Source organism: Falco peregrinus, chromosome 6 (genome assembly GCF_023634155.1).
Source record: "Falco peregrinus isolate bFalPer1 chromosome 6, bFalPer1.pri, whole genome shotgun sequence".
Taxonomy (NCBI): domain Eukaryota; kingdom Metazoa; phylum Chordata; class Aves; order Falconiformes; family Falconidae; genus Falco; species Falco peregrinus.
The window spans coordinates 85,763,895-85,908,073 of record NC_073726.1 but is presented as its reverse complement, the minus strand read 5'-3'; the positions used below and the strand labels follow the sequence as shown (position 1 = coordinate 85,908,073).

Genomic DNA, 144,179 nt, shown 5'->3' with positions numbered 1-144,179 from the left:
GATCCTGTTTAGAGCTAAGCTATATTCTCTGTAGGCAAGTTGTAAGTAACATTCATGAAAGTCAGATAAAAAGATATGAAAAAACTGTATGCTTTGTGTCATGGTCCACTCAGTGGACTCGTGGTGGTTCGTTTACTATGATCTCGAAGTGCAAAAAATCAAGGCGACCACACCAGGAAGTTATGCTTCAATCAAGCAGCATAATTTTATTGTTTGCCCATAAAGTGGCGTGCGATAGGTAGAAAGACAGAAAGTGAAAAAAAGATAAAGTAAAAAGAAAAGGAAAGAGGATTATAGCTACCACCATGGGTCCAAGACGTCCCTATGGTCCCAGGTCCAAGCAGCATCCTGCTTGTCCTTCCGATCATCGTGATCCTTGGTGGGGAAGATCTCCCAGATTTGGTTGCTCAGGAGTCATCTTTTATGCTGAGCAACACACGTTGCTCCTCCTCTGGCCCATGGAATGTTGTCAGTCTCCGCCTTCGCGAGCAAGGTTATCACATATGTTCTGGTTCATTGTTATGACAACAGTTGTGATTCATCTTCTGGACAGCTGTTATGTGACCTTATCGTAGTTGTTCCTTCCAGTGCTGGGTATCAGGGAACAGCATAGTACTCCTCGTACCATGCAGTTCTCCTTCAGGGTCACTGGGTCTCGGTGTCCGTGAGGACCACATTCCATCTCCAGGTCTCTGTTAGCAATGTTGAGACAATATTGTTCTCTTTAGACCGACTCTTACACTTTGACACAAGCAGTTTGTGAAATGGACAAAGCTTTCATTTGCAATTCCGCAAAAGCAGGCCACAGCTAACAGCGGAATCGAGCTCAAGGTGACTTGCTATACCTGCCTCTCTCTAGCGCTGTTTTAAGACCTGGTGCTCATGGGACTTGAAAATATCATTCCTACTGTACAACACAATTCTGTACAGCTCTGTATCGATTTCAGGGCTTTATAATTGTCTTTGTAAGTTACTATAACCCGATACGTTAGGCAGAACTTTTGTTATTTGAGGTACAGGGGAATTCGATTGCAGTCAGAAGCAGGAAGGTGATACTTCAAGCACATTGAGCAATACCCTAATGCCTTTGGAATATAAGTACTCTCTGAATCATATCCTGTGATTTCAGAGTTCTTCCTTCCTATTTGGGCTGTTCTCACTATTTTGACTTTCACTTGCTGCTCTTCTAGTCTTTCAAAAACTGTTACATTTATTAAATATTTCATTGTGCAGCATCCTGCAGCTTCAGGGTATGCTGAAGGGCAGAGTTATGATGTTTTATTGCAGTTGTCAATGAACATGGTAATATTTTGGATGTATCTTTGGAGTGTTCACTTGACATTCTGTTTCCTTACTAATTTCCACTTCCCTGGATGCTAAAATAGATTTTTTTTTTTTTTTTTGTATCTGTAAACAAAAGAAAATTTGAATCATAGTTCTGATTAATTCTGAATGCTCTCTGAGTAGGATGGTGTTTTAGTGGGACAGAAATTCGCAAGGGCTTTCTGCATAGCTAGATGTGTGTGTGGGGTCAACTATTTTCTTGGTCTGTCCATACTGTTGGCAGGACATGAAAGAAGATCTGTTCCCAAAGCCATTTATACATATTGACATTGGACTGAGCCTGACCAGAGCAGCTCTTAATCTCAAGACTGAAAAATCCTTCTGATCCAGAGGCAGTTCATGGCAAGAGAGGACCTAACTCTCAACCATCTGATCAAGAAAAGGTTGTCTTGCTCAAAATTTTTATTTTAGAGCAACTTATTTTGCATAACTATGTTTTCATTTCTCCCAGTAAAATGGAGCTGCACGGCAAAGTGTGCCAAGGATTTTTTGGTGAAAGATACCACTTAGGTCCATAGCTTGTTGTAGTAGTCACAGGGAAAACACATTTTGTTAGAAATGTTAGAACATCTTGCAATATTACACATTCATATCATGGGCTTTAAATTTGTAAAACTGAGGACTGAAATTGGCCAAGCAGACACAGAGTCCTTTACTGTAGCTACTACGTGTTACTTTTTCCTCAGTGGCCAGTTTATGCTATGCCATGTCTTTACATGCCCCTACTGAATATTTACAAATACTCTTTAAGATCAGTTTTCCCCTCTCTTTTCTCACAGCTTTCTGCTAGTTTTTTACTGCAGTTCATTCCTCTCAATTTCTTAGAACAAGGTCTCTGACCTTCCACTTCCCAACTCAATGACTTATTGAGATTTTAAACAATATCGACTTATTTAGAGAATTCACAGAAACCTGAGACTTGTTCAACTGTACTGAATTATGCTCCTAAGCCATTGCAAACTTTTGCTGCAAACCAGGCCGAGGAGAATGAGTTGAAGAGACCAATAAAATCTGTGCTTTGACTTTTGCTCAGTTAGCATGCTGAAGCCATTAAATCTTACAGTCACGTCACACATGTGCTTTGTGTATCTTCTGAATTGTCTGATGGGAAGATGACTAAAAGAGGGCTAAAGGGCTAAAGATCTTGGATCCTGTTGGTCTTACTGAAGTCAATATTGAATAAGATTTACATTTACCCTGTCATTGGTGTTACTTAGGAGCCATATCATTGATGTCAACTGCAAGAGGAGAATTTGCCTTCTCCTGGGCTACTTGGACATGGAAAAGAAGCTGACTTGGACCACATAATAGCAAAAATCAAAGCCCAGTGGGTGTTTGCTCAGTTCTTCAGAGCTCAGGGATGCACTGAATAGCTGGTATCTTTTTTCAGGTCTGAAAGGAGAAGCCTTAATAGATTTCTCCCATTATGGGAAGCTCTTTTTTGCAAACTGCACACCAATAAAATAAAATAAAAAAAGAATTCTCACTTTAATTTGGTAAACTAGAAGTAATGGAACAACTTGTGATGTCTCTCAAGCAGATGGCTCTGGCAGGAGGATCTGGCAGTCAGGCAGATAGCATTCTTGGGTCTCTTACCCTGGCTGAATATATTGTTCTTAGTTCAGGTAGGCAGTTGAGTCAAGCTGGTGTCAATGCCAGTGCAGAATTTTGCACAACTTCTTCCCATATTTCACTCTTTTTAAAGCATGAAAAGATTACTGAGGCAGTATTCATATTTGTGAAAAGATAACGTCATCTTCAGAGCCAATGTACTTTTTACATACCTGGTCACAGGTGTATAACAGCGTATAGCTGCAGTTCTAGGGATCTGCAGGAGGCATGGTGTCTCAGGGAACAAAAAGTTGCACTGGCAAGGCACAAGATTTGCAGCCTCCAGTGACCAGCAGCAATAGACTTTAACGATGAAGAATAATTTAAAAAAAAAACCAACCCAAAACATAAAGAGCTACTGGATTTCTAAGTTGCTTCTTTGATTAACAGTGGCTTAGGGAGAAAAAGAAAGTTCACCTTCACAGACACACCTGAAAGGTTTAAGAAACAGGACTAAGAAAGACTTAAAAGAGATAAAGCCCATGTGCTTCTGGATGAAAGTAATCTTTCATCCAGGATGAGAGACAGAAAGGATGAGAGATATGTAGCAACTCCTCTTCAAGGAAGTAATTCTTTAGCTCTTTAATCTGAGGCTTCTTGCATCTCGCTTTGAAGCATCTGGTAGTACCCTTAAGGCTGGTCTACTACTTCTGTGTTATCTTTAGCATGTGATAAACTCAGTGTCTGCTTGGCTGTATGTTTGGAAAGACAGGGAAGAAACATGCATTTTATTCCTATGTCTTCCCAATTACAGCAGAAATAAACTGTCTTTACTGACACTTTAGCTCTCAAACTCTAAAAGCCAAGAACATTTTTTGGCAAAAGTGCATTTATTCCTGCCATATTTATCTGGATATGCCCTGTTCAGTTTCCAGTGAAGGAAGATGAAAAACATGATGTTACACTTCAGATTCATTAATTCAGGGGATGTTTAGAAAACACCTATTCTTTGATCCCCTTCAAAGCTCTAGATGTCAGTGCTCAGAATATTTTATGATCTCCAGAACCACATGCTCTCTAGCTGTGGCAGTTTGCAATTGTCCAGCCATATAGGATTAAGTGCATTCACCAAAAACAGGAGGATCATTTTGTGCCTTAGGGTTTCTTCCCAAGTGAAACAGAGAGACCTCACTAAAACCCATTTTCAGCACATGACTAATGAAATATTCTCCTGGTAGCTCCCATAGTTGGCTAGTTTCTGAAGCTAAGATAACTGTCAGAGTTTTTATGCAGGGTTGTGCATTGAGGAGACCCTGCTTCCTTATCTTTGGCAAAGTATGTTTCCCCTTGTGTATTGATGTAGCTTTTTATCCTATCCCATGCTGCTGCTTCCTTCATTCAGGACGGTATGTTTAAAAATGAGAATTTGAGAATAGCTATTTACTCCTCCTAAACCCTGCAGTGTATAAACTAGACTGAAAGGGCGATGTGGCTGATTTCCACACTCTCCTTGTTCTATAATTCAGAAGTACCAGGAAAGAATGTTACTGTAAGGAGAGTCTGTATCCCCATGCTTTCCTTTCTTCCTGTTTGGTAGTGTTCCAGCCTTGACAGCATGAGCGGGGTGCAGCAAGCAAAAACACGTTTGCCACAAGCTCCTTCAAAAAAAGTCTGAGAAGATCCCAAGCTTAATTTTTTGTTCCTCCTTTTTGTTATTTCATGGCTCTATGTAGTTCAGCAGAGACCAGAAACCACCCCTTACTTCCAAGACCTAGGGCTGACTATTACTTTACACACTTGGCCAGTTCTTAGTCAGGGCAGAGTGAGGTGCAAACAGATGGGATCAAAGAAGTAGTATTTTAATGTAAACACTGGAGCTGGGTATGAGGTGATAAGAAAGCAAACCCCATTACTGTGTAATTTCCTCAGTTATTTGCTGCTTTTTTTTTTTTTTTTTTTAATTCTTATACATGAAAATCATGGAAGCTCTAAGCTGGAAAAGTATTCCAGTTCTAAGCTGCTATATGTCTTGAAAAAGTTCCAGCCCAGGATCCACAAAAATGGCTGCAGCACTTTTTGCACTAAAAGTTGAGTTCTGTGCACGGATCCCAGAGCTGCAGTAGCAATGGTGCCCTGTGGCCTGCAAGGTCCTGTATCAGCTGGAGTAGTGTAGAGGAATGCAGGCAGTGGGCTGATTAGCACTGATAACATGCAGCTGTGGCCTTGCCCCAGCGGCAGTGGGTTGATTGACATGGATGATGTGCAGCTGTAGCTTGTTCCTGCTAGGTGGTTAAATAGCCCTGAGGATGGTAGGATAAGTGGTTGGATGGAGGAGGAGGAGGAGTGTGGTCTGACCTCTAGAGGAAGGAGAAACAGTATGGACAGTAGAATCTGACCAATGGTAAAGCCTTGTTGTAGCCAGCTAGTTTGTTTGTTCTGCAACAACTGGTGCCCTGTGTGAAGCCAACTGAGCTGGACTCTGACTGCAACTTTTGGTGCCCAATGTAGCTGAGACAAGCAGGAGAACCTGCAACCCATAACAGACACTGTGAGAGGTGAGCTGTTGACAACTAATTGATATGGGTATATTGCAATATTTGTTGTCTATCTTAACTCAAATTGCAACTGGGTAGTGGTTGGGAGTTACAGGTTTTTGTGTGGAGGTGGATAAGGAACCTCAACAGGCTGAAATGGACAGCATGACTGCCCCAGCGATGGCAGTAGCAGAAAGGAAGCTGCTGTGGTCATTTGGATATACAAAACCTGATTTGTTTTTTTAATTTTTTTACAAATATAAATGTATTTTTACAAAATACAATGACTTGGAGTAGAAGCAGGGTGGGTGGGAGGCAGGGAAGTGGTAGAAGATGAGTGCTGCAAGGGGAGGAAAGGAGAGTGAAGAGGCTGATATGTCCAGGCAGCAAAAAAGGTCTGCCCAGAGCCCTTGTGTTGTGGTCTAACCCCAGATGGTAATTAGATACCACACAGCTTTTTCCCCCCCTCACCCAGAAGGATGGGAAGGAGAGTTGGAAAGGAATGTAAAACTCAAGGGTTGAGGTGAGAACAATGTAATAATTGAAATAAAATAAAAATGAAAGAACAATAATAACAATAACTGTAACAATTACAAAGAAAAGGGGAGGGAAAGAATAAAATCCAGAGGGAAAGGGAGAAAGAAACATGTGGTGCACAATACAACTGCTCACCACCTGCTGTTCGATGCTCATCCAGTCCCTCAGATATCTGTACCAGGCATGGCATCCCATGGTATGGAATACCTCTCTGGCTAGTTTGGGTCAGCTGGCCTGGCTGCATCCTCTCACAATTCCTTGTGCCCTTCCAGCTTTTTCACCAATAAAGCCTGGGGAACTGAAGAGTCTCACATCAAAGCAAAAACACAGCCCCATACTAGCTCCTAAGATAATTAACTCCATCCCAGCTGAAACCAGAACACCATGTCATTACTCTCCTTCCTTGTTCTCCCGATGGGGATGCATTTGGGGTCAGCTTTTCCTTAGGAGCACTAGCAGGGGTTCCCCATAAACTCTAGGGCACTGAGTGAGTGCTCTCTGTTTCATGAGATGACCTGGCCTTTCTGTTTGCTTTTGTGCCCCAGGTGGTGCTGCCCTCCTCTCCTGGCAGTATCCCCAATGATGTCCTGTGCCCCTCAGCCCCCCTCCCTTCTGCAGTGAGGAGCATTTTCCCATCTGCTCAGTAGCTCCTTGGCCTGCCCTGTCTCTTGCCCTCACAACTTCTCCCTAGCCAGTCAATTCCCACACCTGCCCTCAGAAGCATTCATTCTTTTAATAGTCCAATTCCTCAGAAGTGGTCTTCAAAAGGATAGGTAGCCACTGGATGCTTTCTTTCCCTTGTAGTCTGCCTTTTCAGTGTTGCTTCCCCACTTCCCTGTGTGTGCATATATATATGTATCCCCCTTGGTTTTGGCCCTACTGTATGCACTGTAACTGCAAGCATCCTCTTGTCAATGGCGAAGAATGACTGTAAGCCCCCATGCTCCCCAAAATGCCAGCGTGTTGGCAGTACTTCAGCAACATTTAGTAAAAAGACAGTTTCAAAACTGCATCAATACTGCCTTGGACATTTATTGCCTTTATCATTAATACTTTGGCCCTGTTAGAAGTTGAAGGCTATGCATAAGGGTCAGGTCTGTCAGGAAGGGTTTGTCAAGCTCAAATTCCTGCAAGTCAAAATAAACAATAAATTTTATATTACTTGCCCTTGCATTTCTCTGTGAATAAACAGGGAGTTATGCTTGATTTGTACCAGCCTCAGGACCAGGCTTATGGTCTTAGAAAGCATGGCATAGTCCCTGTGTGTGAAAGATGAGATACTGCAGTCTTCAGAGACAAGCACAGCTATTTCTGTTAACTTCAGAGGTGGAAAATGATCCTCTTGGTATTATTTTGTCATTTATAAATAGGCTAATTTAAGAAATATCTTTCTAGTAATATTTTTCTCACCATTTAAGTAATTTTTTGCAAATTTTGAAAAGAAAGAAACATCACATCAAACAGTTTCCTTACTGATGTTCGTAAGGGTGTTTTTCAGCAGAGGCACAAGTAACACAGGCTGCTGCCATGCAAGGAAGTGTGTGATTAGTTCAGACCCTGCAAGGGCACGGAACAAGCAAGAGAATGACATCACAGGTCCAGAGGAGGCCACAAAAATGAGAGGGCTGGAGCACCTCTCCTATGAAGACAGGCTGAGTTGAGGTGGTTCAGCCTGCAGCAAAGAAGGCTCTGGGGAGACCTTATAGCAGCCTGCCAGTACCTAACGGGGGTCCACAAGAAAGCTGGAGAGGGGCTATTTACAAGGGCATGTAGCGACAGGGCAAGTCAGCTTTAAGCTGAAAGAGGATAGATTTGAGATTAGATATTAGGAAGAAATTCTTTACTGTGATGGTGGCAAGACACCAGAACAAGTTGCCCAGAGAAGCTGTGAATGCCCCATCCCCTGGAAGTGTTCGAGGTCAGGTTGGATGTGGCTTTGAGCAACCTGGTCTAGTGGAAGGTGTCCCTTCCTTGGTGTCCCTACCCATGGCATTGGGGGTGGACTAAATGACCTTTAAAGATCCCTTCCATCCAAACAATTCTATGATTCTATGGTTTTCAGAATTGGAGCAAAAGCCTAGTGACGTAGAAGGCAAGGTAATGATACCAGTATATAGGCCTGTCAAGTGCTCAGTAGGAACTGATGAGAAATAGTATTTTTAAAAGGTGACTTTTTCTTTGAGTTAAAAACATTTTGGATTTTGCTAAGAGCTGAAATACATTGCCAATTTGATTTTTCAGGTTAATGGTTCCCCTCTGAAGAAAATATATACCTGAGCTTGATGTCTTCTCTTGCCACACCCCTATCTGGCTTTTCTCCAAATTAAGTGTGTTGACGGCCCTCTGAACAGAAGAATTCTCCAGTACATAGCTCCAGAATCTCTGATGGATTTGTCATAGTGTCAGGTCCCCCATGTTTCTGTCCAACCTATGCACCTGGATACAGTGATGGTAACTCCTTGTTTGAGTCCAAAGGAGGTGGTTCTTGCTCTGTCCTTACTGGCATTGATAAATTCACTGGGCTTTTCTTAAGAATCTTCAGTTTACAGCAGTGGGTTAAAGAAAGAACCAAAAGCAAGGGACAAGGGGGGACAGCATGAATACCCAAAGGATACAGGAATGTTACAGTGTGGGAATGTCTAGCATTGCTGGGAATCTGCTGCGGCCTGCAGGCCTTGCCTACTTCTGATCAACTCCTGCTTTCTTTTATGGTTCCTTCTGTGGCTCATTCTCAATCAAGTTAGGGTGATTAAAGGTAAAATAAATGAGTGTAAAAGACTGTAGACTACATGACTCATTTGAAGCAAAGCTTGTTTTATTAAGGGCAGTAAATTTATTTTTAATGCTGTTTTTGAGGCTGTGAGTATTAAAATTAGAGCTCTGTGCCTGGTCTGTCAGCAGAATAATTAGTGACTTGTCAAACTGTAAAACACTGGCTGAACACAATAACTGACTGCTTCTACACTGGTCTTAAGGTGAAGTCTCCCCTAAAGCAGAAAAAGCTACAGTTCATCCTGGAGGTTATCTCTAAGCATGTTGAGGAAAAGAAGATTGTCAGGAGTAGTCAACATGGATTACAGGGGGCCCAGAGAGGTTGTTGAGTCTTTCTCTGAAGAAATTAAAAACCTGCCTGAACATGATTCTGTGCAACCTGCTGTAGGTGACCCTGCTTTAGCAGGGGGTTGGACTAGGTTCCTTCCAGCCCTGCCTGACCATACTGTGATTTGGTGAAGCTCATTGCATCTAACTGTAAGCATATGAACAGTCTTCTTACTTACATTTCTAAGTCCAGCATGGATTTAAACTCATTTTCAGATCCAGATTTGTCTAACATAGATATTGGACACGAACACGCTTGAGGTTTACACCCAGTTCTGTAAGCGTTTGGAGGGGGAGTGGGTCTGAGCGTACTTGGGATCCTGTTGTCAGTCGTGGCCTGCATATGTGAGGTATAACGGATCTAAGCTTGTTTCTAATTAAGAAAAGAACGGATTGCTTGGATGTGAGCTACACTCAGCCATGTAGACAGGAAGTGTATTGGTTGCTTCTCAGCCACTCTTCATCTCACAGGGTAAATGTAGTAATAAGGCTTTTGCTCATTTGGAAATATTTTGACAACTCATTCCACTGGCTTTGGCCATCCCTTGGCAATGGAAGAGATTAATCTTATATTTTAAGCTTTGGGGAGGTTCTTCTCTTTTTTTCTACATGGTGATATTAAATGCATATGCATCTTTTGCAGAGCAACTTAGCTAATTTAGGCATAAAGTCAGGAATGCAGTATGATACAATTTTATTCAAAGATCTTTTTGTTGTTTTTTATTGTCATTCATAGTCTTCCTATTTTAAGGTTATGTTTTCCAAAGCCTGTTCCCATCTATGAATAAATAGCAAGGGAGTATCTGTTTGGATATGTACCTGTGTGGGCTGTAAGACTTTGCGGAGGTTATACTTCATAGTATCAAATAAACAGTTGTTTGCTTGTTATTAATCTTAGAAGTACCTTAGAGTGATGGAGAGTAAATTCCTAACTTTATGTAGCAAATGGTATGTACATGTCACATTTTTAATCTGCTGCACTCACATGCAGTTTGTTCCATAAGAGTAAAATTCCCTGTTGTGTTAATGGGACCATATAAGCGCTGCAAAAAAATGCTCATATGTAACTATTTGCTATAAAGTTAAGTAGAAATTTAAGTAGGTTTTTTGGAGTTGGTGGTGTGCCATCTGAGCAAAGTGATGTTGCATTCTCTGGGTACTTTCTCATGTAGTCTTTGCTCTGTGCTTGCTGTGAAGGTACCTAGAAAGCTGCCATTTGCACTTCTGTTAAGATGAATGATGCTGCAGAACAGATCAGCACAGTTCAACTGTGCACACTTTTCTTTATTTATCTTTGCCCTAAATTGTTGCTTTTCATCCTTTGAGGCAAAATGGGTCTAAGGGGAAAAAATATGTATTTTGGTCTTTCAAGAACATGTTACAGGCATTCTAACTAATTTGATTGAACTGTTCACACTGAGCCAACTGAAGCTAGCCATAGTTATTTTTGGTTTCATGTAGTATGAGACTTAGTACATAACAGCAGTGGAATTGGAGTAATTTAAATGTGTGTAATTTGCATGTGAACCTTTTTGACACTTCCCTTTTATTCCAGTAGTTTGTTTTTACTCTACCCTAATCAGAAAGGTCAGTTAGACTCTTGGAATATAGTCAGATGAAAAGGCAGTAGACTTCTTAAAACAGTCTCTTAAGTATATACCCAGCTCCTTTCCTTCCAAATTTCTGTTGTTTCTTAATTTGCTTTTTTTCAGTCAAGACACCTGACTTGACTGGAATTTAGATAATTGATAATTTGCCTCCCCATGATGCCAAGCAAGGAAGTCCAGCTGTGGATTCCCATGGTGCTGCAGCACCTTGGAGAGATAGCATTTTGTAGTCCTGGTTTGAACTCACACCTGCTAGAATATTTTTTTGTGTAATGCAGTAAACTTCCTCACTTCTTCCAAACTTGATGCTTTTCAGTCCTGGCTTCCCTGATGCTGAGGAACACTGAAGACCAGCTGGCCTGCTTTATAGTGCTTCCTCATGTAGGAAGCTGAAATTTTGGATAGAAAAGGTCATGTTTAGAAAGAGAAGGAAGAATGAGAGGGTAAAAGGGAACAGATGCAAGAACAGTGGCATTTCAACCTGCCTTTTGTTGCCTTTGCTTGTATGCCACAAGATTTCTGCTCTGCAATGCGCTGGAATGAACCTGCACAAAAAGAAAATAATATTTGGGATGATTTGCTCTTACTCAGTCTTACCAAACCCATCCTGACCTTGTCACAGAGTGTTGGCTGATCATATGTGTCCCAGGGGATGCTGACAATCCAGACCTGGCCTTCAAAGTCACTGAGTGTTAGACACACATTTTAAAACTTCTTTTTGTTCCTGTACTTGGCATAACCATTATTTTTCCAAGTCAGTGCCTCAAAAGAGATGTAGAGTCCACCAGCTAGTGCAGAATCCCTTTGTGCTTCCAGTCTTAAGACCAGTGAATTGTAAATTGCCCACTTGACTATAGTGGGGCCAGAATTGCATGGTTTCTGTTTAAATAAAAAAAGGTACAAAGAAACAAACCAGAGAAAGACATTCTTCTGCCTGCTTCTCTGCTCACCCATTTATCTTGACAGTCACTGCTTAACACAGCCTAACAGGAAAAAATGGTATGTTTGCTTATTAAGGTATTGCCAGCTTGCATTTCTAGCTGCCCTTTACCACGTCCTGTTTGCTTCAAGCACCAGTATTATTAACCTTAATTAATTTTATTATTGTGAAAGCAGCTAAAAGCATGAATCAATTCAGGGTTCCTTTCTTCCTAGGTGTTGTGGTGTCTGTTCTTCAACCTTCAGCAATGCAAAACCAGAAGGGTCCTCTGAAAGACCAAGCAAGATAAACAGCTGCTTAATTTCCTCCATCTCCAAGGCAGCTGTACTGAAAGCTCACTGAAAGACCTTTTGGGTCCTTGAAATACCCTCCCCTGAGATAGTCTATGCTGAGGTTGCACAGAACCTCTGGGCCAGTCACAGTGGGATGCCTTTGCCACTCATTCCCAGTCAGGCTTATTTCAACCTCCAATTCAGTTAGCTGTTGGGATCCCCCTTCACTCCAGAAACACAAGTGGGTTCTGCTCCTGTATAGCTTGATGCATTAGGGTACACTGTGCACTGGTATCTGCTAGGGCTTTATGTGTGCCTGATGTGCCAGGCCATCCGATCCACACAGTCCACTAAACCCAGCTGTCCCTCTCCTCCATGTGGCTGGAGGCAGGGCCCCTCTAGTCCTGGTTGTAGGATTCTCCACTTCTTGTTAAAGCAAATTAGAATTCCCTTCCCTAGGATCAAGAGTAAGATCAGCCTTTCCACTCTGTCTGGGAAACTGCCTGCTGGAGATGGGAGCAGCAGCCTTCCTGGAAGAACTCCTATTTGTGATTGTTTTTTCTTGCAGTTCATGTACCTGTGTCTCCAGGGTTGAGATGGGTTTTCCATCCCACTTCCTCATGTCCACTCTTTGGTCCTGCTGGTGTGTACCTCCTATATTCTTCCTCTTGAGCAGAAGGGCATTTACTGTTAATAGCAAGATTTGAGTCTGTAAAGGTGGGGAATAGGATCTACCCTCTTTGACGTGCTGGACCATCTCCTGGACAGTTGAGACAAGGAGGCAGAGATGTTATATTCATATTCCCAGAGTTAGCAGGCTCCTCTGTACAATGTTGGTGGTGCTTTGTCTCCCCAGCTCATTTCTGCCAATGAGTTGGCATATGATGATGGTGCACTCCATACAAATTCCTGCCACGTGGGTCACGTGCATGGGACTTTGTTGGGGTCTGTGGGTAACTGCATGCTATTCAGGCCATAATAAGTCATCTCTTTCAGAGCTAATTCCCTGGATACCTCTCTGTATTGCAGTCCACTTGCCTGGGTGACATGTAATATCCTCCTTGAAGGGACGCCCTTCCTTCATGCTTGACAGGAGTGGCCTCCAGAGGCTGAGGATGTGTCCCTCTTCCAATTGCCTTGTCAGTGCCCCCTCCTCTAGAAAGCGATCCCAGCTGCTTGGCTTCCCTACCCTTTAATTCCAAGCTATTAGCTGCATTATCCCAGCATTGAAGCAGCCAGGTGATAACGTGGTCACTGGGATGATGGCTAGAATGTTTTTTTGGTATATCCCACTGCTCATTCAGGGATAGGTATTGAGTGATTACCTCTTGTTCTGACTCTTCCTCCTGTTCCTGTGGTGGCCCTGCTTCGTCCACCTTTACTAAACGAACTGTCTTTGATGTCCATTTCTTTTTATGTCTAGGGATGACTGATACTGGCATGGGTTGGTCCTCTGGTTCAGCTGCAGTGCCTGTAGCAGGGGTTGGAGTAGCCACAATGCCTATCACTTTGCCATCAGATCCAGAGACCTCTTCCCCTTCAGGGTACTGAAAAATGTTGAACAGGGCTCACTAGACATGGGCTAGGGCCCAGCACATTGTAGTAAATTGTGCCTCTTTGGAATTCCCAGGCTGACAGCATGCTTTTTCCAAATATTTTACTAGTTCTTCTTGATTCTGCACTTCTTCAGGGGTGAAACACTGAAGATGCCCATTGTCCTAGGTACTTTCCCACACTATCCCATGCACTCTACTACTCATAGCTATCCAAATTTGGGGCAGATCTCTGGGTGGTATTCTTAAATAGTTGTTTAACCTTAAAGACTTCAGCATTTCTAGCAATACGATCATACCGGTTTCAACATACCAAGGATATTAGAAATTTTCAGAGCTCTGAAACACCACTGTAATTAACCTGGCAGGGAAGGGCAAGATGTGGAAAGATGTTTCCTCCATAGATAGGCTCTCTGAGAAGAAAAGGCAAAAGGTCTAATTATTAATAGTTCCAATTAGATGACTCCTGAAGTACAGAGGTGACTGCAACGCTGAGCACACAGACTGGATTAATTTCATGACAAGCAAGTCTATCATGTCGGAAGCCTGTGCTGCATAGTAAAACACAATGATAACTTTAGCCCAGGCTCCACGGGCAATAAACAGCACAACAGGGAACACATACTGCAAGTAAAGTACATAATGCAACCCTGAGATCATGGGCAGCGACTCTGAGAGCAAAGAAACCAGCACTGTGGCCAGCTATTATTAAACCAATATAATAGTTAGTTTTATTTTAACACACTCTAGTCGGATCTGTTATGTCAACCCTTTGTGCCCCATGTTGGGTGCCAAAAAGAACTGTCATGGTTTAACCCCAGGCAGCAATTAAGAACCATGCAGCTGCTCACTCTCTCCCCTCCCTCCCTTGATGGGATGTGGAGGGGAATTGGGAAGAAATGTAAAACTCATGAGTTGAGATAAGAACAATTTAATAACTGAAATAAAATGAAATATTATAAAAATAATAGTAACAACAATTGGAATGAAAAGGAGAGAGAGGGAGAGAGGAATAAAATTAAAAAGGAAAGAAACCAAACCAGTAAGTGATGCATAATAGCATTGCTCACCATGCACTGACTGATGCCCAGCCAGTCCCTGAGCAGCGATCAGCAGCCCCCAGCCAATTCTCCCTGGTTTATATACTGAGTGTGATGTCATGTGGTACAGAATATCCCTTTGGCCAGTTTGGGTCAGCTGTCCTGGCTGGGTCCCCTCCCAATTCCCCGTGCCCCTCCAGCCTTCTCGCTGGCAGGGCCTGAGAAACTGAAAAGTCCTTGACTGAGTGTAAACATTCCCTAGCAACAGCTAAAGACATCAGTGTGTTACCAACATTATTCTCATATGAAACCAAAACCACAGCACTGCACCAGCTACTGAGATGAAAATTAACTCTATCTGAGCTGAAACCAGACCATTAGGTACAAAGGCTCAGATTATTGAAGAAAATTAAATGCCTGAGTAATTTAAGCAAATATTTCTTAATAGAATTTTTATACATATTAAAAAAACAGAGAAATATTGTGTAATATGTTAAATATAAAAGCAAAGGGATAAGATTAGAAACTGCAAAATGGAAGCAGCTAAGTAGGAAGCAGATGGGTGAATGCATTAATGGATCTATCATAGTTGAAGCACATAGTGAAATGCTGCTCTTGAATAAAGGCATGTGGTTTGATTTTTTGATTGAACAAATGTGTAGGTTGTTTAGTGAAAAAAAGAAAAATACAGAAAATGGGGTGAAAAAAATCAGGAGTTATTATAATGCCTTAATAATATGCAGCTATTGACCTGAAGTTAGATGTCTCTAATATAAATAATACACATATACAGCACTTAATATAATGTATTTATTATTTTTGTGGTGAGGTTCTAGTGATTGTTCCTTAGCAGCAGCATCCCTAAAGTATCCCAACCAACCAATCAGAACACAGCCTTGGATGAAAAAAGCTTTTCATTCAACCACTGCTTCAATGCAGTGCACGACCAAAAAATGCAGCTGTGTGGAATGTTGAGATAGAGTAATATATCTTTGCTACATGAGAATGATTATCAGTATGGAATGAAAGACTGAAAATAAGAGTTTTCACTGAGAAGAGAGAGAAAGAACGATCAAGTAGTTTGGAATTTAGCCTTTTAATGAATGGAGTGCAGGAAATCTTGCATTACATTTCTGCTTTTGGCACTTGCTTGTTTGATCTGCAGCAGTCACAGAACTGCATGATTCCTCAGTTTGTCTCTCTGTAAAACAATGCTAATATTCCTTGAGTAGGCTAGAACTCTATTGATCTGCTGGGGTTATTTTCAGATCTCATAAATTTGCATATGAAATATTTTGTGTAGATTGTGGTGTCCTTTTACTACTTAACGTTGTACCAAACCTGACTAGCCTGACAAATAAGCCAGCAGTCTACTTGCATCATAAGTTCTGCCAAATTTTAGTTTTATTCTTTCCTTTTCCAGAGATCTTTATATGTATGATTTCTAATAGCTAGAGACATGGTAAATCTTTATTGGATTGTTTCCTTTTGGAGGTTATATTTTGATTACAGTGAAATTCGAGTTTTGCAGAAAATTGAAAATATACAGAATATAGATTTGAATATATAGTATTCTAATGTAACTTCTTGAAGGTCTGTTGACTGAAAGGCAGCTGTCATAAAGCTATATACATAACTCCTTGTAACCTGCGCAGGGGTATTTCCTACCAGGGACTGGCTAGCTTTTTATGCTGTGTTTCGGTACTTCAGCTGGTTAAAACAACATACTTTTTATGTATCTCTGTCGATTTTGACTTGTTGATACACTTTGATGCCAGTGCCTGTGTTTTGGTATTCCTGTCTATTGAGTATTCATTACTTGACCCAATTAAATTTTAATATTATCCCTCAAAAACTGAGTTAGAGACAGCTACCATAAATCTGTTCATGATCCCCAGAATACGAATGTAATAAATCAGCAGTTTCAGCCAGCAGACTTTAATGAGTCATATGCTTTGGTCTATTTTTTTAGGGTTCTATAAGATATATTAAACAACAATGCATGCATGTTTAGAAAATACCAGGCTCAGTCAGGCTTTGCTTTGAGATTAATTTTTGACATTGCTTTGATGATTTTAACATCATTCCGTATAGAGGGTGGTTTGCTCATCATAGTCTGATGATTTGCTTATGATTTAATCAAGCACTGAATTCAGAGGGGAATGTGACTGCATCTGGCTTCCCTGAGAGACAGTCCTATTTTTAAAGAGATGGAGGGCCATCAGTAATCCAGGAACATGAAAGCTTTGCAATCATGTTGCTTATATTTAAATTTATTGTAAATAGGTTCATTATTTAAAGTGTTTGTGCTAAGGGTGATTGTGAAATCAATGGTGAATAAGGGACTGCCTTTCCCATTTATGATACATTGTGACCCTGGACCACTTTTGCAATGTCCAGCACTCCAGAGTATCAAGACAGTGGCAAGGTGGTCTTCATACACCACTTGAGGAGCTGGTAATGCAAGGTGTCTGCTTAGAAGAGACAAATTTCAGTGACTAGTGCTAGAGAGAAAAACACTCTGCCTGACTGGTACAGAGAGGTAGGTGCCTTAACCTGAAAGATCCAACAAGAATTTGCAATACCAGTATGCAAGTTTTTAAAAACTTTTTTTCAAAGTATTGGGAAAGAATTTTTTATGTTTGCTTGAAATTTAAGAGTAATAAGAGATTGTTCATACAAAATCATAATCGCTGCATATAGAGGTAGCTAGAAGATATATTGGTGATGAAAATGAAATTGACTTTGTAAGGATTTTGCTTAAACAAGTTTCAAAGTATAGTTGGCTTTATGGATGTTCATCAATTGCCAGTGTAACTTCCAGGTTCCTTATTTAGTAACCCATGAAACATTTAATCTACACCCAGTTTCCATTACACATAGTGTCTAAAAGTCCAGACATCATTAATCATTTTTTAATGACTTCGTTCCAGAAGTCATTTTCTGGCTAATTATCACTACTTTGGCTTCAGCCATCAGGTGTGATCTAACTAAAATTACTATCTTGCCAAGATAAAAAAGACTAAACCATACTTTTCTAATTCTTACGAACAAGCTGTGACATGTAAGTTGTTACACTGACCACATGGTGCTCCTCTGACTGAGTTTAACATCCCCTAAAGGAGTCTGCAGAAGTGGACAAGCATAATATTTAGTCACTTTGTCTCGTGGTCTACTGTGGTGTCTTAAAACAGCTTAAAATGGGGTTATGTTACAATACCAGACCACGAACATGAGTATCCGAGGCCTATATCTGTTCTGGTTACTCTACAATGGACATGAAAATCTCTGGCAATCTGTAGTAACTAGAAAATAGAGAGTAGTGATATCTTGGAACACCCAGTAAAAGTGAATCAGTCTTGGGTGTCAATTGAATTGGAACAGTCAACTCTCAGCGGACACACAGGCATTTTGCAATTTTACCTTATAAACTTTTCATCTTGAAAGTAAAAGAAAACCTGGTCGAAAAAAATTTGAATCTTCAAAATACTAAAATTTTTAAAGGTTGTATATTATATTTGTAAGCAATATGGACATTCTCTTAGGTAGTGTAATTTTTCTGCTGAAAATGTTGTGATAGATTTGGCTGGTCTATTGTTGCCTGTTACTACCTCCAACTGGCCTCATTATGTTGTGCTGTTGAAGAGTCTTTCAGGTAGCCAGTCTATTATGATAAATGTGAACATGAAATGGCATCTTCGTATTTCTTCCCTTTAGTTACTGCAACACCTCAATTCAGATACATTTTATGTGAGAGCTTTTTAATATGGGTGGTCCACCTTTACCCACCTTGATCCATATAATTTAATTTCCTTATGGATTATATCCAAATGTCAAGCATTCTTTTTGAGAATTACTGGATGGATCTGTTGGTTTCACACTTCAGGATAGATACATCATTGCTTAACATGCATTTCTATACATTTATTTTATTTCTCATAGCAGGGGAGAAAGACATATTGTAATTTTAGACTCAATTCTTCTTTTATCACTTATCCTTGAAATAATTTTCATTTAGAAGTCTACCAATAAGCAGGCTAACTTTCTTTTTATTGTCTCTGTTTTCATTTATTTGTTCTTGTTTGAAATGTATACTCTCAATTACTTGCACAGAGCAGTTTTGGAGGTAGCCAAGGAGTTGAGAAAGGCTTGCTAGTAGTATATGTTGATAAATCTAGAATTGCATAAAAAGTGAAAATATTAACAACAATATTCTAAAAATACCAAATTCAGAAGCCTAGCATTCTGAGTTCAGTACAGTCAGTAATCTGTATCTATATTTGGTTAAGTCTGTATTCCATGACACTAGCTCCCTTAGGATTGACAGCTCAGCAAACAAAGCACCCATGACAGAAAAAGGTGACGTTAATGCCTTAATAAAGGTTTTGTAACCCACAATAATAAGTAGGGAGGTGATAACAGGTAATTTTTAGGACCTTCCTACGTGATTTGTTGGAGCTTTAAAAATGTCATGTAAAACACATTTTTTACCATATGCAGCTGACTGGAATTACTAAGCAAGGGACAGGAGGCTTTTAGTTGTTGTTTTCTAGATTTGGCTACAGCAGATTTCCACGTTATAATTCCCCTCATGCCAATACTGCAGTGAAACTCTTTTGACCATAATGAATTTAATCTTGATGTCAGTGAGAAGAAAATTAGGCCCATAATTAGAGGCAAGACTTGCCCTCTAAAGCAAAACATTTTAGTGTTGACCTGACAAGCTGACTGCAATAACTGAACATTTTTGATATTGCATGCTGAATATCCTCTGAAACAAAGAGGAACCATTTAGTATTAAACTGCTTTTCTAGTAGGATCTTTAAAATAATAAGATGATCCATCTCATGTCAGAATCAAATAACTATTGCAGAAATAATTGTGTTAGCATCCCTTAAAATCCCTTACCATCCTTGCTGTACGGCTAGCATAGTTAGAGCATCTGTGTGTTCCTCATTATTTCAGTACAAAGGTGGGAAGATCCAGAGCTGGATGCAAGGCTTCCTCAACAGGGCAAGCAAAATATTTTCCCCTCTACTTAAAGGTTCAGCTCAGTAGAGGTTCCCAAATAGCTGTAATGTTTTTGAGGTAAATGTTGCATTTGCCTTAAAGATGACTATTTCTGTCAACCTCACTGAAATTTTCTTTACTGTTTAAATTATGATAGTTTTGGCTATAGCTTACTTTGAAACAGGTAGCTGTACTGCAGTGTTAGGAGAGAGTGGGTTGTTTGTTTTCTAGATTTAAAATAATTCCCGAGTTTAAAATGTGCAGGAACAACTTGATTGTATTTGCTGATTTTGAACAATGAAAAAAAAAAATCCTTCACATTTCAGATTTAAATCAAAGACGTGGTTGCCAATTTCATAAACTTCAGATTTTTCCTGTTTAATTCTCTCTCCCATCAGCATTATTTAAGCAAAAACAGTTTATGAGGTTTCTCTCTAGTTTTTCCTGTATAACAACAGAGGTTTGGTCCATGCTCTGTGTTTGCAGCAGTTAGGAAATTACCTTTATTAATGTTTAAGGTTTACGTCTCAAGTGCCACTTAGCCAAGTACTCAGAGTTCATGATGTCAATGGTATTCATATTTCCAGCTCTCTGTCATTTTGCCTCCAACCCATCACTCGGAACAGAAAATCTGCATATTTTTTTTTAGCTCTAAGAAGCAGTATTTTCAGATAATCTTTATTTGCTCCATTTGACCTCAGTTCTGACTTCTTACACAGATGTTTGACTGAAAGATCCAAAATTTGTTCACCTTTAATGTGAGCCTACGTCCTGCTACCAAAACTTTGTGCAAATTGGTTATTTTCCTCTTGCTGTATGGATCATTTCCACTCTTGGTCTACACATTTTGACTTTTAACTTAGCTTGTATGCCTTTCAGATACTGCTCTCATCTAGTTGTAGCTGCTTTCTGTCACATTTCCCTCCATAGCATCTCCACAGAATGAATTTCTACATTTCTTAGAAAACCTTCTTCTATGTTGCAGTTTCCTTGGCCTTTTTCTTTCTGCTGTTCATTTTCTCCCTTGCTAACACTGCTGCTTTGGACAGTGTAACTGTTTTGATTGCGTCTCTCCCAGCCTTCCCATTCTGCCCACTTCCCCTTCTTCAAAACATTGTTCATGCTTTTTGTGTTCATGCCTAGATCCTGTTCTACCCCATCTACGTTGCAGTCAGGAGGTGTATTTGCATGGTGCGGCAACCTGCGCAGTCTCCTTGGGTGCGGAGAGCAGGAACGTAGGTGGGAGGCCAGCACTGCAGAACGGGCCCAAACACCACGTGCAGTTACGTGGCCCACACAAGGCCTCAGCCACCGGGGCCCTCCATACCCTGAGTGTTTGGGGCCTGGCTGCTGGTAACAACCCCAGGGCCAGTGGTTGTGTGTTCCTGACTGTGGAGTGAAATTTGACTCAGACTCATACATTGTGCCAGATGTATATTTGAGGTTAAGTGGTACACATGCTTCCTTTAGGATTATGCAGTTTTTTGAACAAGTTTTCATTTCATGAGACTCTTCAGTTGGAAGGTGGAAGCACTTTGCTCATGTTGTCTTTACCTTGAGCTGAGAAATAATCAATTAAATCAGAAATTATATTGTCCATTTTTTACTTCTTTGTGATGGGGCAGATTTGGAGTGGAACTTTCTGTGCACTTTATCAGGAGGAGCAGCTTGAGGTGACCATAGAGAATTTTAATCAGGCTAATCAATCCCTAACCACTTTTTCCAAAATTTAATACATTCACATTGAATTGAAAAACTTCACATGTCAGTTTGGGAAGTCTAAAAGACTGAACTGAAAATAATGAAGAGAATCAAGGGCTGAATCTCTGTAGTTCACATTGCATAGGTAATTGGAGTACTTATATCTTATCTCATTCTTAGTTAAATATGGGAGTACTATCTGAATTTAAGTACCTTGCTGAGATGTCCATTCTAGATATTTTCTGTAAATATATACCTTTGCATAATATTACAAATAGTGAAGGATGTTTGAGAATCTGGAGAGGGTCTCTTTAACAGCCACACTGCCAACCAAAGAAATCTGTTTGCTAAAGATCTTGCATTCAAGTCAATAAATGACAGAAAGAGACTGAGAATTAGTTTATATCTGCATGTGTTTAGGTTTGACTGAAGTCAGTGGTAAAACCCCATGACTTTTAGGGAAGTCAGTATTTTACATACAGATTTTAAGACCAGGAGGAGCCAAAAAGATCATTCTGGCCTACTCCACAATGCAGACTGCAAAATATAATTCCTTAATATTTGCACTGAACCTGTGTTCTGGCTGCTTTTACAGGTATAGTTAGTTGAAACTTGCAAAGTCATTCAGCTGTTGTAGTCATTCTAGACCCCCAGCTGAATTGTGTGGGCTCTGCAAGGAGACAGGACAGGAATAAAAAGTTGTAAAGACATATTTTTGTCTTCGAGGTAAGTAGATCTGACTCTGAATAAACACAGCAATCAAATCTGTTGAGTAGGAAGGTGCAATTTTTATGTAATCACTTTTGGGATAGAACTTCCAAAATTCCATACAGTTACCCAGTTTTTAGTTAAGTGAGTAAAATTTGACTTTAAGTACCTTTCTGAGATGCCCATTTTAAATCTTTTCTGTAAAATAATACATTCACTCTTCCCATTTGACCTTTCACTTTAAACTTGAGTGCTCTCCTGGTCTCTCCTTGTTCTCACAACAGCAGTTTAAACTTTATTTTCACCTTTTGAAGGTTTCACTGCTTCAGTGCTGTCATCTTTTAGGCATTTCTCAAGATTATATATCTTCTGATTCTAATGTATCATGTATATCTTTCTTCTTTGTTTATCGCTTTATTTGGCTTGCTGTCTGTTTTTTGTTTGCCCACTGGAAACGCATGTGGTATTTGAAACAACATGTAACTCATGTTATGCAGAAGAACAAACTGCCATTGAGATTGAGCACATTGTGCTCTTAAGGTACTCTTTGCACTTGCCCTCACTACTCTTTGCGTGCCTTAGATCACAACTTAAAATTTGGAGTACTGCTACATGCAGATTCTTCTTTCTCAGTACATTTGACAGGTAGCAGCTGTTTATATTTACCTTTGGGCATTTATTTTGTTCAAGTATACAGCTTTCAATAAAATACTATATTCCACTTTTGAATCTGACTCATTTCTCTATACTTGGCTGACTTCACCTGTTTTCTATTAACTACAAAATTAACTGATTTTACATGGTCTAACTTCCACAAACTGTTAATGGATTACAGCTTGCCCCTCATAAAATTCAACATAAAACACCTGTCTGCAGCTTCTAGCCTGCTTTCAGGCTCTTACATACACCACAAGCGAATTTATTACTTATTTCCTTACTCCTAAATTTGCCAATACAGGCAGTGATACCTGAGTGAATTTTCTGTAAAGTTGGATGGAAGTGTGACTCTTAGAAGGAACTGAAAGATCCTTTGTACTGTAGTCGGTGAGTTGCATCACAGAAACCAGTATTAACACCTCCTACCTTCACTATAAGCAGCCCAAATCTTTCTTGTACCACATATCATATAAAGATTTTTTTTAAAAATCTCAAAAAAACTAGTCAGTGGTTTAGAATTAGCAAAAATGTTAAAATTTTCCCAGCATTTGTTTTCCAGAAAATTCTCCCAAAAGATTGGTTTGATTTTTGTTTGGGTTTTGATGTGAAATTTCAGAGATACAGTTAATTTGTTTTTAACCAGTGTCTCTCATGTGCAGGATAACAGTGCCAGGGGAAAGGAAGCGAAAACGACAAGAATATTGCAATCAACACATAGTGGATTATTGTACAGCAAATGCTATTTTGTTTTTAGTATAGTTTTCCTGGAAAAAAAACAACCCAAAAAACCCCACACACACCCACCACCACCTTGTCTTAGATCAGCTGTTGAAGTGTAGGAGTTGCCTTTCTCAGAGATAAGGCATCTCTGCTTGTTAGTAATGTTTCCCAATATGAGTTGACATCTCTAGATGCTTTAAAGCTTCTGCAGGAACTCAGGTGGTGGGAAACATCCAGATGAGGACAAAGTGGTGATGTTGAGGCAAAGTGGGATATTGTAGGCATGGAAGCAGGGAAGTGTAGGATAAAGAACTGAGGAAACATAGCAGTGCAAGGTAGGGGTGAATAAGGTTAATTCCTGTTTTGGGTGAGATGAGTGGCAGTGACAAGAACATGGGATTGGATTTCTGATCTGGAGATGTAAGGATAAGTGGTGAAAGCTTATCCTTAAAGTGGTTTGGGATTGCTAGGATGGGAGACATAGGATCACTCTATGTTTCACATTGAATTTCTACTTTTGTCCTCTCAAAGAGGCATAAAATCAGGGAGAATCTGTAAGATCACCTTATAGTCAGGAGGATGTTTTCTTTATATTATGGTGGTGCGCATTTCTCAGGAAAGCTCTAGTCACTCTAAAATGGCATACATATGGGACATTTCTAGAAGCATGCAGTAAAAATGATGGGAAGTTGAGAAGCATAGGCTGAATATTTCTATGTGAGAAGCAGTTAACCTGCTAGACCCACTTGGCTTAGAAGAGGGAGTCACAGAAGGAGTTTTAAAAGCTACAGTATTTAATACAATAAGCATGGAAGGAAGATTTGGGAGGATTCTTGTTTTCATGATAAAATCAGTAGCACAGCTAACTGATTTAATTAACTAGTATTTGTGAGTCTCCTTATCTAAGCATATGTGGTATACCAAGAATATTTGGTACAAGAACATAATGCAGGAACAGTTATGAAAGAAATATTGGTGTTGAGGGGGAGGAAATAACTAAAAATGTACCGTTGTGGTTTAACCCTCGTAGGCAGCTAAGCACCACACAGCCACTTACTCCTTCTCCTGCAGTGAGATGGGGTAAAAGTGCAAAAACTCATGGATTGAGAAAAAGGCAGGTTAATAGGTAAAGCAAAAGCTGCACGCACAAGCAAAGTGAAAATAAGGATTTAATTCATTACTTCCCATCAACAGGCAGATGTTTTGCTATTTCCAGGAAAGCATGGCTCCATCATGTGTAACAGCTATGTGGGAAGACAAATGTCAGAACTAGGAGCCTCCTCCCTTCCTCTCTCTTTCCCACAGCTTTTATTGCTGAGCACAACATCATATGGCATGGAACGTTCCTTTGGTCAGTTGAGGTCAGCTAACCTGGCTGTGTCCTCTCCCAGCTTCTTGTGCACCCCCAGCCTGCTGGCTGGCAGGGCCACGTGAGAAAGAGAAAAGGCATTTGTAAGGGCCCTTTCTGAGAAAAGGCTTTGCTCCTTGTCTGGGTGCCAGGCTGCAAAGTGGTTATGCCTTAGAATATAGTGAGGAAGCAACTAGCACTAAATCTGGCACTCTGAGCTCACCTGCAAATCAATTCTATGCACACCTGTCTGCAATGAGGGGTGTGCCCAAAGCCTCCCACATCTTAAATCCTGATCTGGGAAGAAGCAGTTTCCTCAGATGAGCATGGAGGGAGCAAACAGCTTGGCAGAGTGTGAACTAGCTGCAAAGGTGCTTTGCTGCATGTAGGCATATTCCAGGGCAGAACTTGGGTGGGTAAGTAATTGTATATAACCAGCACCTATGTATGCCATAAGGATCTCGCTTGGGGTCTGTGCCTTCATATGTCATAGGCACTGATGCTGTGTAAGCACTGTTGAGCAATAACAAAAACTTTGGTGTGTTATCAACACTGTTTGGTCACAAATCCAAGGCATGGCACCATATGAGCTCCTGTCAAGAAAATGGACTCTGTCTCGACCAAAACCAGTACAGTAAGTACTTGTAATTCTTTTAGTCCTATTAGTTGTTCATGGAACATCTGAAAATAATAAATGTTCATAAAAATAATGGACACTTTTTTCTGGCGGTTTCTCAAGACTGCAATTCTGCTCCTATGCAGAAAGGAGACTCAGATGATCAGATTTTATATTTCTAGAAGAATAAAACACTTAACTGCTGAACAAACCTATTCTACTGCTTGCTGATATTGGAGGAAACTACTATATTGTACCTCGGAGCCCTCTGGATCGTGCTACCCTTAGGTACATTGTCTAGCTGCAGATGGTTCATATTATTTAGAATGCAGAAATAAAAGGCATTCATTAAAATGCAAATTTGCCACTATGTCCTATGGAATTTCCTCTCACTGAGCAGTGCTGTGGTATACATTTACTGTGACTGGAAAAATCCTTACACTCATGTATGACTACCCCTATTTTCCTACAGTAAAGTGTAAGAGCTGTTTAACGATCATGGTTCAGTACAAACAATAACCAGCTGCCAAAATGAAATCTTGCTGTATAACCTGTTTACATACTGACGTATGAGCAGGGGATATCTGTCCAGCCTAATGCTTTAATTAAAAACAGAACACCAGACTGTTAGCTTTTTACAGAATGAAAAAGTCATGTTTTCTGCATTTTTCTTGACTGATGCAAAGGTTTCCAAAAGATGATAACCAAATTTAATGCTTTATGGCAGATAATTTGCATCTTTTCAATGTCCTGCCTTCTAGCCATTGTCAAATCTCTCATTGTTGCTTCCAAGCAACGTCATGAGTCCGATTGCTATAAGAAATATTAGCAAGATGATGCTGAGTCATTTATTTCTCTGTTTATGAGATATTAGAACTGCAGAATGAATCCCAGAATCTCAGGTTAATGTGACATTTATGTTTTCAAAGCTGGTATCAATATGTCTGAGATTTTTGTTTTTTTGGTTTAATCTATATTGGTTTTTTTGTTTAGGTTTATTTTTCCTTTGAAACAGAAATTGGGGTGAGACAGCTACAGTTTTAGGATGGGTATGCTCAGTACCGTGTGCAATGTCAATATTGATTCTAGCTTTATTTTTCTCTTTCTGTATTTCACAAAAAAAAAAGAATATAAGAGGATCAAGCCAACTTAATTATGAAGTGTCTAGTATGTAGTGGCCTGGGTTCTCACTCTTACTATGAAACATTTATTTTGCTTATTTATTTAGTGTGATTTAGTTTCAATGACTTGAGATTCCTTAGTTCTTGATCAAATTAAACACCTATTCCTGCAGTTAAATCTAAACATACCACTTTAGTCAAAGCTACACTGGGCCTTGAAGTTCAGCATATGTTCAAGAACATTGCAGAATAATAGCCCTTAATTGTGTAAGAAATAATGCTTTGGAAAATGCTGTTCAAAAGCACATTATTTAATCTCCTCCCTTTTATATTGTATTTCAAGCATATATACAATTTGCTGTCCACAAAATCTTTTAGTTATCAATTGACATTATTGTTTTCCTGTTCTATTTGTCCACAAAGTATTTGTAAGGTATAATGCTATAAATGCCCCAGCCCTGCTCTGAAAATTGAAGAACATAGAATGCAATAAATCATACCCCAATTAAAATTCAAGCTGTTAAAATTAGCTAGATATCTCCACACTGAGTTGTGTTCCCCAGTTTTCCCTCTTCCTGGGTTTGGGGTTTTTTTTCTTCTTTTATTGTAATACCCTTTTCTTCAACCTGTGAAGTCCTGTTGTTTGGTTTGCAAGCCATGCCCTAGGGGATTTTTTTATTTGAAAAATTTAACTTCCCTTTTGCAAATGAGTAGTAAGTGTAATAAAGAAAACAGCTTGGCATCAAACTTGAGCTACTCCATTGCAGATGATTCCCTGTAACGCTCTTCGGTCTGGACTGGAAAGACCATAGGCACTGCAGTAACTTCCTAGGTTCTCCCTCTCCCTGCTCAGTATAAAAAGAACTCTTTTTCCTCTGCCACCAATTGTGCCTTTGGGCTCTCTTCCAGTCTGTTATGCACCTGTTTAAAATAATGAGTGAGGGAGCAGCATATGCTTTATAAAACACTCACTTTTCTAGTACCTGAGCAAGCTATGCTTTACATCAGTGTACCTGTTTATGCTTATTATTTGTTCTAAATTATTATTTGGGAAGATCAGATGAGATTAGTGCACATTGTTCCCAGAGAAGAGAAAGCCCATGCTCTGAAGAATTTACAGTCAAAATAGATAAACCAGACTAGGGAACAGAAAAAGTCTTTAACATGTGAACACAAAGGCATATGTAGAATCCACATACAAGGTCCACACCTCCAGCTCATTTTCCTGTTTTGTAGAGCACATAGTGTGTCACATTCTGTCAATCTATGGCAATGTCATCGTTGCTCTGAACACAAGATAATATATCAATCACCATTATTTTACAGGCACCTGTTTGCTTAATTAAATGCTAACTCTGTGGCTGTAATAAACTATTTTGTGTCAGATCAAAGTGGAGTGCTTTTGCAGCATAGATGATTTCAATGCACTGATCTTGTAACTGAGGTTTGTAGATCAAAGTCTTTTCACTTAACAGGAACAGTAAAACCTGGGGAGCAATCCTGCTTGATTGCAAAATGCAGCAGGATCAAAAATTCAGGAGATAATATTGGTGTTCGTGTTTGCTGTAGATGTTGCTTTTCAAGTTTTTCTTTGCAAAACCTGGTATTTTGACAGTTGATTAAGCTACAAAGGCAAGAAAATCCAATGAGAATTCCATCGTTTAACAAAAAAAAATATCTATTTCACAGCCACAGAGTCTTTGAATTGCTGGAGCATATGCTGGTTCTTGTAAACCAGCTTGAAAGTGAAGCCTCTTCTGTAATAAAACATGAAGATCTGTCTAGAGTAAATTCCAGCATCCCTGCAAGGCACCACTTTGCATCTTTTTGCTGTTCTCAGCCTATGGAAATGCAGTCTTGTGCTATGAGGTGGAACCCTCCTGTTGTAGCTGTATATGAGCTCATTTGACTTTGGATGAAGTACAGCACCCAGTTCCATCTCTTGGGAGGCTGGGTCCCGAAGACCTTGCTTATCTTTCATAGGAACTTAAAGCATATGTGATTAGGGAAATAAATTTAGGAAACTTCAGTTGGCCATGAGCTGAAGAATTCATAATAAAAGAAGGAAATGGAGAAACTTGAAAGGCGTCCAGCAGAGGGGCTGGGTGTAGGGCCTGGAGCACATGACCTACAAAAGGGAGTTGAAGGAGGTGATGTTTACTCCAGCAGAGAAGACAAAAGATCCAATATGTAGCAACCCATAAGAACCAGGATGGATTTAACAAATATGATGACACCAGATTACTTTTCTCGATAGGTCCAGACAACAAGAGGCAAGGGCCAAAAATCTGTGGCTAAGGAAACTGAGATCAAACATTAGGAAGAATACTTTCACCAGAGGTTAGTGTACAGGACTGGAACAGGTGACACAGAAAAATGATGACATTTCCTTCCATTGGGGGTTTCAAGTGTCAGTAGTGAATAGCCAAGTGTTGAAAGGGCACAGTTAGCCTGATATGGTGTTAATGATAGCCCTGCTTCAAGTGGGATTGCTGGGCTAGAGACCTCCAGAAGTAATTCCAAATAACTTTTCCTAACAATTCTCCTTGTCCAGTAGATGTGATGTCAACTAAACACTATCTTCAATGATTTTTTAAAAAAATTAATTTAAGACATATAATATCCCTTGTTGGTGTTGTATTTACCAAATGAAACAATCCAAATTCCTTCAGTCTTCCATTTTAGTGCAGGTTTTCTCAACCTCTTTGTCACTTTTATAGCTTATCTTTGAATTTCCTACAGTTGATTTACCATTTTTTGAAGTCTGATGACCAAAAATTGTCATGCCAGGGCTACAATCTCAGTAGCACCATGAGATGAAAAATTAATTCCCATGTTTTACTTATAATACACATAGAATTGCCTTTTTGGCAAGAGTCATATTAATGACTCAAGGCTAGCTTGTACACCATTGCACTGTAACTGGCCATTTCCCACTTAGTTTTTACATTTTTACATTAGTTTCTTCTTCTGAGCTGTAAATAACTTGTCCTTCTGTGGAAATGCATTTTCTTGATACCAGAGTACAGTTTTCAAGATCATTTTGAATTCAAAGTCTGTTCTCTAAAACATGTATAACCGCTTCCTAAGAGGCAAACTCTGCTTGTGCATTTTGTATTTCAAAATGAAATGTTAAATAAACCTGGACCCAACACAGACCGATGAAGTATACCTTTAGATTGACAATAGATCACTGATTCTTTAAGTCTGATTGTTTTCAACCAGTTTCCCAAGTATAATCTCCTTTCAAAATAAGCTCAAAATCTGTATAAACTAAGAAATGCATGTGAGGATCTATCTGTGTGAATAGACAAGATAGAAATACTGTAACTGGTAAATCCACTACTTAAAGGAACCTACATTTCTGTGGAGGGAAAATTTAAATAATTCATATATTTTAAAGTTGCTGTGTGTAGGCAAAGAGTAGTAGAGTCACTGTGAAATACACAAAAATAAAAATCGTAAATATAATTACTTTTTTCTTATTTAGTTTTATTTATTCTGTGTAGTATTTCTGATTTCAGAAACTGATAGGGATTATATGGAGAACATTCTGCAAATTTAGCACCTGCAACTCAGTCCTTCTAGAATGGTATTTGATCTTTCGTATGCTAACAGGTAATTTTATAGGCAAAGCTCAAAACCATGCTCATATACTCTACATGTCATGCGCACAGTTGTCCAGGTATTTGTTAGCGCACACAGTTTGGAAAGGTAATTTAAGCGCTTGTGGGGAGTTTCTGTTCTGTTAGATGTTTTGTATTCTGTCAGGTCTCCTTTTTGGAACTCCAGTCATTGTAAGTAATTTCTGTTTCACTGTAAGTTCACAGCCTACTTTGAACAGTATTTTACTACTATGATGACTGCTTCTTTGTTCTAATATGCACTATCAAGTATGGCTCATGTGGCTATTGCTGCTTCTTGAAAGATAACATTGCAAAAACAACTAGTGTAGTACTATTAGTTCAACTAGTAGTAGTTTGAGCTCTGTTAAACTTACTGCTCAGATTCTCACTGAAATGCTTAGTATGCTTCTGCTGATTTTTAACAGTACTTCATGCAGTAAGAATAACTGGCAATAATACTGCAATCTATCCCTCAATAAGTACCATTTGATCATGCATGTATGTGGGTAACACCAGAGAAGAAAACAGATTATGTGGAAGTTCTCTGACAAGTATCTTTCTCAGCATTATGAAAACGTGTTTTTATTCTTAAGACATTGAGAAAGACCGTTGCTCTCATCTGCCCTTGCTCTTACTCTTTTTTTTTAAAGCTGATTCATATTTTCTCTATTAATCTGTAAAAGAGAGATTATCTAGTTGACACAGCTTTTCTCAAACTTTGACCACTTACATTTCCTCTCCTTTTTCTGATGTGTAACATCTTTGCTGCTACTACAAGTATAACGAGAAAACAATGAAAATCCAGATTTTGATTTCCCAAGGCTAGAATAAATCTTAAATTGTCCATTAAAATATTAGGATCATCCTGAATATACATGGGTAGAATCTGGTGTCTTTTTTTATTTAATGCTTTTTGCTGTGATATATAATTTGTTCTTTTGACAGGAAAAAATCATAGAAAAAAACCTTAGACACAGTTAATAAAAATAAGGAACTGGAGACAGCATGATATTACCTGATAGTCCAATGACAACAACATGTACCATTTATCACAGAAATTCTCAGATTTAGCTATAAGATTACACACTGGACTTAAACTACTTTATTTTAAGCATTACAAAGAGATAAGGAATTTGAGCACATCTTTCAGTAGTAATGCTATTTTTGACTACCTTTGGCCATTTTGTGGGGAAATTCCAGTTTCTCCATAATTAAAGTTGAAGCTAACCTAAACCCAGTTTTCATCTGCAGTGAAGTTTGTCTAGTTCTTTGAACTGATGATGCTACTAGACAATTTGTAAGGACAGAAGTTGTGTCAGACATTGTTATACAAGTATTAAAAGAGTATTATGAGATCCGCCACCTTTCTTTAGGTACAATTTCTCAGGAAGTCTCCTTCCTCTTGATACACTGAGTGGAACATCATCTGCTAACTATAGCTGATTTCCCTGCTCTTTGTCTTGTATCTGACCAGCAGATGCATGCACACAAGCATCATGCTCCCTGCAGGTTCTCATTGGCTTGGTCATTGCTTCATTCATTCTGATCAAACAGATTTTTACCAGACAGACAGAGTTTTGTCTACTTTGGCCCACTAGTGTCATACACTATATTAAGTGTGTTTATGCTTGGGTGTGCAACTTGGAACCCATAGAAAACAAGTTGGCCTCTATCTACAAAGTTCAATTCACTAACTGGACTATGGAAAGTAAATGCGAATGCCTCTTGATACACAGTGCTGGGTTTGGCTGAGTCAGAGTCAATTTTCTTCACAGTAGCTCATATGGTGCCATGCCTTGGGTTTGTGACCAAACACAGTGTTGGTAATACACCAAAGGTTTTGTTATTGCTCAGCAGTGCTTACACAGCATCAGTGCCTTTTCTGTTTCTCATGTGGCCCCGCCAGCAAGCAGGCTGGGGGTGCACAAGAAGCTGGGAGAGGACACAGCCTCTGCAAGTAAAATGTGATTATGTTCATTTTGGCTATCTAAAATGTATTTGTAATTGCAGAGACATGAATTTATGTAACAGATAACATCAGATAAACATATGTCTAACCAGCTATTTTTATTAATGTTTCAGAAAAAAATGTATTTGCCTGCTGTGATGATCCTAACCAAGAGAGTGCTATGCATTTAGGAAATAGTGATCCACATAAGTTATCTGAATAGGCCCAGTTTTGAGCTGTGCTGCACATACGGTGTGACTTCCAGGATTGTGTTGTACTGCACAAATTCCTTGCATGCAGTATAAACTCTGACTGCTCATTGTAACAGAAGAGCCTCCAGGCAGCTTCCACTTGGTACTGGCTACTACATCACCTCTATGGCCCTGCTTTTATCTAAATGTACAGCAAGAAGGTCTCATGTGAACCTCCTTCAAGGAAGATAGTTGTTTTCTTATAAGAAAATATGTAATAGCTTGAAAGGCCAAAAAGGAGGAATCACTCTCGACAGATGGAATCCATAGTGTGTTGTGGGGAAGAAATCCATCCAGGGTTTGTCTGATGATGTATGAATGCAGGATGCCCAACATCTGAAGCGGTGCAGGATACACTTGCTATCTATATTCCTCTTTATATTCTGTCTTATGAAAACAGCCATTTTAGTAAGCCATTTGCTGTTGGGCCTTTATTACTGAGATCCAGAAAGAACTCACTTCACGGCTCCACAGGTGCGGAACCTCTGCCTTGCTAATCATATATTATAAAAAAAGAACCGTTCCTGAACATCATGAACTTTAAAGGTTTTCAAAAGATGCCAACAGCTTTTTTTGAAAATTTTCAGCATCTCCTGATGACACTGTCTCCTTTTCCTCTTGGGCCTCTGTTTTGTTATGTCTTTTGTGTCAATAGTGAAGGGTAGTGACCAACATTTATTTTCATGTAGCATGTTTCAGATATTTTTATAAGCACAAAAAACCCCATGTGAAATATACAGGGTGACTGGAAGTGCCCTCAATCAGTTATGCCTCCTGAGAGAAGCTGGGATTTGCAGAAATATCCTGCAGAATTATGTTCTTAGAATTTTGAAGACCCTCTGAACATTCATTAACTTTGTCTTTGCGAGATCACTTTCTCACTGGATTGTCTGCCAGCGTGGTCCACAACAAATAACATCAGCAGTCTAATTTTAGTTGTTTCTAAAAAGCTTTGGAGAGTGAATCATAACGGTTAAGACATATTAAATACAATTGCTAGTTAGACACTGTAGAAATATTTCATAGCTCTTTTGTATGCTATTTATTTGGAATCTTACCACATAAGTATGTGTTCTGTCTCTCAAGAGCTAGAGTGAAACGGTAAGCACAGAAAGTACTTTCCTATTGTACTTCATCATACTGCTCTCTTTGTGAAACCTGACTTCAGCCTAAGTTGATCCGGTCTAAATTCTGTCAATAACAAGAGATTTTCACCTTCAAACCTTTAGTAAAAATCTTTGAAATCAATTACTGCCAATCCTGTGATTTTATTTGAGGAAAAACAGAGCCCTCATCAGTTCCTGTTGGCTAGATCCCAGACTACTAATTCAGCTCGAGGTACTCTGAAAAGACAGAATCCAGTGTCACAGAAATTGTGAATGTAACTTCCTTTAATTAGTCTTGCTTTTATACTTTCAATAAGTAAATTGTGATTCCTATTAAAAACAAAAAAACATCAAGTAATATAAAATCATAGAAATTATACTGGTTTGACATTATTCTTTGTTTACCAGAAGCATGATTTATAGCAAGTCAGATGCAAATAACCATCTCAATATCTGAATCAAAACTTGAAGGAAAAAAAAGAAGTTGCTGAATTTCCAAATAGAAGTGCTTAATGAAAGACTTAGTCTATTTTCTAACTGGAATCATTGGCACAGCAGTTTGATTAGATGGTTTTACTTCTGGATATCAATATCTACACATCTTTCTAGCACTCCTTGTTCCTAAATACTGAAGATTGTTCTTAAAGCAGAGACTCTTGACTCTTAATCCCCTGGGGTAGAAATTTTGCTGCATCTCAGAAAGAAATTTTAAAAGATAATGGCTTCAGAATTCCTAAATGCACCAAAATTTAATCTGTAAAAAGAAAAAATAAACAAAACTGAAACCCCCCAAATATGGGGAAGAGACTCAACTAACGAAGATAAAACATCAGAGGATTTGCACAGTAAAGAGCATCCTTCAGTTAAACAGTTGCTCACTTCTTGATGATACTTCCACATTCCTAACAAAACTGGGGTCCTTAGCTTCATATTCAAACATGCATATGACAGCAACCCTAACACTTGATGAATTACAAAAGAAAAAGAACTGATGAACAAACTTTGTAGGAATGCTGAATGCCAAGATAAAATGTATAGCTACTATGTATAATACAGTGTACAAAAAGGACTGCCTTACAAAGGCAATTATTATTCCAACACGTTTATTGTAAGTGCAGAGAATGGAGAGGAGTTGAAAAGAAGGCTATGTGCTTCATGAAGAAAAAAAAATAATCAGCATATTGCAAGGCAATATGGAGTAACTGTTACAATGAAAGTCATAATGAACAAAATGCTTCTAATAGATTTTCCCTAGTGACAGGCACTTTACAAAGCAATAATCAAAAAAGCATAGGAGGCTTTGTATATCAAATTAATTGTGCCTCTTAATCATGAGACTCCCTGAGAACTCTTTGCAAATCAAGCAAAAGCATGCTTATATCAAAATCAGCTGGCTGTTCTAAGTGGATTTTAGGATTTGCATCATGTACTGGCCTGACAGTTCTGGAGGCCGAAATCATTCAATAGTAAAGAAGGAAGCAGATGTGCAGACTTTCCTACCTCTCTTCTGCAAAAGTATCTTGTTTCTATTCTGTCAGAATTTTCAAGATACTTCTATTTACTCTCTGAGCCTGTTCTATTCAAGGCATTTCTGATGACTACTCAAGGTTTAGTCCTGCCATCACACAGAGTCACGCTGCACTTAAGCGCATGACTTAAGCAGGGAGTGCTAAGTTTGCCATTGAGATATCAAATTATGTTCTTGTAAATAAAGCAATATGCAATTTCTGAAAAGAAGCAAATAGATTTTTATCTGCTTTCACCCTGTGATTGATTACTGTTTGAAACTTAGGTAAGAATCTTGCCTTAAATTTAAATTTAGTCTGTGCTCCTGTGCAAACCCTGGATTCCAGCTCAGAATTTGTGTCGCCACAGGTTCATCAGGGGCCTGCATATGGAAGTTTATTGGCCTTATTCCAGCTTCCCAAAGAAAGCTTGTCCTGGTTTCAGCTAGGATAGAGTTAATTTTCTTATTAGTAGCTGGTGCAATGCTGTGTTCTGTATTTGGTGTGAGAACAATGTTGATGGCACACTGATGATTTTGGCTTTTGCTAAGTAATGTTTATACTAAGTCAAGGACTTCTGAGTTTCTCAGGCTCTGCCAGCAAGACGGCTGGAAGGGCACAAGAAATTAGGAGGAGACACAGCCAGGACGGTTGACCCAAAGTAGCAAAAGGGATGTTCCATACCATAGAGTGTCATGCTGAGTATATAAACTGGGGGAAGAAGAAGGAAGGGGGGGACACTGGGCGGTATGGCGTTTGTCTTCCCAAGTAACAGTTATGCATGGTAGAGCCCTGATTTCCTGGAGATGACTGAACACTGCCTGTTGGCTTTTGCTTTGTGTATTAAACTGTATTTATCTTAACCCACAATTTTTCCAACTTTTACTCATGCAATCCTCACCCTTGTCCCACTGTGGGGGGTGTGGGCAAGTGGCTGCATGGTGCTTGGTTGCCAGCCAGGGTTAAACCATGACAAAGCTTAAAGTAATTCTTAAACAGATTTAATAGTAGCATGGTTTTTCTATCAAGCATTGCTGCTGATCCACAGCTACAAATGGTCAAATCTACTTCATGTAAGAATTACAACATCAGCATAAATAGGCTTACAAAAATCGCCTTTGGAAATACCTTAGTGAGATCTGTAAGACAGGACTGTTTCATCTCATTTTGCAGAGTAGAATAAATTTAATCAAGATAAATAAATCAACCCATTTTAAGTGTTTCTAAAATAACTGGAAGAAGGAAACCTTGATTCACGTGATCTTATTGTTCATTTTGTTCTGTTTAGCTACTTTCTTTTATAAATATGGTTTCTTCACAGGATTGTGTACTACAGTCCTTTCTTCCATTAGCCAAGAAGACACATTATCTCTGTAAATTTGCTAAAGCAGTCATGCATTAAAACATGATTGTTCAAGCACTCAGATCAAATTCTTTTGTCATTTTTACTGTCTTTAGAAATGGTGAGTTTCCTATTTGGTAGGTGAAAAACTTTCTTATTAATCCTATCAGTTAAACAGCAATTTTAAAAAGAGATGGAATTCAACTCAAAGTTCAAAGAAAGGTTTTTAATTGATTTTATGCTTAGGCGAAGCTGCTATAAAGATGTTGGCTATATAAGAATAAAAGTTTATCAGATAACCTGCACTGAAAAGGAATCCCTTAGTAAGAAAGATAACCATTATCTAAAGTTCCAGAACAGAAATACGTTGATTTGGATCACCTTGCCTAATCTAACAGAAAAGAAAAACTAGGTTTGTTTTGGGGTTGTTTTGTTGTGGGTTTGTTTTTTCTTTTTTTTTTTCTTTTTTTTTTAACAACATCTGTCAGTTTTTACAGTTTAAATAAATCAAACATTAAGCAGCCCTAGATGAACCAATTCAAATGAAATGACTGTTCTTCGTGTGCCTAGAGGATACAGAACTAGTTGCCAAAGGCAACTGATGGGTTGATGGGAACAGGAGAAACCTGTACAGAAGACAGTGAGACACATGAATAGTGCATTGTCAGTTAATGTATTCTACACAGCATCTGATCATCATTAGCTTTGATGGTTTTTTTGAGGTTGTGAGAAGCTGTATGTCATTTTCAAACATTCATAAGCAGAACATAACATTTGTGAAGAATGATTAAATTTCAGTTTATTTTTAGGGGCAAATTCTCAGAGTAAATCTGGAAAAAATATGATCAAAGAGTAATTTGCCTAGTTACACCTGAAGAGAAAATAAGTTCCCTAATGGCATTGAAAGGCAAACATTATTTGGATTATATAATCTCAGGCTATTTTTTTCCTGACAGAATCCTAACATTTAACTTACAGCTCTTACAGTTTAGGTTTTTAGAATGAAGAGAGTTACATTTTCAGAGACGCACACATAGTCAATAGCAAAAGTTCCTTTTGTCAAAAAGAGAGCTCATCCCAGCGTATTTTCCCAAGGAAAGCAATTTTCAATCAATGACTTTGTTTTCTCAAAATAAAAAGGGTTCTCTGATTCATATTAGTTATTGCCTGCAGATTTGGAGTCACAGTTACTAACAACAGGTATCAAAGTGCTTGGATTTATGACTGACAGTATAGCCTGGGATGAGACTTTTTAAAGTAAAGGAGTACATGCATATGAAAAGGTTACCCTTTTTGAAAATGTACTGAACTTGGCATTATATGAGATGAAATACTCTGGAAATTAGTTTTTGTGGAGTCTGAGGTCTCTGACAGAAGAGTCTGCTGACTATTGCTTTGTCAGTTCAAGAGATTCCAGTCTGTAACTCTCCTTGGCCACTACCGTACTAGCTAGCATCTGTCATGAGAGTAAGGGTGATGAAAGGGAACATAAGCCTTCATATTAATCATTTCATTGGAAAACCTTGTAGCTTAGCATACTCTGCCAAGAACAGTGGTTTGGTCTAAAACATGCTGTGAACTGGACACCTGTTATCTTCTTTTTATTCAGTGGTTGAACAGAAATTTTCTGGTAGCAAGGACAGAAGGCAGCTGGGTAATGCTACATATTCCTTTAGAAAGGAAGCACCAGAGCTTGCTTGTGAAGACCCAGGTTCTTAACTAAGCTGGCACTGGATGTCTCTGTGAGCTTCTGCAGTAACATGAAAAAGTCATCTGTTATGGTTTGTTCTAGCTTCTCCTTTCCCTTAGCTGATGACTTTTATGGCATGTATGTAATTTTATAATTTTCTGGGTGTTTAATACTGTAGACTGCACTTCCATTCTTCAAACAGAACTCAGACAAATAAAGCTGTGATCAGTGGTTTTGAAAGCAAAGAAACTTGGAGTAGGAAAAAGCAGAGTGCTTTGACATTTTTGTGAGATCGACTTATGTGTGACAAAGTAGGGTGTGTCTAATTTGATTAGCTCATTTGCTGTGTAAATAAATTGCTGTTCCTTTGGAGTCATGTACTTTCTCTTATGGAATAGTCTGATGAAAACTCATCCTCTTGAACAAGAACATAATAAGCTGCATCTGCAAAAGCAAGGTTGTCGTCAATCACTGGCAGTAGAAGTCATCCCATTGATAATGAGGCACAAACCATGTTTGTATTCACAGTCCTCACAGAGACTCCAAAGGTATGATTCTCTCCAGAAAAAAAATGCTTTGTCTTAGATATTCTTTAGCATATTTTCTTAGAATAAGAAATAAGTGAGTTTTGGTTTGTTGGCCTGTTTTTCTTTCAGAATCAAGAATTTAAATTTCACCTTGAAGTCAAAGATGCAAATATGCAATAAAGCTGAAGTTATACTGGGGTTTGGTTTGGTTTAGAATAGACCAAGGTGTTAGAGAATCTGATAGTCTCCTGTGTGCTTTATATTTTGTATCTGTCTCTTATGTATGAGAGTTCCATTCTTTCCTGCAACATCCTCAAGAAGAATATGCTGCATAAGAGCCATTTCCAGATAGCCATTTCTAGCGCAAAACTGCATATTCATTTCTTCTTTAAAATTTCTGTTTGCTCACTCACCTGCAGTGAGTGATGATTTCTGATAGTGAAGTAAAATACTTTCATTTTCTTTTTTCCATAAAAAAAAAAAAAGGAAAAGAAGTGGGTTTTCTTCCAACCTAGAGCATTCTGTGTGTGCTTAAAATGAGACAACAGTGAGACCCTTCTAAGTGCACTGCAAAGCAGGTATGCAAACGGTGGAAAGAAAAACCTCTCCTTAGCACTTAACTGAGAGTGATAGTATTGGCTAAACTTCCTCTGTTGAAATTGTCAGAGCTACAAGGTTCAAAGACCTGAACAGAGCAACCACTGATATTGCAGCTCACTCCCATGAAAGCATAGACATTGCAAGAAATTCCATTTATAGCTTTCCAGCTCATTGCACTAGCATTGGTTGTCAAAACTTTATCATTAGCAGTAGAGTGTAGAACCCTGAGAGTCTAGAATTCTTCCCTGCCATGTCTGTATTTTCCTTTTGGGGCAGATTTTTCTGCACTGTTCTTATTTAAGAAGCAAGCCTCCATTCAAATGGAGGTTAAGATATAGAAAGGAAATACTATAGCGGTGTGGGAAGGAAGCAAGAGGCTCTGAAATGAAATGTGATAAAGTCAAGGATTATTAAGGAGTTTCAGAGCTGCTTAGTTTTCATTACCGTGGTTATATTTTTCATTATCCTTGACTATGTTTGTATGAAAGGTGTTAATGGATTTGGACAAATTCAAAAGTCAGTCTATTTTATGAGGTTTTGCAAAATATTGGTAAAACCAGCAGATATTAAAGGGAGTTAAAGCTGTTAGAAGTATGTTAGGGAATAGATTTCAGAAAATTTAACTTTAGAGGCAGATTTGTGATTGATAGGAAATATTCAGAAACAAGTTCAACAGTATTAAATTCAGGAATATGAAAGTAAAGAATTAAAAATCAGACAATTTTTTAAAGGAATAAGCCAGCAAAAAAGGCCTGTGGTATTGAAATTTGGTAACACACAGAAGTAGTCTCTCCCTGGAGCTGATAGAACTGTCCTGTGGGCAGTTCTAGGTTTGTCCTTAAAGACAGATATTCCCGTAAATGAAGGGAAATAAAAAAATTCTGATGGGTCTGTTTGGAGGGATTAATTTATGGGGAAAGAATACATGGAGAAAGCTATAAATATGCCTTGCTTGGCTAAGGAACCATTAAAAGGGAGGTGAGACAGAAGAATCTACAGTTTTTTTGAAGTGAACAAGTCTTAAATTTATTATTAGTGTTTTTAACTCAAGCACATATTCCCATTGAAATTCCCTAGAAAAAAAAACCACCCAGAACCAGACTCTTTCATATCAGCAAACACAGAGATCTACCATCTCTAATGGCAACATCAATCAGTCTGCATTCTCTAGCACAGATTTTAATATGACATTTTATAAACAGATCAGACAGATTTCTTGTGATTTCTAAGTTGTATAGGTCAAAAAGAGAAAAAGTCAAGATACAAAAGAAAGTGTCATTTATCATTTTAAGCTAGCTAGAGGTTCCTTCAGCTTCCCTATGAAGCAAGAGTCCTTATGTAACTAATATTAATTGCCTAAAAGACTGCATTAATATATGTAACCCTGAAATGGAGTAAGCATTCTCACCATCCCCTAGTGGAAGGCTTTTGTAGCCCTACCTCTTATTAGCTCCAACAATAATGATACCTCAGGGGTGGTGTACATGAAATGTTCTTGTGCTGTCTGGCCTGTGCTTTGTACATTTAGTTCAAGGGACCTGATAATCTGGCCCTTTGTGTTTCATTAGGATTGCTGCATTTGTCCTTTTTTTTTATTTACAATTGACTGTTCAAATCAACACTTATTTTTGATTGAAGCAGTTCATCTGTAATTTCTGTTCAAGGTCAGCCGACCCACACTCATCTACCTTTGGACGAGAAATTGTAGCAGATGATAGAGGTTTTGCATGGAACAAGGGGAGCTTGGAGAAAGGAGGGGAGCAGATACCAATGCGAAGCAGAAAATACTTTTAGGAGGCCTTAAAAGAGAAAGGGCAGAGCTGAAGAGAGTGAAAATTGAGCTGCATCAATATTTAGCAATTAAACCCACATCCTACTGGCTTATATTTAAGCAAGAAAAAGATCATAATAATACAATTAACACAAATAATACAATTTAGCATGCTACAACTCTACCTTGCGGTGTACGTGGCATGGTGAGCAGGTTAATTTTTTATTGCTTTTGGGAATGTGATGTTCTCTTGTTAAGGTGCAAACTGACTTGTCATCACTTCTGTGATTGAATTCATCTGTAGTGGTCTGGTCTTATTCGCTGGGGTAAATATACAGTGTCATTACTTAACATACACTGGCAACAGAGTGTGCCTACTTGTGAAAATGTAAATCCTGAGCTTTAAGACATCAATATGGAATATCAACTGCAACCTGGCAAAGAAAACTCCTAAATCTAAGTTAGTGAGACTGGCAGATTTTTTATTCTGTCATAGGAACCAATTACTCTTTTCACTTGGAAACCTTTGAAACTGAAATCAATCCACAACAAAAAGCCAAATTTTAAAATATTTTGTGTCAAGAAACCAAGGAAGATGAAATATAGTTGAGTCATGATGGAGTCTCTCTCTATTCTATCGCAATTTGTTAGATGATCAGAACAGTTTGAAACATATATTTCATTCCACTGTCCATATGTATCTTTTTACTTATATTTTGCAATTCACTGGATGAGGACGATAAGACAAAGGTGATTTATTTAATTGCCCTTGTGGTCAGTGGATATGATGCTCACTAGTGTCTCACTGACAAACCTGTTACGTCTTTCTTACATGATGATAGGTTAGGAGAAGAAAAAGCTCATATCTTTAAACTGATTTTTTAAGCGTCAGTTGAGAAGAACTGGCCAGGAAGAATACTTAAACACATAAATTAAATGGAACCAAACCCTGATGTTAAAGTGTGAACTTAATGGGGTTTTTGGCTCCCAGATATTCCTAATACTCAAATGTATTTAGAAATCCATTCACAGATGCACTTAAAAATTAACTATTTCCATTTCTTTTTCTGTTTCATAAACACTATTTGTCTATGCTACTGTCTACCAAATATGACTTTTCATGCCGCACTAAGCTCAGTGGACTAGTGCCCATCTGTCGTGAATTTGTGATGCAAGTAAGAAAATTTTAAGTTGGAAGCCACTAATAATATTTGTTATATAACAAGAAGATTCAGTGAAATAAAGAAGCACTTAGCAGCTAATGGTGCAAGAATCACAGAACCCCAGAAGCAATGAATGGAATGAACCTTGGACATCTCCATCCCAATTTCATTATTGGAGTGGGACTGTTGCCAATGCTGTATCAGGTGTTTGCATACCTAAATCTTGAAAATGGTTGGGGTGGAGATTATCCAGCCTCTCTGGGTGACATCTTCCAGTGCTGTCCTATTCAATGAATGTTTTTGTTTCCTCTGAGATCAAAGCAGCATTTTCCAATTCCCACGCAATTTTCAGCCACTTGCTCCATATTGTATCATCTGCCCTAACTGAGAAGAGCTTTACTCTGTCATCCTTCTAAATTACCCTTCATGGAATTGTAAACAAACTCAACTCCAACTATAAGAATGGCTCTAACACCCCTAGCCATTGTGTTAGTCCTCCACAAGACCAATCCGGCTTCTCCACATCTTTTTTTGGACTGGAGAGAGAGGAGAAAAACTGGATACAGCATTCCAAGCGTATCCTCACCAGCATTTAGTGGGTAGGGACGGAAGAACAGGCCAAGTCACCTTGAGCCTGCTTGGTCTTTGGCTGGTGGGCTAAGTAGAGCCTTGCTCACTTCAAGGCCACATTATCTCCTTAACCTGGTAGGGAGAACACTCCCCTCATGGTCACCCTGCTTCCAGGGCCTGGCTGGGAGGCATTCTCCCCTCATGGCCACCCTTCCTTCAGGACTCAATGGGGAGACCTATCCCCTTGAAGATACCCTGCATCAAGGGTCTCGTGGGCTTACATAGTGCCCTGCTCCCCCTCAAAGCTGCCCCATCTCCCTGGCCCAGCTGGAAGTTTGCCACACCATGTAAAGTCAGCAGAATTCACAGTAACTAGGACAAAGGTTAAGGTGCCAGGGGGACACCATGACCACCAACTCAATTATGGACCAAAATATTCACCATCACCCCTTTCTTTGGACGTACATAGTAAATTAAAGATACACTGTAACTTTAAATCAAAGTGAGAGATATATAGACCAATAGAAAAATAGCATGTATAACTAATTACCAATAGTAACTTTTAGGTAGAGTTTGGAAAATATATATGTATAACTAGACTGTATAAATATTATTAATTGGAGGAATTAATCTCCATGTAAGTCACACAATAACGCTCAGCAGGGGGCCTTATGTGACCTATGGGGTCAGAGCAGTGTGCAGTGGCAGGTTATTAAAGGTCTGGACCGATGGGGTATGGTAATTGGATAATATAACTTGGTGAACATGAAAATGGGGAAATGGGTGTGGCATCCTCTACTGTAACAGCTCCTTGTACTTCCCCAGGGTGTATTTTGAAAAACTGGAGAAAACTGGGGGACAACATTCAACTAAAGAGAAAAGAAAAAAATATTGCAATCAGTGGTGGCCATAATATTTTTTGGATGATGGGGGAAACAGCCTGAGGGGGTGGCGGTCTTCAAAGTATAACACCATATTACACTTAATGGTATTTTGGAAGCAGGAAGGGAACTGGGATGAGTTTGTGTGTGTTGATTTGGTTCATGATTCGTGTTGATTCATGAAAAAATGTAGATTGTTTATGGAAGACGCTAATGGGATGTATGTATTAGCAGAAAGTGTTAATGGGAAAGGAAAGAAAAAGAGTGGATACAAAAAAACTTGAAAAAAATGCATTAAAGACAGCGGAGAAGCTGACGATATGCAGATGATGGTCCTGAGTGGCAACCTGGTGAATGTGGAGGACAGGGTTGAAAAAGGGAAGTTGCAGGATGATAGTGGCAGTAGTGGTGATAATGATAGTGAAGAAAACTTTAGTCCAGTCTCTGAGAGGATAAGTGGACAGAGTCCCATCACACAAGCTCCCTTGAGACAGGCAACGGGAGTGGAGGGACAACTGTTATTTGTACACGTTTCATTTATTACTTCACATCTGGTAAATTGGAAGCATTCCAATAAGCAGAGTCAGATGCTGTTTGCCTTTGTATGGAAGAACCCAATGACGGTGAGAAAAATCACAGTTATGCTGGACTGTGCTACCACAAGGACTCAACAACAGTCCTACACTGTTTGGTAATGTACCAGGAAAAGAACTGGAACAATGGCAAGATATCTATCAGAACACTATGTTGTTACAATATGTAGATGATACTTTAATTGGGGGGGGCTGGAACGATGACTGTCTGAAAGCGACTATTAATCTTCTGAACTTTTTTTGTCTAGCTGGATAACAGGTGTCCAAGAAAAAGGCACACATAGTAGAAAAACTAGTATTTGGGAAAGGCCAGTGGCCTGGTTTTCAAAACGGTTGATGAGGTAAGCAAAGTCTGGCCAGCGTATGTGTGAGCAGTAACAGCTACAGCTATGCTAATCGAAGAAGCTTGCAAAATCACTTTGGGTCAACCCATCACAGCATTAGTCCCACATACAGTGACAGCAATATTGGAGCATAAGGGACATCACTGGATTTCTCCCAGCCAGTTAGCTAAATGCTAAGTCTTACTGTCAGAGCAGGATGACACAACTCTGAAGACAATGTCACCCTTAAATCCTGCTACCTTATTACCAATAGCTGAACCTTTACACCTTGACTGCATGGCTACGATTGGAGTCTATGCTAGTAGTCCAGACCTGAAGGATCAACCCTTGGAGGATGCAGAACTGGAATTATATACTGATGCCAGCATTTTTGTGCATGAAGGAGTGAGAAAGGCTGGGTATGCTGTAGTGATTACCAATGAAGAAATTGAAATACAGCCTCTGCCCTGAAATACTTCAGCCCCAAAGGCAAAGCTGATAGCTCTCACCTGAGCTCTAAGAATTGGATGCAACTAGAGAATCAATATATATACGGGCTCCAAATACGCCTTTGGAGTGGTACACGCTCATGGAGCCATCTGGAAGGAGAGAGGGCTGCTGAGCTCCCAAGGAATGCTCATTAAGTATGGACATGAGATTTTCTATCTCTTGCAAGCAGTATTGGAACTGAAAGAAGTGCCTATACTTCATTGTAAAGCCCACCAGAAGGGTCAGGGGAATATGATTCAAGGCAACCACCAGGCAGATTCAGCAGTGAAAAAGGCAGCCTTACAGGAAGAGATCCAAGAAGCATTAGTACCTGCGAGGCATTTGGAATTAGAACTGCCCCAGTATTCAGAAAAAGACAATAAATTGGCTGAAATATTTCATTGTAGTAAAAACAAAGAAGGGTAGTGGGTGATTCTCACCCACCAAGTCCTAGTCACTCCCCAATTAATGAACTCTGCTCTTACTAAGATGCATAAACTCATATGGGAACAGAGGCAATGGTCAACAATGTTAAATGATATCCTATAGGACCAAAAATGCAGACACTGGCAGACATAACTACTAAAAAAATGTCTCCTTTTTTCTAAAACTAATCCAAAAATTCAGCAAAAGCCACCACCTGGCAACCTAGAAAGGGCAATCACTCCTGGAGAACACTGACAAGTAGGCTTTTCTGAATTGCTTAATCGTGACAGATATAAATACCTTCTTGTTCTGGTTGACACCCTTTCAGTCTGGCCAGAAGCTTTCCCGTGTTGCACCAATCAGGCAAGGGAGGTAGTTAAGGTATTGTTAAAAGAAATAATTCCCCAATTTGGAATACCAGAAGGTATCATCAGATAATGGACCTTATTTTATTGTGGACATAGTGCAAGAAATATCCACGTTCTCTCAGATTAAATGGGACCTGCATACACCCTGGAGACCTCAGTCAAATGGAAAAGTAGAAAGAATGAATGAAACTTTCAAATGACAAACTGCTAAGTTGTGCCAAAAGACCTACTTGAAGTGGGTAGAGGTATTACCAATAGCATTAATGAGAATCAGAATCAATCCTAGAAATTCTTTATGTCTAGTGTAAGCCCTTTGGAGATCCTTTACAGGAAGACATACCCAGTTAATTCTGATTTGGGGAAAGGTGACCAGATGCATGTAATGGGAAACGAGTTATACAAGCTTCTTTTTTATCTCTTTCTAAGGTACTGACATCCCTGAATGGGTATCTAAATAAATAAGCACCGTTACCTCTAGATTCTGCCATACATGAATTCCAATCTGGAGATTCCGTTGACATTCAAACTTGGAAAAATGAACCATTAAAAGAAACTTGGAAGGGACCATACCTTGTAATTTTGACTGCCTATACAGCGATAAAGGTCAACAGAATTAACTCTTGGATACATTACACTAGAGTAAGGAAAGCTTCTCCAGAAAAACAGTGGACTGTTAGGCCTGCAGGGGATTTGGAATTGAAATTTTCAAAAGGATTTTAATTTCAGGTCTCCTGTGAGTTTAGTCCATAAACTGTACCTGAGACTCAGAATACGCCTATGGAGAATTAAACTGTCCTCAAGGACTGTTTATCTTATTAAGACTACTAATTTTACTGCTAATTATACTTTTGTTAATTTATAAAAGTAGATTATTGTTCTCAAAATCCAATAATAGACTTCCTAACAAAAGTGCTATCAATTTAACATTACTAAGATGAAAATTTCAAGGCAATTACTAGTAAGTTTTTGTATTTCTAAATGTACAAGAAACCTACTTCTGCAACTCATTCAATCCTTTGGGAGAAGCCATAACACAAGCAGTGTAACTGCTTGTCTTCCATTACCAAAATCAGCAGCTAGTCCCTTGGAATGAGGCATCTTAACTTTAGATCTAAACCAAACTTTTGCGGCTATGCTAAACAATGGAACTGGGCTCTCAAGTCTTAAACTAATAAATGAAACAGGAAGTGTATGTAGCCAGATTAGGCAAATGGCCCATGGATTTTATTGCAAGATTTGAATATCCAGCTACAAGCTACTTCTAAGATGGCCCTGCAGAAAAGATTAACCTTGGATCTACTATTACAGCATGAACACAGAGTATGTGGATATTTAAATTTAAATAGTAAAAATGGATGTGTTCATATTCCAAACATTGCTGAACGTTCAGATGATCAACTTGATAAAAAAAAAAACAAACCAACAAACAAGTAGCAAAGTCAAGTTATGATCTTAAAGCCATGATGGAAATGTGATGGTTAAACAAAATACTGTAAGGGTTTGGATTCTCCCTAACTGGATAGTTGCAAAGCTTGCTACAAAGTTTGAAAGTAATTGTTGCAATGGTCATGGTTATTTGTAATTTATTTGGATGTATTAAGAACACGGCAGTGAAAAGAGTCACAGGACAATATGCAGTATTGATTCCTAATGATAAAAGTTAAACTTACCCACAGAAAAGACATAGGTAAGTTTTAAAGGGGGAAATTGGTAAGTCACAAATATAGGCATATTGTTTGCAATAGGGACATGCATAAAGGAGGAGCTAAAGCAGCAGACTTCAAGGGCTGATAAAGGAAACATCTTGCTACAAAGATGTTCCTTCCAACTAGAAGGTTGCCACATGGCTTAAAGGCAACAGAATGCATGGTAACTGGTAAAGGGAGCAGGGGGAGATTGTGACCACCAACTCAATTCAGGACTAAAAGACTCATCCCCTAACTTCCCTTGGACATACATAGTAAATTAAAAATACACTGTAACTTTAAATCAAAGTGAGAGATATATAGACCAATAAAAAAATATCATGTATAACTAATTACCAATAGTATCTTTTAGGTAGATTTTAGGAAATACACATGTATATCTAGACTGTATAAATATTATTCATGTTCTTTTGAGTTTTGAGGTACCTTTGTGGAATGCCACCTACTTCCAACTTTGTGCAAACTTGCTATAAAAGAAATACCTCAACCCTGTGTGTATTGCCTTGCATAGCAGGTAAAGACTCCACTTCTTAGACAACAGCTGTACCTCTTGGACATTAGTGAGCCAGCATGTGCCCTGCTCCCCTCGAGGTCACCCTGCATCCTGTGCCTGGCAGAGAGGCTTAGTTCCCTCAGGCTAGCCCGCCTCCAGGGCTCAGCATTGTGCCCTGCTTCCCTCTAGGCTGCCCTGCTTCTGTGGTCTGGTAAGGAGACCTGGTCCCCTTGAGGCTGCCCCACCTCCAGGATGAGGACCCTGCTCTTCTCAAGGCCATCCCACCTCAGCAGCCTGGCAGGCTGGCATAGAGCCTTGCTCCTTTCTTGGGCACCCTGCTTCCAAGCCTTGAGGCTGCCCTACCTCTGGACCACAGCAGGCTGGCATAGTTCCTCAGTCCTCTCAAAGTAACCTTGCCTCTGTGCCCTGGTGTGGATGCCAGCTCCACTCTCATACACCCTGCCTCTGGGGCCTTGCAGACAGATTCGTGTGGTGCCCCACTCCCACAGAGGTTGCCCCACCTTGTGATCTGATGGAGATGACACTTGTGTCAAGGCACCCCAGCTCCTGGACTAGGCCCACTCCCCTCAATGCTTTCCTGTTTCTGGGACCTGGCTCTCTGAGGCCATCCAGTGTCCTTGACCTGGCAGGGGCATCTCCAAGGCATGGTGCTGTGTCCCACTCCCCTCAAGGTTGCCCCATCTTGGGGCACAGTGGGACAGTATGGTACCCTGTTTCCCTTGAGGTTGCTCTGCCCAATCATCAGATTCAGGGCTCAGTGAAGAGGGTGCCCCCCTCAAGGTCACCTGCTGTACCCAGCCTGGTAAGGGGCCCACTTCTCTCTTAGCTGACCTGGCTTTAGGGTCTGGTAGGCTGGAGTGGTGTCCCACTGCCATTGAGGTTGATCAGATGGCCTTGAGGTCCATCAGAGAGACCTGCTGTCCTCTAGAGCACTCCAGGCTGCCCTACCCCCAGGGTCTAGCAAGGAGGCCTGCTTCCCTCAGGAGTGCTCTGCTTCTGGGGCCCAACATGAAGGTTTGTTCCTCGAGGCTGCCTGGTCAACTTGGCTCAGGGGAACACCCCACTTCCCTTGAGGGGCCTGGTGTGGTGCTCTGCTCCTCTGAAGCCCAGCCCATCTCTGGGGCCCAACAGGGAGGCCTGTGCCCCTTGAAGCTGCCCAGTCTCCTTGGCCTGACAGGTGGGCCAGTTTCCTTTGAAGACCGCCTTGTTTTCAGATCCTGGTGTGGTGCTCCACACACCTTGAAACCACCCTGACTCTTGAGCCCAGTGTGGTGCCTGGCTTCACTTGAGACCATCCCACCTCCAGAGCCCAGCAAGCTGGTGTGGTTTGCCAGACCCCCACAGCTCCTAGGCCTGGCAGGCCATCATGTCCCACTCCCCATGAGGCTGTCCTGCCTCCATGACCCAGCTCTGAAGTTCAGTGCCCTTTCAGCTGGGATCACTACATTTGATGCTTTGATGATCCTTTCAAGATACCGCAAATTGTAGATTCAGAAAGTGATTACTACAATTAGTAATACAAGAGTGATAAGTCCAACAAGTATTGGTTGTGACAGTAAGTGTGGAGTAGCAGTGACATTAGAGGTAGGACCACCAAAGTCTTAGTCAAGTATAGTGGTGTTCACTACAGTGTCTGGACTCCGGCAGGGAGAGCCAGCAACCCATCAAAGGCCCATCACTGCAAGCCCTGAGAAGAACAGTGACTCCTGCAAAATGGACACCCTGTCCTGTGGCAGCCCCAAGAGGGCCATTAGCCCCACTGTTGGGTGTGAAACCCATCAAGATGTGTCATCAGGAGCAAATCTCCGGTCATCTTTTCAAACTGAGGGTAAGTTTATTGCCTGAGGGTGTGGTCTACGATAGGGGATGCAAGGGAAGAGAACTTGGAATTGCACAAAACATATTATGGGATGTTTAAAAGAGGAACCAAGGGTGAGGAATGGGGTTAATTTAGGTGATTTGCAGAGGAACAAGTGTGTGAAAATAGATGGGTAGGGGGATAGAAAGGGCTAGTTGTGTACAGTTTGCTGTTTGGTACATTTGTCTTGCCATGCCCTGTGCCTGGTCAGTGCAGTCACTCCTGCCTTCTTATTCAATTCCTTTCTAACTCTTTTCCTGGGTAAGACACTCTGTTTCAGGGTGGGGGTGGGGTTACATGGGTCTGAGAGCAGAAAATGGAGTCAGATCACAGGTTGGAGGGGCCTATTTGTCTGTGGTACCAGCAACTGGAGAGAGTGGAGTGAGTGGACCTAAGTGCCAGTGACTGCAGTGGGATCGTGGGTCACAGCAGTCCATGTGTCTGTAGCAACAGCAACCAGAGTGAATGCGAGTGCGTGAGCAAGTGTGTAAGCACTAGTGAAGACCAAACTGGACTAGTTGGCATGTAGGTGAAGTGGTCTGGGAGCTACAAGGCACTTGGCTGTTGGTACCAGGGGAGTCCCAGCCAGCTCTGGGTGTTTAAGCGTGTGTGTGTATGTGTGTGTGTGATGTGGTCTGTACCAGCAGGTGGAGTGAGGCTGCAGCCTCGGGGCTCATATGTTGGTGGGGTCTGTTCATGTGAGTGCTCCATGTGTCTGTGATCTGTGTGGCTGACCATCTAGATGTGTATACACGTGTGGTATATGTGTGCTCCGTATGCTTCTACCTACTGGCGATACACTTTCAGCCTTGCTACTGGTTGGACTTGAAGGCATGGAACTTCAGCCACCTCAGCTTTTTCATGTTGTCAGACCTGGCATGATATATCTGCATATCATAATATAATATCATGTACATTATATATGATATAATATCTGTGTATTATGTATCACTTGGGGAATTATTGCTGGAATGGCAGTTCCTAGAAAACTAAGATACCAGTCCAGTTGTAAACTGTAAAACTTTTTTTTTTTCTAAAGTCATTCATCAGCAGCATACTTCTTGGTAACAGTTAGTACTTACACTACACTAATTGCCACTATATATGCAGAACTGTTAGTCTTTAACAACCATATTTTATATTAGCTGTGAGTATAGATGGAACCGATGGTCAGGATCACCAGGATTGAGAGCACAGTGAAAAGCCAAGTTCAGATATCCTGCTTAGTACGTTTATATTTTATAGTTTTCACAGGATTCTGCAATGGTCACAAACTATAGGACAAGCTTGAATTTCAATCTTACACCACAATTAAAGCTTAAAATTCCATAAAACTTGCCACGTGGGCCATTCATGATTGCTTTCTTTCTAGGGTTTTCAGATGTGAGAATTTTTGTGTCTTTCACTAACAACTAGAGTTGTGATGACAATAAACAGCTTTTAGATATGGCAGAGTGTCACTCAGAGAGGCAAAATAATCTAAAAAATCTAATCTAAAAATATATAGATCACATTCAGCCCTAGGGAGTAACCAAGATTAGGCTACTCTAGCTGACAATACTCTACTTGACCGTGCCCTCAACCTCTTCTGCTCTTTTCCTTTTACAATTCTCAGTTTTAGGACTTTATGCTTTTTGGTACTGCAAATTGTAAGATTGTACTGGACAACAAAGCATGTTTGGTTTGCAGTGTATGGGATGGTTAGTGTAGTTTAAGCTTGCAGTGTATCTTCGTTTACAATGTTATTACAAATATCGTTGTAATACCCGATGATGTCCCATTACAGTACCTGAAATGATAATCCAGGTGGTCTCTCCCATCCTTGTGTCACATATAAGAACTACTTTAAATAATACTTTGCATTTAGGGAGACTTTTGTATTGTCTTTAAACATGTATGACACAAAGCATGTACAGTGATCAACTAATTCTCCACACTCCAAAATGCAGGGTAATATTATAGATTAATATAAACTTAAATATTAATACTATAGATTGCAGAACTCAAAGATAGATAAACTGAGGCAGAGACAAGATGAAAATCTGATGCTTCTAACCGTGTGTGTATTTCATCCATAGGTGTTAGAAACTTCAATAAGCTTTCCCATTAAAATTGTTCTTCAAGGTTTATACTTTTGTTTCCATAATTTGCAGGGACCATTATAGGATTCATTGTGGTTAAGGTTGTTGTGGGGTTTTTATTTATCCTGACAGCAAAAGACACAGAATAGCACATTTTTTTTGAGACTAGTATGTCTCAAATTCCTCCTGAGCTCATACTCTTACAGAACGAACATGACCTTTCATATGCCATTTAAAAAAATGTGCCTTAGATCTACTTGTAACATGAATCCACTGTTTTAAAATGCTGTAGGTTTCCTTTCTCCTCCTCACCAAGCTGGTCGTTCCTTGGAAGCTGGCACACACATGGATTTACTACTTATAAATCATCATTTTTATGCATTTCCAGAACATAGTAAGTACAAGGGAGAGAATGTGCCACTTTCTTAAATTTTTTTGTCATTAAGAGATTACATATTTTATCAAATCTCTTTTTGCAAGACTGCACTAAGGATAAGAACATTTTAATTTTGAGTGCCATGGTTTATCCTTCTTGTTAAATGCATCCTTTCTACTCTTGTTGTTTCCACATTGTAGTAGGTAGTGTTCCTAATGAAGAGGAATGGATCACACAAATTAGTTTAGTCGCAAGAAGAGTTCTAATTCTGCATCACTTTTTTCCTAAATCCTCCATGTTTAATTATGTACTGTTTTGATCTAGCAGCCTGAATTTTGTTTCAAGTTTTTTTTTTCAGCATGCCAGTTTTTAGGTTTATGGACAGGAAGATGCTGTCAGTTACTGAAATAGATGTGAAAGCTGGCTCTGGCCCAACCCTCCTGGAATTTGTAGTATGTTGCATGTAATTCACTTGAGCTCTGTGGCACAAGTGTAAAGCAAGAATCAGGGAAATAATGCTTTTCTCTCATCTACTTAGTGACAAGCTAATAAGGCAGGATTTGAACACCAATACATAGAACAACAGGGTTCTGAACTTGATGGGCTCCTCTAGGCCACATTTTTAACAAAAATAGCTATTATCAGGAGCTCTTTCCTTAAGGAAGCTTTGCCTTGCCTTTAGTAGTACTAGCTATGTTCTTGCTCCCCTTCCCTTTCCCTTCTCAGAAGCAAGCTTTCACCGTCATCCAAACTGTGAACAACTCTGCTGTACTGACTTCTCTAACTTCAACAAATGGTATTTGATACATCTGTATTTCCAGAGGCTTTTTATCATATCAAGCAGGTTTCTGAACACTACAAAGCAAGCCATCATGCACTGCTCATGAAATATTTTTTCCCTGAAAGAAAATACAAGGTTATCACATACAAAGTTCTTGTACTTCTCAATTTTGGCTGTTTTGCTTCTACCATCTTCTGTTTTATTTAGTTTGAAGAAAGAAAGCAGGTGGGCACCATTAACGCCTAGGTCACATCACACAATTTTACCTGTGTTATGCAGAGTTTAGTATAAATAATTTGATCTTCTGTCTGGCAGGGACCACAGATGAACTAGCAGAATCTCTACAATTCTGCCAAAGTTCACAAGCACATCAACTGCCAAAGTCCACAACCAGATCAATAACCCAGGAGGACAAGCTCTGCTTGCAGCCAGAAATATCATCATCTTAGGCATCTCAGAGTGCTGACTCTACACTATAAGCCTGGTTGTATTTAATTTATTAGGGAGCATCATCAGGCAGCATTGTAAAGAATTATGACCTTACTTTTGCTAAGTTCTAGGCTGGAAAATAAGCTACGTTGCTCTCAGTTCATGAAATACATGCAGCACTGATCAGACTTTCTTATTTTTCCTGTTTTAGTGGGAGGCAGCAGCATTGTGGCTATTTTCCTTAATGGAAGAGGAAGGAAAATACCAAACTGTGAAGAAAAAAAATGCCTACCCACTATCATAGTTACAGTAGGTTTCTTGTCGGCAGTGACAGCCAAGCACACGTACATGTGTTTAAAGAAAATTGTTCACAACAGAAAAAAGTGAGACACATTGAAGCATGACTTACAGTATAAGCCAGTTATGGAAAAGAAAGCAAGAAGACAGATGGCTATTTGCCAGACCACAGAGCCATCTAAGTGATTTTCATAGATCTTCCAGTTAAAATGATTTATAAGAGTGCTCCCAAAGCCTTATGCTGAAGAAGGCAAATAAATACCTCTAGCATTTTCCAATCTAGCATGAAATCAATAGTCTATCCCTTGATAAAGGTGAAAAAGTCACAGAAACCAAGATGACAGAGTGCCTGCCATTGGGCAAAGAAAGAAAAGAGAGGAGTAATCGCAATTGTTACAACTTCATCTGTGGTGTAGTTGAATTCCTTCAACCCTATGTGAAACAGCAATTTAAAAGTTTAAGCGCAGACTGTAGCCTAAGAAGAAAAGAAACAACTAAGATTTGACACAAAGCAAATTATCTTCTTTGAATAAATGGGTGTATTTTTACTTATCTGGTCTTCCCCTCTGACTTGTTAAGCATGCTATAATCCAGCAGGAGAGAAAAGTAGAGCAGGTGAAACAGAAATTTCTCTTTTAATTAAATATAGAAATTCCATCTCAGATTCCAGCAAGCAATATAAGGCATAAGGTAGAGTTTTTCTGAGAAAGGAAAGTTTCTTAAAAGCTATCATAGAAGAGCTGAAAGTGACAAGATAAGATGGAAGCTGGCAATTTGCATTTAATTTCAGTAAAAATGGGTTCATGATTCTGAGAGTATTACTTCGCTTACTTTCTGATAAGCTGTGTGCCCAGATGTAATATTCTCTAACCATTGATAGCTTATGGGGGATGGCATTATAATGACGTTTAGCTCCTCAAATAAAATTACATGCCTTCTCTCCTCTGAGCACTCAAGAACAGAATGTAAGCAACAGTCTTCCACTTCTCTTGGCATAAGCTGAGAGTATACATATACATATATATATATATGTACATATATATGGTACTAGAGTATACATATATAATCATCTCTTTTCAAGGCTTCATGAGTAATATGGAACAGAAATCAAGAAGGCAGAGGGCTATTTTCCAGACCTGACAGAGCTGTCTAAGTGATTTTCATAGATCTTCCAGAACCACACAGAATCACAGAATCATTGAAGTTGGAAAAGACTTCTGGACATATCTGGTCCAACCCCCCACTCAAAGGACTGTCAGCTAGAGCAAGTTGTTGGGTCCCATTCATACTCAGGTTTTGGATATGTCTAAGGAGGAAGACTATGAAACTACTTTGGGCACCCTCGCAGTAAACAAGGATTTTTTTTTCTTATGTTTCTATGTCCTGTATTTCAATTTGTGCCTATTTCCTCTTGTGCTTTTGCTGGATACTACCGAGAAGAGTCTGGCTCCATCTTCTTTACCCCGCCTCCATCAAGCACTCTCAAACTGTCTTCACATGACAGAGCTCTCCAACTAATTAATTTTTGTGGCCCTTCAGTAGACTCACTCCAGTATATCCACATTTTTCTTACATTATATGGGAATATATTTTGCGTAATATTTCTTGGGTTCCTCATAACTTCAAGATGACTTTGCTATCAAACTTCACCAGTATTTTGTTGTCTGTTCTGAGTGTATGTGATTTGTAATGGTTCGAAAAGGTAGGCGGGAACTGAGCAATATTGTATTATCACTTATGCAGGTCAGTGCCTAATATACCATGATATTATGCCCATTTATCTCTGCCACTGATGTAATCTCAATTCTCAATAGCCTGCTTAGCTCCTCTAATCCACAGAGGATTGCAGACCCACTTTGGTGGCCTTTATAGAAGTTGTCAGAATTGGACTTTTTGACAGTTGACCCAGTTACAACTTTTAAAAAGTTTAGCACTCACAATGAAAAAAAAATGAAGGAACATTTTGGTTAAAATGTTTGCATTTTTGACTGCAAAATAAAGTTTCTGTTCTTAAATACAAGAAGTCTACAACCTTAGAAAAATATAAAAAATCTCATGATGAATCTGCAAGGGGCAAGACAGTTCTCTGGTGTTTCATAATCTGTAAACACAGCTAAGAGTTCAGTTCATGACGAGGTTTCTATATTTTAACACTGAATTATCTGAGCTTTGGACATATATTCTTGGCTTGTGGCCATGGGTATCTCAGATCAGTTTAGCTTCTGATAGACCCTTTCTCACTCAAACTTAGCATCAATGGGTGAAAACTGCAGTGATTCCCAGGAGAAGGTTGTAATGTGTTAGTGTTCATGAAGAAGGATAAGAAGAAGATGATACATGGGGGAAAAAAAGTTAATGAGGAAAGCTGAAAGACCAGGAAGGAACAGCATAGGTAAGTTATTTAAATCCACAGTATCATTAGAACTCACTTCATAATCTTCAGAATTAACATGGGTGAATTGGATGAAATAAGATAAATATTTGAACTACTGGCATTTGTGAGAGATATAATGGGGATAGAAAACACATGAAGAGATTGGAGAGATTGCCAAATATAACATATGTTTTGAGGCAAAGGAAATCACTGTGACTTTCTGACCAATATTACCTTCAACAACAGGTAAAGAACTAACCACTCAGACCCAGTAAATTTCTCAACATTGCACAAGAAAAGAAAAATGATGAGAACTAGTTAGCCTTGGCACATCAGTTATGACAGTTTTTCACTTAAAGGGCAAAAGTTGCAGCTGCTATCGATTCATACAGTGCTATTAACTTGAAAAAATGATGCAATGTGATACTACAAAAGGATCCTGCCCCTTGTCTCCCTTTGATCAGATAAAACCCAAAATTTGGTGGAGATTTTGGAGCAGGAATAGATTTTTGCTGCAGTATTTTCTCATCCAACTAGGAAGTGGATTTATAGCCCAGTGGTTGCTCCCAGTCTCTGTTTAAAGCCCTTCCCCACTTTTCTAAGCAAACAAGGAAGAAAGGCACCTGACACCCGATCTGTCTGCTGAAATCTGAGGTCAAACAGAAGGGGAGAAGTCTTTTCCAGGCTGATTACACCCTATCTGCTTCCTTTCATCAAGATGCAAGGTATTAAGGAAAGTGAAATCTCCTGGTCTAATTGTCCTTATGATCTGTGAATAAGTGATGGGGGAAGAGATGGCCAAAGCTGCAGAAATGATGGTAGCAGAAGGGTTTGGAACACCCAATGGAAGGATTCTTTTATATGACAGAACATTCCAGTGTAATATAAGCAACAGTTTAACATTGATCCAGGCCATATGAATCTTATCTGTGACACAAAGTGCTGTTCTACTTTACCTTCTCCTGTCTTCAGCGTTTCATCACTGCTTTTCTTTGCCTGCTGTGGCTTCCCTGTGTTCCCCTATGTAGAACTTTGCTACACATTTTTGCCACATTCTCTGACAGTCCTACACCTGACCTCCCTTCTTATTTAAGTTTTCTCTTACTGTCCTTATTCATCCTTACATTTCCTGTCCATTGTTTGACTGGAGCACTGCTATTGCCTCCTGCTTGAAAAGATGCCAAATTGTCAGTGTTTGAAGTAATTCTTACCTACTTCAATTGGAAGCATCACAAGAGCAACTTCATTACATCTTCTTCTCCAAAAAATTATTTTTCGGAGAAAGTTTTTATCAGAAGAAAAAGATGTTCTCCAGTGCATGGATGTCCTTAGCTTTATTTTTAGCAGATCCCATATTTCACTGATGTTATCCTCAGGCATAGAGGTGCAATTGGAGGGAAAAAACAAACAAACAAACAAACAAACAAAAAAAACCCCACAACAAAAAAAGCCTTTCCTTGATGTATAAAGCACAAAGAAAGGTTAGGCTTTTTTATGTGGAGGGGCACTTTTTTTGCTAATGTTGAATCTGAACTTCCCAAGCCACAACTTGCAGCTGTTGGCCTTTTTCATATCATCTGACTGTATCAAGAGGAGTTTGGTTCATCTTAGTTACAATCCTTAAAGCTAGTCATAAGCCACTACTGGATGCATGCTGACCTCTCCTTCACTAAATGCAACAAGCCCAACTCTCCCCAGAGGTTAGTGCCCTAAGAGACCACCGTAGTAGTCTTTCACTGAACCATCTCCAACGTACCCAGCTCCCTCTTGAAACAGGGGATCTAGCACTGGACACAGAATCAGAGATGCAGTCTCACCAGTGCCAAGTAGAAAGAGAATCACACTTCCCTCGCTCTACTGGCCACTTTCCATTTAATGTAGATAATTATACAGTTTGCCTTTTATGCAGTGAGAAAGCATGATGAGTCATATTCAACCTAGCTCCACCCCCACCTTGTAACCCCAGACGCTTTCCATCGGGGCTGCTACACAGTTTCTCAGTCTGTATCGATGCACAGGATTATCTCACCTCAAATGCAGACATTTGGATTTCATCCAAGCTAATGACAAAGCTGGCAATAAGTCTGAATCTTCTGAGGTCCAGCACAGTATTATTGCCACACTCAGCAAGGAGCAAAGCAGCCTCGACCACAGCTGCTATTATTGGAAACCTGAAGTCACAAATGCTTCCCTTTCCATTTTCTCCACAGCACCACCCCACTCAATTTCTAATACTTTGTGACCTTCACATTTACTTACACATGCTATCTTTAAATCCAGAAGATGCTTTTGACATCTCCTGGCTTTGTTACAAATGCACTTTTACTATCATGACATTTTCTTCATAACAGTACTTTTTTTTTTTTGTTGAGGTCTAACAAAACAGGGGCTCAGAAATACGTTCTCGCACTCAGTTCCAATGGCCAACTGTCACCCTTAGATAACCATAGATGTCAGCAGGATTTGTATTCACAGACCTGAAGGCAAAGTTTTTCCCCTCTCAAAGCTCATATTCTGAAAGTTTAGTGTACCTGTGAATTTCAGTATCAACAGCAACTTGCACTGAGGCCCATATTCAAGCTGATGGACCGGACACGTGTCCGTGTGTGCACACAGGTAACTGTGTGTGTAAACATGCTGCTTTCAGCCTCTTAACTGATGTTGCTAATTAATTCTTTTAAGAGATAACTTCTGCTCATGACTGGTTAAAAAAAGACCTGAAGGACAAATACTTTTCCATTTGGAATAAAACAGATTAGAGCAAACGGTGTGTATTTTCAAAGCAGTTTCCTCAACCACATATAGAACATAAAAGTGTGAGGACACCATCCAGCTGGCAGATTTCCAAAGAAGTTTAGGTCCAAAACATTCATCCTTATGCTAGAAAACCATGAGACTAAAAGGTTTTCCTGGTATCTGTAAAGCATCAGCACTGTGTTCAAGGATGAGCAGTCAGGTATCATCTATGTTGATAAAGAGGTGGAGGAGGACAAGAATAGGTGCCAGGACAAGTCATGCAGTATCTGAAGCAGGAGAAGGAAGGCTATATTAAATCTCTGCCTGCCAGTTTTGCCAGTTGCTGAGTGCTTTTGAAAATCCAATGCCTCATTTAGCTGACTAAAGAGTGATTGAGCTGCACCAGAAATACAGACCCAGCTGTCAGAGAAAACTGGAAAATATGTCCTGGAGTAGTTTTGAAAAATCTAATTCTTTTTTCTCCATATAGAACACTGGTTAAGTTTAAAATATTTAATTAGTCTAAGTTTAGCTGTGTGTATTACCTGAAAATAGAGAAGACACACTAAAACTATGTGGGTTAGCCCAAATGCATGCTGACTAAAACTTCATGCACTCACTAACCACCCGATATTCGTGACATAGCAGAGAAAAACATCGTGACAAAGATTGCAGAGACATTACGTTCTTATTTGCAGATTTTTTTCCTTATCCCTCCACCTAGAAATCAAAGTACTTAATGAGAAAGAGTTCCACAGCCCAAGACTGTGAGGTTATCTTTGGAATACTCTAAAATAGCTTCTATCAGCAATGGCTATAGGGTTTTTCATGTTTGAAGGGTTTTAAGACCTTCAAGAGCTCTGTGAATGTCCCAAAGAAAAAAGGGAATGCCCTGCTCCCACTTCTGTCGTTATCTGAGCCTCATTCCTAGAAGGTGTGAAATAAAACTTTACTTTATAAACAAAGGAGGTGTGGATGATTTTTGAAAAAATTTGCAGTGGTGTGGAGCCAATGAAAGAACTTGAGGTGTTAGAATAAATGTGAGCTGAAAGGAGTAGCAGGAAATCAGAGGCTTGTGAAAAACTGAATGATCAAATGGCTCTGCAAAGTATCTCACGGAGGTCCAGTCTCGAGCTATATGGCATGTGTGTCCGTAACATACTCTCACATTCTGAAACGTTTCCACAGGGTACCATCATGGCACACATGGCATACTCTCACATTTCGGCACACCACACACCTTCTGATTCCCTGGGTTGCTTACTTCTATGTGATTGATTGCAGACCCCTGAAATGTATTGCATACCTGTCTGTATCTGAACACAAATTTGTGAGAGTCATTCAAGTAAAAAGAATAAATTTGCTTATTTAATGTTCTTGGTCCCACCTCCTCATCCCTGTGGGGTAGAATAATTTTGCTCTCTGCTCTTTAATTCACATTCTGTATCTCCATTCCATCAACCTCAGGGATAATTCAGGCTCCCATGTGCCCAGGCACCTCCTCTTGTTTGGGCAGTAGTTCATGGTATGTCAGTATTCCAGAGGTCAGCTGAGGATAAACTCTAATTAAAAGGCATTAAAATAGGCTGCAGGGGACAAAAATTCAAACCCCCAGATATATCATAATCTGTTACTGATGTCTCATCTGAGCTGGCTATGTGCTTAAAATATGCATCGAAAGTAATCTTTCAAACCTCTTCTTCAGGTCTCCATTGGCACCCCCAGAGGAAATTATTTCAAACTCTTCAGAGAGCAACAATCCTGTTCTGGTCCTTGAAATCCTTCGAGCAACACACCCACACACCCCAGCATTATTTTCTCACCTCCTCCATATAAAAACAAAACAGAAACGTGAGAACAGTGGGCTGGAAATGGAGCTGCGGAAAGTGAAGTTGGAAGGATTAATTATGTAATACGCCCCCTCTCCTGCCCTTACCCACAGCAACACGAGTGAGGTAAACCTAATCCTCCCAGCTGACAACTCAGAGCTAGAAAATGCCCGGAGGAGTGAAAGCAAGATAAATGTGTGGGGAAGGTGGCAATGCTCTCCCACAGAGGAAGATATCACTAAGAAAAGGCTAAAAAGAAGTTCAAAACACCTTTAGCTCCTTCCCTCCCCAGCCAGACCTCTCCCTCTGACCTTCCCCCCCCCCCCCTCACCCCCTTTTTCATCAGGACTTGCATCAGCATTGGGACCGTATTGCTACAGTTCACGGCTCTCTGACGAAGTGTGGATCCTGCTGAAAATCTTCAAGCGAAACAGAAGCTGGGAGCACACACACGTGAAGATACCTTAAGAAAGCAGGTTTGCTACTTAACTCGGAGGAAAGAAGCTGGAGCAGACTTCTTCAGTTGCTCTCTAAGAGCCTTGTCGAGAGTCCTTGCAAAGACAAGTGTTGCTGATTCAAAAGAAGAGGAGGGATGGGGAAGAAAAAAAAATTGTGCATGTCTGTGTGAGAGGGAGACAACTTGTGTGTGTGTACGTGTGAATGCATGCTTGTGTGTGAGAGGGTGTAGGCGAAGGGTGGGGGGAGCTAGATATAGTGTTTTTTTCTGTGAAAGACATGCGAATGCAATTCCCAGAGAAGGGCACCAAGCTCTGCCTAAGAGCAGAAGGGGTAGGGAGAGGAGAGGGGAGGGGAGGGGAAAGGGGAAAGGAAAGGAGAGGGAAGGGAAGGGGAAAGGGAAGGGAAGGGGGAGGGAGGAAGGAGGAGGAGGAGGAGGAGGAGGAGGAGAAGGAGGGATTGCTGTTTCAGAAGACATTCATAGAAAAAGGGTGGCAAATTGTGTGATCGTCTTTAAAGGAAGTTTCCTGGGACCTAGAGAGAAAGCAAGAAGCCCAAAGAAGGAAAATAAAGGGCTATGATTTCCTTGTCCTGTTGCTTTGTCTCTGGCTCCCTCTGCCTCTGGAAGAGTAGCCACAGGACACAAAGATGCCCAGCTGGTCACTGCACGCCCAAGTTCAGTTTAGCCGGTGCTTCTCTCCTGTTTAGCCTGACTGCTTTCTCTGAAGGGGAGGACTCACAGCCCGACAGCCTTCTAGTTTAACGTGAAGAGTGTGTGCCGCCTCTCTCTGCCCATCCCAAGAGCTCGCTGGAGGTGGAGGAGAGGGGAGAAAGAGGACTTGAAAGTGCCCGAGGAGCTCCGATGCTAAGAGGAGACAAACATTCCCGTGGACGACGCAGAAAGGACAAAGCTGACTGATTTCTTGCTGCTTTCCCCAATTCCCCCCCCCCGCCCCCCTTCTTTTTCCTCTTTATCCTTTGGCGTACGCCAGTGTTTGGTGATCTTTGAAAACACAAAACAAACCACCAACCCCCAAGCCCCAACCCCTTGGCTAGCTCTTATGGGAATGAAACACTCCTCCCGCTGCCTGCTCCTGAGGAGGAAAATGGCGGAGAACGCTGCCGACAGCACCGAGGTAAGGATGCGAGGCAGAGCCCGGTGGCCGCGCTCCCCCAGCCCCCGGCCCCGAGCCCCCAGCAGAAGCAGCAGGAAGTGCCAGGAAAACTTCCCCGGACCCCCGGCCGGCCCCTGCCGCCGCTGCCGCCGGGGTTTCCTGCATGCGCCCCCCGCCCGCCGCCCCCCGGGCGGAGAACTTCGCGCCCCGCCGAACCCTCCCGGCGCCCCGGCTGTTTCCCGGAAGCCGCCGCTTTCCGCCGGCTGCCCGAGCAGCGGAGCGGGCTGGGCCGGGGCGAGGCTCCGTGCGGGGGCCGGGGCGCGGGGCCGGGGGGCCGCAGGAGGAGGGGGCGGGCGGCGGCCGGGAAGGGGCCGGGCGCGGCGGGCGGCGGGCGGAGGCGGCGGGCACCGGGGGTCCCTGGCCGGCAGCACCTTGGCCAGCTCCGGGCGTCGCGCCGGGCCCAGCCGCGGGGCCGGGGCCGGCGGTCGGGGGACGCCGGGGTCTCCGTGTCTCTCCGGTGTTAACCTGCCCGAGGAGGGGGCGGAGGGCAGGAGGAGCATCCCGCCCTGTGCCCGGCTGGCCTGAGCCGAGCCGAGAATAGCTTTGCATTGCCTGCGGGCCGAACGGGTACCCTGCGAGCTCTCACGCTTTCTGCAAGAAAACCCACCCCGCACCCCCCTCCCCGTTACCTTCGGTTTCCTCAACACTGGGGTTGAGCAGCCCTTGTTTACTTGAATAGGGCTGTCTTGACCTCACTGACACTTCTCAAGGGATACAGCAGTGTGCGAAGTCTCAGATCTGGGAAAGCAAAACGATGCAGGATGCAGTCCCAGCTTCTCTGGCAGCATGTGAGAAGGAGACAGGCAAAAAGTGTGAGTGTGCGCCAAACTCCCCGTTTCTATTAATACCCTGTGCCTAGCGCTCTGGCTGAACGCTTAGCACATGGTTAAGCGACATGCAGCACAGCCATGTACAGACCCCAAGGGCAAAGCACCTCGACCAACTTCAACAGCTTTGCCCTTACGTTCACGGGCGGCACCGACCCTCCTGCCCAGTTGCCCTGTGGAGGTAATAAAGAAAAAAAGCACTGCTTCAGTGTGAGTGAGCACATGATTGTTCCCCTCTTTATTCTTTCAATGTCTCTGCCAAACGTCTCCTCCTTTCAAATAGTCCTCCCAGCAGGTGTCCTGCTCCCTCATGAATTCCTTATTTCTCTTCCTAATAGTGCTCTCTCTGCTTGACCTTCATAAATGTATCTGCTTTGCCATGCGAGGTGAAGAGCAGAATTTTCTTAAATGAATGTCTTGTAAGGAACATCCCTGCTACTGCATTACAACCCCATAAAGTGCTGTTTATAGAAGAGGCATCTATAAATAGCAAGAAGTCTGGCTGCACATCTGTAAACTGTCATAGTACTGACAGCACATATTGCATTAAAAGTCCCAGGATCCTGGGCAGTATTGCAAGGAGAAATGTAAAAGCACAGCCAGTTCATTTCAAACCAGTTTTTCAACTGGAATTTAGACAGGGAAAATAGATGAGAGGAGCTCTTAAAATATTCCTTTTCTATTTCAATTCACTATTAGTAAATTTTTGTTGTTTAACCACCTTTGCCTTTCTGCTTGTGCAGTGCTGCACACAACTGCAATGTCATTTTATGGAGAAGGCTTTCTTAACAACGACAGTTTCATTCCAGTGCTGCATACAGGCTAGCAGAGTGTTGAAATGCTATGCTTCCTCTCCTCAGAGTATCCATCAGTGACAGATTTGTGAAATGAGAGTGAAAATATTGCAGATTAGGCATATCCTGCTGTGCTTTTACCTCAAGAAAATTGGAACAGACACATTCATAACACCTGCCAAGATATTTTCTATTTTATTAATTTTCATATTTGTGATGTTAAGATCTGTTCTGTACTGAGAGAAGTAGTCTGCATACATGCAGACTTACAAGTGCACCAAGCAAAATATGCCAAGACCTTTGAAGCCCTTCTACTCGTCAAGCATCTATATTTGTCAAAGTCATAGGATACCAGTTTGACCTTCAAACCTGTATTTCTCTAACTTTCTCCTGAAGTTTGGAAATGTTCTGTGACAAAAGGAATACAGCACAAAGTGTCTCACTTTTGGACTTATCACAGTGTCAGAGAAAATCAGGAATTGGTATAAATTTGCTTCATTTGAAACGAATGGGGTACCAGTAACACACATGATTTGATACTAAATTTCTGAAGTACTTTGATGCCATGATGATAGGCATGATGTGAAATATTTCAGCTATAATGAGAGACGAAGAGTTAAATTTAACCATTTAACCATTTAACAAATGGTCAAAATGCCCCATTTTCAAAGCATTCCAGAAACCTGGTTCTTACACAGATTTATTTGAGCCAGTTACTTATATTACAGTTTCATAGTATTTTTTTTTTAATCTGCCACAGCTAAGAGCATTAATTAAACTTTCAGTCAAATATGGCAAGTACACTGTTTTATAGAACAGTAGTAGGGTGTTAAAAAAATACTTTAAGACAAAGAACATGGGCACTGTATGAAAAACTTTTTATTCCCTCTGATGACCATAGCGCTAGCTCATTAGTCTGAAGAGTTTAAAGAAATAATGACAACAAATACAAACAAGAGAAAACCAAATCTACAATGAGACAATACTCACTGTTACTTCAAACAAGAATACAAGACAGTAGAAAAGCAATAGCTTACTAGTAATTACTTTCCAGTCAAGGAAGACACCTTGTTTTACCAGGAAACTTACAGAAGTGTGCTCGCATGGTACCAGATTGTACAGATATTTATATTGCCAGTATCCCCATAGCCTTATATCTTGAGACAAAATATAATTAAGTGAGTAGAAGTGTTGCCACAGGTGTTGTTGGATCTTGGATCAGGGTCAGAATAGTTCTGTAATTTTATTGTACTGATAACAGCCTGATACCAGTCTGTCTGCCAGAGTTTAAGTGGAACCAGTGGGTTTTTTGTATGTGTTCATAGCAGTCTGAGGGTATACAGTGCTTTGTATAAAAATAAAAGTCAAGGGAAATAAAACAGTAAGTCTTTTCTATTTAGAGCCTCACTGGAGGCCATAGGGTTCCCACAAACAGGAAGATTGCTAGAATGGTTTCAGACCCTTGTTTGGAGTGCACAGGGGAAAACAAATAAAAAAGATTCAGAAAATCTTTATTCCCCTTGGCCATCCCATGAACTTTAAAAGAAGTTCCATGGGAACAAAAGCTGTGGAATCTCTCCTCGAGATATAAAAATGAACCTCTGTATCTTTAGTCATGAAAGAAGACTTGCCTAAATAAAACAGGACTGTCTGCATAGATAACAGATCTGGAAGTGAGTTCTCTGCACATAATTAAAGACACTCAGACAGAAAATTAAGTTAAAGTGTTCTTTGTAGAACATATGCATGAAGATTCTGTAAAATTAATAGTGCTGACCTGCTGTAAATTTTGGTTTCTGTGTCTTTTTATTTTAAATGTATTGTGGAAGCCATATTAATAGTAGGACTGATATCAGAGATGGGAAGGAAATTGAAAGAAGTGAGATTTCAGAAGTGTGCCTGAATATAGCTCATGAACCTATGCCAGGTGAAGAAAACAGAATCACAGAATCATAGCTTAGTTTGGGTTGGAAGGAACCTTTAAAAGCCATTTAGTCCACCCCCCCTGCAATGAGCAGAGACATCTTCAACTAGATCAGGTTGCTCAGAGCCCCGTGCAACCTGACCTTGAATGTTTCCAGGGATGAGGCATCTGTTATCACCTCTTTGGGCAACATGTTCCAGTGTTTCACTGCCCTCATTGTAAAAAAAAATTCTTCCTTATATCTAGTCTAAATCTACCCTCTTTTAGCTTAAAACCATTACTCCTTGTCCTATCACAACAAGCCTGCCTAGAAAGTTTGTCCCCATCTTTCTCCTAAGACCCCCTTAAGTACTGAAAAGCTACAATAAGCACAAAGTGCTGCAATAGCACAAAGTGCCAGGGTTTATGTGCATACCCAACAGAGACATACATCTACACCTAACAGATTTCTCACTGACTGAAACAATTCTAGAACCTAAAACTGGCTGGTTTTGTACAATGCATACAATGTTCATAAAAGGCAATCCTTATACTCAAGACTGTGCAGCGTCTGTAGAAAGAAAAGATGTTTGTTTCATGGCTAAGAATAGAGAGATCAGTAATTTATTAATTGTAGCAAAATCGAACCCTCACTGAATGTCCTATTACACAAAGCTTGGATTTTGATTAGAAAAAAAAATTCTTTTGATGATTTCGGGTAACAGGCATAATAGGCATGCTTCCTCATACAGATGAATATAATTGGCACAGTATCATGAGATCCAGGTCTGTGAAAGTAACAGGTCTGTTATCAGAAGTGGGGAGATTGCCATGTCCTATCTGCATGAAATCCAGCCATACCACTACTTAAGGGAGAAGAGATTATAAATTCTATTGAAATCATGAGCTCCTGTTTGTGATTCATGAGTAGGAAGAGATGTTTCTCTTTAATAAGTTATCAAAGTACAAATGAACAGAAGCAGAGCAAGAGTGTGCGTAACACAGAACGGTGGACTGGATTTATTCAGTAAACATAAGTTTTGTTCCTGGCTATTACACTGGATCATCTTGGAGATATAATTTAATCCCTCTGAGCTTTCCCATTCATACTGTTGAATTCTGTGATGTATTGGTGAAAGGTGCGGTAGAAGATTATTATTTGGTGGTGCTAAATTGCTCAGAACCTCAGAACACTATTTATGAATTAATGGGTGGGTGATGTTTACCCAAGAGACAAATAGCGCTGCTATGTGATGTGCTTCTTAGGCTTAACTGAAATCACAGGAGGTCTGGCCTGGTGTCAGATAGCTAGCTGAAGAAGCAGCTTATGACATACCTTTCAGCCTTACTGATTGATGTGTCACATGCCCATGTCACATAACTTTGAACAGGAAAAATTGTGATAGCTGGTGTGTGCAAGTAGTACAGGTGAGCTATAGAGATCAGAGCAGTGGCCCATGCTCTAGGTGCTTGGCACTGCTGACAAGGCAGTCAGAAAGCTGTCCAGTCATCTCAGTGAAAAATCTTTCATTGTGGGTGTATCAGACCCCCAAGGGCTATAAAGGCACCTCTCAGTTAAAGCAGGGAGTATTCCCCTTCACCGCATTTTGATCCTGCACAGTGCTCCCGTTCGGACTAAATACTTAGGCTAGTAACAAGGCAGTTCTAATATAGTCATGGGGGCTTTTTTGGTTTCTAGCCAATTTAGGAGTGGGAGAGCAGAAATATGGCTCTGAGCCATCTTCTCCTACCAATTTCAACTGTGCAGAACATTAATTTATCTCAGCTGAAGATCTCGGTGTAGTTAAATGCATTCAATTCCTTTTTTAAATTTAATACTAAAAATTCAAGACATTGACCATAATATTTTGGCCCCATTGAAGAAATAACTTTTGGTTGGCATTAATAATATAAATAGGATCAAACCCCATTTATGCTTAGATAAAGAATAACAGCAATATCTCAAAGCAGAGTCTTAAGATAATGATACCTTAACATTATCCTCTGGCAGTGTAGGGTTGTTCTAATGAACAACATTTTAGTGTCAAGAAAACTGGTATTTTTCTGAAAGGGTATGTTTCTTCCTGCTGACATCATGGGCCAGATCATATTGTGTCATCGTGGCAATGCTAAAAGAAAGGTTCCTTACTAGTGAGCACTTCACATAGAAGTTGCTGTAGTGACTTTTTTCCAGCCACAGTCTGTGAAAAGCAGTGAAGTCCTCAGAGGGGAGTGCAAGAAATTGTGTAGATGAGCACCTTTGTAATTGTTCTACTTCCACGCCAAACGTGAGCTTGGAAGGACTGACTCACATGCCTTCCAGAGCTTCACCCTCAGCCTGATTCCAAAAGATGAAGGCTTGTGCCCTTACTGGTACAGGCAGAGCAGAGAAATACTTGAAGTTAAAAAAGTATTGAACCTAATCTTTCAAAATAATTTTGCCTCAACCTTTCTGACTTTGCAACAAAATTCAGTCCATTGACAGATGAAGTGATGAACAGCTAAAGGGGGTGAATGATGAAACTGGTTGCTCCTGTCTCTAATTCCACAGAGAATCCTGCTGCCCTGCTGTCTTGCTCGCTAGCTTTAATGCCAGCTCTATTTTGATCTAGAGTTTAGGATAAAATGGGATTGTCCTTTCCATAATTTTCTTTCTTCTTTGGGAATAACCTCTAAACAACAGAAACAAGAAGCACTCATCTCAAGGAAGGAAAGAGGAGATTGCCCGCTAAGTGGATGAGTTAATGGCCATAAAGGTGTCTTCACCATGCCAGCTTGGAGCAATTGCTGACTAGTCACAGCCTACCTGGCTCACTCCTGTGTTCCCGAACAAGTACTGACTGGCTCCATGGAGTCTCTTGGCATACTAATGCTTTCAAAGCTGTTGCATGGGAGCTGAGACAACTTTCTCCCTTCACAGTGACTGTGAGAGGATGGGCACTATCTCATTCTTAGTATTTCAGTTTTAAACTGACATTTAAGAGCTGTAGAAAGATGAAGGATGATGGCTTTATTAATTTCTTATAAGACAGGTTTTTCAGGTCCCAGTTGTGAAAAACCTATCTCAAAAAAATCCAAATTTTAAAAGGTATCTAATATTTTGTCTTTTTCAATCTGTATATTTCTAAAAATAGAAACTAAATTTGAAAATCCAGAGTAGAAAATCTTTATCTTCATTTTAGTTCATCAACAATTTTGAGATTTAGAAAACAGAATTGGAAATAAGACAGACTTAGTTGAAGAAGCACTCACTGCCAAGTTTTCTTTTCTGAAAACTCTGTTAGGTGAAGAAACTAAAGATAATTTTGCTTTGTATTTTGAGTGTGAAGTGTTAAATGACCATAAATAAAATCTCAATGTCTTTGCTTTCCAAAATGAAGAGAATATTTCAGTAACAAAACATATGCAAGGAAATTAAGGTGGGAATAAAATGTTTAGCTAAAATTTTAGACAGAGACACAATAGACAAGGTAAGAATACTATTCTCCCTCACTTAAAATATCCTGTTTTGAAGTCAAGACATGCTTTTGGAAGTTTGCATGTATTGAGGACTGCGTTGTACCTGGATCTTTTCTTCCCAGAGTGAATTATTGTTTAAAAAGCAGCATTACCACCTTTCCTAGCCGTTGTGCACAGAAAAGGAGTTCCTTAAGCTTTTCTGAGAAAGTATGGGGGGAAAAGCTTTTCTGAGAAAGTATGGGGGGAAAAAAATCAGCTTTGAAAGAGGGGCCATGGAGGTGTATATTTTTGAAGACACTGTTTGGTCTGGACCCTACGCTTAAGTCCCTCGTGTTCTTCTTGTCCTGTCCAAGAATCCAAGTATATATGAGCCATTCCATTACAGTTCCCCCTCCTCTTTTTAAAAGAAAATATAGCATTTCCCTCTCTTGTAATAGTATGGTGAAAGTGGTCTCCAAGAATTAGTGCTGAAGTGTTCCTTTAGTGCCCACAATGCACACTTGGGATCACACAGGACCTAGCAGTTCTTGTCTTTTTCTGGCCATACAGACTATGTTTCATTGTTTCTAATATCACCAGAAAGCTCAAACCCAGTCTCAGAGCCCATAATAATGCGTGACCAAGCCAGGGCCTTCCAACAGCAACCTACCAGTCCAAAATTATTTCAGCCGTGGACCTTAATTTCTCACTTAGAAAGCAGAGGGGACCCTGCCATCTGTTTCAGTTTCTAGTTGCATCCTTGTACAGTAATCTCTTCTTACAGGTCATCTTCTCAGGCCCATGACCATTGTATTATATAGCATGTTGCTTACCTCCTTTTAACTAAAAGCTCTGCAGAAATGTTATGAGAATGGAAAGGAAGAATATTTTCTTAGTTGAAGGATATAGCAGAAGACTAACTGATTATAAGCACATGGCCAGGTAGTGTCAATAAAGTGTATTCTGCAGAAATCTCTAGTGGCTGAGCCCAGCTGTGTATCTGGCACATTTTACTTTGGTATTTTGGGTTAGTTATTTCTGGTTTATTTCTTCTAGAAAGAGAGAGATCAAATCTGAAAAGCAGCACTGTTTCTTACCCATGGTTTGCATCTTGTGTACAGCTGGAACAGCTGTTTCAGAAGGAAATCAAATGAGATAGTGTTAGCCACATCATAATACAGTTGCCTCCTTAGGAGTCAATGGTGTTTTAAACTTAGCAGTAGCTGAATTTACAAGCAGCAGGGGGTGTTCAACAATTCTTAGGGATGCTCTGCCTGTTGTATTGTTGAGCCTTAAAAAAGGTAAAGGGCCATCGTTACCCTTTCAGTTCCCTTGGCTTTAATATAACCCACTGCAAAGCTGAAGCAGACCAAGGGTGTGAAATCAGAAGACTGAGGTACAAGAACAGTTATTGGGCAGAGAAGGCAAAATAGGAAACATATTTTATTGTGCAAGAAAGTATATTGCAGACTAAAATTTCAAATTTCATGATCTCTTAGATTTCTGGGATTAGAAGTAGCAAACTTGAAGTTGCCCTCATTAAAAGTCCTGTTGTGGAAAATACTATATTCAGTCATGAAACAGAATGTGCTTTGTGAATTTACTGGAGGTCAAAGGGCATAATGAAATTATTTTGTGAAAGTGGAAAAGAAAAGGAGGGAGGGACAAAAGGCTGGCAGGAAAGTGGGTGGGCAGGGAGGGAAGAAGGGAGGGAGGGAGGGTGAAAAGGGATGGAAGGAAGGAAGAAAGAGGAGGGAGAAAGATAGGGAAATACAGTCAATATCCAGAGAAGCTGCTCATTTCCATAAAAGCATGAACAGTAGAAATATGTACTTAAATTTACTGTCAAAAAGTCACAGAATAACACTGTGATTCTTGAAGGCTGGTCTACCAGTAAAGACAAGGTGAAGAACACATTGAGTACCTTGGCCTTTTCCACATTCCACATCCTTTGTCACCAGGGCTCCTGCCCCATGTAGCGATGGGCCCGCATTTTCCCTAGCCTCCCTTTTGGTGCCTGTATACTTGCAGAATATTTTCTTGTTGCACTTCATTGTCCCCTTGTCAGATCCAAGAAATGTCAGGAATCAAGCAGCTATAGGCAGAGGTAGCAGGAGGCCAGCAGGAGAGGGAATCAATTCACCCTTTTACAGTTTGCAAATAAGGAAATAACGGGGGTTTTTGCAACAGCTGCTAAGGTCTAAGGCAAACCTCAATTTCTTTGTCAGAGAGAATACAAACAGTGGTGACTGTTTTTTGACTACATTAGTCAGTCATGGAATAAGAAGAGATAGTATGTAGTTCTAGCCCTGTGATTCACCCAAACCAACCATGAATGAGGAAAGAACATAACACAGAAAATCACAAGACTGGTTTTAACTACTTATCAAGGTGTGTGTACTAAAGCTGCCTTGAAATTCTCCATTGAAATTGGCTTCTACCGTAATTGTCTCACAAATTGTTAATAAATGGTTAATCTCACAAATAAGTGACTTACCGTACTGTGAGAGAGATGCTGCCAGTGAAAACTTTTCACCCACTCTCACAGCCTTGCACGCACACATACTGTTTTCTGAAACCCACTCCCATCACCACTCCAATGAGTAGAACCAGGAGAAAATGCGACAGTCCTCACTAGTGTCCATGTCAGGATCTTGAGCAGCAGCTCAGCTCCGACTCACCACAGCTCCACCTTGGGCACCCACCGTGGCTCTTACCTCACCTCATTTTTGATCACAGTCACGTTGTTATTGCTGAACTTGACATGTTACAGAGAAGATAATTTTCCTAGCTTGCTGTTTTAACTGCATTACCCTTCTATTAATATCTAATCTGCTGAATTTTTATAGTCTATTAAATCAAAAAGCTGATTGCCATTTTCAAGGCTGTTCGAAGCATGTGTCCTATAATTTCTCATTCAGTACCAAGAGGTTAATTCAAGTCTCCAGTGCCAAACTCGATTTCACACTTTTTAGAATTTTCAGACATACTTTAATGAATTACAGTCCTAGTACTGCAACAGTGCATATACAATTAATGAAGGCTAACCTAGAACTTGCAAAGCTAGGCCAATTCAAAACTAAGTTTATGTTTCTGTTTTCTTTGTAGTTGACATTCAATTTCAGTCCTGCTTTTCTAAGAGAATTTTTGTTTAAGCAGATAAACTTAATGGGAGACAAAGACAGACAAGTATTTTAAGCAATGAAGGTGCTTTCACTTATTACTGTGAGATTTTAATGAAAATGCAAAATTATTCTTCTAGTATTTCTTTGTAATAGAAGACATGATTTCTTGTAACCTCAATACAACTATTTTATTGAAGAAAAAAGTCTCTGTGCCATCTCTATGTCTGATAGGTCTGTTCCTTTCTCAACAGAAAACCAAAAATGCTCCTTAGTGCTTATGAAATATCTTTGTCACTTTATAAAGTAGAAGGCAAAAGCATTTATGCTTGCAAGATCTATTTCCACCAGGTAAAACTGAGTATTCTAACCATGCCTACTGGAAACAAAGGCATTCTGTTCTCAAGACAGGTTACTCTCATGTAAATGCACCAGTTTCAGCAGAATTATTTGTGATTTATAAAGATTCAAAGCCAGCTCACGTCTATATATAAAATTGTATTAAAAAGGATTAATCACTAGTGGGTTTGTTCAAGAATAGTTTTCATCATTTTGTTTCATGACTGTGTAAAAATGTTAGGAGTATACTTTCTGGTATCGTTTTCTTAACTGTTTAAAAGACGGGTCTGAAATAGTAAAAGCTTATTATTCTCTTGCTAACACAGAGCTATAGAAGCCTGCTTTATATCAACATGACTACCAATGACTGCTTTTGAAATATACTACATAGATATCTTTTAACAGGTGTAGTTCAGAACCTGTTGGAGTTAACAAATTGCTGAAGATCTTTGAATGCTTCAGTAAATGTTCTATTAATAATGCAAGAAATGCTGAACACACTAGTTTGCCCATGTGTGTCAGTAGCACTCAGCGTGATTGTTTATTGTAGAATCAAGTTCCATACCAGTAGGGTAGTTAAAAACATTCCTCATCCACCTTGTATAATATGGAGCAAAAGGAATTCCACTGAACAAGTGGGATTACCTGTGTTCTGAATGTTAGATACATATCCAAGTTTCTTAACAATGCTGAAAACACACTGAAGTCAATTGTGGGATTTGCAGCTTTCTTGAGAACAAATACGTTACCCAAACCTGGAGCTCATGGGTGTTTAACCTCAGTCTCTTCCAACGAAATTTCTTAGACTAGGTGTACCAAAACCAAGTAATATTTAGTGGCCAAATACGAGCAAGTCTACTTCATTAGGCTAAATTTAGAGAGTGTTTAAGGACATATATGTCATCCTTGTTATAAATGAGGATAGTCAGTATCAGAAGTACACACAATTGCCTTTATAGTCCGAAGAAAGATTAATATTTCTTGGTCCACTACTAAGGAGACTTATGAGTAGCTTTCCTTTATCAGGGTTTTTTAAACTTGAGATTTAAGTTTAATTAGCTCCTTCAATGTGGTTACAAAATACCATCACTTTTAAAAAAAACACATTCATATTCAGTGTAGCCCCAGAGTCTGAAAATTAATGAATTACTGACAAGATATCCAGTCACATTGACACAACAGTTCGTACTCTAACACTGTTTCAAACCAAGAAAGTTACTTTACTCCCCATCTTAGAACTAAAATGCAAGTCCAATACACAGCACCAGTTCTGACTGAGCAAGACTATGCTATTTATTAATACAGTAACAGCCTTAACACTGTGATCACTTGTCATTTCAGCCACACAGAAAAACACGATGTTCCTTAAACGCACATTAATAGGTTTACTTACAAAATTACTTATCATGTGTATGTCTTTATACATATACACAGTTTTTTTGTTTACATAAATTCAGACTGCGTATTATGCTGTGACTTTCATTTCTTTGTGCACTCAGATTGTCAGTGTTATTAAAACTACATCAGAGAAGACACTGCTGTGCCAGTGTGGGCTCATATACTGTAAAATCATAATATCTTGATTAAACTTTTATACCACATTAAATGTTTATATACATACATATATATATTTTGTCAGAGAAACTCTATGTTTAAAAAAACAGTTTCACAGAAAAGTCCAAAATCTTCATTCAGTAGCATCTTTTGTATTCCCTGTCTTCCTCAGTATGGGTGTCCTGACAAAATTCAGTTTAGTTGCGGAGAATTACAGGAAGATACAGCCTTCCATTTCAAGTTGAAATAAGCTCACATTTCAGATATAGGGCTAACAAAGCTCTAAAGTCAGTTTAAATTCAACTAACTTGGTGAGCTGTTAGGAATACAAACTCCCAATTCAGAAAGGGAGCACTGAAAAAGATTTGTCTGTTTCAGTTTAGATCCCTTCCAAGCATTCACAGCTTTGATTCAGCAACTAAATACAACTGGTCATGTTTTCTTAAATTCTGTAACACCTACACATCTCAGAGGTCAGAGAATAAGCCAGCGCACTTGCAAGTCAGACCAACCTAATTAAAATGCATGAAATGTCACTCTCACAAAGGTCATTGATTTGAACATTTTTGCCAGTGAGAGTACATTGAGAAATACGTAGAAGTCTGGTTCCCGAAAACACTTTTTCTTCAAAACCACTTCACAAATTTAGGCACTGTTACTGTCTTTCCCTCTGTTCAAGCACCTTTCACCATGCCCAGAGAGTATCTTGTAGGCAGAATATATTCAGCTCAAAAGTGCAAAGCAATTATTTATTGTCTGACATATCAAAGGCAGTTAGGATTAACAAGTTACTAGACAAACCACTATACGCTTATCATTCCCAACGTAAGACAGAGTCTTTGCTGGCCAGGTGTTCATGTGGTGAAGGGTCAGATTCTGCTGCTGCTGGGAATGTTCATGTAGTGTCATGTTGCTTCACGTTCATGCTTCATTTTGCTGTTGCCATCTTCAGACTCTGTCAGAATGTTCTATCTCTTCACGTCATTGTTTTTCCTCCTGAATCCTTGAACTTTAAATTTGTATTTCACCTTATTTTGTCTTTCATGGCTCCATGCTACAGGCTTTGTAAAAGCTCTCATAATTTAGGATTTTTTTCAGAAGTCTGAGCCAGGGTTATGCATCTGCACAGTTGGTCATTGCTAGGCATTGAATCACGCTGCTGAACCCCTAGGATGAAGCCTTGGAGGCTACAGAAAGTGGGATGCAGCAGCTAGGAAGCCACCGAGTTGAATAGGTGCTTCTGAAAACTATACGCATAAATTTTTGAATACTTCTCTGCCTGCATACTGTTAAATGATGTAGGAAGCTCGGCCACCTCCTCCAGCCACTCTGGGCCAGCACCTCTCCTGCCTGGGCCCCTTGGAGCCCAGCCTGGTGCCCCACCAGGGACCCAGAGCCTCAGCTCAGACAGAGGGACATGGCTGATGCTTTCCTGCTTGCAGGTTCAACCAGTGCCAAGGCTGCACACACATCCCAGACACACACACCCCCGCGACACCGACATGGCTAGTCACACAGGCTGCCACAGACAGGCGCGGCCTCCAGCAGCTCTAGCACACAGGGCTCACATACAAGACAACCCAGACAGCCAAGCCCCTTGTCTCCTTCAGTGGGCAGAGCCAGAAGGTCACTGGTACAGGCACCCACCCCCACCCCAGGTTCACAAGCACAGACCTGTTTGTGGATTTCTTGGTCACCAGTGTGCCCCCTCTGCCCACCCAGCACCCCTGCCTGGATCCTGGGGCCCCTTGCCTGCCCCACAGGGTCCCTGACTTGTTGGCTGCTCCAGTTCGGTGCTCGCTGCAGACACGCAGCGCTCACACACTCATCCCTCATGCACTCCACATCCACAAGTCCCCCCGGCGGACCCTGGCCCAGGCCCTGGCCCCCCCAGCCACCGGCTAGTCCAGCTTAGAGTTCACTGGTGGAGGCGCACACACAGCTCAGGCTCACCAGAGCTGGGGAAGATGCAAACTGCCCCCGCAGCCGGCACCAGGCACCCGGGCCGTGACCCGGGGTCCCGCTCCAGTGGCGCTGAGCTCCGTGCCCACCTGGCGCACGCGGCCCCCTGACAGCTGCTTTTGGGAACAGACGCTGGTCCCGCCCCAGTGGCGGGGGCCTTGAGACCCCCACTGGCTCCAGTCGCTGGTGTGACAGGCCAGGGGCTCCCACCCCCCAGTGTGACCCCAGGAGCTGCACCAGGTTCCCCTCACACACACACGCGGGTCTCGCCGGTAGCTGGCACCGAGCCCACGTGCCAGGGGACGGAGCGAGCGTACGCAGAGGTGCTTAGGGAAAGGTTTGTGAGAAGGCAGAAGAAGCTGCGGTGACACCTGCAGTGAGCAGGCACAGGGCTCAGCCCCGCTTTACAGCTGACTGGACCCGCTTACACCCCTTTCTGTCTGCCCCCTTTGTTCCCCCCTGCGCATCCCCCACCCCAGGGGTCTGTACAGCTCGGCCGGCTCCTGCCCCCCCGGCAGCCCGGAGCCCTCCAGCGTGCAGGATTGTCCCTTGCAAAGTCCAGGCTGATCTTCCTGGAAGCGGCACCTGGGGTTTCCTGACAGCCCATCAGTCCGTGGAGGTGGCGAGGTTTGTTTTGTGCCATTGCCTCCGTGTTTGTTTTGTCAGGTCTGCGTCTCGGTGTATTTTATTTCTGGTTTCCCCTTTTTCCCCCTCGTTTCCCAACTGACAGGTCCCCAGTCAGATAACCTCCCTGGAGTAAACTTTCTCGTGTTCTTATCAACTGATGTGACTGACCAGGTTTGGTTCTCGTCACTGCCTCCCTCACCGTGCCAGGCAGGTTGTGTCCCTGCGTGGTCTTGTTCACGGCTTCCTCCTTTTCCTGTCCCTGTTGCACTGGAAAGGGTCCGTGACCAGGTACCCTCAAAGGAGTGACACCCTCATCCCACGTATCTTTCCACACACCTTTGAAATTCTGTCCCTTAGCTATACTGTGTGCATACTTACATACATACATGCATACATACATATATATATGCCTGTACTTGCTTAGAAATTTATTTTAGTTCTGCTTAGATAATTTGTATGGGTTAAAATTAGGGAATTCTGACAGGCTTACCTGGGATTATACTACAATTGCATGGCCAGGTGAATCCTGTATTTTTGAATGATGATTTTTCTGCACACCACGCACATTTGTATAATTTAAAACAAGTCTGAGACTTGTCGTATAATTTAAGCCAAGTCTGTAGTTTATTTCAACCAAGCCTGGGACTTACTGTGCATATTGTACAGTAAGTTTGATGACTCACAAATGCCCTGGATTTAGCACACACAAACCACAACTGCCTGTGAGCAGGTCTGACATTTCCTGAAACATAAACTATTTCTACCCTATTATAGACAAATATGATAACTCCATGTTAAGTGGCTTAAGACTTTAAATGATACTGAAGTAATTCAGGTAGCTATAGATCCACTAAGAGAATGAGTGGAAAAATCAGTTGTACCTTGTAGATTAAGTCTTAGAAAATGTGATCTGTTTTGCTCCATTTAGAATCTCAGTGTTAACAGTAATCACAAAATCACTGTTATGCTCTTGATTATGTATCACTGAGATCCATCTTTCTTGGAAGCCAAACCTACATCCCTACATAAATCCATGACCAGTACAATCTTACAAGGACAGAAATAAATGCTACAGGTACCTAGCTACAGGTGAGAATTTTCAACAGGTATTAGCAATTCTGAATTGTGCTGAGTGCGTAGAATACCTTTTGTATAAAGAAAAAGAACAATTCTCTAGCAGCTCGTTTCTCCTAAGTCGACAGCAATACATTTTCCTGTAAGATGTCATGATAATGAACATCAATTTTAATTATAGTCTATAAAGCACCATTTATATTTCCCATGCCATATGTTATATTTAGGGCCTCTTGACTGCATCTGACATTTTTTATTACTTGCAGTCTTTTGGAGGTGTGCAAGTGTAATCTCTATTAAAAACACAGAGGTCACTGAGGGTCAAAGTTTCTCTTAAAAGCCACTACCACTTACAGCTTCATTAAGGGGACTGTGAGTTATAGAAGTATATAGGAAGAGTGAAATAAGAACAGAGAATTAGTATTTTTGTCAGAAGGAGGAAATCTGGTATGTGATGCCTGTTTCTACCCATTTCTACCCATCAAATCATGAGGCAAAATAAAACCAGAAAACAGTTCAAACACTGATTTTACATTCAAATATATTGGAATAAGCAAATCAATGCTGGAGAAATGGACTGACAGGAACCTCATGAAGTTTGAGAAGGAGCAGTGCCAAGTCCTGCACCTGAGGAGGAACAACCCCACGCACCAATATGTGCTGAGGGCAATCCAACTGGAAAGCAGCTTGGAAGAAAAGGACTTGGGAATCCTGGTGGACACCAGGCTGAACAGGACCCAGCAGTGTGCCCTTGCTGCAAAGAAGGTTCATGGTGTCCTTGGCCACATTAGACAGAGTATTGGCAGCAGGTTGAGGAAAGTGATCCTTCTGCTGTATTCAACACTGGGGAGGCCACACCTGGGGTTCTGTGTCCAATTGTGTGTTCCTCAGCACAACAGAGACATGGACACACTGGCGAGTCCAACAAAGGGCCGTGAGGATAAAGAAGAGACTGCAGCATCTCTTCTATGATGAAAGGCTGAGAGGGTTGGGACTGCTTAGCCTAGAGAAGTGAAAGGTCAGGAGGATCTTATTTTGTTAATGTATATACATACCTGAAGGGGGGTTGCAAAAAGGATGGAGCCAGGCTCTTTTCTGTTGTGCCCGGTGACAGGACCAGAGGCAAGGGGCACAAACTGCAACACAGGAGGTTCCACCTGAACATCAGGAAATAATTTTTTACTGTGAGGATGACTGAGCACTGGCACTGGTTTCCCAGGGAGGTTGTGGAATCTCCCTCCTTGTAGCCCTGGGCAACTGGCTTGAAGTGGCCTGCTTGAGCAGGGGGGTTGGACCAGATGATCTCTAGAGGTCACTTCCAACCTCAACTGTTCTGTGATTCTGTAAAATCAAACACATCGATAAAATTGGAAATCTAAGAGCTTTGTATTTTATGCATTACATTCTTCTTCTTTCCTTGGTTGATATTTGAATAATCCAATAAATTTAGGAACCTGTAACAAAGGCACACAGTCCCTGGGTTGCCTCAAACATTCAGCCCTATGAAATGCTGGGTATGTTCACATCTCTGTTGACTATGTTTTCTTTTACATCTGAAGAACTGAGGTCTCAATGAAATGAAAAAGACCAATGATTTATTACAGTCACTGGATTGTACAGTCTGCACAATCCAGAACAAAGGAAATCAAGACAATTAATTACTTAAAGTACTTGCCAGCAATTCTATATTTAGCTTTTATGACTTTGCATTAGTTTAAAACTTTTAACTGCTGGATATGACTTCACTATCCCTGACACCAATTAAAGATCAAAATCCTTCTTAATCGTCTGGTTTTGGTGAGAAATCCTAGGCTGAATGAAGATGGTCCTTTTTAAGGAGGTAGAGGAGAGGCTGTCATCAGTTGCCTTTGTTCTTCCTTCATCTTTTAATCATTTAGAAATTTCCTCATGGTATGGTCTTCAAAAGAAATCTTGTTGCCTGTGATATACAATTTGTGTCAGTTGTGCTGCTGGTGGCAAAACAGTGCATTCCTCTGACTCACATCATGCTTCAGAATTCTGCTGCAAATTACTGTGTTGTCAGTAAGAGAAGAAAAATAAGCACTGGTTTTTATTTGGTGCTGAATGGTTTTACCTCCAATGATTCAGTGTCTCAAGAAAACCCATTTTTACAAGCCTTTTGCAGTGCTTACGTTCCTGAAAAGGTTCAAGAGTTATTCAGGTCACTCTCCTGGGATCTTCTTGAAAACAGTAATTTGTTTTCCATGCTGTTTTGACAAATATGCACAGCTCATTAGGTTAGGCTCCCGATGTTCAACAAATCCTTATTACTTGCTATTGTAATTATTTTAGTTTTAATGGATGAACTAGAATCTGGATTCTGATCACATGAATTCCAATGCTTTAGCAAGGTGTCTGAGTTGGTGGCCTGCTTGCCTCGTCTAATCAATAGAGGCAAACACCTCGGAACGGCAACTCTGCCCGTCTCAAACCCGAATCACACTTTGAAGAATCCTCTTTCATTCTTTTGATCCTAGGTAGAGCCTAAGGTGGCTGGGCTGCCAACCTTCAGTAACACTCACAGACCAAACACAGTGTTTTTTCCTTTGTATGACAGTGTCATGCTTTAACCCCAGCCAGTAACTAAGTACTGCACAGCCGCTTGCTCACTCCCCTCTCCATCCCCTGTCCTCGTCCCCCCCCTCACCAAGGGATGTGGAGGAGAATCAGGAAGGAATGTAAAACCCCAGGGTTGTGATAAGAACAATCTAATAATTAAAATAAAATAAAATAGGGGAAAAACACCTATAATGGTAGTAACAATAATAACAATTATAATGGAAAGGAGGGAGAAGGGGAAAGGAATAAAATCCAAAGGGAAGGGAGAAAAGGGAACAAGTGATGCACGACAAATATACTTGCTCACCACCCGCTGAGTGATGCCCAGCCAATCCATGAGCAGCAATCGGCAGCCCCCAGCCAACTCGCCCCAGTTTATATACTGAGTGTGATGCTCTATGCTGTGGAATATCCCTTTGGCCAGTTTGGGTCAGCTGTCCTGGCTGGGTCCCCTCCCAATTTCTTGTGCTCCCTCCAGCCCTCTCGCTGGCAGGGCCTGAGAAACCGAAAAGTCCTTGACTGAGTATAAACATTCCCTAGCAACAGCTAAAGACATCAGGGTGCTATCAACATTGTTCTCACTCCAGATCCAAATCACAGCACTGCCCCAGCTACTAAGAAGACAATTAACTCTATCCCGGTTGAAACCAGGACAGACTGTCCTGGAAAGATACTGCCCTGATTCATAGTCCTATGGAAAATCCCATTTTTTTTTTATTCTGGTTTTCACATGTTTAGAATCTTCTTCCCATCAGAAAGCTCTCCTTCCCCGTTAACTCTGAATGTGCAGCCAGTTCAGAAATGAGAGCTGATGCTTCTCCTCCATCCCACTCAGCTGCCAATCATTCCATGAACAGGAGAGTTTTTTAAAGAAACAGGATCCCAAGAAGCTTGATATGTTCCAAAAAGGAAAAAAAATGGTACTTTTCCATGTCAACAAGACTTTGAATCACCTTGAATCTCCCCCCACTCTCCGCGTTAATTTATTATATCTTCCAACAATCACCACTAAACAAACTGGGAAAAAGGCTTCTTTCTTCCAAATGAGGTATGAGTAGTACTGGAGTGAGCCAAACGCTGTTCTTGTGGCCCTGAGATTCATGAAGAACACAAATCAGCTTTGGCATATCTTGACTTCAGTGACATGGCCCGCAGCAGGCTATAGGGAAACACTATTTTTGCTTCTATTATTTTTCTCTCTTCTGTTCCCCCCCCCCCCCCGCCCCGTTTCTTAGATCATGTTAATGTCCAGAAAACTAGCAAGTGAAACTTTCAGTCCTGTCCTTCGACTCACAGTTTTCTTAGACAACTAACAGAATTTGATGAAGTTTAAGTTTTATTCTTTTTTTTTTTTTTTTCGCTTTTCCCCCATCCACTGGTGGTCAAAAAGCTAGAGAAGCTGAAGGCCTGTTCCACAATTGGAACACGGACGGGGTTGGTGCATTAAAGACTTTTGCATTGCTGTACATCATGCTGTGCCCATACTCTGGCTAAAGAACAATAATGCCAACCTTGTATGTGGAAAGGTGATGAGACTGGCTAAAAAAAGACACTGAATTTGCGTCAATGCATTCCTTTTATAGGTCTTTCTGTACCTGGGAACTTTTACTCAGTGTTTTCAAGGATTCTTCACAATTGTGAATAGTAAAATCCTTCTAAAGCTGAGCTTCATTCTCTAAGCTTTTCAGGTTAAGAAAAGTCACATGAATCAGTGAAAATCACAAGTCAGAGGCATTTTCATCTGAGAACATCAGTCTTCATGCTAATCAACCTATTTACACAGCATCAATGCAAGACTAATTTGAACAGAAGCCCAGTTATACAGATCTTTCCACTGCCAGTTACGTTTCTGCTCGTGTTATCTCTAGTAATTTCCATTTTGCTCTACAGTTCTTCTGAGTGAAGACACTTTTGCAGTCTGTAGTGATTCTGCAGCAAGCATTCGAATTGCTTCTCTATGACTGCCTAAGTAAAGGAAAAGATGCACCACTCATGCACATACATGTAGGTCTTGCTGCCCATGTGCTCTGGTTAATGCCCTAGGCAGAGCCAAAGCTTTTCACAAGAAGGATGAATCAGGACCCACATAAGATGTTGATAGAAAAGCATGGAATGGTCTGTGGGAGCCACAGAAACGGGGTGGCAAAATGCAGGCTGCCCTTGCATGCCTGAGTCCTGCAGGAAGGATCGGCTTCGGTTGGCGCTGTGTGGTGCAAGCAGCAGTTGCTTGTTGCAAAGAGGTGCTGACAGCTGTCAGAACAGTCACAGGTTTGATGTTTTGTGGACAAAGCATTCTACATTTTGTCCATACATCAGGCAAAGATTTCCATTCGGTCTTAGCCAAGCGTGTGCCCACTCTCAGCTCAGAATAACACACTGTGCCTGATGAATCAGCATCAATGGAAGCGCTGAGACAAACCACCCAACCCCTTATGAAAATGGAAACAGCAAGAAAGGGAATGCAAATGGTAAAAGCCAGGATGGAGACAGGCACTTAATGAAGAGCAAAGAGGTGGTTCAAGGCAGGCTCTTTGTGATTTAACTAACCTGAAGCTATTCAGTGTAAAATTCATGCATTCTCACTCCAAGGTAAGCCTGAAGTGAGAGAAAATGCACTCTTCATTGTAAATTTGGAGGGGAAGTGCCTTCCTGAACTTTGAGGTCGCCAAGAGAGAACAGTCAGACCTTTTGTCCCACCATGGTTGTAAAGCAGGAAAGCTATTTTTATTTCAGCAGCTGGAGCTCCTGAGCACAAGTTAAAGGCTTTCTTCCAGTTTTCTCTCCAGTTATTTACAGCTGGGCCCTTTACATCTGATAAAAATAAAACTTTGAATGTCCTCACAAGAGTTTTATTCTAATGATTACAAATGAAAATACTAGTAGCAGATAGGTGTTAAGAGTCCAATACTCTCTTGACCAGTTTCTTTTAGATATTCCATGCACGGAGGGTGTAACATTAAATATTGAACATCTTATTAATGTCTTATTTGAAGACAGTTGGGTTACATAGGATTTCTGATTTAGTAGAGTTGTCCTCCCAAATCTGGGTTCTTCACCCGGTGTGCTGAATGCCAATCCATACACAGAGTCAAGATATTTGTTTATTGCATGTCTGCACATTGATGGGTGCTAGATGATAAATCTGCCAAGCTGGCACCCCTCTTAACACATGGTAAAACATTTTATACACTTTGAACAATTGTTTACAATTACATCCAGTCACACTTAGTTCTCATTTGTTCTTAGAAGTCTTGTCTCCGTTTTTTCACTGGGCATGTTCTGTGGCGAGGGGGCTTTTTTAGTAGGGGGCTTGCTTTGCTCTAGGGTGGATCTTTTGGTATGCTAATTAGGGTAGTCCACACATAGTTTAAACAATTTGCTGTTTAGTCTCATTAACCATTTGGTTCTCCTTGAGCTTATCTTGTTGTGCCCCAGCTTGATATATTTGTGGCATCTATTCCTCTCCCAAGGGCATGTTTTGTTAACTGTTTGTAAGGATTAATTAACCTTCCCTTTTTTTTTCAAAATCTTTCTTGTTTTTCACTATAGGTATTTACGTATTTCTTCTTTTTCTCTCTCTTTCTTTTTTAAAGTAAATAATTCTTGTATCAAATCCCCCCTTTGAGACTGTATAAGGGAAGAATGTGTATTTTTCCCTTCTATTAGTATCATCTTTTTATTAAGCAGTCCACCCAAGATCAAACAACATCTCCATGTACACTGGATTAATACATATATACATATAATTCATATAATACCTAATATTACAAATATTAGAACTCTTCCAATCACAATGTGTATCACTTTCTTTACCCATGAACTCAAATCTGATCCCTAAGAGGTCAGCCGTTTCCATGTTTCAGCAATGCCAATAGAAGTGCCATCTTTTTGTGTCTCATCTTAGATATTCTATCACTTGAGTACACACACACACCTTAGATGCTAACAGCATGTCAATCTAATTTACCTGTTCCTTTTGGGAAGTGCATCTTTGGAAAAAAGTGGAATAATTTTTTCTGGGAGATCAGGGATAGTTACTTCACATTCCTGTTCTTTTATTCCTCGGCTCATATTAAAGGATGTATTTGTTCATAACTCTCCCCAAGATACATTAGAAAGGCATTCCTCTTGCCAAGCTTTCTGGGAAGTGTATACAGACTCAGCAACTGGTTCTGTGTATTATTTTGTATTTTTTTCTGTATCAGTTTAAAAATACATATGTTCCTCCCAAGGGTCATTTAATGTCTGCCTCTCAGGGCTCCTGCATTGTCCTATCACTATAACTAAGTAAAGAATAGCAATTTATAATACTATTTCTCTTTACAAGGATGTTAATATTTTTCTGAAGGCACTCTATTACTACTACAGTTCCTATCACTAGCATGCAAACAACAGAAAATTAATCCTTAAGTATAATCTAAGTCAAGATATGATTTTTCAAAATCCCTTGTACAGTGCATTAAACTTCAGAAAATTTTAATTCACAGTCTACCGATTGTTCAGTCGCCCATTGTTTAGTTGTAGGTGCTTTTCTTCACCTGGGTATAACATGTTCAGTAGTCGACTCCTAATTTCACTGCTGCATAGGCAGTCAATAAAAAAAAACAGTATATGGTCCCTTCCACTTTTCTTTTAGTGGTTCATCTTTCCAGCTTTTGGGATAAACCAAATCTCCTGGTTGAAACTGATGTACTGGCAAATCCAAAGGCAAAGGAGCTCTTTGATTTATGTATCTATGTAAGGAGGATAAGGTTCATGAGAGAGAGTTTAAATATCTCCTTAGCACTTGTTCACCTTTAATGTGTATTTGGTTCTCTTTTGTGGTCAGGCCGCTAGCTGGGTATGATTCCCCATATAACCTTTCAAATGGGCTTACCCCTTCCTTTGTTCTAGGGGCAATCCTAATTCTCAGTAGGGCCAACGTAAAACCTCAATCCATTCCGTAGGGGTTTCCTGGTACAGTTTTGTTATTTGTCTCTTAATTGTTTGATACAGCCTTTCTATTTTCCCACTAGGCTGTGGTCTCCAAGGGGTGTGCAAATCTAACTTAAACTAGAGGAATGTGGGCACTCCTTGAACTATCTTTGTGACCAATTGGGGTCCCTTATCAGAGGACAACCCTTCTGGAATCCCGAATCTAGGAATTATTTCTTTTAATATTACCTTAGCAACCTTTCTCACCCAATTGGTAGTGCAAAGGAAAGCTTCTGGGCATCCTGAAAAGTTATTTACTAAAACAGGCAAATGCTTACGCTGACTGCCCCTCGGTAACTTAGAAAAATCTGTTTGTTCCCCAGGAGCAATTCCTCTCTTCACATGTCGTGCTGGTGGTTTCTTTTGGATTTTAGGATTATTCATACAGCACACCCGGCACTTCTTCATGTCCACAAGGTGTAGAGGAATGCAGGCAGTGGGCTGATTAGCACTGATAACATGCAGCTGTGGCCTTGCCTCAGCGGCAGTGGGTTGATTGACATGGATGATGTGCAGCTGTAGCTTGTTCCTGCTGAGTGGTTAAATAGCCCTGAGGATGGTAGAAGAGAGAGCTGTTGGATGGAGGAGGAGCTCAGAGAAGGAAGGATGGGGATGTAGCAGAGACAAGGAGCAGTGTGGTCTGGCCTGAGGAGGATGAAGAAACAGCATGGACAGTAGAATCTGACCCACAGTAAAGCCTTATTGCAACTTGCCAGTTTGTTTGTTCTGTGACAACAAGGGACTGCATTTTTGGTCCTACTGCATATCTTTTGGTACTATCTACTAAGGCTTCTGTTCCCCAATGGGTTTCATTATGCATCTTCTGCATGACTTTTTTTTTTTCCATCATTCTTGTAGATATTAATATTTGATGATCAGGTATCACCCACTATCAGGATTTTTGCAACACTTTAGTATTTCAGCCAATTTGACTTCCTTTTCTGTATATTTTGATAACTCCAAACCCATTTTCTTTCTTTCAGGTATTGGTGCTCATAGTATTGACCCTTTTATTGCCACCCTTCTTGCCACTGTGTCTGTCTGCCTATTTCCCAAGATAAGATTCTTGTTCTGTCAGGGGCAATAGCGGGGCAGGACTCAGGGAGGTTACTATTTCAAGACTTGTATCATCTTGTTCCAGCAGCACTGCTTGGTATCTTACTAGTCAACTAGGAGAGACCCAGTGATGTCCTTTCTGTTCTAGAACTGCCGTTACTGCATGGGGCACTAGGACAGTTTTTGGTTGGCATTTTCTTAATTACTTTTCAATTAGCAATGCTGTGGCAGCTACAGCTCAAAGGCAAGTAGGCCAGACTTTACTAATTGTAGATTGATCTAATTTTTTAGAAAAGTAAGCAACTGGCCACTTCCAATCACCAAGCAGCTGAGTTAATGCTCCCAATGCCACCTGCTGTCCTGTCCTTCACGTACATAGAGCCAAAGCCTAAAATCGGAGCTTCCATCAATTTTCATTTTATTTCATATTGAAGCAAAGTAATATTGGGGTATCTGCATTGCATGCCTCCAGTTCCTTTGCCTGTACGTTACCAAACAGAGTGGAGCTGTTCTTGAAACCTTGTGGGAGCACAGCCAGCATAACTGCATTTTTCTTCCAGTGGTTGGGTTCTCCCATTCAAGGGGAAAGAGGGTTTGACTCTGCTCAGCCACAGGTATGCAGAAGAAAGCATCTTTCAAATCCAGAATGGTTTCACCTCTGGTTTCAACTCAGTTTCAATAGGAGAAACATTCTTTGCTCTACTGTTTCTAAGATTCCTAAACCAAAGGAATTGTTTCATTCAATACTATGCCCAGGATGTTGTCTTCAGGCTTCTTTAAAGTTTTATCTGTCAGCAAGCAAATTTGGCAACCACTCCACTGTTGATAGTTGCTTATCTGTAACAACGGCCACCATCTAGTCCCCTTTGTTGCAAAGAAGTTACGTTTATCTTGACACAGCTGTGGTCAGTCACATCCTGTGTTATTCCCTGAGTTCCATGGACACGTTGCCCTTGCCAATCTCCAGTGAGACTTCTTGCATTTTAGGAGTTGATTCAGAGAGTCGCATTCTACCTCTAGGGGTTTAATCAGTCACCAGGGGATGCAATACTCTGATAATCCACACTAAATGATGGCTGACACCTTCAAAGTCACACAGTGAAATTAATTTAAAATCAACAGAGGACAAAAAAACCTGCCAGCCTTGTTATGACAGGTGATCAAGAGAAAATCTGTGCTGTAACATATTAAGACCCAGTGAGCTACAGCTCTAAAGGACTGGCAGGGTATCTTTGCTCTGTGCTGGGAAACAGATTTTTTGCTAATTGACAAATGAAAGTGCCAAATATGGGACTTCTCTTCAGTGGTGGTGCCTGTTTGCTGGTGGTTTTGAAGCAGCACTGAACTGTGTAAATCAGTGTGCTGATTTTCTCTGGCACTTCAGCTCAGGAACTGCCATTTCTCCATCTTGTGCTCCTTTCTGTCTTCATTTATACTGCAGAGTTTAAAAAGTAATAATAGATAAACCTCCGTACTTCTTAGGCAAAGACCTCCTCTAGAGCTGAACTACACCTGAAACTACACTGAAGAGTAAATCAAAAGCTTGGCTAGGACATGGAGTAGGTGATCAACTGGAAGTTCTTCCCCTCCTCCATCTTAAAGCTCAGCAAAGCTTCCAGAATATAATGTCTTCCTAGAACTGTTGTGAAACACCTGAAGCTCAGTGAGAGGGGAAGAGAATGACTGGGGTACGAGATTCAAAGTGACTTTCAGGGATCAACGTGTTAGAAATTTGCTAAGCAGAGGAGGGCTTCCATTAAATTTTCTGCTAATTTAAGAAAATAATTTGTGCAGATAGAATACTCTGGTTATTTTTGTTAATAATTAGCCTCTAAATATAGCAGAGCTCTACTTTTTATGTGAATTTCAGTGTACTGCCTGATACTGAGAAAGGGCCTAAAAATAACTGGGTTTATAGTTGATTAGCACTTTCTGGTTCCTGTTCCCTGTCACTAGAGAGTCAGTCAAGATGATGATGGGGTGGGGAAGAGGCTGACCAGTGGTACAGCTACTTCCCCCACAAGAAACACATCATGAGCATTGATAATGGGGGCTGTAGCCTCCTCCCCCTGCTTTTCTCGATAGACTTTAATGCGCTTGTCAGGGTGATGTAAAACAGCTTTAAAGTAGCAAGCTATTTTTGTTTTCTTTCTATTTTATGTCCACATCGAGGAGTTTCTCATAAGGGGCTATATCACTTGTGCATTATTTGTACATCATTAGAACCCTGACTATTCACTAAGGCAGGCACTTATGCAGCAGCAATGATAAGAGCAACCAATAAGAAAACCACAATGGAAAGTTCACACTTCTCTAGCTTTGCAGCTTCATAACTCCTTAAGCAATGATCTGCAACACACTCTTCCTCTTCACTGCGTTCAACTTTGATATTTTCGGTACAGACTCCTATAACTTCTGTTGCTATTTCTACAACAAGCTGTGCCTTGTGATGTGAGGCGTTTTAAAGTAATTTGGCACATGAATATCTCTCTTCACTTGGAGATGAATAAAAGCAATCAGTCACGTTTACATTTCTGCTGGCTGCTTCCAGGTAACAGTAGCATGTCTTCCCTAGCTTGTAGTTGATCACAAAGTAAAAATAGCTAACAAAGCTAGGGTTTCATGCCTCAGAAAATGACCTTGACCTTAATTTTTTTCTTTCCCCCAAAGAAAGAGAAGAATTGCCTAGTCATCCTTAAAACACAACTAAATATCATTTGTTAACAGGCACCTAATGCTCTAACTATAGATCCCTATGCACCATTCATGGCTTCATAGCCATGATGATAGTCTGTAATTTGAATTTATGTGGAGTTACATCAGCTTACCTGGGTGACCCACCACACATTTTGGAGACTTCTTTTATAGGGCCTTGCACACTGAATATTGGACTCTGCAGAGGAGGGGAAGGGCAGTCTTTATTCTCCAGTGCAGTCTGTCTACACTGTGAGCTATACCATAGAAAAGAAATGTTAAGGTGACACTGGTGAGTCCCCTTTGATGCACATAGGAGGGAAGGGGCCAGCAAGGACAGAACAGTGAGAAATCTAAATCCCCCTCCCAGCTAGTCCAACAAGTTTGCACAAAGGCAGTCCTAGAAAACTGCCTCGTTCTTTACTAAGGCCCACATTACAGGAGGAAAAGGAACTGAATTGTGACTTGCTAAATAACGATATAGGCTTTGAACTACTCCTAGGGAAATGTAGCACGGAACAATTTCATCATCCTATTTGATTGCAAAATGCCAAATCTACCCAAGCAGCAGAGAACATTACTCACCAGGAACCTTGAACTACCAGTGTTCATGTGCACACAGGAATAACCTTTACCCTTGTTCCAGCTATTGCCTCACAGTGCCCAGGTGCCCTAGAACTAGTGCTGGATGGACAGGATTTGAAGACTCTACTCAGACAGCCACACGTAAATCTGAGGGTTTCCATCCCATGGCTGCTTGTACTGCAGAATACAAGGGGAAGGGGAAGAGGAAGACTAACAACTGCAGTTTAAGCCAGTGCTGTTCCAGCCATATGACACCTTCACAACCTTCTCACTCTGCTGTGCCAAACCTGAATGGGAGTTGAAAGTGGCAGTGTGAGTTTGGGGCCTGAACAGCACGTTGTATCTGAGTGTTACTTGTTGGTATAGAAGTGCCTCCCTGATCGGGCAAGATGGGACATTAAAAGATTAGTATCAGTGCAAGCAGTAAGTATTTAATGTTAACAACTGCCACTATCAAATATAGAGGTGACTCTGCAATGAGTACCCAGGAATGAAACTGGAACAATTTATTTTTAGATTCCTTGAGTTTTTGACCAATACTTTAAAATCAGCTGGAAGACCTGATGCATTTTATTAATGCAGAGATATTTCTTCCCCTTGTGCAGCTCCCTGAAAGGCAAATCAGAACTAAAATGACACTAAACTTGGAAAAGCTCTTTATTTCCCAGAGGCTATAGCCTAGTTCAAATGGAAAATTCTATCAGCTTTTCCTCTTTCAACTGTAGACAGGCAATAGACACACCTCATACCTTCTCTCTGAACCAGACAAAAGCTAAGCCTCTAATAGCCCTGTCATAACAAGGGGAAACAGCCTGTTGTTCTATCTGTGCATCTTGATTGCTTTTGTTCTAGAGACTTTTGGATGTAGTGCTGCAAAGAGATCTGTCAAAACTTCTAAACCCCAGAAATCTCAGAAGGAAATGTCTGTTGCAGAAAAACACACAACATACTTTATACCTACTGTGGTGGGTTTTGTTTTGTTTTTTTCCCCTGGATAATTAAATGGAAGAGCAGGGAAAGTATTCCAAGGGGATCAGTTGATTTAAGCACTCCCTGACCTTTAACGGCTATTTTAGGGTTAGGTGCACTTCAAATGTTGATAGAAGTAACGCCAATTATGTAACAAATGGCTGGCAATAACGTTCTTAGCTCTCATAGTTGACCTCAGTTTTTAATTTTAAATTCCCATGATGATAACAGAATTCCACCCAGTCAACATTGATAGGTTGAGGACCACTTGCTAAGGCATCTTCCTGTTTTTCACTACTGCAGTGTCTCAGCTTCTACCAAACAAACGAAGAATGATGAAATTAAATGGAATTCTCACCTTCTTTAGTCAGAAAATGAGAAGCTTAAAAGAACAGGAAGGTAGGAAGGGGGTGTTTTTTCATCATTTGGTTTTATTTGCCTTACATGAATCCTTGAAAGGGATGGGATGTCCCAGTGGAAAGCAGGAACTTGCAGTGTTATCATGTCAGATGTAGCTGTAAATCTTCACGAGACCAGAAGCTGCAACCTGTGAGAGCTGCTGGCTGCACTGGTCTGCGATCTACACACCAGTCAACTTTTCAGACTGGATTCTGGAATGGGAGAAAGGCTGCTGTAACATACAGCAACCAAAAAGCCCATACTTTTTAGCAAGGAACCAAATTCAGAAGACCTCCATTAGAAAGCTGTTCCTAACTGTCCTGTTACATGGTACTGGGCCAGGAAAAGGCTGAGAAGACTGGAATGTCTCTCAGAAACAGTGTAGCCCTGATGTCTGGTCTAGCCTTTATTCCTCGGCCTGTCAGATTTCTTATATGTGTCAATCTTGCATGAAAATAACGTGTGCTTGAGTATATCCACCTCTTCCATTCCTGATTACACTGAAAAATGGAAAAAAAATCCTAGAACATCTAGCTGCAGAACATCACAGCTTGCCCCTTTCGTGAGTTCTATAATTCTCCTCTGTTTAATTCTCTACCTTTCAGATTCTTGACTCACGTGACAGAGACCATTGCAGTGTAACAAGTCTGTATGCTTATATTGGGAGGGAACAGCATGGTTATATGTGAAGATTAATTTCCATATTGACTGCAGTAACTTAGTCTCTACCACATGAAATGAAGAACTAACTTAGCCATCTGTACTTTGCTTTTAATATTATCCACCAGAGGACAATGGTTCTAAAATGTTCTTTGACTATAATCTGTTAGGGATGGATGGGGTCCACCAGTCTAAAAGATACGAGTGAAGCTTCAGCAGCAGGCTGGTCAGCTTGGTAAGGCACTCCTTAAGCCGAAGGACTCAAGGGCTGTGGTCCAAAGTGGCAATACTCACACCATCACATCCAACTGGGGAATAAGGCAGGCCAACCAGAGCAGAGATATCTATTCCTTAGCTGCCTCCCAAGAGGAGTACCAGAAGGCCAAACACCTCAAAGGTGTGCATGGCTGTGGTGGATCCTCTTGCACGCCTCCTGGGAAACCTGCACGTTTCATTGCCTCTCTGAAATGCCTGTACACCAACGCACACAGTGTGGGGAATAAACAGGAGAAATTAAAAGATCTGCGTGTGTTCACAGGGCCATGATGTCACTGCGATTACAGAAGCATGGTGGGATAGTTCGCATGACTGGAATGCTGTCAGGGATGGCTCTGTACTTCCTAGGAAAGACAAGCCAGCAAGACAGGGTGGTAGAGTTGCTGTTTATGTGAGAGGGCAAGTGGAATGTATCAAGATCTGCCTAGGGGTGGATGCAGAATGAGTCAAGAGCCCGTGGGTAAGGATTAAAGGGCAGGATAACGTGGGTGACACTGTTGTGGGTGTTAGCTACAGGCCATCGGCTCAGGAAGAGAAAGTCTATGAGCCCTTTTACAGACAACTGGATGTAGCCTCACGATACAGCCCTGGTTCTCACGGGGGACTTCAACCACCCTTGTATCTGCTCAAAAGACAATACAGCTATGCACAAGCAGTCCAGGAGGTTCCTGGAGAGCACCGATGATAACTTTGACACAGATGATGGAGGGCCTGAAGAGATGAGGTGCTGAACCTTGTACCAGCAAACAAAGAAGGACTGGATTGGGATGTGAAGGTTGGGGGCAACGTTGCTACAGTGACCATGAGATGGTGGAGTTCAGGATCCTGCATGGAGGAAGCAGGACTGTAGACCTGGAGAGCCAACTTTGGCTTCTTCAAGGACCTATGTGGAGGGACCCCATGGGTTAGGGCTCTAGAAGGTACAAGGGTCCAAGAGAGCTGCCTAATATTCAAGCATCACTTCCTCAAGCTCAAGGTAGGTGCATCCCTATATGTAACAAATCAAGCAAAAGGGGCAGGAGACCTGCACGGGTGAGCAAGGAGCATCTGGCAAACCTCAAACAGAAGAAGGAAGTTCACAGGATGTGGAAAAAGGGACAGGCCACTTGGGGGGAATATAGCAACGTTGTCAGAACATGCAGGGATGCAACAAAGGCGGCTAAGGTCTGTTTGGAATTAAATCTGTTGAGGGTTGTCACGGGCAATGAGAAGAGCTGCTTCAAGTACATCAGTAGGAAGAGGGTGACTGGGGAAAATGTGGGCCCTCTGCCGAATGAGGTGGGTGCCCTGGTGATGAAGGATACAAAGGAGGCAGAGTTACTGAATGCCGCCCTTGCTTCAGTCTTTAACTGCCAAGGCCAGCCCTCAGGAATACGTCAGGACCCCGAGGCTTCTTTACCTTGAGGGCGGCAGAGCACTGGAACAGGCAGCCCAGAGAGGTTGTGGGCTTTATCGAGGGGTTGGACTAAATGATCTCTGGAGGTTCCTTCCAACCCTGACCATTCTGTGATTCTGTAAAATGTGAGTCCCCACTGAGCTGAACCTTTGGAAGTCTCTGACTTCAATAGAATCATGTTTGAGAGTTTAACCAGCATTTGAGAAACTCCTAATTGTGCAGCTTTCACTCAGTCCACATGAGGCTTAAGGGGCTTCAAACAGATGGGGAACAGAGTCTAATGATAGACCATCTGTTCTAAACAACAGAGTAAATGTGAAAGCACCAGGCATTTCTCCAGCTGTTCCCTGTAACAGGGACCTTGTAAACCCAGGTGTTGCATTTAAATCTGTGACACTAGATGGACATTAGATCTACCATATGCCAAAGTTGATCAAAATGCAACTTTGTCCTAAGGAAACATACCTCTCGGCACTTTTCAAATAATGCTTTGCTGTCCTTTCATGAGGTACTTTGCAAAGAGTAGATTTCAGTGAATAGTAATACATTCATCTCATATTTCCTTCTGTTCTATGCTGAACTAGGACTGTTCATGCCCTGCACTGGACTACTTCTACACACGTTGCAAAAATCTCCATCTTTATAAAAAAGAAACACAACTTCAATTAAACATCAATGTCCATAACTACAGTTTATCCCTTGTTTTGTTCTGTTGTACCCAAGGTGCACTGTAACGTGCAGGAAGTCGTCAAGAGGGCAGGTTGGATGAAGAACCTTTTTATTACCTGCACTGGCACACAGAATGGTCTAGAACTGCTCAGACTTTTATAAATGCTACAGATACTTAGCTCATGCCCATCCTTGCATTCTGTCAACTCATTTCTTATCATTTCAGTCCAATACAGCTACAGGTAGTTTCAACAGCTTTTCATTTCCGGATGTCATGTCCTTTATTCTTCTCATAGTGTGCAGTTTAACCCCATGAAAACAGGTTCTGTTCCTATTGTGTGTGCAAATCTATAAACCTGAATTTATAACCTACCTCATAATCCATACTAGGCTCAGGTTTACAAGTCTATTCTGATATTGCCACCTGTATCTCCTTCGCAGTACAAATATCTGTCCCATGTCTTACTATCATAGAATAATAAGGGTGGAAAGGACCTCTGGAGGTCACCTAGTCCAGCATCCTGCTCAAATAAAAGATAACTTTAAAGCTAGATCAGGCTGCTAAGGACCTTCTCCAGCTGAGTTTTGCAGTCTACAAGGTTGAAGACCCCACAAACCCTCTAAGCATTTGTTTCAGTGCTTAACCTCTATTAGGGGGAAGAATTGTACCCAACTGGAAATTTAATTGCTTAATTTGTGAATTGTCACTAAGAAGATTCTGGCTCTTCCCCAGTAGATAATCCCCATTAAGATTCTTGACAGTATATAGCACTCTGGGTCAGATCCACAAATGTATCACAGTTCCTATCTTGTACTTTAGATACCTAATTCCTTTCTAACTTTCAAACAAAAAGTAACAGATTTGCAAACCTTTGTGATCTCTGCATTCCTTCTTGCTACTCAGTGTTATTTTTTATGCAGCCTAATATGCCAACCGTGACTTTATCATACTGAAGACCTACTTGCATCTTTGACTTTTTGAGGATTTGGACACTCGGTGTATAATCAAGTTCCTTGTATAACAGTTCAGTCTCAGTTGTTCTGGACAGAGGCTTTATTCTAAAGCAAACAATAGAGTCTCAAAACATGCCTCAGTGTTTTCCAACACTTTTACTATCATCATCTCCTTAGGGATAGCACATAGCAACTGTAATGTACTCTAAGCTATACTGGTCTCTAAAGGACAATGGGTTTCCTGCTGTTAATAAACAGACAAGTTTGTCTATGACAGATTGGTCTGGCACTTCAGACACTCAATGCAGAAAGTTCCAAGCAGTGCTTAGTTTTGAAGTGTCTGAAAAAAAGAGTAGCTTCAGAGCAAGCAGTTTTTAGAACCATTTCTCTTTCCCAATTTTCTTACAGAGTATGTCTGGCTAGATTTGCAGTTTCAGAGTTTAGAAAGATTTGCAGTTGCATTGAACTCATAGTTATCTGTAATTTAAAATAAACTGAGCTTAATTTTTGTCAACTGGAAAGTGGATTTATAGCTCCTGAGGAACTGGCTATTTCATCCTGATTATGAGAAATATCACAACATAAACTCTCCACGAAGAAAAAACACATCCACAATGAAAGGCAAACATTCTTTACTGATCTTTGAAGGCCCTACTTCCTGAAAATATGTACCTTATCAAGAAATGAACATTGACATTCAAGTTTATTTTCACTCTACATACTTCTGCTTTTGTCACAAACCTCCTAAAAAATTAGTTGGGCATATTTTGCCATCCTGCCTCTCTCTAGGCAGATGGATATATCTCAAAGGCTCAAATTTTCAAAATAGCCTATGATTTTTGAAGACCTAGTTCTCTTTTGTATTATGGAAATTGTACACCCAAATAGCCTTATAAGTCCATTGACTTATGTTTTCAAGAAAGAAGAATTTCAACAGTTTCTATTGATGCACATGGGCAACTCCACATATCTGAAAGTCACATCTGTTAATGAAGTGCCTATTGGTGTGTTCAGATGTGAGATTTTGAGAAATGAACGAGGGTTATGAACCTTGCCTTTTGTAAGAGTTCAAAGCTTTTAAAAAAGCAGTCCTTCGTGCTAATACCTTTGATGCATCTGTAATCTACCAACCTTGTCCACAAAGATGGAGGAAAGAAAATTTGTTTGATTTTTAAAAATAGGAAAATATTTCCCTAATTTCCTTTGACTTAAGTGTTGAAATGGCACAGAGCAGCAGGACCTAAGTCCCATAAAAATGGTAGAAAAAGATTGTTTCTCAGATTCTCGAGACCCTCCAACTCGATCTTCAGGAGCAAATGGGAGATGAAAAGATAGAGGGCTGCAGGTTTAACACAGTGATTAATAGACTCTGAGGCAGCTGCTTGCATTCCTGCAAACTTCGTCTGCATTAACAGCCGCCAGTGTTCTGGAACTGTGTGCAGCTGGCTGGAATCTGTTTTTGTAATGAATATGGTTTATTCAGACAGAATTTGTTAGATTTTTTTTTTCATTGATGTGAGGTTTACCCCCAGCCCAGATGCTTTCCCTTTTCAGGAGTCATTAAAAAGATGAGTTGTATCTGACAGATAGGGTATATGTGTGCTAAGCTTGTAAATCATCTTAAGGATTCTTTTCGTTCTGGAAAGTATACAGGAAGCTGTCTTTCCTTGATAGCTTTTCTCTTGAAGGCATGTTTTCTTCTGAAGCAGTTATACCATATCACTAAAAGCTTAGCTGTTTCTAGTTTAGCAAGCACAGAGCTGTACACCTGAAGACTTAATTGTTTCCGATACAAATAATAGCTTTCATTACATTTCTTTATTTTTATTATTAATTTTCCACTGTATTTCTATGTTTTCCCTAGTTTGTTCTTTTTTTTCCATAGGACATCAGTTATTCTTGACTGAAATTGTTCACAGTGTCTATAGCAAATCGATGACAGAGGGATTTCCTGAGCCCCAGTGTCAAAATCATTCTTGTAATTGTGACCTTGCCTTGGTGTTTCAGAATTACAGTGCTACACACAGAAATTATAGCAGTGGGTATTACAGATGTTGCAAAAATTAACATTTTTTAATTTGAAAGGTCTGTGTTGTGTTAATATGCCTAAAAAAGAAAGGAAGCAGCTGGCTTAGGGTCCCTGTGACAGAGTGCTGCTGGCTGAGAAGATCACCACCTCTGTATGGTTTTCTGTTACCCCTTCTGCATGAGGCTGGGATACCTATAGGATGAACAGGGCATGACCTGATGGTGTTAGCAGCCTAACATTGTCTCACAACCACCATCAACACATTTCACCACGGGCTGCTTGGCTAAAAACCAAGACAGCTGAGGAGCAGACCTAACAGGTTTCTATTTCTTCTGCTACATGGGCCATGTACTCTTTGGCAGAGGTGTAGATGGACAGTTGAGAGCAGTAAGTCTTCAGGTACTTTAGATAAACCTGAAAAGTACTGTGAGTCTAATGCTGGCTCAGTAGCTTAATAGACATTACCCTGCCACTCCTGGGCTGCAGCAGAATTCAGCTGTCTTGCAGACTATGACATAACAATGTTAATTCCTTTACAGCAAACAACATAATTCAGACAACTTTCCTAGCCTGAGCTGCTGAATTTAGGTTCATTCTGTATCTTTAGACAGCAATAGAAATGCTAATACTTCTTTGGTTTCATTTACAAAAACTGACAGATCTTCTCTGCAGTAGGTAGCGACTGCCTGTGATGTACTGTCTTGTCTCTGGAGACATTCTTACCTAAGACAGGAACAGAATGAAGAGTTCAGTGACTGTTATATTTACATATTTTGCTTGTAAAATGAAGTGGAGGACAAGATTCAGGAGAAAAGTGTAAGACCTTACAGAGTTCGTATTAAATTAAAACAAAATTCCTAACATCTACAGTTCAAGTCTGTAGACAGCAGACAAATACAGAAAGGACTGCAGGGCAGGGTAACTGCAGAAATGTATAGTACACCTACACGTGTACACCAACAGAGAAAGACGTTAGGATATAACCCCAAGTATGTAATTAAAAGTACCAGGGTTAGATTTGGCAGGTTTGAATATTACAAGCAACAGTTTGACAGAATGAGCTATCAAGGTGTTGCTTGCAACAAACAGGCAATGAAACAGTTTCTGAAGGGAAATGACTGCTGGTGGACATTTTGAAACAAGACAGGACAGAAATACAAATACCAATTGGAAACAATTGTATTCTGCATGGGAGGTGGACTGGGTGAGGTGATCAAGTCAAAAACATCAGAAATGGAAAAGATGTATAAATAGAGCACTTCTGGATCTTTGGGGATGAAAGGTGTTACAGGGACGTCAACTACTAGTATTCACTTTTCACAGATGGACCAAAGAAAACATGAAAAGGTGACATGTTTAAATCTTCAAATGAACAAGGGAAAAATGTGTGGGGTTTTTTTATATATTGAAGTAAACTAAACTAGGCTAATTGATGCTATTCAGAGAGAGTACAAGGAACTGATGTCTTGCAGTATCAAGCTATAGAACACAAAGTGAACTTTATGAAAGTATCTAGGAGAAGCTCGGGCAAATCTGGTCCCCACTGGGAAACTACTAAATCTTAAAATAATTTATATTTAAAAAAAAAGTATAAAAGGAGGTGACATATTTTGAGCAGGACTGACCTTCTCAATATGTGAATTTGTTGACCCATAATTTGCAGGTGACTTAGTGCACATGTTTAAGCTGTAGCGTCTTGCTCAATCTTTCTCAGTTTTTAGCATTTTGCTCACATTAAGCATGTAGATGTGCTCATGGGCCAGACCATAACTGAAGCATTCAGCCTTCTGTCTCGGGTGCTACAAGTGTCAAATCTGGGTGCAAGAGGTGTAAGCATTCTGGGTCTGTTGAAATATTGGCGATGGAGATGCAATATGCAAGGAAAAATGCAGTAAGCCAGGTCTTGGTAATAAATAACTCCTGCATCTCCCAGCAACAGGAAACTAAATTAGGGATCACATATCCCACACAGCTCCCTATGATGCTCTCTGGACATGCTGAGAGACTTTCAGATAGTGTCAGGGACTTTCAGATGCTGTGAGCATTCTCAGATCTACCACATCAATACAGCCAGATACATTACCCGACAATTACGAATCAGTTGTGAATCCTGTCCTTTTTGTTGGCAACACTCTGTTCAAAATGCTTTGATTATGAGCTCTTCTTTGCAGGGGAACTATTTGTTTATCAAAAGTTATCTCTCACAAAGCTGTGGTAGTTTGACAGAAAAAAGACACTTAAAGGAGAAAACCTAACTCTTAACTGCCTTGTGTCAATATTTGAAGTCACCCACTTCAGCCAACACCAATAATGTGCCACTACTCTGCCCTGGTGTAGGTATCTGGAACATCAAGGAAAAAGACATTAAGGAAATTTTCCAAGATGGAAAAGATAATTTATACAGCCAGGAACGGAAGGCAGCCTAAATTTCACTTATGATACCCCAAATGTCTTTGGTCTTACTATCTCCTAGCTCGTTACAATATCACTATGCTATGTAGAGAGAAACATTTTCTTTTAATTATGTCTTTTAACAATATTCCATCTTTTCCTAGGTTTGCCCCATCCCATCCCAGCCTCCTCAGCCTACCGTCGTTCCAAAGCCAGTTCAATCTGTCATACATGTTCCATTGCAACCAAGCTGCCCGGGCCGAGGCAAGATGGCAAAGCTTATCAATCCAGAAGAGATGACATCCAGGGATTATTACTTTGATTCCTATGCTCACTTTGGAATTCATGAGGTAATATTTATTTTTGTTTCAGCAATTATTACATAATAATAACAATTAAAATGTTTTCTTTGATTTATTAGCTATTTATCCCTCATGTATGATCCACCGAGCTTATATTAGCTATCTGTACAGTGGTGATCTTCATGAGTGCATCGATTTAATGCATTTATGAAGGTCACAAACTATCCTAACCGCACATGGAAACTACCTTACTGTTGTTAGGTCTTTAGTTCGCTTGCATGTTTGAGTACCGATGCCAGCAGAACAGCTACTCAACTGACATGAGAAGCCAAGTAATTTCTTGACTCCTGGCATGTGTTTGAATGCACAGGCTGCATTAATGGGAACATATAGCCCAACAGCCCCCAGTAAATACACTCCCGGAAAGAATTCAAAATACACAGTGATCCATATTTACCATCCAAAAACTGACTATAGACCAATTCTAAAGAGGACACTAATATATTTACGTGACCCAAGAGGATGGAATCTTAAAGACTAGGATGTAAAAAGGCCACTGTGAAATCAGCTGCACTTCTCACAAACCACATAATAAACAGTATCTATTTCCATTATTCTAGTGATTGTTTATGGGGTGTATACATAAACAGAATACATCTTACCAGTGTAGCATTCAGAAATTCAATCCAAGAAGGCAAGAAGATAGAGGAACAATTGAGTGGGAAGGAGACCTAAGAGAAATATTGAAGACACATCAGAGACCTCAAATCATGTCGAGTTCCTGGTAGAAGGATGCAGCTTTGCAGGTCTCAGGGAGTGCAGGGAGCACCTGGGGCCTCTTGCTGATGCTGGGAAGTGGGAGGTTGCCTCCTTGCCTGCAGGAGGTGTGCACTGGTCACAGGATCTGTGTCAACAAGTAAAGGAGCTGCTAGAGGACACTGGCAGACTTTACAGCACCATGGAGATGAGGAAGAGACTAACTGGATCTTCTCCAAGATCCTGAAGATACTAGAGCCTAAATCTCCAGCTGTACTGAAAGGAGGGGCAGTCAGAGTCTCTACTTACCAGGTTTGGAAGTGGAGACTCCTTTGCTGGTAAAGGTTGGAAACATGTGACTTCTGGCAAGCAGAGGAAAGCTCCTGATCCACCCGCAGATCTCTAGCTGCAGAATAGGTTCAGTGCCTTCACCGTAGGTGAGGGGCAGGAAGTTCTGTGCAATGAGGCATCAGAACCAGTTGGCCCTGAGCCACACAGAAGCACTGGGAGGAAGCCACAAGTGGTAAGAGTGGAAGACTCTCTCCTGCAGGGGACAGAGGCCCCCATATGCTGACCTGACCTGCTGTCTAAGCTTTTGAATCTGTGACATCGTGGAGAGGCTGCTGACATTCATCCAGCCCTTAGACCAGCCTTGGATTACTACTGCTGCTCTTCCACATGAGCACTAATGAGACCTGGAGCATATCAAGTGTGACCACACAGCTCTTAGGATGACAAGCAAGGTGTGCCAGGTGGTTTTTTGCCTTAGTTCTAACAATGCAGAGAAGGACTTGAGGAGAAGTGCTCCTGCAAGTCCACAACTGGTTGTGCAGCTGATGTTAATGACGTGTTTTCAGCTTTTATGTCTACGGGACCCTCTCTGAGGATTGAGGTCTGCTAGGAAGACATGGAATCCACCTGACAAACCAGGCCAAAAGCGTCTTTGCCAACAGGCTGGCCAACCTGGTGAGGAGACCTTTAAGCTAAGAATGATAGAGGAAAGACATGATGACCCACAGTCACACGGGGAAGTGGTAGACCAAGTTGGTAAGCAAAAGATGCAGGGTGGTGTGGACAAGACCTCACAGTCCATAAAACACAGCAGAAGGGGGCCCATCCCAAGTGTAAGTACATGTGAAGCCTGAGGGATGGCAGAGGTGTTGGTGGTGTGTGGTGCTCTGCTGGTCCTGATACTTACTAAAAGGAATGAACCAGCTGGGGTTGTGGTGGTTAGGACAGGCTTGGATGCAGTGACCATGAGATGATAAAGTTCAGGATCCTGAGAGCATGGATCCTTTTCATCCTTTTCAGGGATCTGCTTGGAAAAATCTCATTAAGAGATGGTCCTGCAGATAGGAGGTGTCCATGAGAAGTGGGTGATTTTCAAGGCTTGCATCCTCCAAGAATGGTCCATCCTGACATGCATAAAGTCAAGCAGTGGTGGCAGGAGACCTGCATCAATGAACAAGAAGCTTCTGACAAATTTCAAACCAAAAAAGAAGCACACAAGAGGTACAAGAAGGGTCAAATGACCCAGGAGTAATTTCAGGGCCAGGGTTAGAAAAGCTCAGTTATGTCTGGACATGAATCTGGCAAGGGATGAGAAGGGTAACAAAGCAGGGCTTCTCTGGGTGTATTAACAGCAAAATGAAAACTGGGGAAAAGGTGGGACTGTTGCTGAATGAGGCAGGGTATCTGGTGACAAAGGACATGGAAAATTACCTCTTCAGTTCTGCTTTTACTGGCAAGACTTGCCTTCAGGATTCCTGAGTCTCTAAGATGAGTGGCAAAGACCAGAGTGAGGAAGACGTACCCTCAACAGCGAAGGATCACTTAAATCAGACATACGTCAGTCTATGGGACTTGATGGGCTGTGTCCGCCAGGGCTGAAGGAGCTGGTTGATATCACGGGCACAAACTTAATTGGAAAACAATGTTCTTTACTGGGAAGTCGGTAAAATGCTGGCTATGGAGGCTCCAACCATGGACATATTTAAAACCTGATTGGACAAGGCTCTGATAAACCTGTGCATGCCATTTGTGCCTCTTGTCCTTTAATTGGTTACCACTGAGAAGAGTGGTAACCGCCGCCTTTCCTCCCCAACTGAACACGTATTTATACACATTGATAGGATCCCTCAAGCCTTCTCTTGTCAAGGCTGAACAGTTCTAGCTCTCTCAGTCTCTTCTCACATGTCAGATGCTCCAATCCCTTAATCATCATCATGGGCCTTCACTGGATCTGCTCCAACATCTCTTGTCCTGGGGAACCCAGAGCTGGACACAGGACCCCAGATGTGGTCTCACCAGTGCTGAACCATCTCCCTTGATCTGCTGGTGACACTTGTTTCAGTGCAGCCCAAAATGTGGCAAGGGCACCTTTCTGGCTTATGTTGAAACTGCTGTCCACCAGGTTCCCCAGGTAATTTTCAGAAAACACTGCTTTCCTGACAGCCTGTCCTCAGCCTGTTCTAGTGCGTGAGGTTATTCCTCCCCATGTGCTGGACTTTGTGTTTCCCTTTGTTGACTTTCTTCAGATTCCTGTCAGTTCTTTCCTCAGCTTGTTGAAATCCCTCTGATTTGCAGCACAACCATCTGGTGAATTAACCACTCCTCCCAGTTTTCAATTAACAGCAAACTTGCTGAGACTGCACTCTGTCCCATCATCCATGTTGTTATTGAAGGTATCCAACAGTATTGGTGCCAGTATTGACTCCTGGGGGGACACCACTAGTGACTGGCCTCCAGATGGACTTTGTGCTGTGGATCACATCATTTTGAGAGCAGCAGTTCAGTTAGTTTTCAGTCCAATTCACTGACTATTTACGTAGTCCGTATTTCATCAATTTTTCAATGAGTATGTTATGGAAGATGGTGTTGAAAGTCTTGTTAAAATCAAGATAAACAAGCATGCAGTCCCCTCATCCACAGAGCCCATTATTTCACCACAGAAAGCTGTCAGGTGGTCCATCATCTCCAAATCCTGCTGAACACTCCCAATCACCTTATTGTCCTCAATATGTTTGCAAAGAGTTTCCATGAGAATGTGCTCCCATCACTTTTTCAGTGTTTTTGGATTGTTCCTCTGCCTTTTTCTTTGCCTGACCAAACCATGCTTTATGATGATAAAAACAGCCTTTTAGTCATCTACAGTACATACAGTATCCTGCCAAGACAGTTAAGTGAGCAAATGATGTATGCAACAGTTCAGTGCACTAGTGCTTCAAGGCTGCTGGGCAGTGAACTGATCCTTCTTAACCTGAAATTCAAAACCCCATTTGTTTACTTGCTTAAACTATGACAAGATGTAGTAGTATGTAGAGGAATTATAGAGGAACGAAGGCAGGTTAAATAACATTGATAACATACAGCTGTGGGCTGGCTTCAGGGGCGGTGGGTTGGCTGACGTGGATAGTGTGCAGCTGTGGCTGGTTCCTGCTAAGTAGTTAATTAGCTCTGAGGGGTGAGGAAGAGGAGCACTGGGTGAAGACAGACCTGGAAGAAGCAGAGGGAGAAGAGAGAGAGAGCGTACGTGTGTACATGCCCTGGATGTAGGCATCCAGGTGGTTTTTTGGCTTTGGACCTTTTCTACAGTTCATGCAGTCCACAGGGTGGACTGGCCTGAAGAGGATGAAGGAACAGCACGGACAGTAGAAGAACTTTTGAAATCTTCTGGGGGATTGGTGGCTGTGCTGGGGCAAGGTGTGGGAACTACTTATTGAAGTTAACCTGGGATGGGATGGTAAAAGCCTTGTTGCAGCCGGCTAGTTTTGATAGTGCTGCAACAAGATAGTGGTCTAGGTTATACACTAATATCTTCTGGAAATTGGTCATATAAATGAGTGAACAGAAGAGCAATAAGCGAGTACCATATGGCACAGCATCTCTAAGCTCTGCTGTGGACATCCTGCATCATTTTAGGCAAGGCTATCAAGATGGCTGCCTTATAACAGTTTATAGAACGATTTCTTTTGCGTTCAAAGAGGAACCTCAGAAAGTCCCTCTGCTGAGGCTCTAGGCTGTGCATGATTTAAGAGAAAAGGAAAGCTGGGATTTCTGTATGGCTTCTGTTTATGCCCAAAGCAGTGCTGTAGTTAGATTACATTCTGGTTGTCAATTGTAACAGTGAAGTAATATTTGAAGAAATAAAATAGTACAAAGGGCATCATGCTGCTTCTTAATAATTCAATTCTAAGTAGCTAGCATTTTGCAGTTGCTTTGATGTGTGCACCCCAAACTACATGAAAAACTCTTTAGATTGCGTATTAATAATGCTTAAATTATAATCAAGGAATACATTCAGCAGCAATGAATGCATATAAGCACTTCAAATAACACAATGGTGTCTTTTTTTCATAACAGGAAATGTTAAAGGACGAAGTGCGCACATTAACCTATAGAAACTCAATGTATCACAATAAGCATGTTTTTAAGGATAAGATTGTCCTTGATGTTGGAAGTGGCACGGGAATCCTCTCCATGTTTGCGGCAAAGGCAGGAGCCAAGAAGGTATATGGGGTAAGAACAATTTCTCTCATATTTTGACTTGTTTGTGCATTTTTGCCTTAGAATTTAGCTTGGTGATTTACATTTTCTTACTTGTCATGGCTTGAAATTCTTCTCTCCAAGCTCCTGTGTGGCTTGATTTACAGTGACTTTAGTGGAGTTCTGTTGCTTTCTGTGACTTGCAGTAGTGTGCCTTTTCCAAAGAGAGACATGATGTTTTTTCTTGTGTGGAATTTTTGGTGATCTGGTACATAGCCACGCTTTTTGTCAGCTGCAAAAAAATTTTCAAGGGACTCACTCCTACTCAAGGGGGTCAAAGGAATTATCTTGCTTTTTAAAATTCTTAAGTTCTGCAACTTTGTAGTCTTGGAAACAAATTTCTTTAATACGTTTTTCCCTGTACGTTACAACTCAGCAAATCATGGAAGAAAGCATGTTTTCTGTGCCAACGATAACACTTCTCAGAGGCAGATGGGAATGATTGCCTTAAATACATTGAACTTTACACAATCACAGAATGGTTGGGGTTGGAAAGGACCTCTGGAGATCATCTAGTGCATCCTCCTGATAGTGCAGGTTTGCCTACATTAGGTTGCACAGGGTCACATCCAGGTGGGTTTTGAATGTTTGAGAAGGAGACTCCACAGCCTCTCTGGGCAGCCTGTTCTGTGCTCTGTCACCCTCAAGGTAAAGAAGTTCTTCCTCATATTCAGGTGGAACTTCTTGTGTTACAGTTTGTGCCTGTTGCCCCTTGTTCTGTCACTGGGCGCCACTGAAAGGAGGCTGGTCCCATCCTCTCGATACTTGCACTTGAGGCATTTGTAGACATTGGGAAGATCCCCTCTGTCATCTCTTTGCCAGGCTGAACAGGCCCAGCGATCTCAGCCTTTCCTCCCAAGGGAGATGTTCCAGTCCCCTAAGTCAGCTTTGTAGCCCTCCGCTGGACCCTCTCCAGTAGTTCCCTGTCTCTCTCGAACTGGGGAGCCCAGCGCTGGACACGGCACTCCAGATGCAGCCTCACCAGGGCAGAGCAGAGGGGCAGGATCACCTGCCCTGACCTGCTGGCCACGTTCCTCCTAACGCACCCTGGGATCCCATTGCCCTCCCTGGCCACCAGCACACACTGCTGGGCCATGGGCAACTTGCTGCCCACCAGGACTCCCAGGTCCTTCTCCGCAGAGCCGCCCCCCAGCAGGCCAGCCCCAGCCTGTCCTGGTGCGTGGGGTTGTTCCCCCCCCAGGGGCAGGACCTCTGTTGAGCTTCATCAGGTTCCTCTGTGCCCAGCCCTCCAGCCTGCCCAGGTCTCACTGAAGGCAGCGCAGCCTCCTGGTGTGTCAGCCACTCCTCCCAGCTTGGCATCATCTGCAAACTTGCTGAGGGTGCGCCCAGTCCCTTCATCCAGGACACTGATGAAGAAGTTGAACAGGACTGGACCCAGTACTGACCCCTGGGGAACACCAGTAGCTACCGGCCCCCAGCCAGACTGCGCTGTTGATCACAACCCTCTGAGCTCTGCCATTCAGCCAGTTCTCAGCCCACCTCACTGTCTGCCCATCTACCCCACGCTGCCTGCGCTTACCTGTGGGGGTGTTACGGGAGACAGTGTCAGAAGCCTCGCTGAGGTCATGGTATACAACATCCACTGCTCTCTCCTCATCTACCCAGCCAGTCACTCCATCATAGAAGGCTATTGAGTTAGTCAGCTGTGATTTCCCATTGCTGATTCCATGTTGACTAAACATGAGGAAAAGAAGGTTATCAGGAGTAAAGAAGACCTCCAGGATGAGCCGTTTCATCACCTTTCCAGGGATGGAAGTGAGGCTGACCGGCCTGGGTCCTACTTCTAGCCATTTTTGAAGACTGGAGGGATGCTGCCTTTTGCAGTCCTCAGGCACCTCTCCTGTTCTCCATGACCTTTCAAAGATGATGGAGAGTGGTTTTCCAGTAACATCTGCCAGCTTCCTCAGTAACCCATCAGGGCCCACTGATTTCTGGGCATCAGGTTTCCTTAAATGATCTCTAACATGATGCTCCTCGACCAAGGGAAAGTCTTCCTTTCTCCAGACCCTCTCTCTTGCCTACAGGATCCCTGAGGGCTGGCCTTGGCAGTTAAAGACTGAAGCAAGGGTGGCATTCAGTAACTCTGCCTCCTTTGTATCCTTCATCACCAGGGCACCCACCTCATTCGGCGGAGGGCCCACATTTTCCCCAGTCACCCTCTTCCTACTGATGTACTTGAAGCAGCTCTTCTCATTGCCCGTGACAACCCTCAACAGATTTAATTCCAAACAGACCTTAGCCGCCTTTGTTGCATCCCTGCATGTTCTGACAACGTTGCTATATTCCCCCCAAGTGGCCTGTCCCTTTTTCCACATCCTGTGAACTTCCTTCTTCTGTTTGAGGTTTGCCAGATGCTCCTTGCTCACCCGTGCAGGTCTCCTGCCCCTTTTGCTTGATTTGTTACTCATAGGGATGCACTACCTTGAGCTTGAGGAAGTGATGCTTGAATATTAGGCAGCTCTCTTGGACCCTTGTACCTTCTAGAGCCCTAACCCATGGGGTCCCTCCACATAGGTCCTTGAAGAGGCCAGTTAGCTCTCCTGAGTATGAATGTGCATTTCTCTGCAGAGAAGTCATTAGAGAGAGCATAATTTGCTTCCTAATTATACTCAGTTATTTGTACTGACTTTAAAATGACAAATACAGCTTCTTTTTGCTTTGTACTACTGTTTGCCCTGCAGGCACAACACAGAAAAGAATAAGTAGATTTTATTTCTCTGTGTAATTCTTCAACAATTTAAAAAATAAAATTAAGTTGACTACATCTCTGCATCTGAAGACATTGATGTCACTGAGGATCTAATCTGTGTGTCTTTATTAATGGTAACGATACATGAAACGCCAGGACTCCTCTTAAATTCTCAGGCTTATATTTACAAAATCCAATGTAATTCTGAGTGGCACATATTCATGAGTATCACACTAGAGCATAGAAGTATAGATAGCTGAAATCAGGAGGTGCTGGCAAAAGGTTTGGAGTTTAAGCATGAGACTTATATGGAATTGGCAGCTGGCATATATTTGTTGTAAACCAAGTACACAATTTATTATCTCAAAGCCTTGGGGAGTGAGGCTTCCGTGATGCAGAAATGCAGGTCTCACAAGGATGTTGCGGTGCTTTGAAAGTGCATATACAAAACGATGATGCTGTGCTCCCACCTTCCTATCTCCCAGATCCCTGACCATATGGTCTTCCTCCCTCCCCTGTGCTGGCACTGGTGCTTATCTGATTCTCTGGCAGAAAATTCCACAGGTTTGTTGTTGTTGTGGGTTTTTGTTTTGGTTTTTTTTGCTTTGGACCTCTTTTACAGTTCATGTGGTACCTCAGGCATTTATAACGCTCAGTGGCACACCCATGTCAGCCCACCCAGACTGGTCAGCACTGAAGCTGGGGGGCATGCTCTCCGGGAAACAACTCCCAAAGGAACTCAGTTAGGTGCAAAACTCTTCTGCTACAGCCTGAGTTTCAACTTCCTTGCCACATGAGCTACCTCACCATGAACCCGATCATACAGCAAGCTACGGAGTTGTATTCGTATTGGAAAAGAAGATATTTCAGAGATCTGGCAGTGGCAGCCTTACAGTCAAATCCAGTCTTTATGGTCCTATTGGCAAAGAGTGCCAACGGAAACTGCAAGTGTTCCTTTTAAAAAGCAAACATTTGCCATGACTTATTACATAGAGCTGAGATGTTCAAGTTTCTTCTCCACAGTTAGATGTGATTTTTCAAATAGCATGATGTGGGAGCTGTTGACAAATGCAGCGTGTTGGTTTGCTGAGTACAGTGCCACTGAAATCACTCTCCTCTTTCTCAGTCTTTCCCTTTTTCAGGTTCAAATTCACCCACTACCTTGTCTGGTTCTTCTTATCCCCTCTTATTCTCTGTTGGAATTATTCCTTGCCACTACCTCAGCCAACTGCTAGAATTGTCTCTGGATCTTCAAGAGGTGTAAATCATGGAATCACTGACTCATAGAAAAATTTCTTTTAGAAGACCTCTGGAAGCATCTAACTCAACCTCCTTCTCAAAGCAGACTTAAGTTTAAAGCTGTATCAGGCTGCTCAAGACATTATCCAGTCCAATTTTGGAAAATCTCCAAGAATGGAGACCCTAAATCCTCTCTCAGGACCTATCCTAGTGCTACAATCAGCAGGAATTTCCCTTGCCACAGCTCACGATTACTGACTTTTGTGCTGTCACCATGCTCTTCAGAGAAGAGCTTGACTTTTTCTCTGCAAGGCCTTTGTAGATAGTTGAAGAAAGCTCTTGGACTGGGGGGATCTTTTCTGCATGCTGAACAAAACCAGCCTCCTCAGTTTTTCTTCTTCCTTCACGTGCTCTGACCCCTAACCACTGTGGGAGGATAGCAGTAGATTGTGCAATGGTGTTCATCTAACTGTGGAGCTGTTATAAGACATGCAGAGATAGGACTGGCATGTGGCTTTGGTGCTTGGGAGGGGTGAGTGAGGGACAGAAAAATACATTCAATCGTACCTTGAAACCTTGGTTCATCTGCTGCACTCAGTCACACAAAATTCAGGACAATCACTGCAGCAGAATGGTATTTTCAGACAAACAAAACAGTGTAGGTGTGAAGAAGTTAGACACATAACATCTGACATGTGCCTTCATTTTAACTGATTTGAATAAAAAGATGATGACAAGGACACAGCCCAGGAGAAAAATCTGGGAATGTGGCAGCAGTTTCAGAAGAAGACCCAAAGACCTCAGTAAAAGAGGAGACATTTGCAGCGTTACTGAAGACTGAGAAGTAAAATGAGATGCATACACACATACAGAACTAGATATAGCTGAAGAAACTCAAGGGCCCATACTGGGACCACTGCTATTTAGCATCTTCACCCTCAGAGGCCTGCAGTGACACAAAGCTGAGGGGGGCAGCTGATATACTTGAGGGAAAGGGATGCTGTCCAGAGGGACCTTGACAAGCTTGAGAAGTGGACCAGTGTGAACCTCATGAAGTTCAACAAGGCCAAGTGCAAGGTCCTTCCCTTGCAACAAGGCAATCCCCAATGTCAGTAAAGACTGGGTGGTGATGAATTGATTGGGAGCAGCTCTGCAGAAAAGCTCTTTAGGAACACTGGTGGATGGGAGATTGGGTACGAGCCAGCAGTGTGTGCTTACAGGTTAGAAAGCCAATTGTATCCCAAGCTGTGTAAAAAGAACTGTGGCCAGCAGGTCAAGGGAAGTTATCCTCCCCCTCTACTCTACTCTGGTGAGACCCCACCTGGAGTACTGCATCCAGCTCTGGGGACCCTGGTACAAGAAAGACATGAACGTGTTACAGTGGGTCCAGAGGAGGCCACAAAAATGATCAAGGGGCTGGAGCACGTCTCCTATAAAGACAGGCTGAGAGAGTTGGGATTGTTCAGCCTGGAGAAGAGAAGGGAGATCTTATTGCAGCCTTTCAATATACAAAAGGGTCTTATTAGAAAAGTGAAGAAAAACTTTTTACCAGGGCCTGTAGCGATAGTACAAGGGGTAATGGTTTTAAACTGAAAGTGGGTAGATTTAGACTGGATATAAGGAAGAATTTTTTTATGATGAGGGTGATGAGGCACTGGAACAGGTTGCCCAGAGAAGTTGTGGATGCCCCATCCCTGGAAGTGTTCAAGGTGTGGTCAGATGGTGTTTTGAACAACCTGATCTAGTGGAAGATGTTCCTGCCTATGGCAGGGAGGTTGGACTACATAATATTTGAAGGTCTTTTCCAACCCAAACCATTCTATGATTGTAAATGGAGGTATGGACATTTTTTACTGGAACACACAGTTCTCATGAAATCCAAGGGCTTTGTAAAACAGGACAGAATTGAGAAGATCACTGACTTGAAAGAGAATTGGGGAAAAACCTGACAACACTGATGTTTCTTCCTGATTCTTAACCTACAGAATTCAGTATTTTCTTTTTCTGAAATGAGTTGCTTTTTAAAATAAAAAGGTACCACAATATATAATCCAAGTCAAAATAGAGGCAAACAGTTCTAGCCACCCTAAAGCAAGTTTATTTTTGCAAAATATATATTCCTTTCTGGAATATTTGAGTTTGGGGGTTTTGTTATTTTGTTTCTTTGAGAATGAAGCTTATTTTTGGAAACGTGTAGTCATTCATGAAATAAAACTTACTATGTCTTTGCATCTTTTTCTTTGGAAAGGTTGGAAAGCCACCTTCAAACACCTACATACCCATGCTTTATTTAAAAATCATCCTAAACAAGCAGAAAGAATAGGCAATGGAATTGAAAATGCCAGACAGATGTGAATACAGACAGGAAAACTGAGTATGTGGTAACAGCTGTAAGTATAGGCAAGACATAGAGTCTATACTGTTTACAGTAAGGGAAGAAGGAGCTGGGTGGAAAAAAAGGACAGAGTTCTCCCCAAGGGATTTCTTCCTTGGACTCTCTGGGCTGGCACTCTGGTGGTCCTTTCTACATGCCAGTTTTGGTTTATGTTCAGGCCGGTAAGTCAGACATCTTAAGGTGCAGTTTAACGCCACAGGCAAGCCGAGCAGAATTAATGCTCGTGTTCCCGTGGGGACAGGGATTGATATTATGCCTGCTATTATGTTTAGCTGTTTCATGGGCCTATATAAAAAGAACAAGGGATTTGTGTGTCCTTCCATCCACTGTTCTGCTATCTGTGAGTGCAAATAGGCAAATCTAAAACTAGGAGGTAGTTTGTAATTTCTTGTCTAATGCAAGCACAGAACTGGGTACAGGAAAAGACATGCAGATCTGGACGTCTTTGTAAATACAGAAATTTCAGTAATTTCTTATGTATAAAAGGTCTGTATTTTTTTTTTATGCATTGAAAAAGATGATAGATTTTTCACAGAGAAAGGCAATTGCTTCTTGACATAGACCAATATTGGCATAGTTTGAATTTTAACACTGTTCACGAAGTTTGAATGTATTTTGTTTTAAAATACGTGAAGAAATGTAGCACCATGCTAATTCATTCCCTTCAGCAGACTTTTCGGGGGGAATGAGGCAATATTCTGAAGTAGCAGGAATAAATTAAATAACATCATTAATAAATTATGTAATTTTCTGGTTAGGGCCTCTTTTTTACACATTTCAACAGTTTTAGAAACAATCTTTTCTATATAGCCTGTTTAACTCAAACACAGACTGCAGTTTAAATGTTAAGATATCATTGATCATGATCCTGCCCACACAGGTTTGATTTACTCTTTATCAATAATTACATGCTCTGCAGGGTCTTTGCTGCCTTCAGTAGATTTTGAGGGTTTGGTTTGGTTTGGTTTTTAGCTGAGATCTCTAATACAGAATTACTCTTCCTCTTGCTTTCTTTTTTTTTCTTTTTTTTCCTAGATTGAATGCTCAAGTATATCTGACTACTCAGAAAAAATTATCAAGGCTAACCACTTGGACAACAGTAAGGCATATATAAAAATATTTTCTTCAGGAGAAAGAGGGGATAACTGTTTCACTTTTTCTGATTTATTTGTGTTGTGTGGTTTATATATAAATGGTAGTTTTGCATAATTTACTCATGTAAATACAAAACTAAACACCTCATTCTAGGCACTACAGCAATTCCTCATGGGAAAAGTTACTTCTGCATTTACTTCTAGGCTCACAGACGACAGAAGCAAATAGGACTAATCTGTGGGCAGTTTGATTTAGCAAAGCAGACAGAAGGCCCCACATTAGAACTGAACTTTTCAAATTAATTCTGCCATTTGAATTCCACATTATCTCTTGAGTGGGATTGACACACACTTACATTCAAATTGAAATAAGGTTCAAAACAAAAAGTATTCCTTATCGATACAGATTTTTCACTAAGGGTTTCTTCTGACTTCCAACTTCTAAAAAAAACTACTAACAACCTAAAAAACCAGGCTTTTTTTAACTGAGGCTATGAGGCAGATCTTATTTAAAAGTGCTTTTTGTGAAGAGCTTGCCTTTGCTGCAGAGCAATGCAGGTCATAGCTAGCTAGACCATATCGTTTGCCCCCGCTTTTAGCTGCATCTGTGCTGATGCTCTGCTAGCACATGCGCAAAAATAGATTTCTGTTCTGGTTTGGATCTGTTCTGATTTTTGTTGCTGTCACTGGCAGCTTCTGACTAACACAGAGCTGTTTGGGAGGAGAATTTATTGTACAGCATGAGTGTTCAAGTGGTGTGGTGTGAAAGAGACAGCAGTGATGTGGTATATAAGAGGTCAGCAAATGTGTGCAACTTTTGGCTAAGAAAAAGAAGGAAGCAAAGGACCAGAAAATACTCTCCTCCACAGTAGGGGTAAGGCACTAAAACGAGGAGGTGGTGCCCTGAGCTTGGTTATCCTGCACCTTTGGTGCAGAGCCCGTATATTCCCAGAATGGTCTTTCATCAAATAGCTACACAAACAGCATACCGCAAATAAATTCATGTTTGGATTTCCAGCAACAGGAATTGTGTGTGAAGGGTTCATTGTCAGAATAAATAAGAAGGATCCAGTGTGCTCCAGAGGCTGCAGAAGGTATTTATCACTGCTTCTTCCTCCTGTTTCTCCAAGGAGCGAGCCCTTGGAAAAACTGTGGATGAAGAAGCAGAGACCCCTCCCCTTTGGCAGGAGACTCGCCTGGGCAGGCTCAGCAGTCTGGCTGGACTGCAGTTTGCTCTCCAATATAGACAAATTGTACAACCGAACTACCATTTACACACTTTACACTGACCCACATTCACTTTCATTTTAATGCAGCCACGTACTGAGCCAAAGGATCTTGTTGCTCATGGAAATTTTTTCTTTCTCCCCCCCCTAATTGTTTAGAGAAATGCAGAGTCAGCAAAAGGGGGTAACCAAGAGAAAACCCACTGTTTCCAGAACAGATACAATCTGTTCCCACATGATGCCTTATGAAGATGTTTCATCAAATTGAAGGGAGGTGGGAGGAACTTGTGCTGATGCTGCTTGCACTGTGACTGTTCTGGGTGTAAACAGAGGGCTCCAAAGTCTGCAGGTGTGTCACTGGCAGCTGTCAACAGTGCTAAAATTCACTCCAAAATAATTGTGGCAGTGAAAGTTCTCGGGAGAAAAGAGAACTAAAGAGAACTCGTGGCTGGAGCTTGTAGACATGAAGAGTCTTCAGTATAACAACAGATGAACTATTGAGCTACTAAGGAGTTTAAAGAAGGGGAAGGAAAAGGGAACTCTGCTCTTTTCCAGTCAGGTTGCTCTTACCAGCTGATATTTTGTGTTCCCAGTCTGAATCAGTGTTCTCAATTTCTTAGGGGGACAGTCTGGATTAGAAGTTTGCTATGCAAATAAAGTGGTGGCATCTGGTTAGAGGAGTACTAGTACTGCATGTGTTTTGAAAAGATGAAACCACATCTTCCCTGGACTGAGTTCTCAAAATCACTCTGCTCACACTTCCATCCTTAAACAGCTAACCAAGTTCTAGCTAAATGAAAGTGTGTTCATCTTCCTCAAACTGAATGTTGAACATGTTCATCAATAGAAAATGCCATCACTAAAAACTGTCGTTTATTGAGAGTAATACAGCAATCTTATAAATTAGTAATGGAAAGAAAAATATTTCTTCTGTCCTTACTTTATTCCTGAATTTCAAGTTCATCGAGTTACCTTGGTAAGGAAGAATCCAGAACCATGAGACTTTACCCACTGTAACAAACACGTAAATAGCAGACAAACACAAGTTTCAAATTATTTGTCTAAAGAATTTGGAATACATTTGTAAATAGGACATATATAAAAAAAATGCAAGAATGATTGGTGAATTGTGTAATGACCCTAAAACAAAATTATTTGTTACAACTAAACTAAATATGAACCAGCATTTAACTTTCCTTTAAGCAAAACATCTGTTCTAGTATTAACCAGTTCTATAATTGCTTCTTGATTTGCTCTTGCAGTGCATGCCCAGTCTCCTGTAAGTAGTATACAGTACTGCCAGTAATTTAATGCTCTGTTTTGTATTAGTGTCTCTGAGGTTCTGGTATTCTATTACATCAAACTTCCAGCAACATTTTTAATTTCCTTGAAACTAATTTGGTGACAAAATACCTGCCAGCAATGTTTTCCAGCAGTCACTTTAGATAACCATGGAAGGTTATGCAAGTCTAAATCAGAAAGAAGATTCAGAGTGAAAATGCCAGTATGCTATAAAAGATTCCATCACGAAGCAGAAAGGAATGAGAAATGTTTTTCATGAGGTAACTGTGTTTGTACAAACTTGGTTGTTTGTGTACTGTCAGGCTAGATCTGACTTTCTCAGTTGAGTCAGTGCCCCAGAATTCACAGAAGAAATAAGCTGTAGTTTCCTCATTGTGAAGCCAGCATAGTATCTTTGAAAATCAGACAAGAATTAGATCCTAGTTCCATAAATCTCTAATATCTCAGTGATGAGATCATGTATGTGCAAACCTACAGGGATTTTTAAAGGATTCTAGTGGGTTCTTTGCCTTACTTGGTCAATGTTCTAGAAATCCTCCAAATTCCAAAGGGTGTGTAAAATGAGATCATGCAGGTAACCAGGTAAGGCTGTTTTTCTGTTGTTTTTTATATATGTGTTTTACTTGGTTTGGGGTTTGGGTTGGTTGGGGTTTTTTTTCCCCTTTATACTGATACAAAATTTGTGTTTATTATACTTACCACAAGTAGTTTTAAAATAGTGTAAAATCCATGGAGTCACCCCTTATCTACAGGCATTCAAGAAGAGAATCATATTGCAAAGGGCAGCCTGCTACTCACCAGTAAGGGAGTTAGTCAGGTGTTTTATTATGTGAAACATATTTCTTTGGATTCTTTTTTCAGTAATCACAATATTTAAAGGTAAAGTGGAAGAAGTTGAATTACCTGTGGATAAAGTAGACATCATCATCAGCGAGTGGATGGGTTACTGTCTGTTCTATGAGTCAATGTTAAACACAGTCATCTTCGCACGAGACAAGTGGCTGGTAGGTGCTCTGCATGTCATACTCCTTGCTGGAGCAATCATTTATTTTCTGACTACAAGCCTTCCCTCTCCTACTGTCACCGTAACAAGACACGGTTACATCTCCAAGTGCCACTTCTTGGGCTTAAACAAAAAGATTAACAAAGGGAATCTTGGTGAAAGAGCTTTGCTTTTGATTAACTGCTGGCGAAATTCGTATAGATGCTACCTAATGGCATTGCTACAGGCTGCAAGAGTTGCTGAGATTAAAGCTGATGTGACAATCTGAAGGGAAACAATAAAGGCATGCAAGGGGTGCTTGTCTGGTTTTTGTATGTGCAGTTCAAAATGTGATGTCTTTGTCAGGTGAATAGATTACGAGATCCATTTCCCCACAATTCATCAACAGAAACCTGGAGGGCTAATGTTTCCAGACCGAGCTGCTTTGTACGTGGTAGCAATTGAAGACAGACAGTACAAGGACTTCAAAATTCACTGTGAGTAAATGCCTGACAGTAATACTTTTCTATGGTGATTTCCTTAAAATATTTGATTTGTAGTGGCCTACTGTAATCTCTTTGCTGGCAAAAGTTTTGCAAAAGCCAAGAAATCACGGTGACCAGGCCAGAATTCCAGTATAAATATGAACACTGAGAAAACTCTAGTCTGGTGATAAATTCAGGAAACTTGCAGTAATCTCAAGTGCACGAAGGAAAGATGTATGAATAAATTAATGTAGACCTTTCTTAGAGTTATATTGATACTGCTACCTCTATTTTAATATGTGGATTTTAGGAGATCTAGTTTTGGTTTTGATAAATACATCATCCCACATAACTGCCATTAAAACTGGTAATACTCTTTTGCCATCCAGGTGCTGGGGTTTTGTTTTTAAAATAACAAGATTGGAAAAATTAATAAGATGCAAATTAGTTGTAAATGTTAAGAAGACTAGAAGAAATGCTATCTCACTAAAAAGCATGCCAAGAAGAAAAAGAACATGTAATGCTTTTTTAACATCTTGAAACACTTCATGTTAGAATTTTTAAAGGAAAAATAAGGATCAGAAATTTCTGGTTTATTTTGATGTGAATAAAGAGTTCTAAACTGTTTTTGGTTTACTTTGTAAATGCAGAAAATTGACTTTTCCTTTACATTGAAAATGTTGGGGTTTTTCCTTGAAAGTTTCATTGACTAACTTGTGCTGTTAGTGACCTCTGCACGTCACCTAGCCCAGCCTCCCGCTCAAAGCTGGCCAGATTGCACAATTAAAGCAGGTCACTCAGGGCCCTGCCCTGCAGCCAGATGATCGGGATTCCACAGCTTCTCTGGGCACCTCTTCAAACGTTGAGGCACCCTCAGGAGCAAACATGTTTCTGAATATCCAGTCAGAATTTTCCATGCTGAAACATGCCCTCATTGTCCCTTGTCACCCGAAGGGAATCGGACTTTTTCTATATTTCCGTAGCAGCAGACAGCAATTAGGTCCCACCATTAGCCTTTGCTGCCCCAGGCTAAGCAAACCCAGTTTTCTTGGACACTCCTCACATCTCGGCATGTGGTTCACTTTCATCACCACAAGGTCATACTCCCGGTTCATGTTCAACTTGTTGTCCCCCAGGTCACCCAAGTTTGGATTTATTTGGTCGTAATAGTTTTGATGAAATGAGTAAGTTCTACATTATTTCACTCTCCTTTTCTATTTTTATTTCTCTCCTTTTTTTGGCTTTTACTTATTTTTTAGAGCTGGTCAATTTCACTTAAAGGCATTTTCCATTAGGGGGAAAAAAATGATCACAAAATTCCTAAGCAGTTTTATTATTTAAAGACACATGCAAAAAAGCTTGGGTAAAATTAGTGTGTTCAGTCAACCTTTAAATGAAAATGCCTGACTCCTCATTCCTTGACTCTCAGCTCCTCTCAGAAAATAAATTTGGTGTTTCTGTAATCAAATTCAGTGCCAAGACGCAGAACTGCCAATGGGTCAAAATGGCTGTTTTGGGTCAAAAGCAAGGCCAGTGCAGTGGGGCAGTGACAAGAAGCCTGTGTAGGTGCCAGGGAGAATAATACCCACTCCTCAAGCACAGCCTAGGGTTTTCTCCTGAGTTGTATGGTGACCTTGACAGCTAAACACCTTACAAAATTTACAGGTTCAAAAGGATGTATGAGGCATCCATTCTGTAAAGGAATCAAAGCCATTCTGGCCTAAAAAAAATCCCTAGTGCCATCTTTCACCTTGCTTTTGAACCCCTTCCTTTCTAGGCCTTGAACTTTTTTCTTTTCTCACAGCTAACCCATCTGTTTTTAATTTGTGTATTTTATAATTTTTAAAAAATGTCTTGGGTTCATTTTCTCCTCTAAAATGTTGTTTTCTTTTAAGAAACTTTATTTTCTGATTTCAACTCTGATTTCCTTCCTCCCCTCACTTTTTACACTTCTGTGTCTTCTTCAGGTATTTCCATCTCACTACCTACCTGCACCACCATCTCGTCTCCCTTTTCAGTTTAGAAATTCTTGATGGTGTCTCCTTACACGTCAATTTTTCATCTTTTTTTTTTTTTTCTTTCTTAAGGTGGATAAAGTCTTGCCTTCATATGAGATGCAGGGCTGAGCATTTCAAAGGGCACTCCAGAACCATCATATTGAATAAGAAATAATGCAATACGAGGTTTCTAAAAAAAATCTGACTTCTGATTTCTCATTAATGCCACAATACTACTGCAGTCAATTACTCTGATTTCCTACAAAATGCAAAACATATAATTTTATCTTTTAACTCCTGTGATAGGTCTCTGTCTAACACAGACTGTGGCATAAATTTCAAAGGCATCCCATGTAGGATGAAATACATCAAGCAATGGAAGCCCCAAAACCTCTGTTAATAAATTGGTCCTGCAGGGTTTCCTAGCTAATCTTTTCTGAGTAACCACATAAAAACATAGAGCTTCTATAAATATAATAGTTCCTACATGCTTGTGATGCCTGAAACCAAAGTTTTGAACCACCAGCTCCCCTGAAATATTGAGAAACTCACAGCCAAATAAAGAGATAACATATCAAAGAACTGTTCATGTCCAGATTTGTTCCAATTTAGAAATATGCAGATTTTTTGCTTATATTATATTTTTAGTCATAGTCCCCTGGGAACGCTAGTAGCACAAATGCTCTGAAAAAACAAGACATTTCTATTATGCTCACTACTGCTGTTTATCAGTTCTCCCTGCTTGTATTGAAACTATTTTTTTAAAAGTTCACTGTGTTCAGTTCAGACTTTCAGATGGAGCACTGAATGTACCTTGACTCATATGATTCACAAGACTAAGATTTCACTTTTTCAGAGGTTTTTGTTTTCATTTTGTTAAGCAATATTAAAAGCAAAGCCAGTGTACTTTTCAATGTTTTGATGTTTCCATTTTGTTCAAGAAAAAAAAAGAAAAAAATCCCTCATCTAGATAAGAAGCAATCAGAAGAACAGTTCAAATCTAGAAGATCAGCATGGCTTTTAAATCTTTTAGAAGGTAGACATTTTGCTTTTTTGTCATGATGTACATGCAGATTAATATTTGGATCCCCCAAATATTGAAACACACCTGTAATTCTACTCCTCACAGTAATTCACTTGCTGAAACTAAGACTACTTAAATGATTAAAAAAGCATGCAGATTGCTGATTCAATAGCAATCTATATATAAAAAAGGAAATATTAACGAGAATGGATAAGAAAGGATAGAATAGCCTTAAACAGCTATTCCCAAGTCTCAATCTGATATATTATATGACTTTGGGCAACACTCTCAAATGTTTAAAGTCATGAAAATCGAAAAATCTCATATAACACAGTTTTGGGGATACCAAAAAACAAAGGCCGCTTGTTCGAAGATGTACATTGAGAGGTTATTTTGCCACAACTGCATTATCTGTAAAATAGCAATGACATAGACAACCGGGGCAGGGAGCAAAGAATTAAAGAGGAGAGCTGAAAGTTAAGGGATGGCAGAAATTCTTTCAAATGGAAGATGCTTTGAGAAACAAAAAATATTTTTATTATTACTGCTAATCTTTGACACATCCATTTGCATTGACAGGGTGGGAGAATGTGTACGGCTTTGACATGACCTGTATTAGGGATGTTGCCATGAAGGAGCCTTTGGTGGACATAGTAGATCCAAAGCAAGTGGTGACCAATGCCTGTTTAATAAAGGTTTGGTAATTCCAAATATACCTAATTATGAATGTTTACGCCTAACTGTAGGATTCTTTGGAGACCTGGTGCTTATGTTTTACTACTATCTTTGTATGCTTCTAACTAGCTGCAGAAGCCATCATCATAGAATGCTACCACACTAAGAAGAAAAATGTAGTTTTAAATTAGTCAGTACTAGTATGTTGCACATGCCCAATACTGTCACCTGAACTAAGCATGAACATTGATACCTTGATCACTTAATGGAATACCCAAAGCAAGATGTTTCTTGTGACTTTGTACTCATCTGGCTACTGCTAACTATAACTTCAGACTCTTGCAAATTATACAAGTGAAAATACTGGATAAATAGAGACATGGTGTATTTAGATATAAATTTTAATTGCCCTACCTTCTTTTGAATAGAAGTTGGAAATTACTGATGGAATGCTGCTGAGGAGAAGGAGTAAATTAATTCTATTTGCAGTAAAAAAGACTGATGCATCAGTTTCTGAATTGGTCAGCTCTGATGAAATAACTGTAATTCACTCCAGAGCATGAGATCAGAATTGGAACCTGATTTGTGTAAGTTCCTAATTCTTTGCCTTATCCAGAATATTAATGTGCTCTCCCTGCATCCAGAGGTTAGTTTGTAGCCTGTTCTACCTATAGGACAGAATGGTCACTACTCCCCATTCACAAGACCAGGTGAAGAATCCACAGCCTGCAGGAACACATGAAAGCTCTACAATTCCTTCCACGTGAAGGAATCCTCCTCATGTGGGACTGCTTTCATGAATAAGGCTGTCTGTATCATTAGCAGTGGTAGAATCAGGTCCATGAATCCAAGAGTGTGCTCATTTATCCCAAAGACTCAGCTCTAATTTTTCCCTTTTGCTTTTTGCCAGTAACATTAAGGCAAAACACAAAAACACAGCATTAAGTATTCCCAAATTCAAAAATGAAAGACATACCTTTAGTCTGCCAAACCTTTACTGAAAGCAGCAAAAAGGAACAGAAGTAGAAACTCTGTGTGAGTACGTATGCGTGCACAGTCCACCTGCACTGAGGGGAACGCAGGATGGTCGTGTCTGAAAAGAACTTGAGCCAGAGCAATTTAAAATTGCAATACACACAAAATAAACAGCTATTTAGACTGTATAAAATATGTCTGGAGAGTGAGAGATCAGGTGGCGGAATGGGTTGCCTTCTCTGCAATAAAAAGTTATAAAAGCTGCGTGCCCTTAAATGAGGTTCAAATCTAAGGCTTTCTTTAGACCTTTGAAAGTAATTGAGTTTAAGAAGACAGACAAAATTTTTCATACTGTTTCTATTCAGGTTTTGTATTGAATTCTACATGGCCTGAAGCTTTTGTCCATACACTGAATAGTGCTTTACCATGTAATGGCACCATGGGAGCAAAGTGGGTAATAACTACACAGGCAAAACCCAACCTTCGTTCCAGAATCTGTCCCTAACCTCAAAAACTGATCACTAAAAAAATCAGAAAATTGTCAATGAAAGGCAGGAAGAAGGGAGGCTTTTGTTCAAGCTAGAAATATGGAAGCAGGAAAAACTGATGTTTGGGGTTTTTTTTAAAAAAAATTAATTTAGTTTTGCACATGGTTTATTTATATAAAGTGCATTTCTTTGATCCTGAAAATATTTGTGAATGCAGAGAATATTAGCCTAAGAAAACATCTGAGAATAAACAAAATGATAATGTTTAATTGTGCAAATGTTTTATTATAGCATATCAATATGGCACAGCTTATTCATATTAGATTGACAAGGGGATTTTTTAGGGGTGTATTCAACCCAAAGCCACCTAATTTAGGGTGCCTACCAGATGAGTCTTGGCTCCCTGTGTGTTAGTAGATGAACTAGCCACTAGATGCATTCCTAACAGACCAGTCAGGGCCCTGGGCTCCTGCACTTATTTCAATTCACAATTTAGATGCTCTGAATTGTTCTACAAAATCAGCAAAAGAAGACATCAACCCCTACATGCTATGTGACCATAGCACTTATCTAGAATGTTGGAGGCTTGAGTAAAATTTCCTCTTTTGTACTCCTCAGGCATTGGATGTAACCCAAGTCTTGAACCCTTCCAGGAACTCCAGCCACTAAGGCACAGGCGCACTGGGAGTGGTGCAGGCAGGGAATACAGCATCTGCTCTGTTGTGGAAGTGATGCTCCTGTGAATGATCTCTTAAATATATCCCAGGGGCATAGGAATTTTCCTGTTGGACTTTCCTGCATAACCTCCCCTATCTAGCCACGCAGAATGACCAACAACAAAGAAATAAATATACTTGTATGCTCCCATTTGTCCCACACTTTCCAGGAACAGTTTAAAGCTCCCGCACTTTCAAGATTACACAGTTTAATGTTACTTAAAGCACAAACTGCAATCCCTGCATGAAAAAAAAATTATGCACCATTCTTGTTTATCAGAGAACACAGCATAATTGAAAAAAACACCATTGACCTATATGGTCAAATATCCATTCTTTGAGACATTTCTGTTGTTTTGGAAACATCATGATTCACCTGTATGAAGCCTTATTTCAAAGGATCTGCAGTATTTTCTGCAAAAAATGTACTGTTACTCAGAGAGATCCAGCCACGCAGGTGAGGCACGTGTCTGAGCTCTGGCGAGTCCCACGTTCTTCTCCCATAGCAATCTTGACCCATGAGGGCTGGGACAAGGCATCCCTCATGAGACTTTTCTCTTGCTCCACTGCGACTTCAGTGAACTCCCTAATCACATTCCTTTCTCCCAGTTTCTAAAGCAAAGCAAGAAGCACTTATGCCACTCATTTTCCATCTTCAAACGCTGCTCTTTTTTCCTGATTTTTCTTCTCTACTCCTCTGTTCACATGAAGATCTCCCTTCCCTTTCCAAAGTGACTTTCCCTGCCACTCTTTCCTTTCTAACAGTTCTCCCCACAGTCTTTCCTTTCAGCATGCTCAGGTTTATCCCCACCCCCAAAACAAAACGCCAAAACAAACCCCAAACCAAACAACACCCTAGTAATTTTCATGCATTTCCTTCTGTGCAAACAGGAGAAGGTGGCAGAAGAGGGGCCCAGGCAGGAGGCTGAGGTCTCTGTTACCTAGAAGTCACAGCTACCCTTGCTTCCCTGTTATGTCATCTAATAGAAAACCAACATATGCTGCAACACCTAGTCAAAAGAATCTCAGATACTTCATTCTTCCTTTCACTGCTCCCCCCAAACACCCCAAATTTAATGTTCTTTCTTCTCTCTCCACATTAATACTATTAGCTCTCTGCACTAAAAGAAAGGAGAAAAGAGAAAAAAGAAAAAGAAAAAAAATATTTTAGAAAAGTGAATGTTTTGGGGGCTGATGGTTGCATTCCGTGCTCCCCTCACATCTATACACATGAATGCAACTGACGGTGCAGGTCATTTTCTCAATGCTTGCCAGAAAAGAGGATTTGTCCCTTTCTCCTTTCCCTAACAATTAATTTTACTTCTCAGCCTTCAGATCAACCCTCTTCCTGAACCTGTCTATACCGCTTGTACCAATGCCACCTGTCCTCCAGCTTCTGCTTCAGTTCAGCACCTTTACCTGCTGTGGTTAGCACTGCCTCACCATCACACCCTATGATGGGGTCATCATTTCCCTCTTTGTCCAAACCAAGACATCTAGTGCAAGGGGGGGGGTGTCAACCCCAAATCCCAAGACAAACAAAAAAAACCAACAAAAAACCCTGCCAAAACCAGACATCCAGATATTTGAATCTTCATGCTCATACAATCCTAGTTGAGTAAGCTGACTGGCTCAGAAGGGGATCAGGAAAGAGGTGCAATGGCACTCTGGAAGTAACTTTAATTAAAATTCACACAAGGACACCGGTCAGGCAGCAAGTCAGCATTTTTCTCATCAGCAAACCTGACTCAGGGCTGTTTCTCTTATTAGTTAGGTTGCCTTCAGCTAGGGTGATACCATTCAAACAAGAAATACACAGCAGCTGGCAACACCACAGCTCAACCTCACTGTTATCCTCCCTGTGATCCTAAATGATCTTCTATACATCATTTGCTCATTCCTAAAGCAATTCGTGCCACAGGACAGCCCAAGAACCATTCTTTATGCAGTGAATGTAAAAACTGGAGCTCTGCCTGTCTCTCTGCAATGGGGACACGTAGCATGGGATGGCTCATGGTCTTTCATGAGGTGTCAACCACAGCCTGGACCTCCTTATTTAGCTGATAATTCTGACACTCTTATACATGCTCAGCTTAACATATTATGTTTTTAGTGTAAGTAAAAGCTGGATTTTGATCAGATCCATGCTTAACTATGCCCATTTTTATTATTGTTGTTTTTGAACCCTGAATGAAATCTGTTACATCATGATTTTTCCACTTACTTTTTGCAAAGACAGCATTTATACCCTGTGCTAGTTAGCTGCAATTAACATTGAATGAGTAGTGACATTTACTATAAGAATATATAGTAGCCAGAGTACAATTCAAAGATATCACCAAAACAGGATCAAGCCAGTTTCAAAACTACATTAATTAATAAAAAAATCCCACATTTGCCTCATATCTTACATAGTAAAGAAAGCACGCTTCTGTCCTTAAAGAAGTGACTGCAAAAGTGACCACCGTTTTATCCAGCACATCTGTTCAGTATTTCTCAGACATTTCCACAAACTTCTCTAATAAAGATATTCCCCACTGTTTTTGATTCCACCTTACTCTGCAAAGACAACACAGCTCAGAGAGAGGGAGCTAGATCCCTTTTATGTGTCTCATCATTGGACTTAATTCACAATTTCCCCACAATACCAGTAAAAAGCCACCAAAAATTACGGAAATCTGCAGCTATCACCCACCAGTCCGGTCCAGCTTGTCAAAGTAGGTTTTGCAGACTGCTATGGAAGTCTGCAAGGAGATCTCAGAAATTCTTATTCCTAGTATTATTTTTTTCTCAAAAGAAGAAAAAAGAAAAAAGCAAGAAGAACAACCGAACAAAAATAATGTTAAGGCTATCCCAGCTTGAAATGACCACTTCTAAGCGTGGGTTATTTATAAACACTAGTCACTTGTGCAAATGCAATGTAGTAGAATAATGTTCATTATGGTTAAGTTATTCTTGAACAATATTGCTAATCAGACAGGCCAAAACTATAGCTTGCTTAAATCATCTCACTGTAAGTTTTCTCAGAAACACATGGTGTGTGGTCCACGCAAAGACCTCAGTAACTCTATGGCTGCATCTTTTGATGTCCATTTTTGCAGATTTTTCTTAGATTACAAAGTGCAATTGCTAAAAGAGCCCCTATATTGTGCCCTAAAATGCTGCTTAGCCCTCTAAAGGACATTCTGGACTCTGCTCTATTTTTGCAGTGTGAGTCTGAAGTAACGCTGGTGAGGTCAGTGATACAATTCCTGGCTTACGTTGGTAGAGAGAGGAAAATTGGATTTCTACCTACAAAGCTTCTATTTCTCTGTATGCACAAGCAGTTTTGTTGTTCATACTGACTGCAAATAGTAGAGAGAAAAATATTTTCAGGATATCCGCCTCTTGCCAAATAGGCCCTGACAAGGACAATAAGGACAGTGAAGCCAGATACACTCAGGAGGATATCAGAAGGTGCACTGATAAGAAACATATCCCGTAGCATTAGATGACAATTGATGGTTTTTCAGACTTAGTATCCTCCTTACCATGACTAAGAGTTTTGGAAACAGTCCAGATGATAAAAGCCATACCTAGCTGGGAAAATCAGATCCATCTAAAAAACTCAGTTTAAGCCTTGAACAGTGAGTTTTAGTTATTGACAGAAATAAGCAATCCTGGAGACTACATCATTGGTCCCAACCACTGCAGTCAAGCCACAGCACAATTTATATGATTTGCTTCTGTCTAGGTCAAGAATAAGATCCCTGTGCTTAACCATTTGGGATCAGTTACCTGATCGGGACTGGAAAGCACTGTCAGCAAAAAGCAGGCCCCTGTCATGCCTCAGATGTTCCCACCACTTGGCACAGCCAAAGCACATTCCCTTCCAGAGATATTCAAACAAATCAGAAGTTTATTTTTATTAAAAACCCAACTCCGTCATCTTTCCTCATGCTGACAGTCCCCGATGACGAACTTATCTTAGAACTGGGACCTGTACCTCCATTTCCACATCCATTGTGCCTGTATTTGTCAAAGCATGTTTTTACCTTGATTTCCTTCAGTTCCCACAGCCCCTCCCTGCCACTCACACTCACTCTTCCACGAGTGGCCTCTTTCATCACTCCATCAGCTTAGTCAGATACCTGGATCATTTGCTGATGAGTTGATGTACTCAAATGCACCACTGATTTCTTACAGTGTTAAAGGGCTGCCAGTTGTCTTTGTTGCTGTTCCTTACATAAAATGCTTAAGTACATTGGTGAACACTTACCTTCGAGTCACAAACTGCATGTAAATGTCTTTTTCTTTCTCCTCACAACAGGAAGTAGATATTTATACAGTGAAGACTGAGGAGTTGGCATTTACTTCTGCATTCTGCCTCCAAATTCAGCGCAATGATTACATTCATGCCTTGGTCACCTATTTTAATATCGAATTTACAAAGTGCCATAAAAAGATGGGGTTTTCTACAGGTAATCTGTATTTATTTTAATTTCATTTCTATTGCTATCAGTATATCAGTGCTACTGGTCAGATGGTATGGGGAGGTTTACTGTACCACCAGGTTTTAATTTCAGGGATAAAAATTATTGTCACTTTTGGGGAGGTGAGCAGGATGGGGAAAGGACAATTGCTTGTAGGAATTCTGCAAAACCAGAGGCAGGATTTCATAATGCCTACCATGCTTGGAGCTCAGCAGAAATGATGACACTGGAGTTTATGCCCCTCACCAGTGATATCTAAGTCCTGTGTCACATTTCTCAGATTAGACAGGGAATCGTCGGCTCAGTGAGAGACAGCAGCTCTGCATCCCAGTTTCTCCCAAATCCAAAACTCAGCAAAAGCTCTTGCTTGACTCAGTCTAGAACAAAACCATCATTTTTTTTTCCAGAATAAAACCACGCACATACTGCTTATGTAAATCAGCTCTAACAACCCAGATGCGAGACTCTAACTTACCTTGGTGAGCAGATATTTAAAGGAGTAACTCCATTCCTGTAAGGCATCATTTACCCGAGTGAATAAACCAGCCAGTGTGGCAAGAAATGTAAAAGAATCATGATTGCTTTAATGACAAGAACAACAAATTACAGGTGGTGCTTGTTACAGCTAGCACCATTACACAACTTAAACAGGTGTAAATGAGATACAAGCTAAATATAATCAGAAAACTCTTTTTTTTCTACCTTCACAGGAGCTCTCAAGCCTTTACATGAGATTCAAAGCAATTTTAAAAAATACCTATGTATATTTGATTCTAGAAATATAACCATATGGATGATATTATTTTGTACCTATTCTTAGGTTTTTCCAGTAACTGTTTCCCTGGTCATTCTATAAATGTGCTATACTACAGTATCTCCCACACCATGATAGGCATTGGTATGTGCTGGGAAACAACGTGCAGCTCGGGAGACATGAACAACCTGTGAGGCACCACAGTGGTATCCTGGAGTGCTACTGTTTCTGAGTTTGTGCTGAACAGAATTATCTAAGGTGGAAAAATCCTTTAGGTTTTAGGCATTTTTTCTTACCAGAGAAGGCTGATTTTTTCAGCAGAAGGCAGCCTATTCATCTTTTATAAAAGGTAATATAATCAAGCCTTCTGTTTTCTGCAAAAAATAGCTTTGAACAAAGGGTGTAGTTACTATATTGTGATGTTAACTGAAACCTACCCTAGTAAAGGAGGTCTGCTTATATTGCCAGAACTACACGGAAGATCTTTTATATCACTGGGAATGTGGCTTCATTTGCAAAGGATTCATGGAATGTGTTTGTTTTATGTGTGCATATGAACAGACATGTTTTAAGAAACATCTGTTGACTAAATTAGGATATTTGATTAATGTTTTACAGTCAAACATGTCCCATCAGCAAATCTGGCCCTCAAACCCAGCCATTCTTTGCTTGACTCTTAGACACCCCAGTGAACAGGCATCAAACATGGCAAGGAAAAGGACCTGTTACATTATTGCTGCTTGTCTGCAGAGTAAACATAGACTTTGCTCCAGTACCAGTATAGCAAAAGGTGACTGGGATAAGGACTTTCTTGACTCTCTTCAGTGTATGGAATAAAGAGGGTTCATTCAGGCACTTAGGCAGAAAATGTTCTGCAAGACCACCACAGGTGGGGGTTTAGCTTCCCTTAGCACACAGGGAGTGAGAACTTGGGGAAGGAGAGAAGTTACATTTGGACAAAAGCCTCGGGCAGACACCAAGTTTGCCATCGCGTTTTTCTTACAGAGAGGTTTTTGCAGACCCACCTCAACTTGCAAATGTATGTACAAGGTATTTTGTGCCTACTTTTCATAAGAAAGAGGGGAACGGAATCACAATCTCCGATATTTCTGAACCTCCGTCAAGAATGAGGTTCATCAGCAGTGCCTGAAAACCTAGCTTCTCTAAATTATCTGTAGCTCCCACAGGCTGCTAGTTCAGAGGCTCTAAGTGCTTAGTCATACACTTCCATCCTAGAATCCTTTCAGCTTTAATGACTTGCCCTTTCTCATTGTTCTGTTTGCAGCTAGTTCTCTTAGTTGCTGGTGGCTCAGCCTCCTTGGAGGCTTGCTTGGAGAGACTTCCTATATCTCCAGATTCAGTCTCCTGTCACTTGGCAAATGCTACATTTCTCCTATTGAATGCTTTTCTTTGCTTTACTGCCAATCCTCTGAACATCAGAAACTTCAGAAACTTAGTTACTTCAGAAACTAACTTCTCCAGCAGGCTGTATGGCCCACCAAATAAAAAAGGTTGGGTGTCATTACATGCAAATGGGGAAGAGCCACTAGTCAGATATCCATGCAAAACCAAATTCTTAACATTTTCAAGTCCATATTCAAGTTGTTTGTGTGTTTCTGACATGGGCTTCTTCTAAAACCAAAGTTCACTCTGGCCTTCTTTGATGCAAATGAGGCTACAGCCATATCACCAGTTCCAGCAGATCTAGGGGCCACTCTTGGGGGAACCAACTGGTTGTGACTCCTTTGCAGATCAAGCAAAAGGAATACAGATGAAGTACACCACATACTTGGTCCAGGGTTTCCTCTGGGTCCTCTGTGGTGCCCCTCTAATTGCACTAAGACAAGTACTATTTATGTGGAGGGGCTAATTGTTACTCAAAGTATCTAAAATAAAGGGAGAGGTTCCTTGCAGCCACTGAGGAAGAAGGTTTTATACCATGAAGCTGATAGTACGTGAGCTGTGCCTCAAAGCATGCCATCAGGACTACAGAACCTTAAACAAGTCCATAGGACCAGACAGGAGGCATCCAAGCATGCTGAGGGTGCTGCTCAATGCCATTGTAAGGCTACCCTCTAACATCTTTCAAAGGTCATGGTGATGGAGGAAGGTTCTTGATGAGTAGAAAAAGGCAGCTATCACACCCATCTTCAAGAAGTGCAGTAAGCGGGATCCATTGAACCACAGGCCAGTCAACCTCACCTCAGTTCCTGGGAAGGCTATGACACAAATCCACCTGGAAGCTTTTTCCAACTATATGAAGGACAAGAAGGTGACTGAAAACAGCTACCATGGATTTACCAAATCCAATCATACCTGACAAACCTGATTGCCTTCTAGACAGCTAGCTGTGTTGATGAGGGAAGATCAGTGGCTGTTGTATACTGTGACTTCAGCAAGGGCTTTTATACAACCTTGCACAGCATCCTTATGGCTGTATTGGTCAGATATGGACTGGATAAGTGAACAGTAACATGGGTGAAAAATTGGCTCAAAATGTGTCAGTCAGCAAAGTCAAACCAGAGGCCAGTTATAAGCAGCATCCCACAGGTGACCAACAATGAGGTCAGTATTGTTCCACATCTCTATTAATGACCTGGATGATGGAATGAAGTGCACTCTCAGCAGATCTGTTGATGATCCCAAACTGGGAGGAGCACAGGCTGGAGAGAAAGGGCTGCTATTTAGAGCTACACAGGTTCAAAATGGGCTGATGAGAACCCTGTAAAATTCAGCAATGCCAAATACAAAGTCCTGCATCTGGGACCAAACAACTCCCGGCTACTGCTTGGGCCAACTGGATAGAAATCAGCTTAGTTGGAAAAGACTCTTGGAATCTGGTGAGCAACGACCTGAACTTGAGTCAGAACTATGTCTTTGCAGCAAATCTTCCTGACCTGTATTAGCATGAGTGTAGACAGGAGGCTGAGGGAACTGGTTCTCTGCCTCTATTCAGAACATCATGATAAGGAATGCACAGAACAAGTTACTCCATAAAAAGACCATTCTGTAGCTGAAGGAATAGACACCACCGTCTAGAAGACTGGTCTGCACTCTCATCTAGTGTCTGTTGGCAAAGCTCAATGAATTCAGTAAAATATCCAAGTTTGTAGGACGTGACAAAGTGCCAGTTCATTGATACAACTTTTTTTAAAAATTACAAAGAAAATAATTGTGATTTGGAGTGGACTTGAAGGCTTGTGCCTACATTCCACACACTTATCCTGTTCATGGAACACAAGTTTCCAGGTATGCCAGCTTTTCTAAACATAGCATAAGCTCTGCATAAGGGCACATGTACATGTGTGTGTACAAGACAGCAGTTATGCTTCAAAACAGAAGTTCAGTTTTGTTTTGGTTTGACACGTTTTCAATTAGAAATTTTAGAAAGGCATGTCCAAATGGAAAACAGATTCTGGACCTGAACTCCTGCAAGAGGATCTCTCCATTTAGCATTTGAGATTAACAGTCATTAAAACTCCCTAGATGCATAGCCAGAAATTATCCAGTAAAATTCTTTCCTTTGGAAGATACCAGTTTGCCAACACAGCTTCTGACAGAAGTCTGTTTATATCTGTCTTCTGATTCTAGAATTCTGGGAAAAAAAAGAACTGTTAAAAATTCCTGTCCTAACAGTTTTTTAAAAAAGCTTCACTCTTTCCCCAGTCACAAACAATTTCTAAAGCCAAGTTTGTGGGTTTTTTTTGAAACATTGATGTTGAAATGAAATGAGATCGTTGTTTATTAAACAGTGCTGAGATATTATTAGCATGATTCAATACAGTGGGCCCATGTCTGCATCAAAAAAGTGACTGGGGAAACAAATGGAAGAAAAATAAATTTATCAGAGGCTTTTTTGCCAGGTCAGGAAGTCTCTGAACTTGTACACCTGCTCTTATGTTCCTAGATGCTGTTAATTGCAAGAATGCTGGGAACAAGAAGTAACCAATGCAAGTTCATTAGGCACTACTCCAAGATTTTAATTTAAATCAGAAATAAAATAAGTAAAACAAAAACCTGAAATAGAAGAAGGTCGTCAAAATGATTGTGCTAAGCAAGACTAGAAATTAATTTGGACCAGTAGCCACCTCTGGCAAACTGCCCATAGCAGACGCCTTTAAAAAGTCCAAACTCAGATTAAAGTGCAAGTGTCCTTTCCCCAGCCCTCTCCTCCTGGAAACGATAAAATCTGCTCTTCCAGGATCATGAGCCAAAGGTTTCATCTGTGTCATTGTGATTAATAGTTTTTGATGAGCCTTTCTTTCATGGTTTTGATTAATTGTTTTTTTGAACTAATTTAGACTTCTGACTTTCAAAGCACTTAGTGGTAAAGACTTCCCCGATTTGAATGTGTGTGGGTTGAAAGGCAAGCATCAAAAAAGTGCCTATTATGCCAGTAACTTGCTTTGTGGAATCCTTCTTGCTGGGTGTGACTCACAGCTGACATATTCCAGTAAAAATCAAAAGACAACCAACTGACAATCAATATAATTGTGTTGTTGTAAAGCATGTTTGCTAATATAGTACATAAGTTAAAGCATTCTATGAGAAGAAAGGTTTTTTTTAAGTTGTTCCCAAGTCTTTTGATTTGATTTGTAAGACAAAAATGCAATTTCTATAAATAATACCCATATATATATATTTTTAGCACCCGATGCTCCCTATACTCACTGGAAGCAAACTGTCTTCTACTTAGAGGACTATTTAACTGTGAGACGAGGAGAAGAAATCTATGGGACTATATCTATGAAACCAAATGCAAAAAATGTGGTGAGTTAGCATCACTGATTCTAATTCCAACTCTACCAATCACAAACTATAATCAACATTAAATATAATCCACGTAAGTAAAGCAACAAACACACTAAAGGCTCTAAATTCATGTTTGTTCCTAAGAGCTCTAGTCACAGCTTCACCAAAGCTGCTGACAGCAATGATAATGCAGTGCTAATGTTACAGAACATCAGCCTGCAAATATGATAGCATGGGAAGGAAGAAGTAATTCAAGAACATCACCACGTCAGCTGCCCTCTGCAATCATCCGGGCTCACATTTAATGACACAAATAGGCAAGGGTCTCTTCATACTGTCACTGAAATCAGGGGTAAGATCCCTTCTGCCAGCACAGGATTATCAAGAGTATGTACTTCCACTCCACATGTATAGCCAGATTTCCCACCCAGTGCCCAAGATTAGGAAATTAAGTAACAGATTTCAGCTGAACATCTGTATGAATTCACTGATCAAATGAACTTGAAGTCACCGATCAAGTGATATGGTGGTTTAAAAATTGTGGCTTTCCACAGAAAATACAGATGACGTCTAAAGCTAAAGCATGATGGCTACCACACTGTCATGACCGGTGAAAACTTCCTCAATTTCTCTGCTATGGGCATACACCAAGTATGTCCGTTATTCAGTGCTTCTTTTAACTTGTAAGGAGACCATGAGATATGGTCTAATGAACAACCTATGCCTGTATAGAAGAACAAGACATGAGAAGTACAGCCTCTCGGAGAAACGGTGCCACCATTTTCTGCCAAATACCTTGAGCAGAATCTCTTCATTTTCTACTACAACATACACCCATTAAAATAATGTTGTTATAATCCACGCAGCTGTAATTGTTGAAATACTGCATTTGTTGACTGCAGCAAATCCTCAGTTTCATTGCCTTCCCTTTTTGCATTACTTTTCCTTTTTTTGCACCAAATACAGATTGGATGTGGTTTTCATAGTAGTGTTGATACAGGGAAGAAATAAACACAAAATAAACTTATCATTCAAACACATTTACTCCTGAAGCTACTGCTTGCTGTGAAAGTAGAGGAAAACAGTCTGTTTCACACCTTTATGTTGTCCTTCGGGGACTGGAACATTTTGGTTTGGGTCGAATGTATCTATTTTCTTTTAGGGAAAAATGAAGAAAATATTTCAAATTTGTTTGCACAACCATAAGTACCCGAATGCAGATTTAGGTGCTAAAATTAATGTGTTCTTGATAGTTATCATAAGACAGAGAGACTACCTCAATTCAAAAGGATTTGTTAGTACTTTGTTCTTCTGAAACATGAAGTCTTTCAAAAGCTTGTAGAGACAGCTCCATTTTGTAGGGGCTATGTACTGCCTCTTTCCAGAAAATATGTCACTGTAAGATAAAGAATGACTGAAGGCTTCTCTACAGTGGGAATCTTCCAAGATCTACTCTGGAATAACTGCTAGGGTGAAACCCCGTTACCCTAGATTAAGAGCAACTCAAAGGGGGATGCCCTTAAAAAATGGCTATAGAACAGATATGATAGCAGAGCATTTCAGAAGCTTCCTAGTTGTAACCAGGACAGTAAATCAGCCGTACGAATAATACACTAATATGACCTAGACATAGATAGTATGGTGAATGCTATTACACACCCTATAGCCTTCATTTCCAGTGTCAGCAACATTAAAACCCCAAATAAGTTAGAAACCATGGTAGGTATCTCTTTAATCTGCAGGTCTTTTCAACTCAAGCACTGGTAACTGAATTCATACACTGAACTTACGGTCATACTTACATGTTACATTTAAATCTTTTTACAGCGTGACCTGGATTTCACAGTAGACTTGGATTTTAAAGGACAGCTATGTGAAATGTCAGTATCTAATGACTACAAAATGCGCTAGCAAGAAACCTTTCAGAGAGATGAAAAGGAGAATTTTATCAAGTCCTGAACTGCCGAACTTCGAGCTAGGACAAACTGTTCACAAGCTTATTATATTAAATTCTAGAATGTTTACTCTGATGGAGAGTGGCAACCTGATCCTTCTTGCAGAAAGTACAGGGGGTTGGTATCCCACTGTGAATGTACAGTATATAGAACTGTAGCTTTTGTCAAACATATAGGAAAAATAAGCAACAGTCTTGAGTGTGCTGATTAACTTTAGGATGGCAGAAAATGCATATACAAATTGTACTACTTACTGTGAATTTCTGGTTCTTCCAAGCTTTGCATGTTAAAGGTGATTAGGGCAGTATTCTCACTATGAAAGACCACTACAGCACATTACTGTGATAGTTTTACCGGACTTATATTCAATATAAATGAATATATATATTGTACATGAGAAAAAAAAAAAGTCATTTCATAATAGGAATTTGGTTTGTGATTATTTAATTCTCATTATGCAGTTATGGAAAGATAATGATGTTACCTCTGGCAATACTCCAGGCAGTGATATATTCCATTAACTGTCCAAAGTTACAGCTTTGGTAACTATTCCATGCAAAGTGCAGACAAGAGCTGGGCATTTACAGAAAGTTCAATAATGTCTTTTTGAATGTCCTCTGGAAAATGTGGACCGTTAGTTTTAAAATTCACCTTCACAACTGGATGTCTGTCACAGCTTTAAAAAAACATTAGCTTTTTATCCTTGAAAATATTCTGTGGTGAGTTTTTATAGCTGGATTTTGCATGAGACCTTCCGAAATCAGACACCTAGTATTTAAATGTGATGAATGCAAAGTCTCTGAAATGGTGGGTAATTCATGTTTCTTGGCCATGCCATATTTCAGTTCTTTGCAAGATTCTTCATACAAAATACTTTAAAAAAAATAGGAATTAGTGTTTCCTTTTGGTGATGTTTTAGATAAGTTTTAAATTGCAAATAGTATTCTCAAGAGTGCAGTGATTTGCAGGAACAAGCTAATGTCTTTAAAAAAATGTCTATGGCTTCTGATATTACTAAGATGTCTGTAGCTTCCCCATTCCCTTACACCCCTTCTTTTTCTTACAATATCTCCTGCTTATTGTTAAAATATTAACTGCTTATAATTCTTCATACGTATGTATCAAGTCTTTTTACTATATGAATGTTGACCATATAATCACATGTAATTCGTCAAAAACTGCATAATTGGTCCTATATCCCCATCTTCCAGTCTGCCTGGCATTAGGCACTAAATCATGTTCCATCATGTATTGGATGAGATTGACTAGGTTTTTTGCCTAAAAATCTTTTTAATCACCTGCAAATAAAGCATACTTGAAGATGTATTTTGCCAGTATTTCTCAACCTTTTACTTTTTAGAAATCTATTTCTATTGGGTTTCAATTCACAAAAACTGTACAGTGCCTCTGTTTTCTTCTGGCCTACAGACTACGGCCTAGGGATGGTATCACATGGTACCTGCGCAGAATTAAATTAAACGGTACGCCAGCAGTAACAGACACTGTTTGCAGTGTAGTTCATCCCTGTTGTTTTTTTCCGTCATTTTCTTGGAAAAAGGATGAATCTTCCTCAGAAAATGACTAGGATTTTATCTGTCAAATATTGCTGTCATTTCCAAGGGATCAGTTCCTAGCTAGAACAGCTATTCTTTCAGTAATGGCTTGGACCAGAAAAACTCTAGAAATCCCTTTCTCCTAACACTTCTGTGATTCTAGGACCTGAAGGTAAGGAATTCTACCAGATTTTTTTCTCAGCCCCCTCCATTTATATAAAGCTAAACAATGTTTTCACCTTCTCCTTTGCCCCAAACCACTGAGCTGCCTATAACTGAAAGAGAGACTCTTGCTTTGTTCGTCTAACTTACACTTTGACAGCACTACACTTTTTCCCGCTGCATGAATGGTTAATAACTTCAATATTAAAATAAAAATGAAGAAGGGAAAAAGGAGCCCGCCTTGTTTAAAAAAAGACAAATCACAAAAAACCCAAAAGAGAATTCACAAGGGTCTGCCTGCCTTTACTGAGAACGTGTCATTTTTGCATGACAGAAAGCATTGGACAAGAAGCAGCAAAGAAAACTTAGAACAGCTCATTAAGCAGTTTGAGAGGTGTTTTAAGCACTGCAGTGTACCGCTCTTTCTGGCTTCTCTTTCACCTAATGACAGTGCAATGTAGGTCTCTCTTCAACAGTGCCCACCTTGCCTCCTGCCTATGTGCCCATTCACCTCAGCGCTGCAAGATTACGCCCTTGCTGGTACCGTTAGTGGCACAGCCCTGGGGCGATGACCAGACTTCAGTCACATTCAGCCCTGCCCGGGAAACTGGCTTGTGCTATTCTTCACGTGACAAGCCTATCACCTATTTCTCCACCCCATTAAGAACTGAGAATGCCTACTGCAGTGCTGCGTATCTTCAAATCACAGTGATCAAAAAGAAAATGCAGGATTCCAAGGCCATTATAGACGTTACCTAGCAGTAAGGTTTCGAAAGCACCAGCGAGTTTAGCATACATGGGATCCGTCAGGCCAGCATTAGTGAAACAGGTCGGCAAAGCCCTTGCAGGCCAGGTGCGCCTGGCTGACAGGCTTCCCTCAGCAATCCAACAAGTCTGGGTAACTACCACGGAGTCTGAACCGAGTCTTCTCAAGGCTTGAGTAAGAGACTCCAGGCCTGAACTCAAGCCACTGAAATACTAATGACAAAATGGCCGTTGATGTCTGAAACAGACACATGTTTAAAGCTTTCCTTTTCCTTCTCACCGATAGGAAAAGAAGATCATGAGCTGAGGACAGCATGAGAAAAACTGAAATACAGGATTGACACAAAAGACTGTCCCTGATGAGTAACAAATACAACACTGGAAAAAAGCGAAAGGTTGCTTCTGCTTTGACTCTAATCTTAAGGCAAAAGCGGTAAAATTCTTCTCAGGGATTGTCCTGTCACCTGAAGCACACAGGAGCATCCAAAAAAAAGCTGGATACTGGGCATGCCTCTAAAAGGCATAACGTGCAATTCACAGCTGCAGTGCTGGTAGGATTAGGGAGGTAGTTCCTAATGTTACGAGAGCCACTCGTGTTCCCAAGGTTCTCTACAGAACAGTACAGTATGACTCTATTCTCACATGCATCTTTTATTCCCAGCACCAACTAGCCCTTGCCAGATGTTATTAAGGTTTCAGTTTGGTTTGGTTTTTGCAGGGCTTGTTCCCGGGACCCACCTATGTGCAAAATTAAAAGTTTTAAAGCCTTTTTACGATGTCTTAAGACTTTTAATGGAAGTTGAAACAGCCCAGAACATGGACAAGAATATTACCAGAGACAGCATGTTTTAACTGTAGAGCTATTTGAAGAACATTCTCAAAGCTAATTCCTTACATGATTTGTCTTAAATTTAAAATTACTTCATAAATTAATTTGCCACATATAGATTTGATTGTAAATAATTAAGAGAAACTTCCTTCACTTAGAGGGTAATTTCATAAAGGATATGGTATTCTACGTATATAGTGAAGAATAAATCCCTGCTTCAAGAAGATAATCTAACAGTCACTCTCCTTTACCTGTAAATTACATCCCACGCATACTACTTACATTAAAAATACATCTATGTGCTGTCATTTCAATATCCTGTCAATAACATTGTAAGTGGCCTGACTCATATGAACTCAATGTAACAGAGGAGAATCTGTGCTGTATGATCAATAACGTCAAGTACTGTGCATACTGGTAGATGTAACATGTTCTCTGTGATCAGAACATACTGCAAGCCATTTGTTTTAATAAAAGTATAAATAACATTTAAGAAAGAAAGATTTACTTAACAAAAGCATGCCCCAGTGTCACTGGTACAATAGACAAAATAACATGGCATTGTAAGTACTTGCAAGTTACAAAGCCCCACGAGTGTCACATAAATGGGAAATCAGCTTTTAAAGGGCTGCTTTCACTGGTGAGCATGATTTTCTTCTGCAGGCTGGAGTAGCAGGAGAGAGGGGTGGGCAGGGTGGTGGGGCAGGAGGGCACCAGAGGGACCCACCTCTTATCACTGTCAGTTCCCTTGTTCAGGTGAAGTCAGGGGATCAGAACTCCTTTCTCAGAACTCCTTTCTCAGCTGATTAAGAGTAGAATAGCTCCAGGCAATGACTCCTGCTATGTATGGAGAAGATGGGTGAGGAGGGAAGAAAAAGGTGTTCAAAATGCAAAGGGGACAGCAAAACAGAGCAGCTGGAGTTATTTCGCTATAGAACCTCATAGAATTTTAGAATAATGGAATTTCTGGAAATCTTTAGCTGCCTGATGAGAGTCCAGCTAACTTCAGAGATAACTCGTATTGCCTGGGGCCTTGTCCAGACAAGGACTGAACATTTCTGAGAACAGAGATTCATCTCAGCCTCCCTGGGCAGTTGTTCCAGTGGCTGTGCTAATCTCACCAGGAAGCATTTTTTGTTCAGCTGGAATTTATCTTGTTGTAACTCGGGACTGTTGGCTTTTGTTCTTCTACTATTTGCCTCTGAGCTCTCTTTTCACTGTAACTCCCCATTAGATACTGGAAGATACAACTAATTCCCACCTTGGTCCCCTTAAGGTAGCTCCTCTCTTCCCTACTGTTGTGGTTTAACCCCAGCCACCAACAAAGTACCATGCAGCTGCTCGCTCGCTCCCTTCCCCCCCTGTTGGGATGGGGAGGAGAATCAGAGAAAAGGTAAAACTCATGGGTTGAGAGCAGAACAACTTAATAATTGAAATAAAATATTATTATCATAACAACAACAACAATTGTAATGAAAAGGAGAGAAAATGAAAGAGGAATAAAACCCAAGGGGAAAAGAACCCAAGATGCACAATAGCATTGCTCACCACCCGCCGATCGATGCCCAGCCAGTCCCTGAGCAGTGACCGGCAGCTCCTGGCTAGCTCCCCCCAGTTTATATACTGAGCAGGATGTCCCATGGTATGGAATATCTCCTTGGCTCGTTCAGGTCAGCCGTCCTGGCTCTGCTCCCTCCCAGCTTCTTGTGCACCTGCTCACTGGCAGAGCACGGGAAACTGAAAAGTCCTTGATTTAGAGTGAGCACTACTTAGCAACAACTAAAACATCAGTGTGCTATCAACATCATTCTCGTACTAAATCCCAAACACAGCACTGTACCAGCTACTAAAAAGAAAATTAGCTCTACCCCATCCGAAACCAGGACACCTGTACAACCCTTGATCACATCCTAGCCTTTCATATCGATTATGCCACCCATCCACTGTAATCCCCCACCCCCCACTCCCCTTCCTCCTTCTAACAGAGGCTAGGTATATACTGCTGCTGTTACACACTGCTTAACAAATGTACCTAAGGGTTTTTCAAAGAATGTAACCCCAAGGGTCACTAATTGAGGAGACCTTCACGTTCTCTTACTGTGTTGTGTTGGTGGCATGGAGGACACATTTTATGAGTAATTTTCAGGTTGGCATATGAGGTGTAAGTTCATGCCAGCGTGTGCGATTGCCTAGTTTGAACATACAACAAAGCCAGGTGATTTTATTTTTTCCAATAGGCATTAACCATTCACAGACTGGTTCCAACTGGAAAAGTGGGAGAGTTTTAGGGTTTTTTTGAAACATTTCCTTTCAGTGTTTCTCAGATATCATCTCAGATATTAATCCCCAAAGCACACAAGCAGGTGGGAAGAAGATACATCTTTTAGACCGTATTTAAACTTCCTAAAAATTGAGTCTGAGTTCACAGCACTTACAACTCTTTTTAAAAAGCAACTATAGAAATAAACCTGATGTTTCAGATGTAACAAATGTTTGTTTTCTAATAGCCTCATTGTAAAAGAAAACACATTACTTTAAACTCATTTGTCACACATTGTTTTAGAGGAAAGAGGGTGTGAATCATCGGCTAGAGATTCCCCTGGATACTGGGTTTTGTGCACAGTAGGTAGACCGAGGTGAGCCAGAGCAGTAGCATGCCTACAGGGAACAGTCCTGTTCCCTGAAAACAGCTGCTGCTTCTGGAGATAGACACAAAAGGGGTTAAAAAGACACATGCTGTACACAGCTGAGATCAAAAAAGGGGCAGACCACCGCTCACAGATGACTTCTAAAGCAGAGCACCTGTCCCTTAGGCAAAAAATTATTCCAGGGTGCAGATGAAGAGAAAGGAAAAGGTTTTTTATTATCTCAAAATTGTTACAATCTCTGCTGTTCTCTTTACCTGTCTTCCCAGTCTCTGCAGGTACTGACTCAATTTCCCTGACTTTCTTCCCTTTCCCTTTTCTTAGTATGTTTCATATTTTTCTGATTTTCAGTAGAAACAAACACTGGAGATATGTGATGATGCAAACAACACGAAGACAGCATTTTTTGAGACAGCTTGGAGAGAACTATTTTGTGATTGTGAAAACACAGATGTGAAAGCTACCACGTTAGCTTTCAGGTGACAACTACAACCAAAACTCAGTCTGCATTACTCACAGAACACACAGGTATGGGCTACAATCCAAGCCATTCCTCTGAATCATCAAACATGGTCTTTTAGAAGCACAGCAGTCAGCAGAACCAAGCCTAAGCTGACCCCTGAATCCTCATGTGGAAAACAGAACATCCCCTTCTGCAGCTCAGTCCTGCGCTTTTGTGTTTAGCCATTTCCATTTACTGAAGTGAACCATCAGCATTTCCAGTACAACACAGCCCTACAACCAGAAATGGACCCTTGTGTTAGGGTCACAACAGAATTTAATCACAAACCAGACACGGCCTACCATTTTGATGCAGAAATATGAAACGGCAGTCCAAAAAAGCACACGTAACTCATCATACTAACAGCAATTTGTAACACCGATCAGTTAGCAGAAGTAATTTATCACCATAGTGGCATATTTTTCACATTTATTGGCACGATAAATCAATGTCATTAACTAAGGAGACCTGATTAAATCAAAATCTATTTACTTCCATAATTGCGTGATTATCCTATAGCTGCTATTATCACCACTGACAAAGCAACTCAGAAAAAACCTCTCACTATTTTGCTTGCTTTCCTACGGGATGAGTGTAGGCAGGCAAGCAACCAACTGTTGCGTGAAGCTGAAACAGCAGCATGTGATGGATAGCATTTGTACGTCAAGTAGACAACAACAAAACACATAATAACAACTTCTGAGCTATGAATTGAGGATTCAGAAGCAGGGGAATTAAAAACCTGAAAGTACCCTTTACCAGGAAAGAAGTGGAAATAACTGAGAAAAGAACTTCTGAAAATATTCAGAACACCAGGTAGACCGGTCTGACACCTCCCACTAACAAATGTAGCGGAGACATTAAAGCATAACATTTTCCGGGAGAGCTTTCCATTTGAGTTCTATTGATAAATGATACCAGTAAGTAGGAGCTCTGTATAAGCAAAGGGACATCTGGTCTCAATCTGGACAAATGCCTAGACCCTTCCAACCTAATGTTCATGGTCCAAATGCAAAATTCACTCCTGCTTGCCAGACCTTAGACATTGTGTTATGTTATTCCCATCCTTGTTCCTTCAACAGTACTGACACAAAATTTTTCTTTTCCTTCATCTTTAGTTCTTTCTAGCTTGCACTTCAGTGACATACAGAAAAACGGAATCTGCTTATAAATCAAAACCAAACCTAAATCAAACTTTTCTTCTAAGCCGTCCTCATCTCTCACTTGCCTGTGTGTCATGTGCTTTTTTAATTATGGTTCACACTCGCGTAATTGCCTGAGGATACAGAATTGTACTGAGGATAAATCTAGCCAGCCCGGAGATCCTGCTAGTCCCATGGGGCTTTGAACATTATACAGTCAGAATTTTACTGTGACCTACCAATCTCTTGAGAACACCTTGTCCAACCCCACTGCTGAAGCAGGACAAGCTGGAGCAGGTTATCCAGGACTGTTTACAGTTGGGTTTTGAAGATAACCAAGGATAGACACTCCACAACCTCTCTGGGAAAACCATTTCAGTGTTTGACCATCTCCACAATAAAAAAAAAAAAAAAAAAAAAGAAAAGTATTTTCTTGTGTTCAAATGGAATGTCATGTGTTTCAGTTTGTGCCCATAGCCTCTTGTCCTGTCACTGGGCACTCCTGAAAAAAGTCTGGCTCCCTCCTCTTCATTCCCCACCTCCTTCAGATATTTACACACACTTGAGATTTCTCTACTTTAGACCCTCTAAGCCCAGTCATTCAGCCAGTTTGCAAAGCACTTTCCTGCCCGATTACCTAACCTGTACGTTGTCACCTTGTCAATGAGGGTATTACGGGAGACACTGTCAAAAGCCTTACTAAAGCTGAGGTAAACAACATCCACGACCCTTCCTTCACCCACCACGCTAGCTATCTCATTGTAGAAACTATCAGGCTGGTTAAGCACAATCTCTCCTTTGTAATTCCATTCTGACTATTCCTGGTCACCACCTTGTCCTTCATCTGTCTGGAAATGGTTTCCAGGAGTAGTTGCTCCATCTCTTTCCCAGGAATTGTGCTAAGGCTTACTGCCCTGTAGTTGTCTGGACCCTCCTTGCCCTTCTACAAGACAGGACTGATACTTTGCTTTCTTGCAAAATTCCTGCACCACAGCGTGCTCTCATGGCACCCCTGGACGCTATGTTGCAGGTGCTGTAGCAGTCTTAGGCAGTTAGGCTTTAATGTTGGTATACAAAGCAGGCACGCAGAATAGTTTGCTTGACTAAAAGATGATCTGGGTTTTTTCCATCTGCACCACAGAAATGTTGGTTGTAAGGAAACCTTGGAGGTTTCTAGTCCAACTTATTGCTCCAAGCAGAACTTTTCCCGATGCTATGTCATTTCACCGTGGCTTTGTGTAAAACCTGCCCTGAAAACTTCCAAGGGTGGAGATTTTATAAGCTATCAGCAGCTTTGATAAAACACACTCCCCTTCATGGCAGACCATGCCTTGCGTATTTAGCATTATATTTTGAGACCTGCCAGCAGGTAAGTTTTAATCGTTCGGTAGTTGCCTGTAATGCTGATTTTGTATGACTCCCCTGATCAACGGCACCCTACAGAAGTCTAAGTATACTACATTTGCACAGCTACATCGTCTTCACAGCAATGACAAAAAGATACTTCAGCTACTGTTTTACACAAGCCTAAGAATCATGTCAACGAGGAACAAATATTAAACAAAATTTCCACCATTTAATCATCTGTGTGTATGTTCTCCACTTGCCTTGATGATGCCGTACAGCACACCCTGCACTGGGCATGGACATGGCAAAAGCAAGAGCTTCAGACGTCCTCTGTGAGTTTAGTCCTTCCTTGCACAACCTCCCCTGCGGCTTTTAATGACACCAATGCATTTCAACAAAGCATACGTGTAGAAAGTTTCACTCCTATGATTCATTTGTCTTCCTCTGCTAACAGACATGTCATTTAATGCCAATCAGTTTCTCTGTTAGAATAGTACTTAAAGAAGTCCTATCACTGATAAGCCGCATTAGTGATTTATGCCTTATTTTAAAGGGATGAGCAACAGCCTTACTACAGCTTCATAATATAAATCCATATAACACAGGGTTACTATGACAACTGATAAGCCTTAATAGTCTAGATTCAAAGGACCTTGATCGAAGCTGTCTTGCAGCGCAGTATAATGTAGTTCAGTCATTTGCACCTGTAACGACGGGGAGCAAGGTCATGCCGAAACAGACCAGCTACAGGGGACCCACACTGAGCTTTGCAGCCGAGTGCTGTATCTCTGAGCTATGCAATGGTAGTTTTGAGGCTTTTCAGCCCCTAGCAGAGGTATCCAAACTAGTGTTTGGCTGCAGCAACACTGAGCTCAGCACTGGCCCCCAAAGCCACCCGAGAAGCATGGGGAACAGTTCACATCCCATTCCGTTTATCTGCATTTAAAGCTGAAGGTACAAACAGATGAG

General features: G+C 40.8%; 1 protein-coding gene across 1 annotated transcript; it reads left to right on the top strand.

Annotated features, from left to right (window-relative positions):
* The first annotated feature begins 61,462 nt into the window (after window positions 1-61,462).
* On the top strand, window positions 61,463-135,761 carry PRMT8 (protein arginine methyltransferase 8). The gene is made up of 10 exons (XM_027782431.2): window positions 61,463-62,110; window positions 99,586-99,771; window positions 104,842-104,997; window positions 112,404-112,467; window positions 115,852-115,994; window positions 116,382-116,469; window positions 120,058-120,173; window positions 126,642-126,792; window positions 132,207-132,328; window positions 134,138-135,761. The coding sequence occupies exons 1-10, from the start codon at window positions 62,036-62,038 to the stop codon at window positions 134,219-134,221; spliced, it is 1,185 nt and encodes a 394-aa protein (XP_027638232.1). The 5' UTR covers window positions 61,463-62,035; the 3' UTR covers window positions 134,222-135,761.
* The last annotated feature ends 8,418 nt before the right edge of the window (window positions 135,762-144,179 follow it).

What these genes read in the sequence shown, in the direction of transcription:
- PRMT8 (XM_027782431.2), top strand. Translation starts at nt 62,036, where the DNA reads ATGGGAATGAAACACTCCTCCCGCTGCCTGCTCCTGAGGAGGAAAATG. An exon ending in GAGCCAAGAAGGTATATGGG is followed by an intron (nt 104,998 to 112,403) that starts GTAAGAACAATT and finishes TTTTTTTCCTAG; the next exon opens with ATTGAATGCTCAAGTATATC. An exon ending in GGCTAACCACTTGGACAACA is followed by an intron (nt 112,468 to 115,851) that starts GTAAGGCATATA and finishes TTCTTTTTTCAG; the next exon opens with TAATCACAATATTTAAAGGT.